This window comes from Grampus griseus (assembly GCF_964374135.1).
Source record: "Grampus griseus genome assembly, chromosome: 4".
Taxonomy (NCBI): domain Eukaryota; kingdom Metazoa; phylum Chordata; class Mammalia; order Artiodactyla; family Delphinidae; genus Grampus; species Grampus griseus.
Genome location: NC_138997.1, coordinates 100,893,891 through 101,038,069, shown reverse-complemented (window position 1 = coordinate 101,038,069; position 144,179 = coordinate 100,893,891). Strand labels below are relative to the sequence as shown.

The 144,179-nt window shown below is 43.4% G+C and overlaps 1 protein-coding gene across 1 annotated transcript; it reads right to left on the bottom strand.

Annotated features, from left to right (window-relative positions):
* Positions 1-42,981: 42,981 nt before the first annotated feature.
* TAPT1 (transmembrane anterior posterior transformation 1) lies at positions 42,982-107,169 on the bottom strand. The gene is made up of 14 exons (XM_082653558.1): positions 106,956-107,169; positions 94,321-94,451; positions 80,325-80,443; positions 69,992-70,154; positions 67,468-67,603; positions 65,821-65,918; positions 65,572-65,641; positions 59,579-59,659; positions 56,940-57,049; positions 55,456-55,515; positions 55,006-55,074; positions 51,375-51,451; positions 48,088-48,248; positions 42,982-45,196 (listed from the first exon to the last, which is right to left on the bottom strand). Exons 1-14 carry the CDS (start codon positions 107,152-107,154, stop codon positions 44,979-44,981), a joined length of 1,692 nt encoding a protein of 563 aa, XP_082509684.1. The 5' UTR covers positions 107,155-107,169; the 3' UTR covers positions 42,982-44,978.
* Positions 107,170-144,179: the final 37,010 nt, after the last annotated feature.

The following is a 144,179-nucleotide window of genomic DNA, read 5'->3' as shown; positions in this document are numbered from 1 at the left end:
GAATCAGTCTGCCTCCCTTGATTCTGCATTGATTATTCTTTAAAATCATCAAACATATTTTCATTTGGCTAGTGGGAACTTGATTCCACAAACTTACTTCAACAAGGCAGAGAATGAAATAGTGTGAAGCATCCAGTTCTCAGGTGATAAGGAGGCTGGGGTTGGTCAATCAGTTAACCACTATCTATTGAGCACCTACTGTGCGCCATGTACTGTTCTTCAAGTGGGTCGTCACCAATGTGATGTTTACAGAGCACCTTTCCTCTGAAGTGCAAGCATCACCGTTTCTGTGCAGAACCCACATTGCCCTGGCACACGCTCATGGTTCAGAAGAAAAAATAGCAGCCAGGGGTACAGGGATCTAAGTCTGGTTCCATCTCTACCACCTGTCCACTGTGCACCTCTGGATAGGTTGGGTAACCTCTCTGGTCTTCTGTCTCCCCTTCAGGGCCTTTAAGAGTTTCCCCTGCCTCTGCTTGTGCTTCTTTTGAGTGTTCCTGAATTCAGACTTGGTCAAAGCTTGTCGGGCAGTGCTATTTAGAGTTGTCCAGGAAATTACACTCTCAATGGAAATTCAGGAACCTTCCATTAGGCCCCCAAAATAATTCACATAAACAAACATCGGGTTTCAGTTGCAGTTTCCTTTTATAAAAGAGAGAAGACATTTGAGAAGGAACTGTTGTTACAGTTGAAATAGTCCCTGGAATCATGTTCTCACCTCCTCCTTGACTTCTTTTCTTTTAGGAACCTCCTCTGGGAAAGAGTCCCATTGGAATGTGTTTCCAAAATATACTTGGTGATAAGAACATGGGGTTCTTGATTAAACTAACAAACAAACAGAAGCAGGATCCCAAGTCAGTCTGGGAGCTGTGATTCTGCAGATCAGAATGAGGCCAGGAAGAAATATTCTTAAGTCTCAACCAAGACTTGAGTCCACACCCTGAGGTTATATGGAAGTTGGAATCAGAAGTTTGGACCCTGATCAGCCTATTTATTAGCTGTGTGATCTTGGGCAAGTGTTCTACTCAACTCACAAAGTATTCACGAGCAAGGGTCCGTATTACGTGCCAGGTCACATGCCTGGCTGAAGTGCTGATGGCGGAAGGTGAGAAGCCAGCCTGCCTATGGGTGTTGCAGAGCCTGGAGGGGAGACGACCAAAGAGCAGGGACCACTAGAGGTGAAGAATGCCACCAAAGCGGAGGGGGACCCCATAGAGGTACCCAGCACACCTGGCCCGGTCTGCAGGGGATGGGAGTGGCTTCCCTGAGAAAAGGTGGTTCAGGATGCAAAGGCTGACTAGGACTCGGCCAGGTGAGCAGGTTGGAAGAGAGCACTGCAGGTATCAGGACAAATGCGCAGAGACCAGGTAAGTACCTGAATGCGGGCCTCCGGAGTCCAGAAAGAAATCCAGGAGGCGACCGGGGTAGCCGGGGAAACTGGGGTGGGAGGGGGAGGCAGATCACAAGTGGTCTCGTCCGCGCATGCGCTCTATTCTAAAGGCGAAAGGAAGTCCCTCAAAGATGAGGGGTGGTCATGGTGCCGTCGGATGTTGAAGGCACGTTCCTGAGCCTCCGAATCTTCATCTGTAAACGAGGGGTTTTGAGGCGCCTCTGCTTTCCTCTTTCCCACCTGTGGTCTAATTCTCCACCCAGGGAGCGATGTTTTCACACCAGAAGCCACATCCTGTCTCTCCTTTGCTTAAAAGCCCCTGATGACCCCCATCTCAGAACAGCGTCCAAAGTGCCCACCGCGGCCTGTAACAATATGCCACGCCCTTCCCGGGCCTCCCTGCGGCCCCCAGGCCCCCAGCACACTTCCCCGGCAAGTTGTTCCGCGGCTGCGTCCTCCGCCTGGGGTCTCAGACCCAGACGCCACTCAGCCCCTCCCGACGGCAACCCTCGCTGTCCCTTGAGGTAGCTCAGTTTTTCTTTGGAGCTCATTCACCTGTCGTCTCACATATTTATTTGTCTAGTTCTTTCTTGGCTGCTCCCCCAGCAGAAGGTGAGCTCCCAGGGAGCAGGGATCTGGTGTCCGCTTGCTGCTGTGCCCCAGGGTCTGGTGCAGAGCGCCAGCCCATGACATCAGAACAATACCTAGCTCACATGTTTGAGAAGCTCAAATAATAGAATTATTGTATAAGTAGCATTGGGTTCAGTAAGTACTTAGGAAGTACTTCCCTGTTTCTTTCTACCCCAATCCCCCATCTTCCAGACTCCCATTAGAAGTCCTTCCCAGGGCACCATTTACCCCTGAGCCCCCAATTGCCCCACTGGGCCCTCTGCCCCGCCTGCCAGCCCCTGGCTCTGTCCCTGACTGACCTGCAGGTTTCGTACTGCCCCGCTGCTGGCTTGGCTGTGTCCCGGGAGGAGATGGTGGGTGTCACGGTTACCACACACTGTGGCCCAGGCTGTTTGGCGGTTGGCAACTCTAGTTAAGAGTCCTGCTGCCCCTGGACCCTGTGTGGTCAGGGCCTGGGTGTGGCCATCACCCCGGGCGGCATCAAATGCATGCCAGGGCATGTAATGAATCTGGACCATTTTGCAGGGACAGAAAAAACAGAACACTTCCTTAAGCTTTGACTGATGGCTTCTTTTCTCCTGACCCTGACACAAATAGATGGTTTTCATCTGATTTTCTCCAGCAGTGACCTGGGATCACGTGCAGAAAGTCTGCTGATTGCCCCTGCCCCTTCCTACAATCTACCTGCAAGGGTGGTAGAGATGGCAAGGAGTCTGCAACAGGGAGGCCCAGGCAATGTTCTGGAAAGGCTCTCTCCTCCTGCCTCTTACTCAGAACTCACAGGGATTTAAACAAAAAGCGGGGTCTTGCAGCACATGGGATCTTCACTGTGGCGCATAGACTTAGTTGTGGCACATGCGGGATCTAGTTCTCTGACCAGGGATCGAACCCAGGACCCCTGCATTGGAAGTGCTGAGTCTTACCCACTGGACCACCAGGGAAGTCCCCCAAGGTGGGGGGGGTCTTTAAAATCACCTAGATCAGGGGTGTTGAACCTGAGGCTTCTGATTGGCTGAGGGGTTTGGACTTGGGCTCTGAGCCTGTGTGCAAGATGGTGTCGGTCTGTGGACAGAGGGTGCTTGATTTTTTGATTCTAAGAACCGACCTGTGCAAACATCCGGCCTGGGGAAGAGGAATAACTCACCTGTGATCACACCGTGGATGGCAGCTCAGTCTCCTGGGACTCCAAGACCTCCAGCTGCCAGGTCACCAGCACTGCTCAGGACAAAACCATGGGCAGATAAATAACAACAAACACGGAAACAATAAAAACCAAGCTTAGAAGAAACAAAGCAAAAGGAGATCAACATGTTAGCCACAATCGTTTCTGGGAGCAGTGGGACAAAATTCTTTCTCTTTTCTATTCTTTTACATTTTTTTCTGTATTTTCCAGATTTTCTGGAAAGGCTTTTTAAAAGTCTTTTCTTGAAAGCATCATTAAAAGAAGAAAACTTTCTTTGAAGGAAAAAAAAAATCACTAGCATTGTATAAAAGTATCTCCATCCAACCCCTCTTTTTATATTTTTTTAGGTTTGAAGGTTTTTCTATTGTTCGAGTTTGTAAGGAATACATTTTGGTAAACAACTTTTCTAGAAAAAAAGCATGAGAATTTAAGAATGCATTTGTTTTCACTCTGGAAGTATTTTCAATCTGAAAAAAAGCATGAGAGTTTAAGAATGCATTAGTTTTCACTCTGGAAGTATTTAAGGATTTCGCAGAAATGCTTTAAAGGACAATTTTCATGTTCTGATAAGTTCTATAAATGGCAGAGTGCATTATTTGGAAAGATGCTTTTTCATGAATAGTTTTTTATTTCACTTACACTGTTGTAAAGTTTTATTTCTTCAGGGACTGAACAAAATTCAGGGAGCTGAGTTTGCCCTGAGATACCACTTCAGGGCAACCCTCTTATTTTTCTATTCTTAGCTTCAATGGAGGTTTTAAAAATAAAATTTTGAACTGTGGCTTCAGCTGTTGAGTCCTATGTGATAGCTACTGAACCTGATAATTATAAGATTTCCTAGAATAAATTTAATTGGCACACAAACACTTGCAATCAGCCATTATTGTTGCTATAAATATCTCTAAAGCCCTGGGTAAAACTATGCTAGTTGTTCTGGCCTCCGGAAAAATGTTAGTTAGGCATCACCCGTTTATGGGCCCTCATTGTAGCCAGTTGTTTTGATTCATCTGGGGCAGATGTCTATGTAATTCAGAGAAACTCCTCACACACACAGAAGACAGCAGAAAGTTATTCTCATTCTTGTGGAAAAAGGACACTTTTTTTTTTTTTTTTTTACCATGTGGTGTGTTAGAATCAGGTTTACAAATCCATCCCTGTTTATATATAGCTATGTCATCTTCTAGAATTTCATTCTGAATTTACAGGGATAAAAATAATTTGAATATAAGCCATTAAGCTAAATATAAGCCATTTTGTCTTTAAATATGTAAGTCTGACTTTAAACCCTTGTTCTGCTTCTTAGTAGATGTGTGACCCTGGGCAGCTCACACAACTTCTCTGATCCTTATTTATAAAACAGGGATGGTAATATACATGCCATAAGATGTATGTGCTGTTAAGACTGCAGTTTTTTGGAAATAAGGTTTTGGGAATTAAAGTATAATATGGCATTATTAACACAGTGTGGAACACACAGAGCACATTTAAATTCATTTCATTTCCCCCAGGTAATTCTCAGAGAAGAATATCAATTTTATTCAATTAAGCAAATATTAATTGAGCACTTATTATATGCAAAGTCCTGGGGATACCAACCCTCCATTCAATATTTTTAAGAAGCTCATCATCTTTTTTTAAAAAAATTTATTTATTTAATTAATTTATTTTTGGCTGCATTGGGTCTATGTTGCTGCGTGCAGGCTTTCTCTAGTTGTGACGAGTGAGGGCTACTCTTCGTTGTGATTCTCAGGCTTCTCACTGTGGTGGCTTCTCTTGCTGTGGAGCACAGGCTCTAGGTTGTGGGCTTCAGTAGTTGTGACTCACGGGCTCTAGAGCGCAGGCTCAGTAGTTGTGGTGCACGGGCTTAGTTTCTCCGCGGCATGTGGGATCTTCCCAGACCAGGGCTCGAACCCATGTCCCCTGCATTGGCAGGCGGATTCTTAACCACTGCACCACCAGGGAAGCTCCGCTCATCATCTTCTAAGGAGGACAGACCCCCTCTTATGTCCTAATTACACCAGATTGGGAAAACTGCTTTAACTGAAGTCGAAAGAACGTGCTCAGGGTTCCCAGGGAAAGGAATATTAGTTTTGACTGGTACAAAAAGGTTTTTATGAAAAGGTTTAAGAGCCTCAACCTAGCTCTCAAAGGATGAATAGTTCTGACCTGAAAGAGAAGAAAGATTTGGAAAGCAGAGAATGGAGAAAGAACACCGTAAGAGGCAAAAGCATAAAGGATGGCAAGACAGAGTAAATGTGTGTGGTGTGGTCAAGGAATGCTGCGGAGAACTGTGTCTCCTCAGGGGAGATGACCAAGTGCCAGAGAGAGAAAGATGGGAAACAGAGTCGCCAGAGGCCTAGGTAGAAGTACCTGTGGCTCGTCCACTTTGCCTCTGTCAGTGCCTGCCCCTTTAAGGCAGGCTGATCTCCAGAAAGGCAAGTCTTGGAACTCTAGTGGAGGGTCAGTAGACATCTATCACCTTTAATTATTTACTCAGCAAATACTCATCGAGTATCTACTATGTGCCAGGCCCTGTCTGAGACCCTTGGGAGGCAACAGTGAGCAAAACACGGTTCCTGCCTTCATGGGGTTCCATTCTACCGGGGCAAACAGATGATAATCAGATAAACAAATAAATGTCCTATAGAATAAAATTGTAGGGCATAGTGCTGTGAAGTACAAGAAAGTGTAGGGGATAGACATGAGCTATTTTCCACAGGGTCGTCAGAGATGTCTCTCGGAGGTGATACTTGAGCAGAGATCCAAGTTAAGTGAATAACTGTGGGAAGAGGGTTCCAGGGGGAAGCGCGTCAGGTGCAAAGGCCCTGATATGGATAGGGTCGCTTCATGTGCTCAGGGAAGAGCAAGAAGCCTAGGTGGCTCCAGTGCAGGGTTTGGAAATGAGGTCAGAGATTTGAAGAGGCAGATGAAGGTTTCTAAACCCTAAACTCTGTAACGCACCCCCCAATCATGCTCTGACCTTCTGAGCTTGGTCCTCCTGGATTTTGAACTTGGCTTTTCCAGGGCAGGTTCTCTTGACTCCCTATTGGCTCCCTCTGCCCTTACAGGAAGCCCTGGCTCCCATGCCACCCAGGGCACATAATTCTGGGCACTAGTCTTTGGAAAGGAAACCGCGTAGAAAAGGGAATTGGTCACTTGGGTGGCTGTGCCTCCCCCACCAGTGTTCTCATCAAATTCTCACCTTGATTCTCCAGGCTGGCGGCAGGGACGGGGATCCTCCAGTGGGGAGGGCCATGGCAGGCTTGACTCTGGGACTCCCCTGGTGTCATCACACCCCGGCTGGCCCTTTACTCTCTCTGACCTAACCCTGAACACAGACCCTTCCATCGATTTGTTCCAGCCCAGCTGAGGCCAGGCTGGATAGTTTAGCAAGATTTTACAGGGGGCTTAGGGAACACCAAAGGGATGTAACTAGAATAACTGACAACTACCACCGCCACGGTTGCTCTCAGAACCCTCAAGGCCACCCACAGCTGTCCCCTGCCTGGCTCAGCCCCTTCCCAGGCAGCAGCCACTGCTCCCTACTCCTGGGGTCCTGGTCCCCACGGAGGGGCCCACAGAGAAGCAGGCGGCCAACTCCTCACCAGTTTAAGGTCAGCCTTCCACATTACTTCCCGTCCCAGAATCCTCCTCTTCCCACCTGATTGACAGCAGGGTCACTGTAGGAGACCCTGCCCAACACCCCAAGGGCTTGTAGCCCCAGCTTAATCCTATCAGAGTGAAACCAAGTCTCCCTAAAACCAAGTTCCCTTATTGAGTTTATTAGCCTCTCTATTCAAAACGTCATTGCCTTTCTTGTCCTGCCGTAGTTCCCCTCAGGATTGAGGAGTGTCAAAGAAAAGTGGGGATTGAAACCAAGCAGGACCCTATGAGGCCCTCCTGGGTACGAAAGACCCTCCATGCTCCCATCTCTCTTTTGTTTTTTTTAAACATCTTTATTGGAGTATAATTGCTTTACAATGGTGTGTTACTTTCTGCTTTATAACAAAGTGAATCAGTTATACATATACATATGTTCTCGTATCTCTTCCCTCTTGAGTCTCCCTCCCTCCCACCCTCCCTATCCCACCCCTCTAGGTGGTCACAAAGCCCCGAGCTGATCTCCCCGTCTCTTCTCTGTAGAAAAAAGGCTTGAATCCCCTAGGTCTTCCCGAAGTTCCAGAGAGCAGACTCAAGCCGGTAACGGTGAGAACAGTAGAGTTGATTTCAGACGCACGCAGCAGTGAGCGGCAGCTTGCATCAAGCAGCGGCAGCTTGCATCGAGCAGCGGCGGGCAGTAGCTGGAAGAAAGATCTTAGTTCCCAGAAGGGGAGTCCTAACTGCTAGACCACAGAGGCCAGCGGCTAGGGCCTAACCCCCCCCCCGCCCCCCGCCGCCGTTCTTGCCTGCCTTGTCAGGAAAGAATTCAGGCTAGGAGGCAGAAGGTGAAGAAAAAAGTAAAAAATTTATTGGAAAAGCAGAGTACATGCGGAAAGATGGACGGGCGAACTCAGAGAGAGAGTCTCGCCTTTGGGAAGTTTAAATCCTTTATAAGGGGGCAGTTTTCCGGGTCTTTGTCTTCCTTCTGGCCAAACATCTTGCTTTGTGCTCCCTGGCTAATTTGTCTCAGGACTCTCCCCTTAGGTGCGTTCGCATCTTTTAGCCAAGACGGATCTCTACGCAAAGGATTCTGGGGGAAGCAAGACTCATTATGACCTGGAGTTGTCCCCTGATTTTGATCCCCAAGGAGCCTTTCTGCACATGAGTAGTGTCTCCCTTGCCCCAAGGAGGGGGGAAGCAGAGATCCCTTGATCCTTTACTCAAACAAGGTTTTGCCCCTCTTTGTTCCTGCCATGACTGTTGTCTTAAGGCCTCCACGAGAGGCAAAGCTTGGCTAATTATCCAGTCCCCGTCATAGCTTCCATTTCAGAGAGTAAACAGGAGGTTGATTTTAAATGTCTAACCTGGAGCCCATCTAACTCTTGTCTCAGGAAATGGAAACAGGAGACTAGTTGTAAGCGTCAGGTCTGAAGCCCACTTTTTCCTGCCCTACGAAATGTAAACAGAAGGCCAGTTGTAAATGCCTAACCTGGAGCCCATCTATCTCCTGCCTCAGAGTCACCAGACTCCTAGCTCCTCCTGAAGATACAGAGAACAATCTGGTGCATATCTTTCAGTTGTTCTATAAAAACTAAGACCCTCACCCAGGTGGAGGATGGTGACTACATGCTGACCATAAGCACGTAGACCCCAGGCTGGTGGGAACCAGAGGGTTGACGATTGGGATTCCTGAAACGTCACCCCGTTACCTCACCACCAAGCAGTCAGAAGAAGGTCCACCAGCTTGGTCAGGCACCCTAGGACATCCTATCCCCTAACACTGTCTTTAAAACCTTGCCTGGAAGCCATCAGGAAGTTGGGGTCTTCTGAGCACAAGTTGCCTGTCCTCCTTGCTTGGCGCCCTGCAAATAAACCCTGACTTTGCTGCAAACACCCGCTGGCAGAGTTTAGCTCTTGGCGCCTTGTGCACACGGGCCCTTGCTCGGTAACAAGAGCACTGTGCTCTCAGTGTCATTCAGAGGTCACAGATTCTCCTATGGGAGGATTCCTCACAGCTCGACCGGTGCCCCTGGACTCAGTTCGCGCCCGCCCTGAGCTGCTGGGGGCAGGAGTTCCCACCTGGCCTGGCTTCTTGAAGCTCATGTCTGCTCAGCAGCCCCAGCATGGTGGGGAGGGAGCAGGGGGTAGCCTGGTGGGGGCTGGCCTCCTGTCCTGCACTCTGCCTGTGCTGCTGAGTCTCTGGCTCAAGGGGCCGGTGGGCTCACCGGGGGTGTCCTGAAGTCCGGCTAGTCTCAGGGTAAGGTACGTGGCTCCTTCTACCCATCATGCCTTGAGCTGAAGAACTGTCACCCTGTTTACAAGTTAGACACCGAAGCAAATGGAGCAGAGTAGTTCTCCAGGTTCAAATGGGACACAAAAGGAGCAGAGTCTGGATGAGTTTGGAGGACAGAGACCACGAGGGACGCGCCATGTAACGTAGCGGTTTATACTGAGAGTGAATACATGTAAACTTGATAGATTTGACTCAGTATCATATTATACAGACACAATGCACGTGATCCATTTTCTTTTTTTTTTTCAACATCTTTATTGGAGTATAATTTCTTTACAATGGTGTGTTAGTTTTTGCTTTATAACAAACTGAGGGGGCTTCCCTGGTGGTGCAGTGGTTAAGAATCCACCTGCCAATGCAGGGCACACGGGTCCGAGCCCTGGTCCGGGAAGATCCCACATGCCGCGGAGCAACAAAGCCCGTGTGCCGCAACTGCTGAGCCCGTGCTCTACAGCCTGCGAGCCACAACTACTGAGCCCACGTGCCACAGCTACTGAAGCCCATGCACCTAGAGCCCGTGCTCCGCAACAAGAGAAGCCACTGCAGTGAGAAGCCCGTGCACGGCAACGAAGAGTAGAGCCCCCGTCCGCCACAGCTAGAGAAAGCCCACGCACAGCAACGAAGACCCAACGCAGCCAAAAATAAATAAATAAAACAAATAAATTTATTTTAAAAAATAAAGTGAATCAGCTATACATATACGTATATCCCCATATCCCCTCCCTCTTGCGTCTCCTTCCCACCCTCCCTATCCCACCCCCCTAGGTGTGATGCATTTTCTTAATTCCCAAGGTGAAGAGACTTGGTAAGGTTCCATTGCTGAGGAATGGAGGTGGGGGACTGGGTGCAGATTGGCCTGACTCCGGGCCTGGGACTTTAGCTACCACACCACACTGCTTCTTAAGCAAAGATGCCTGAAGTTTGGGGAGGAGAAAACGAAGTCGGGAAGAATTCACTGAAGCAGGTTTCTGGGCCATCAGGACATGTTATGCTGAGCTCATGGCCCTTGTCCATCACAGAGTGTACAGTGGAATCATCTAGAACACAGTAGGGACCCACCCAGCTGCCAAGGCAAGAAGAGGACCGTAGTGTCCCCAAGACGAAGGCTCCCAAGCCTCTAGGAGAGAAAATCGAACACATTTACGCATCACCCCTGATTGCCTGTCATCATGGCAGCCACCCTGTTACGGATTGAATGGCACCCCCAAAGTCCTTACCCCTGGCACTTCACCATGTTACCTTCCTTGGAGACAGGGTCTCTACAGAGGTAATTAGTTAAGCTAAGGTCATTAGGGTGGGCCCTAATTCAAAACGGCTGGTGTCCTTATAAAAAGGGGACATTTGGACAAAGGCAGACATAGAGGGAAGATGCTGTGCAGAGAAACAGAGAGAAGACGGACGTCTACAAGCCAAGGAGGGAGGCCAGGGACACATCCTTCGCTCTCTGTGAGACAGTGCCTGTCTGTCGTCTAGGCCACCAGTTTGTGGAACTTGGTTACAGCAGCCCTAGCGAATGAATCGACATCCCATGTGGGAAGAGTTATTGTCTCTACTTTACAGATGAGGAAGCAGAAGCTCAGACAGATTTCATGTGCCCCCTCAAGGGTCCTTGCATCCAGTAGGAGGCTGAGACTTGGGCTGTCAAGCCTTTTCCCACTGCCTGGAGCTGCTCCTGTGGGGGGCAGGGGGCAGGGGGTTGGGGAGCCCTGAGGTTTCCCACACACGGGCCAGGCTGCACCCTCGTGCTGCAGCTGAGGAGGCCCTGACTCTAATTACGATCACTTGTTCCCTTCTGTGGTTAGGTAGCAACCGTTCCAATGATCTCCCGGGTACTCACACGGGGCAGGGCACCTCCTTCCCGGAGGCAGGAGGGGATCCAATTCCTGGCAGCCAGGAGGAAGAAAGTTTCCTTATTTACACAGTAAAGCTAATGATAACCTTGTTGGAAGTCCCAGCTCTTTACACCCCCCGGGGAGGGGGTGGGGGAACTGAACCCTGGGAAAGTAAGTAAGGTGTTTGCAGGAAATGTTTGGAAGTGAAAGTATGTGGCCCTCGGTGGCGGTCCCCTTTCCCATGCTGGTGTCATCCCATCACAGCTCAGGGTTTACTGACTCCCTCCCAGGCGTCTTCTGGCCTTCACCCCTTCGCCCATCCCAGCCTCTCCACACCTTGCGGGGTAGGGGCTGCTCTTATTTCTCCCTTGGACACAGGAGGAAACCCAAGATCAAGGAAGCAGGAAAACGAGCCCCAATCCACGTGGCCAGTGAGTGGCAGAGCTGGGAGTCATACACAGTATTTTATTGTCTCACCATAGAACTCATCTGGAGACCGTTGCTGAGCACTTGCTGTCTGTCGGAGGGAAGGAGGGGAAGAATGAAAACAGGGGCCTGCCTCTCTAGACTGTCTGGAGGCCTCTGAGCTCCCTCTTGCTAAGAGCTGCCTCACTCACTCGGTCTCCTAAAAGCGCTGTTGAAACTGGCAACCAGGCTGGTCCTGCGACCGAGGCCACAAAGCAGGTGCAACTGCCACCTCACTTCCATCCCGTTCATCCTGTGACGCCGGCTTTCCAGTCTGGGGCTCGGGGAGAGCCAGGGCGTCAGGCTCGAGGGATGGAGGGGTCTTAAGGGGGAAGTGACTCACCTTGAACGAGCACATCAGAGGTAAAGAACAACGATTAAGTCCAGCAAAGGGCACAACGTCCACTGATCCTCCACACGACACTCCCCACCTCCTCGCCGGGCCCTGAGGGCTGCACTGGGCTGAGTCTGCACAGGAAACGGGGGGACAGTAGGTTGGGGAGCCCTTTCCTCATCCGGAAAAGGGCCTCAAGGCTCCAAGGGGCCTAAGTGGCCCCTCGCCCTCAGAGGGTGGTAGGGCGCACACTGAGGCACAGGGCGCTGTGTGAGAGGCGCTGGTCTCTCCTGGAGCATCACGCAGAAGCTCCGGAGCGGGGAGGGTCAGTCCAGCAGATCCAGCCCCTGGACAGGCATAAGCTACAGGCACGGCCCTATTCTCCTTTTTAAAAAATTGAGGTAGATTCACGTAACATAAAATTCACCATTTTAAAGTGTACAGTTCATTGGTATTTAGTACATTCGCAGGGCTGGACAAATGCTGTCTCTGTCTGGTACCAACACACCTTCATCACCCCCAAGAAAGCCCCGATCCCATTAAGCAGGTGCTGCCTTTCCTCGCCTCCCAGCCCCTGGCAAGGCCCCTCTGCAGCTGTCTTGGTGGAAGCTCCTCTTCTGGGTATTTCCCACAAATGGAACCGTACGACCCTGTCTCCCTATCAACAGCCTGCAGAGCATCAGGTGGAGAAGGGCTGAACCGTAGATTTCCTTCTGATATATTTTAACCTTTGTTGCGACTTTTTGTGTGTGTGATAAAGAAAGTCACACATTTCATGGTAGAAAACCTAGAAACAGAGGGAATCCCAAAGAAGAAACTTAAAATTGCTCCTCGTCCCATCCCTCAGAATACCTATACTAATATTTCAGAGACAAATATTCCACTTTTTCCCCCCAAGCAAATATCAGTGAGCATCTAGGCTGCTCTACCCGGCTATGTGCCTTGGGTTGGTTTCTTAACCTCTCTGTATCTCCTTTCCTCACCTGTACAATGGAGATGATAATAGTACCTACTTCATGGGTCCATTGAGAGGATAAATAAGTGAATTATACATGTGAAGCGCTGAAAACAGGGAGAGCCACAGAATAAATGCTCAGCCAATGCATCCACGTCAGCTATTATCATATTCTTTCCCACAACTCAATGTCATGAGGATTCTTATATCTGCAGAAGAAGAAACCGAGGGTCAGAGAGGTCAAGTAATTTGCCAAAAGGCAAAAGGAAGCAAAGATTCTTTTTTGAGTACCTCTGTGTGCTAGGTCATTATCACTGCCTCATTTTACAGAGAAGGAAATTGAGGTGCTGAGAGGTTAGTGTGTCCAAGGTCACACGGCAAGTTAGGTGCAGGGCTGGTTATTAGCAGTCCCGGTGTCTTCCTCCATCCTGCCCCACTGCCTCCTTCCGTGTGACGAAGGCCCCTAATCTGGGATTTACAATCACGTGGCAAGGGCGCCTCACCTCTGTGTGGTTCCAAGCATCCGGTTCTGCCTTCCTGGTTTCCCAGGGCTGCTGTCGGCTCCCTCTGGCTGCTTGCTCTGGTCATCTCTGGGCTGTAACTGGAGACACTCCTGCAGTGTCTCCAGTGTCTCTCTGAGCGGAGTCAAACACCCCGTGGAAGCAGGCTTGTCAGTGCCCCGGTTTCTACTGCCGGAGGCCCTCGGGTACTGCTCAGAGACAGTCCAGGGCCTTTGAGCAAGGCGTCTCCAGGATACACTATCTGCTGTGAGCTCAGAGCCAGGCACCAGGCCTCCCTTCACAGATGCCATCCACTGAAGCCTCCCACCTCTGCCCTGCGAAACACCGAGAAATGCCTCAAGCCCGGTGAAGCAAGGAAGACGTCTCAGGCTGGAGCCCATGGCTCTGCCAGCTCACCATGGCCAGCACCGGATGTTGTTACCGAAACAATTCATTGGGCCGTAGAGCTTTCCCTGAGATTCCGCAGGAGGGCTTCGAGGCTGCAGCCCTTTCCCAGGATGCTAATTAGAAGCATAACCCGACCAATACAGCATCATAAATTATTCAACTTGGGGACCACAGGGACTCAGGGTTCATGCTGCTGCCCGAATCCCTCCAGAGCACGCTTGCTCCTGCCGTCCTCTGTCTGTCTGGAGATCTCCCGAGATGGGAGTACTTCTCAGCAGGAGCTGCTCCCTAGTCACTGGGACTAGAGGCCTGCACGGCTGCCTTGGTCTTGGCAGCCCCACTGAACCCCATCTGGGCTGCTCCCTGGCTGTGCTGTAGATGAGGCTGCCTGGCTTGTCCAACGGGAGTTGAGTCTGGAAACTGGACACGCCTCCCTTCAGTGAAGTTCCCCAAAGCCCTCCAGCTTGGGGCTTGGTGGGAGCCGGGTAGACCTTCTGTTCCTGAGTTCCCAGAGCATCCACAGGTGAAGACTTATTTGTGAATTTAGAAATTGCAAATGCCTTGGACTCTGTCCCTTGAGGATGTCAGGCACCTGCTAGGTGAGGAGATGCCCGAGCACGTGTAGCACCATTGTGCTGTGCTGCACGGATGGAGATGCTGTCAGTGTTTGGGTGTGGCTTTGACACCGGGGAAGACTTAGAACGTCCACACGGAATAGACCTGTGGGACAGGTGATGCCTCCGGGGGCCTCTGCCTACCTAAGCTCTCTCGTTGGCCTTTCTGAACTAATGAAAACTCACTTAATACACCTGGAAAAATCCTATCGTCCATGACGCATGGCGAAGGCTCCCAATAAATAGAGAAGGTTCCCACACTTGGACTTCAGTGGAAGGATCAGAGGACAAAGCAACACAATCGCTCTAACCTGTAGACCACACTCCTGTTATACGTGTGGCAGACCCTCCGGGGGGCTTCCTCAGCTGGCTCGACTCTCTTCCCCTGCTGCCAAAGCCCGGAGCAGATCTGGGCACCCCCTCCCCCACCTGCTCAAGGGAGCTAGTGTCTCTGTGGCCACAGGCGATGAATGTGCTCAGTTTGAGCCATTTGTGGTCCCTCATTCCCCACATCCAGGATTGCTTAGGTGTGGGCTTGGGATGTAACCCTAGCTCCTGACACAAAAGGAGAGGGTCCTTTGGGGATTTGGGGAAGGATTTCCTCCCTGACGGAAAGGATATGTGAGGAGAAATTGCCCCTCTTGTTCCTGGACATGATTCTGTGAAGACAGGCGATCAGAGGCTGAGGTCGCCATCTTGCAACCATGAGGCAAACCTGAGGACAAAAGCCGGTAAACCAGGAAGCCGTGTAGAAAGCACCCAGGCCCTTGATAAAATCCAACATCCTGCTCCCAGCTGCCTTTGTACTACTTGTAGATGAGATAATAGATCCTTAGGTGCCCAAGCCATTGATTTCCAACCTTTAGCGTGTGTATGAGGATCACTCAGGGAGCTCGTTAAAACGGGGATGCGCATTGGGGCTGGAGTGAGGCTCCCTAATTTGCATTTTCAGCCAACTCCCGGGTGATGCTGATGCTGACCCAGGGACCGCACTTCGAGTAGCCATGGCTGAAAGCCATTTTAGTTGCCTGCTCTATTTCTCACAATCCAAAGCGTCCTAGCTGAGAAGTGCTCCGGGCTGGCACATGACAACGAAGTTTACTTCATGTTCACAAAGCTCTGATGCAACACTAGTTCGTTTGATCCTCACCACTGGCTTAGGAGGTGGCTTGCTTTGCGGAAGAGGAAACTGAGACTTAGAAAATTTCATTTGCCAGAAGCCTTTTGTTTGCAAGGGACAGAAACATGGCTCCAAAGGAGTTTAAGCACAAAGGGAAAGTTGTTGACTTAGGTGTCCAGAAAGAATAGGGGAAAATCCAGGCACAGGTGGGTCCAGTGGTTCATATGATGTTGCCAGGGCTTCATTTTGCTTTATTCTTTCTGACCTTTGACCACCTTTCTTCCAGTAGCAGAAAACCTGACCAGTAGCAACCCAAGGCTCCCATCCCATCACACTGGGTTAAGACTCTAGAGTGGAGTGTTTGTCTTGCCCATTGTCCACATATGAAACCCCTGGACCAATCCCTGGGGGGAAAGAATGGAAACAGTGAGAATGGTTAGGAAGTGACCCAAATTGCCAGGCATGAGATGACGTGGCTCATATCAGCCTGGGGTCATGAAGGTTGTGAAAAGCAGTCGGTGTGCTTAAATTCAAATACCTTTGTAAGATTTTCATTTCAATATATTTAAAAATCAGACAAAAATACTTTACCTGAATTCCTGTTGCAGGGCTTGGTCCTGAAAATGTGACACTCCCTCTGTTTGTAGTTTTTATCTGACCCTCCAGCTTGGAGATGTTAATTATTACCTCCTCCATGAGTTATGGGGCCCTGAGAGCAGAAAACATGCCATTCATTCATTTCCTCAACAAATATTTGTGGGCCCTGCTGTGTGCCCAGCTCAAGGAATGGCGCTGATAACACTGTGTCCGTCCCAGTGAGGACGTGGCCTCTGGACAGCCGGGCTCCCTGTGGACCAGGCGTCCAGGAGGTGCATCTCTGTGCCCCTCCTGGAGCACAAAGACCCACTTCATCACACTCTCCTCAAATTTCATTCTATGATTGGAATATTCAGCTTTGTCTTGGCTTTGAATAAAGACTGATTTTACCACCTGTCAATTTAGAATTTGGTCATAGGCACATTTAGTGACCCCCAGAACGTGTGCACGCACGTACGTGCGCGTGCACACACACACACACGCCTCGTTATCCCAATGTCTCCAAGCCTCGCCAAGCTGGAGTTATGATCACGTCCGCCATAATCCCTATGGTTGGCAAGTGGTTCTTTTGTTTATATTCTCAGCCTTTTCCATCCCAAAGAGCATATTAGCTGGGTCAGAATGGATCTTAACTATCAACTTGCAGATGGTCTTCAGATCCCCCGTACTGCTCTCTGGACCTCAAGTCCTGAATCTGACTTGTTTTGCCAAAATTCCACTTCTCTCTTCAATTCCCTTGCAAAGATGCCCCAGTACTTTCGGTGGCTGTGTAATTTCATCCATCTCTGGTTCACAGGAAGACAAGGAAATCACAGTTGGGGTGGTTTGGGCTGCTATTAGATGTGGGCTTCCACAGGGTGATGCCCGTCCACAGGGTGATGCCCTTCCACATGGTGATGCCCATTCATGCAGTGATCCATCTACATGGTGATGCCCATTCATGCAGTGGTCCATCTACATGGTGATGCCCATCCATGCGGTGTTGCCCATCAGCTGGGCAGAGCAGCCATCTTGGAAGCCTCTGCGGAGAAGTTCTGCTTGAAGACTTGGGATAAAACTGGGGCATCTAGAGAGGAGAACAGACACAAAAGGGAACTCACCCTGGGTTACAACCGGGGTTGAAGGGCAGGGAGAAAGCAGAGCAAATGCAAATGGAAGAGACAAAGAAGCAGTATCCGGAGAAAGGGCAGCACAAGATGGCTGAGTCCAGGTGGGAGCATTTCTGGAGGGAAGGAGAAATGCAGTGAAAGTACCAAGACGGCAAAGTCAGGTGGCACTGACAACAGCAGAGCAGGCGAGTGGCATAGGCGAGTGCCTGCCTGCCTGGACCTTCTCCCTGCCTCTGGAGGTGGGCACAGCAGACACTGTGATCCTGTGATCTCTAGTTCCCAAACGAGTCTGCTGAGGACCAGAGAACTGTAGGAACGTCTTTGAAGTCACACAGGTTATTCTAATGCTCATGTGTCCTGGGACCTTGGCCAGTGTCCTCTGGGCTCCATCCGGCTGCCATGGGCAGTGATCACTCCAATGGGCAGCAGCTGCGCAGGAAGAAGCGCTCATTGGAAAGGTCAGCTGAATTACAGCTCAAACACGTTGAGATCTGAATTTTTTAAAAAACCCATACAAGCCTGCTGAAATTAACCATCCAACTTCACCATCCAACTGTCCTCTCAGGAGACAGAGTTTGTGGATAAATTTCTGTATATCATTACAATTTTCCAAAATAGTCTTCCTTCTCTGTGTTGGGGAAACCGGCCAGACTTCCCAGGAGACATGACGATACCAGAGGCTTCCCTGCCTCCACTAAATGGAAAACAAGCCTTTAGCACTGAGGTGAATTCCCTAAACCACTGGTTCTCCACCCTGACCAGGAGGTTAAGTCCTTTGTGATGTCGTCTCCCAGCCAGGGGACGGTCCGCCCCCAGCCCTACCGCCAGCTGGTTCCATCTACTGCGGGGAGCCTGGGAGAGAGATGATCACTAAGGTAACCCAAGGCCCCGGGGGTGGGCAGACACAGACACACAGCAGCTCCCACTGCTGGGCACGCAGCCTATGTCCTGCTCTGGGGGGACTCCCGGGGGCCTTCGGCCAGCTGAGGCCTCAGACCCGACGCCTGCGGGCCTGCTTGGAGAGAGTCTTCTTGGTCTCTGCACACTCCTGTTGGATCACGGAGACCCCAGGGACCATCTCCAACTGGGGAGACTGAGGCCAGGAGTGGAACTGACACTTAGCAGCAGAGCTGGGACTTACCCTCAGTGGTCCTGATACCTGCTCCTTCTTTGGGGCGATGTCTTGATACAGTGGGCTCCCCAGGATCCCATAGAGAGGGGCTGAACAGTGCTGCCATGGATGGCATTCATTCATTCATTCATTCACTCAGTAGCCATACCAGATGTCTACTATATTGGTTTCCCAAGGCTACCATAACAAATGACCATACATTTGGTGACCTGAAATAACAGGAAGTTATTCTTGTACAGTTCTGGAAGCAAGAAGTCCAAAGCCAAGGCGTTGGCAGGGCAGTGTTCCCCCGAAGGATCTAGGGGTGAATCCTTCCTTACCTCTTCCAGCTTCTGGTGGCTGCGGGCATTCCTTGGCTGGTGGCTGCATCAGTCCAAACTCTGCCTCCTGAATGTGTCCTGAGCTGCTGAAGTGCAGGCCCGGGCACCTTGAGACCAGAGCAGAGTGTGGTGACACCATGGCATGAAGCCTTGGCTTTTGAATTTCAGGGGCCACAGGCAAGTGGCACGCCTTTCCTGGAGCTGGCCTGGAGGCACAGCGAGGCGTAACGGCAAGGGGAGCAATCTGCATCCCCAGGGGCTGGACAGGCCAAGGGAAGCCAAGGAAGGAACCAGACTAGAGACTTCCTGGAAAAAATTCTGCCCAAGAGGCTGCTTGCTGGGCAAGGGGGCCTCCAGCGTGAACCCTAGGGCCGGAGATGTGATGGGCAGAAGCTGTGAGAGGTCAGACAGAGAGTGCACCTCCCACGCCAAGAGCCCCAGGTGGCGACCAGGGTGGGTATCGGGGAAGGGGATATCCCCGAAGAGCCCACAAAACACCCCATGAAAGAGAGAGGAGAAAGAGTGCCATTATGGGTGAGTTGTTCACCCCCACCCACCAAATACGTTGAAGTCCTAACGCCCAATACCTGTGAACGGGACCTTATTTGCGAATGGGGCTGTGACTAATGTCATTGGTGAAGATGAGGTCACACCGCAGTAGGAGGGGCTCTTAATCCACTGTGACTGGGGTCCTTAAAGAAGAGGGAAAACCGGGCACAGGCACCGAGAGGAGAAGGCTGTGTGAAGAGGCAGAGACTGGAGTGATGCTGTCACAGCCAAGGAACACTTAGCGCCAATAGAAGCTGGAGGAAGCAAGCGAGGCTCCTCCCTTGGAGACTTCAGAGGGAGCGCGGCTCTGCCAAAACCATGATTTTGGACTTCTGGCCTCCAGATTGTGAGAGAACAGATCTCTGTGGATTGAAGTGCCCCATATTGTGGTCCTTTGTTATGGCAGCCCTAGGAAATTAACAAGGGGACCAACCTTTGAGCATCCACCACATAGCAGGTACCGGGAGCCAGACACTCCAACAGGAGTTCAACAGAACTGCCTTGCCTTCACATCTCCTCTCCCTTTGCTCACCCCTCTCCTCCAGCTCTGGAGGAGCCAGACACGGCAAAGCCTATGGGGGAGAGGGGAGGAGAAATACGAGCCGAAGGACACACAATGCCCTCATTCCTGCTGTTGCTCTGCCTGAACTGGGGGAAGGGTACTGCTTCAAATGGGATGTGAGACGAAAAAAAGAAAAAGGAAAAAAAGGTCTGCCTTACATTAGACTGGAATCTTTTTTTTTTAAATCAATTTATTTATTTTTGGCATCATTGGGTCTTCACTGCCGTGCCCAGGCTTTCTCTAGTTGCGGTGAGCGGGAGCTACTCTTCGTTGTGGTGCACAGGCTTCTCATTGCGGTGGCTTCTCTTGTTGCAGAGCACGGGCTCTAGGTGCGCGGGCTCAGTAGTTGTGGTTCATGGGCTCTAGAGCACCGACTCGGTAGTTGTGGTGCACGGGCTTAGTTGCTCCGTGGCATGTGGGATCTTCCCAGACCAGGGATCAAACCCATGTCCCCTGCATCGGCAGGTGGATTCTTAACCACTGCACCACCAGGGAAGCCCTAGACTGGAATCTTTATACTATCTGAAAATGACCAGAATGGGGTACGGGATCCACCTATATAATGTGGGAAATTGCCTCCAAGAGGTAAGCCTGGGAAAGAATTCAAAGGAAACATGCAGGTAGAAATATCTGATGGGCTCTGATACGAAACTTCCCCCTAAGCCGCAGCAGGAGCCAGAGTGCCTCTCTAAAGACGAGGGTGGCGGCAGGAGGTTATCTCAGAATCCTTGCCTTCCTTTGTGCTTTTCCAAAATGGAAAGAACCCTCAATTCAGCTTCACAGAAGTCTTCTCCAGGGACTGAAACCTAACCAGGAGCCCAGGTCACTGCAGGGAAATGATCCAGACTTCAAGGAATTGTAAAACATGTACTCAGGCAACAGCTTCACCTGGAGGCTGGCCAACGAAAGTCACCTAGTGGCCACCTTTGAGACTGGAGATGGTGATACGAATGCCAGAGTAAATAGAGCAGGGTTTCCTGGTTGAGGGCATGGGTGCTCGAGGCAGGCAGCATGGGTCTTTGTTCTGGCCATCTGTGCAGTTGGCTATGTGGCTTAGGGGCAACTGCAGGAAACAAAAGCCTCTAGTAGTTTCTAGGCAAAAAAGAGAATTAGTACAGGGAATTAGGTGCTTACAAAGTCATCTGAAGGCTAAAGGGAGTAGGGGGCTCTAGACTCGGTCTCCAGGAGTATTTAAAGAGTAGATAGGATTTGTTTTCATCGGTATGATAAGATACCGACATGTCAGTGACTGTTGTCAAGAAAGAAGTGTGTTATCCTCGCAGATCCCTAGAAACAGGAGGCATAGCGTGCTATGTAGGGCCACATGGGGAAGCACCATGGTCTGCTGGGGGCAGTGGGAGCAAGGGGAAAACATGAACAAGAGAGAACCTTTATCACGGTTTCCAGGGGAAGGAACTTGCTGCAGGGTAGGCAGGCTTGGGATTGGCTGGTGTGAATAACTTCAGCAGACTGTGGGGCATAGGTGCTGTCCTTAGTTGTCTGGTACCTGGCCTTGGGGAGATTAGGGCAGGTGAGTAGCGGCTCAGATGGTGAGAGCCTTAGAGGAGGTGGCTGGGGGTATGGGCTCTGGGTTATTGGCCGGTTTGCTTAGGAAACACATGTGTACAGACCAGCCATTGGCTGTCTCTAGGAATCAGCTACTCTGGAAGGGACAGTCCCTCCAGGGTCGGCAAAGCCCCAAGATGTCAAAGCATCAAAAATACAGAATAAAAAGACTCGATAAATACAAGAATGATTTCTTTACTACTGTAGAATTGACCAATAGGATGCGGAATGGTTTCTGCCACCTTCTGGAAGGTGAGGAAACAGGCCACAAGGAAGCTACTGAGTGTGAGAGGATAAAGACATGTATATAAACTGCTAGCAGAGCTAAAGGCATCAAGTCTTCATAGTGACTGCTGTCATTCTGATTATTGTTTTGAATTCTGTAGCTTGGGCAGCACAATGATCATTAGGCTTGAAGTTAAAAGGGAAAATGTCCCTGTCATTTGATTATCCATTAATACAGTACTCCCAGGGACACAGGTCTGATCGCATGTGTGTACTTGTCAGCCCTTAGATGCACGAAGTTAAATTGGACCGCGGTGTATTGGGGATAAGGGAGTAGTTCTGAACCTCATCTTTCCAGGAGGGCTTGAGCATTGTTGGGGGTAAAGTTGCCTATGAGAGGACCTAGCAAAAATTGTTTCCAGCACCTTCCTGAAATATCCCAAGAGCTTTTCCATACATGTAATGTTTTCTGCTGCCCACCAGGTAAGCAGCAGAGTGAGGTGAGACCCAAAGCAGGGTGATGAAGAGGCAAACGCTAGCGCTTCCCTGGTGGCGCAGTGGTTAAGAGTCCGCCTGCCGATGCAGAGGACATGGGTTCGTGCTCCGGTCCGGGAAGATCCCACATGCCGCGGAGCAGCTGGGCCCGCGAGCCATGGCCGCTGAGCCTGCGCGTCCGGAGCCTGTGCTCCGCAACGGGAGAGACCACAACAGTGAGAGGCCCGCGTACCACCAAAAAAAAAAAAAAAAAAAAAAAAGAGGCAAACCCTAAATCCAACCAAGGAGGGCCAACCTCTGAATCCATTTCCTGGAGTTGGGGAAACAAAGCGAGGGAACCGTTCAGTGGGTGGGGCCTCAGGGACAGCGGGGGTGGGGTGGGGTGGCAGACCACAAAGCTCCCCCAAGTCAACACAGGCCAATGTTGGCTCCTTCAACCTGTCTTGTCCTGCCCCATTTCCCTGACTGAAATTACATTTTCTCTGCACTTTCACTCACAACTTTTATGGGTTGCATTTTTTTTTAATGAAATAGCTCTTTTTAATTTATTTTTAAATTTATTTTGGCTGCATTGGTCTTCCTTGCTGCACCTGGGCTTTCTCTAGTTGCGGTGAGCGGGGGCTACTCTACGTTGCAGTGCGCCGGCTTCTCATTGTGGAGCCGTTCTCATTGCGGAGCCATTCTCTTGTGGAGCACGGGCTCTAGGTGCGTGGGCTTCAGTAGTTGCGGCATGCAGGGTTAGTTGCTCCATGGCATGTGGGATCTTCCTGGACCAGGGATCGAACCCATGTCCCCTGCATTGGCAGGCGGATTCTTAACCACTGCACCCCCAGGGAAGTCCCTTATGGGTTGTATTAATAACACGTCCTTCACAATTACAAAAGTAATAGCCACTCACTGTAAGTCAGAGACATGCACACTGTATAAAGATAAATCACCACACTGACAAGGACGGCTATACTGCAAAGGATAACAGCAGGTGTTGTAAGGATGTGCAGCTATTCGAGCCCTCAGACACAACCGGCATTTAGCACAGCTGCTCTGCAGAACAGTCTGGCAGTTCCTCAAAATGTTAAACAGAGTTATCCCATGACCCAGCAATTCCACTCGTAGGGATATACACAAGAGACATGAGAACATATGTCCACATAAGAGCTTGCCCATGAATGTTCATGGCAGAATTATTCATAATAGCCAAAAAGTGGAATCAGCCCAAATGTCCATCAACTGATGAAGAGATAAAGAAAATGTGGTCTATCCATACAATGAATATAATTCAACAATAAAAAGGAACGAAGTCGGGGAGGGAGAAGGGTAAGCTGGGATGAAGTGAGAGAGTGGCACGGACTTATATACACTACCAAATGTAAAATAGATCGCTAGTGGGAAGCAGCCGCATAGCACAGGGAGATCAGCTCGGTGCTTTGTGACCACCTAGAGGGGTGGGATAGGAAGGGTGGGATAGGGAGAGTGGGAGGGAGACGCAAGAGGGAGGGGATATGGGGACATATGTATATGTATAGCTGATTCACTTTGTTATAAAGCAGAAACTAACACACCATTGTAAAGCAATTAAACTCTAATAAAGATGTTTTTTAAAAAAAGGAATAAAGTACTGATGCAGGCTACAACATGGATGAACCTTGAAAATATTAAGCTAAGTGAAATAACTCACAAAAGAACACATGTTGTAAATAATGTCCAGAAAAGGCAAATTATAGACAGAAAGTATATTAGTGGTTGCTTAAGCCTGGGGTGGATGAGTTGGGGAGTGGCTACTAATGGATATGGGGTTTCTTTTGTGATTACAAAAATGTTCTAAAATTGATGGTGGTAATGGTTGCACAACTCTATGAATATACTAGAAATCACCGAATTATACTCCTTAAATGGGTGGATTTTATGGTATATGAATTAAATCTCAATGAAGCTGTTATAAAAATTAGTTATGAACACTTATGTCCACACAAAGACCTGCATACGGATGTTTATAGCAGCTTTATTCATAATTGCCAAAATGTGGAAGCAACCAAGATGCCCTTTAGTAAGTGAATGGATACTGCAGTCCATCCAGACAATGGAATATTATTCAGCGCTAAAAAGAAGTGAGCCACCAAGCCATGGAAAGACATGAAGGAAACTTAAATGCGTACTACTAAGTGGAAGAAGCCAGTCTGAGAAGGCTACATGCTGTATGAGTCCAATGATCTGATTTTCTGGAAAAGGCTAAATTATGCAGACAGTAAAAAGAGCAGTGGTTGCCAGGGGTTGGGGGAATGGAGGGAGGGATGAATAAGTAGAGCGTAGAGGATTTTTAGGGCAGTGAAACTATTCTGTATGATACCATAACAGTAGATACGTATCATTACATATTTGTCAAAACCCATAGAAGGTACACCACCAAGAGTCAACCCTCCTGTAAACTATGGACTTTGGGTGATCATGATGTTTCCACGTGGGATTATCCATTGTAACAAGTGTACCACTCCCTGGGAGATGTTGATGGTGGGAGTGGAGGTGGTGAATGTCAGAAACCAGGGTGCATATGGGAACACTCTGTACTTTTCTAGTCACTTTTGATATGAACCTAAAATTGGTCTTAAAAAATAAGGCCTATGTTTTTTTTAAATCACTTAAAATTTTAAAAAATCACTTAAGAGTCTGATCACATACACACATGATAACTCAAACATTTTAATCGTGTGCTTGGAGTCTTTGTAAAGACTTTTTTATATAGTTTCACGTTATAGTATTTTAGCCTGTTTTTCTTCACTTAGCAATATAATGTAAACATTTTTCTATGTCAATAAAGGTTTTATTACACTTTAAAATATCTGCATGGAAATCCATTATGTAGATGAGCTATAATTTATTTAAACATTCCACATTTTTAGACATCCTTTTAATTTGTGTTAGCATAAAGAACACAATGGTAAACATCACATGCTCTTGGAATAAATTCTTAATGATAATAAATAGTGAATATTTGTTGAGTGCTTATAGGGGCCAGTTAATGATCAAATGCTGTACAATTTGTCTCGATTAACAAATAATCAGAGAAACTTAGGAAGCAGGTACTATAATTGACCCCATTTTACAGATGAAGTGACTGAGGTTCGGAAATATTAAATGACTTGCCCAAGGTTAAACAGCTAGTAAACGACGAAGGCTGCAATCACACTTATGTTCACCTGATTCTAGAACTTAGAGCTATTAATTGTTTCTGACTCCTAAACACATGGAATTAGTTTCTGTAACTTTTCATTCTTTTGATACCTTTTGTCAAATAGCCCTCCAGAAAATTCACAATAATTTATAGTCCTCACCAAAAATGCAGAAAAGTACTAATAACTCTCACCAACACTGGTTTTATAGTTCTATGTAATCTTTGTGCTAATTTGATAGTCAAAAAATGATTTCCTGTTACTGTTTCAATTTGTAATTTTTTTTTAAGGGGCAGAGTTGTCATCTCTGAGGATGTAGACATGTTTTCTTTTTTGTTCTTTTTCTTTTTTAATTGAAGTATAGTTGATTTACAATGTGTTAGTTTCAGGTGTACAGTAAAGTGATTCAGATATATATATATATATATATATATTTTTTTTTTTTCAGATTATTTTCCCTTACAGGTTATTACAAAATATTGAGTGTAAGTTCCCTGTGCTATACAGTAGGTCCTTGCTGGTTATCTATTTTATATATAGTAGTGTGTATATGTCAATCCCAAACTCCTAGTTTATCCCTCCCCCACTCTTTCCCCCTGGGTAACCATAAGTTTGTTTTCTATGTCTGTGGGTCTATTCCTGTTTTGTAAATAAGTTCATTTGTATCTCTCTTTTTTTTTTTAAAGATTCCACATATAAGAGATGTCATATGATATTTGTCTTTGTCTGGCTTACTTCACTCAGTATGATAATCTCTAGGTTCATCCATGTTGTTGCAAATGGTATTATTTCATTCGTTTTTATGGCTGAGTAATATTCCATTGTATAAATATACCACATCTTCTTTATCCATTCATCTGTTGATGGACATTTAGGTTGCTTCTATGTCTTGGCTATTGTACATAGTGCTGCAATGAACACAAGGTGCGTGTATCTTTTCGAATTATAGTTTTCTCCAGGTATATGCCCAGGAGTGGGAATGCTGGATCATATGGTAACTCTATTTTTAGTTTTTTAATGAACTTCTGTACTGTTCTCCATAGTGGCTGTACCAGTTTACTTACCAACCAAGATATAGAAGGGCTCCCTTTTCCCCACACCCTCTCCATCATTTATTGTTTGTAGGCTTTTTGATGATGGTCATTCTGACCGGTGTGAGGTGATACCTCATTGTAGTTTTGATTTGCATTTCTCTAAAAATTAGTGATGTTGAGTATTCTTTTCACATTCCTGTTGGCCATCTGTATGTCTTCTTTGGAGAAATGTCTATTTAGATCTTCTGCTCATTTTCAATTTGTAACTTTTAAGTTACTTGCGAGATTGTATATTTTTATGTTTATTCACTGTATTCATTTATTTTCTCAAGAATCAATTTTGTACCTGCTTTTTTCTCTTCCACTGTGCTTCTTTCTTATTATTTGTTTAGCAATAGCCTTGTTGTTATATAATTTTCAAATATCTTCACACTTCATGCTTTTGCATTGTAACTTGACAATTTCCATTATTTTTCTTACTGACTTTTATTTTTAGACTTTAAAAGTGTTCCCTTACCAACTCCTCTAGACACGAGTACAGAAGCAATGAAGTTCCACAGTGAGCAAGCTGACAACGGCTAGTCAGGGAGCCAGCTCCTGAAATGGTTTAAAACCAGTCTCTGCTCTTATTTTCTCTCCAATCAAATCCAGAATAAATATTCATATTCTTTGCTTTCTGCCTGGAGAAGTCAGAATACACATCAGATGTAGAAGGCCGGTATCAAAAGTACAATTTGGAGCTGACATTTGGTCCATAAGACAGCAAAAATTACAGCAAATTCCTCCATACTTTTGCTAATTGATGAAAAATGTTAAGATATAATTCATATACCATGAAATTCATCACTTAAAAGTATAAAATTTAACGGCTTCTATTATATTCACAAGGTTGTACAACAATCACTACTACTTAATTTCAGAATGTTTTCATCACCCCGCAAAATGACACTCCATACCCATTATGCAGTCAAACCCCATTTCCCCTCCCGCCAGCCCTGGGATCCAATAATATACTTTCTGTCTCTATGCATTTGCCCATTTCCTATAAATGGAATCCTACAACATGTAGTCTGTCTAGTTTCTTTCACTTTGCATTTTTTTTTAATGATTTTTTTTTCTTTTGTCTGCGTTGGGTCTTCATTGCTGTATGCGGGCTTTCTCTAGTTGTGAGCGGGGGCTACTCTTTGCTGTGGTGCGCGGGCTTCTCATTGTGGTGGCTTCTCTCGTTGTTGAGCACGGGCTCTAGGGGCGTGGGCTTCAGTAGTTGTGGCACACGGGCTCAGTAGTTGTGGCTCGCGGGCTCTAGAGCACAGGCTCAGTAGTTGTGGCTCACGGGCTTAGTTGGTCCACAGCATGTGGGATCTTCCCAGACCAGGGCTTGAACCCGTGTCCCCTGCATTGGCAGGCAGATTCTTAACCACTGCTCCACCAGGGAAGCCCTAGCATGTTTTTAAATTTCATCCATGCTGTAGTTTGAGTCAGTGCTTTTCTTTTTGTGGCCAAATAATATTCCATTGTATGGAATTTTGTTCCTCTGTTTGATGTTGATGGACATTTGGTTGTTTCCACTTTTTGGCTATTATGAATAATGCTGCTATAAAAATTCATTGCTACACATTTTCATGTGGAGGTTAAGTTTTCATTTCCCTTGGGTATATATCCAGGAGAATGGCTGTATCATATGGTAACGATGTTTAACATTTTGGAAAACTGCTAAACTTTTCCGTAGAGTCTACACTATTTTTCATTCCCATCAGCAATGTGTGAAGGTTCCAATTTCTCCACATCCCTGCCAACCCCTGTTATTTTAAAATGTATTTATTTTTATTACGGCCATCCTAGTGGGAGAGACTTTTACACTGGGTGAACTTTGAGTCTGTTAAAATAAAGACAAGCTTTCTGAGTGTGGGTCTTCCAGGGAGCTACCAGACAGGTCAAATGATGATTGTTCTTTGTGAATGATGTTTTGAAAGAACTCCAGCTTTGTTCTGTTCCATCCAGTACGGGGAATGCAGACTGTTATTTTTCAAGGCTACTGCTGAGCTGGAAAATGAGGGATGGGACTAGAGCAAGTTAAAAAACAGAAATTATATTTTTAAGCAAAATTACCTGATTTTTAAAACACCTTTTGATGGTCCCAATTGAAAACACTTGTGGGTCAAAATCAACTGCGGGCCCCAGTGAGGAACCTTGGACACAGAGAGAGGTGGCTTGGCGGAATGGAATGGTTTTCAATTGTTTTAAAGTAGTAGAAAATTTTTGTCAGATAGCATTTTATTCAGAAGCAAGAGTGATATGGAAAATATTTCACAACCCAAAGGCCTAGCACCGACCCATCAGAACAGACACAACTTCAGCTGTACCAAGTGTTGCCCTTTGAACGGCCGGATTGTGGGGAGACGGAAGGGTGTCCAGGAGAGGGACCCTCCCGGAGCAGCCCTCAGAGAAGAAAGGATGAAAGCGGAGCTTCCTTTCAAGTGGGGGTGGGAAAGGAGAACGTGTGCGCTGACCCCCGCGGTGCCCCAGACCCTCTGCAATCCGGACTCCCTCTGATCCCACACCCTGAGCCCACACTCCTGTGCTGCGGACCCCACTGCCCCTCCCCTGCTCTCCGTCATCCCTTGTTTCTCCCCTCCCCCTTTCGGTGCCCTCCCCACTCCGTGCTCCGGACCGCCCCCCAGCCCCTGTGCGCCCCCCGGGTCCTGGTACCTGGACTCCGCTGTTCCTGGGCCCCCTGCACCCCTGCCTCTTCCGGCCCTCCCACAGAAGCCCTTAAAGTACCTCGGGGAGCCCTGAGCTCGGCAGAGGAGTTTAAAACTTCCTGCTACAGTGTTCCCTTTTCTCCACACCCTCTCCAGCATTTATTGTTTCTAGATTTTTTGATGATCTTGCACTGTTGGTGGGAATGTAAATTGATACAGACACTATGGAGAACAGTATGGAGGTTCCTTAAAAATTAAAAATAGAATTACCATACGACCCAGCAATCCCACTACTGGGCATATACCCTGAGAAAACCATAATTCAAAAAGAGTCATGCACCACAATGTTCATTGCAGCACTATTTACAATAGTCAGGACATGGAAGCAACCTAAGTGTCCATCAGCAGATGAATGGATAAAGAAGATGTGGCACATATATACAATGGAATATTACTCAGCCATAAAAAGAAATGAAATTGAGATATTTGTAGTGAGGTGGATGGACCTAGAGTCTGTCATACAGAGTGAAGTAAGTCAGAAAGAGAAAAACAAATACCATATGCTAACACATATATATGGAATTTAAGAAAAAAAAAAGAAAGGTCATGAAGAACCTAGGGGTAAGACGGGAATAAAGACACAGACCTACTAGAGAATGGACTTGAGGATATGGGGAGGAGGAAGGGTAAGCTGGGACAAAGTGAGAGAGTGGCATGGACATATATACACTACCAAACATAAAATAGATAGCTAGTGGGAAGCAGCCGCATAGCACAGGGAGATCAGCTCGGGGCTTTGTGACCACCTAGAGGGGTGGGATAGGGAGGGTGGGAGGGAGGGAGACGCAAGAGGGAAGAGATATGGGAACATATGTATATGTATAACTGATTCACTTTGTTATAAAACAGAAACTAACCACCATTGTAAAGAAATTATACTCCAATAAAGATGTTTAAATAAATAAATTAATTAAATAATTAAAAAAAATAAAAACAAAAAAACTTCCTGCTACAGGAGGAAGAGTGTAGCCCACTCCAGGGCTTCCCAGACTTGATCCTTGGGGGTCCATTCTCTGAGTCCGCGGAACCCTGCCCTCCCCACCCCATCCCCGGCGCCCTGGGGGGCTCGGTTCTCTGCTGGGGTTGGCGGGGCTCCCGGGGTCTGTCCTCCACCCATCCCCGCAGGCACTGGGGGCGGCGGCGGCCACCCCTTCCCGAGGACCAGCCTCACAGGGGGTTCCTCCTCTGAACGCAGACGGTTCGCGGGTCCAGGGCGGGACTGAGGGCGGCGGTGGGGCTCCAATCTGCCGCCTTTGTTTCCTCAACCCCGCGGGAGTGTGTCTGGAGGAAGGGTCTCCCCTGGGCCCCCAGCTTTCCCCAGTCTCCCTTCTGTTAATGCCACCCTCCTTCGTGTGTTTTGTAGTCTAGCTTTGCTGGATGCCCAGGTCTCATAGATGGGTCCTGAGTGGGTCCCGTCTCTCCGCAGGGGTGCTGGTTTTTCTTGGAAACCACCACATCTGGTCCTCCGTAAAGAAAGCGTATTCGAGCTGTGATGTGTCTTGGTTTCTGATCCTTGAGATACGAAAGTTACTGAGGTTTTTCGTGAGGGGCTTCTGAGTCCTGCTTGAGCCTGGTTTTTACTGAGAATCAAGTCAACACGCAACAGGCTCCCTACCGTCTTGTCTTTCATGATTGGCACCAGCGCCCCTGGGACTGTTTCTCTGATCCTGGATGGGGATGATAACGTCACTTTACCGTCGGCCTCAAGGGCATGGTGTTGGTTGCCAGCAGACTGGGTTCAATTCTCATCTCCACCAACTGTTGTATGATCTTAGGGGGTTCACTTGGCCTTCCTGGACCTCAGGCTCCTCAGTTATAAACCTGAGATAAGACTGTCCTCCTTATGGAATATTAGCCATAAAAAAGAATGAAATAATGCCATTTGCAGCAACACAGACCGAACCAGAGATTATCATACTAAGTGAAGTACGTCAGAGAAAGACAAATGCCATATGATATCACTTACATGTGGAATCTAAAATATGTCTCAAATGAACTTATCTACAGAACAGAAACAGACTCAGACAAAGAGAACAGACTGGAGGCTGCCAAGGGGGGGAGGGGGAGGGCTGGAGTGGGAGGTAGGGTTAGCAGTTGCAAACTATCACATGTAGAATGGATAAACAACAAGGTCCTACTGTATAGCATGGGGAACTATATTCAACACCCTGTGATTAAACCACAATGGGAAAGAATATAAAAAGATATACATGTATAAGTGAATCACTTTGCTGTACAGCAGAAATTAAGACAACATTGTAAATCAGCTATTCTTCAATTAAAAAAATAAATAAAAGCATTAAAAAAAAAGAAAAAAGACTCTCTCCTTGCAGTGAGGTCTCAGACAGTGTGTGGCGAGGACCCAGCCCTCTTGCTGGCATCAAGCAGGCCAGCAACAGAAGTGAGCTTCTTTCTTTGCGTCTCTTGGCTTCCTGGGTTGAGCCAGCTGGTGTCCATGCCTTCTGGAGGGGCCGAAAGGAGAGGATGATTCTATGACGCTCTGCTGTCTGCCAGTCCCACCTGCTCTCTGGACAGGACCATGATCAAAGTGGCAAACATGGCCCCAGGGCTGCAGAAAGGCTGCAGATGGAGCGAACAGCATGGTGGTTCAGCAGGGTCTGAAGCCAGACACCCTGGGTTTGAATCCTGCCTCCGCCACTTCCTGTGTTCCTTTGAACTTGCAGCTTTTGTCTTAAGTCAGAGTCTTATCCATAAAAAGGAGTAGATTGTGAGGGTACCCAGCTCAGAAAAAGTACATGCAGAATGAATGACCTAAAGCACCCACCGTACGTGAACACAGAGTCCAGACGTGGGAAGGAGCACTGCAGCAACACAAACCAGTGTTATGTTTTTTTTTTTTTTAATTTTTAAAATTTATTTATTTATGGCTGTGTTGGGTCTTCGTTTCTGTGCGAGGGCTTTCTCTAGTTGCGGCGAGTGGGGGCCACTCTTCATCGCGGTGAGCGGGCCTCTCACTATCGCGGCCTCTCCTGTTGCGGAGCACAGGCTCCAGATGCGCAGGCTCAGTCATTGTGGCTCACGGGGCTAGTTGCTCCGTGGCATGTGGGATCTTCCCAGACCAGGGCTTGAACCCGTGTCCCCTGCATTGGCAGGCAGATTCCCAACCACTGCGCCACCAGGGAAGCCCGAATTATGTGTTTTGACCTCATGGGATTGCCCTGAACATCCAGTGAAATCATGGTATGTGGGCTCTTGGTGAGTTGTAACCGGCTTTTTGAAAATAAAAGCTTTCTGTCATTTGATCAAAACAACAAAAAAGGGAAAATGGCCCACTCTAGGATGAAACCCAGGGGTTGGGAGGCTGCCCTTGTGAGTCTAGACCAAGTTCAGGAACACACAGAGAGATTCTAATTCCTGGGTTCCTACTGTGTCTGCACTGAGTTATAGCTTCGGCTTTTCAAACCCGGTCAGCAGCTTGCTAGGGGGGTTATCTTGTGGCTTCACTACGTATTTGTAAGTGAAAGGCCTTTTGCTAAGTAGAGGAAAGACGGCATCCCTATCAGTCATCTGTGTTAAAATGGCAGAGCTATGGGGAGGGGGAAGGGTGAGCTGTGACAGGGCGGGGGGGAGTCATGGACATGTACACACTAACAAACGTAGTAAGGTAGATAGCTAGTGGGAAGCAGCCGCATGGCACAGGGATATTGGCTTGGTGCTTTGTGACAGCCTGGAGGGGTGGGATGGGGAGGGTGGGAGGGAGGGAGACGCAAGAGGGAGGACATATGGGAACATATGTTTATGTATGACTGATTCACTTTGTTATAAAGCAGAAACTAACACGCCATTGTAAAGCAATTATACTACAATAAAGATGTTAAAAAAAATGGCAGAGCTAACTAATACCATTTTAATTAGGAAATCGTAGGAATTTAATTTGCAGTGGCACTAGGGTGCCCTGCTCAGGGGGTGGGGTGGGGTAAACCCGGAGCTGTGAGCCACAGGGCTGCATCTGGGTGAGTCATACCTCCATCACTAGCCAGATGTGTCACCTATAGGGCAGGTTATCTAACCTTCCCAGGTCTTGTGTTCCTACTCTGAAAAATGAGTATAGTCAAACCTATTTCATCTATTAAAGATAATTAATGAGAACAGTCCAGAAAGTATTAGGTTCTACACAAATGCAAGGTTTCATCATCATCACATCAGATCCTTTCTCTCATCTCTCAGTCCAGGGGTCCAAGTTCACCAGAGAATGGAGATTTTTGTTTCTTCATTCCTTAATTCTTTACTGACCATCATTTAACAACAAGGATTCGAAGTAGCATGTAGAAACATATGGAGTCCAGTAGCATTCCAGTAAATACCACAGTGAGTTCCAGAAGGCTATTTCTTATAAGCAACACAGTACAGTAAAAGTGATTCTTTGGGATTCTTCTTCTCACTTGGTTTGTTGACTGAATGAATGACTGAATGGAAGATGATGAATTGAGATTCCCTTTAGGTAATATTCCTTTGTACATGTACAGGGAGTACATACGTTTGCAATGTCCACAATAACCTGTTAGATGATCTCTCCCTTACAAGCATAGTCCAGTCACAGAGGATCGATTTTCTCTCCATTATCACTGACCATTAACTTTATGACAAAGAGGCTCCAAACTGACAGGACTCAGGGTGCAGGACACGGTGTGATCAAAGATTTGGTGAAGCACTCCTCCAATGGCATTGAAATGATCCACTGGTGAAAACAGAGATGCTTTATTTCTGGACACTAAGGAACTGAGCAAAACCCTCCTTTTGGGGGGAACTTTGTGCCTGGCCTAGACAGAATGGGGATCAATTGCCGTGTCCCCAGTCTTTTGGGGCAACAATGATGGAGGGGAATGAGAGGATGCTGAGTGCTGTGTCCCAGAGACAGGGCCTAGTTCATTGGATGCTCTATACATTGTGACTCAAGGGATGTGGGCCCCATCGAATGTAACTGCTGATCTGCATTGCATAGTTGTCCTTAGCCATTGGAGAAACATCCAATGAAGAGTTTAAATAGAACTTTGGGGGAGGATTCGTTACGATGCGTGCTTGAAAAGACACTAGGAAAACTTATCCTACATGAGGAAAAGAGTGCAGAGAAGTAGTTGCAATCTGAACACACCTGAAGAAACAACACTGGGCTTGGTGAATAGCCTGGAGGAGGGTGATCCTGCTATCCTAAAATGAACCTTGAAGAACGGCCACTGGGGATCTGAGAACTCCTGCCCAGGGATAACTCTCTCCATTATGGGCTGAATGTTTGTGTCCCCCCAAAATTCACATGTCGAAACCCTGACCCCCAATGTGATGGTATTAGGAAGTGGGGTCTTTAGGAGGTGATTAGGTCACGAAGCTGGAGCCCTCGGGATGGGATTAGTGCCTTGTTAGGTTCTCCAGAGAAACAGAGCCAGTAGGATATATATAGTTATACACAAGAGGAGATTTATCCTGGGAATTGGTTCACAAGGTTATGGAGGCCAAGAAGTTCCACAGTCTGCTGTCTACAGGCTGGAGAATAAGGGAAGCTGAGGGTATAATTCAGTCCGAGGCTGAAGGCCTGAGAACTGGGGAGGCTGTTGGTTTTAAGCCCCTCAGTCCAACGGCCTGAGAACAAGGAGCTCTGATGTCCAAGGGCAGGAGAAGATGGACATCCCAGCTGGAGGAGAGAGAGAATTCACCCTCCTTTCACCTTTTTGTTCCATTCGGGCCCTCAACAGATTAGATGGCGCTGCCCGTATTGGTGAGGGTGGATCTCTTTATTCTTCTTCTGAATCAAACACTAGCCTCTTCTGGAAACGCCCTTCACAGACACACCAAGAAATAATGTTTTACCAGCTATCTGGGCATCCTTTTTTTTTTATCTTTGGGCTGTACGCGGGCCTCTCACTGCTGTGGCCTCTCCCGTTGCGGAGCACAGGCTCCGGACGCGCAGGCCCAGCGGCCATGGCTCGCGGGCCCAGCCGCTCCGCGGCATGTGGGATCTTCCCGGACCGGGGCACGAACCCGCGTTCCCTGCATCGGCAGGCGGACTCTCAACCACTGCGGTACCAGGGAAGCTATCTGGGCATCCTTTAGTCAACTTGATACATAAAATTAACCATCATGGTGTCCTTATAAGAAGAGACAGGAGACAGGAGAAACAGGAGAGAGCCTTCTCTCTCTGCTTTCCGCCAGGTGAGGCTACAAAGATAAGACAGCCGCCTGCAAGCCAGGAAGAGGCTCCTCATCAGACCAGATCTGCCAGCACCCTGACCTTGGACTTCCAGAACTGAGTAAGGTTTGTTGTTTAAGCCACCCTCGTCTTTGGTAATTTGTTCCAGCAGCGTGGCTGGCTAAGGCACTCCCTGAAGGGGCTCTCCTGCAGCCTGGCAGTCAAGGTCCTCTGGGGCAGGTGGGGCTCAGACAACTTTCCCAGACAATCTCCTTCCGTCCGTCCCAGAGCCCAGCCCGCCTGGTGCTGGACGCATGCTTGTTCACTCACACTGCCGCTCTGCCAGGGTTCACGTGTTCACACGGGCCCACCCTTCAAGGTCTGATGTCGGCTCTGTTACATGTCTACCTGATGTCTCCCTCCCTTTCATCCTGTGCTAATGACACCCTGATTTTGTTCGGAGCCAGTATATTCCAGGTAGTTGATGATGCTCGGTGTAAACTGGTGTTTTTCAAACTATGGACACAATCCATCACAAGATTATGAAATCAATTTAGTATAGTGTGACCAGCATTTAACAATTATAAACTGAAAATTTCTGAATAAATCAGAGTGGAGGTAAGTATTGTTCGGTGAAAGTTTACTTTTCAGTTATATATGTGTGTGTACACTGGTTTCAATGTGCCATGTATAGTTGACCCTTGAACAACACGGGTTTAAACTGAGTCCACGTATATGTGGATTTTTTTCAATAAACACTACTACAGGACTACACAATCCACGGTCGGCTGAATCTGAGGATGCGGAAGCATGGGTTGGGAGGGCCAACTCTAAAGTCATACACGGATTTTGGATTTTCGACTGCAGTGAGGTTGGCACCCCTAACCCTCCTGTTGTTCAAGGGTCAGCTTTATTACCTATTATGGGCCTCCATCAGAAATTTCCAAAATCACTGGTCTAGGCCAATCAGGAAGCTCTCAAGTCCCCATCTCCCAGCCCCACTTGCAGCTAACACCAAAAAGAAAAATTAAAGATATAAATACACATGCCACTAAGATGAAAAATAACTAATAAATATTTTTAAAATATTTAATCACACTCTTAAAACTAGGTACCATTTTTAAACCTCTGTAAGGTTGGCAAGGATTAGATCAGGGCTGGTGGAAGTGTGGGGTTCCAGGTATGCTCATGTGTGCATCTAGAAGGTAATTTCATAACTACAACAAAAGTTGTTTGGAGACTTTGTCCAAGGAATTCCAGCTCTAGGAATTTATGCTAACGAGAAAATCAAATGCCCAACAAAAAGGAATTGATTAAACAAATTATGATATGGCCGTAAATGGAATTCTAGGCAGCCATTAAAAATATTTTAAATCATTGACTTGGAAAAATGTCCACCACGTGTAAAGGAAAGGAAGTGTGTGATAAACCAGTATGTAGAGTATCATGGAAATATATTTACATGTAGAAACCTACACCTGTGTATATATTGTCAGAAACAGTTTGAAAGAAAGTACAACAAATTAGATGGTAAAATTATAGATATTCCTCTCCACATCTCTACCTTTTTCTTAATAGTCCTCTGACTTTTCTATAACAAATGTCTATTACCTGAGGATTGGCAAAAGCTTTTAAATTATGCGCTATTTACCATTGCTCAAGCCAGGAAGGTGGTCCCCACCCTCCTTTCTTAGCACGTGATCAGCAATGGGGGGCATGTTATGCCCACGTGTTTAGCAAGCATGTGCCCCCCCCCCCCATGGTCAGGAGCCCTGCTCCAAGGTCCTGGCACCACACCCAAATTCTTGGAAAACCAAGGTCTTGGTCTCCCAGTTGGTACATGGACATCAGGACCCACCACGCAGGAGTAAATGAGAAACCAAATGCTAAGCATCACATAAATCCATGTTGTCATGCTTCACACCATCTAGGTTCCTTAGGGAGAAAAAAAAGGTGATGCAACAGTAAGCAGTAGAACCAGAACAATCCATTCATCGTCCAAATTCTAAAAATAGCACTCAGCAAAGCCAACCTATGGAGAATTGGAATCATATGAGAGACTGGAAAATGTGAACTGAAAAGAGGTCAGGAGGAATGGAAAATTTGTTAAATGCTCACGCTTTTGTTGGAAAACCACTTGATTTAAGAAAAATGTCTTGTGCGTATTGGTAAGAGCTCTGGTGCAGGGCTGTCCTGGGGTCTGAGCACTGCACAGCTGTGAAGGACCAGTGCTCTGCCATTAGATGAACCAGCCTTTAAATCTTGGTCCTATTTTTCCCTAGCCGGATGACTGTTGTGAAAAGCCTCCTAGCCTCAGTTTCCACATCCATAAAATGGGGACCCTGCAGGCATATTGAACAGATTAGATGAAGTATGAATTAAAAGGGCCTTGTATGATGGTTTGCAGTAGATGTCTAATAAGTACTGCTCTAAAAATCATTATTATTCTTATTACTACTACTGCTCTTGCTTCAAGCCAAAGCTAGATGACACTGGGGTACAGGAGAAAAGTAGCTTGTCCTGGGACAGAGGTTGGGTGCCTGTTAGAGCCCCTTCAAGGCTAAAATTCCATCTTTCTAGGACCTACATCATCTTTAAACATGTTATCTTTGAAGGAGAAATGAACATCCACTACATTTACAAGGGAAAGTCATATTCTTTCATGCGGTGTTTTCTAATTAAAGATGGGTAGGATCTGAAACTGCATGGCTTTATGTCACCCCGCCACCAGCTTCTTTTTTTTTTTTACATCTTTATTGGAGTATAATTGCTTTACAATGGTGTGTTAGTTTCTGCTTTATAACAAAGTGACTCAGTTATACATATGTTCCCATATCTCTTCCCTCTTGAGTCTCCCTCCCTCCCACCCTCCTTATCCCACCCCTCCAGGTGGTCACAAAGCACGGAGCTGATCTCCCCGTGCCATGCGGCTGCTTCCCACTACCTATTTTATGTTTGTTTCCAGTTCTCAGTCCAGTCCGGACAATGAGGGAGCTGAGCCCAGTTTCCTGCTATTCAGCCTGGGGCTCTCAGGGTGCTTCCTTCCGTTGCCTGTAAATGCAAATGTGATTTCCATCCTGAGCCGGTGACTGGGTCCCAGCCTGTCTGCGCAATCATTTCAGGAGGCTGCTCATCACTACATCATCCAGTGAGAAACAGAAAATCAGACAAAGATTGATTTTGCCTACGTGCAGTGTCAGTATTGGAAAAACACAAGGATGAAGCGTAAGTCGAAACCTTTGTTATGTGGCTGTACGGCCAGCGGAGGTTTAAAGGTTCCTGCAGAGGTGCTGCTTTTTCCTTCCGAGGTGGAGACAGAACCAAGTCAGACTGGGGGGCTCCTGGCCCTGCCCCGACTCCAGGCCTCCCTCCCCTGGTTTATCCCATAAAAGCACCCCCCCACACACACATGTCCCTGATTCCATGCTAGCTGCCCTACAACCCACTCTTCACACGGCAGGAAAAAGCAACATCCTAACTCCTTATCTGGTCCCCAAACCAGGAATATCCTGGCCCCTCCTGGCCCCTGGGCTTGGAGGAGCTGGAGACCCTGCCATAGCCCACCTCTTACTGCATTTCAAGCTGCATCCTGTCCTTAACCCCACATCTCTTCAGCCCTGCTGACTTCCTTCTGTGGGAAGAATACACCCTTCTCACTCTCATCTCAGCAACCTTGCACTTGCTGGTCTCTGCCTGAAAGGAGTTCCTTCTACCTCAGGCCACATCTTACATGTCAGCTTTTAGAGGGCTTCCCTGACCATCCCTATCACATTATCTTGTTTTCTCTATAGCACCCATCACCGTCCACACTACTCAGCTGTTCCCAAGGTTGTGGTCTGGTTTCCGCACTGGAAAGTAAGCTTCCAAGTGAAGGACCCTGCTGCCTTGTCTGCTGTGTCACTAGTTCTCAGAACAGCAGGCTGCTCCCAGAGGGGATGAGTCTCCCGCAAAGGGTTCTGGTGCTCAATTGCACAACTTAGTGGACTGTGTGTCCTTTCTCTCTTCCTCGACTTTGGTGATTAAAACCTTGGAGTGTCATGTGATATCTTGACCCAGCGCTCTATGATTTCTGCATGATTTATCTGAAAAGTTCTACTGCCAGAGGTTGGGGGTGGAGCCCTGAGGGTGCAGTAGGCGGAGCATTGAGGCTTGAACATCTGGAAGACACCGGTTCAGCCCTGCTCTGCCTCATCTAACTGCCCTGTCTTGCGCAAGCAACATCAGTGAAGTGTGGATTTTAAATAAAACGTTGGCATATGCTAGAGAACTTTGGCTCCCCAATTCTATTTTAGTCTCTTCGGTCTTTACCTTGGGAAGAGCAGCTGGAGCTGTTTCTGGCCCCATAATGTGAGGTCCAGATCCTAGACAGTGATGGTTCTAGGCCAGGGGCTCTGAAACTTGAACGTGCATGTGAATCACCTCGATCGTCGGGCACCACTTCCAGAGCTTCGGATTCAACATGGCTGGGCAGGGGCCAAGAATGTGCAGTTCTAACATCTTCCCAGGTGATGCGATGCTGCTGCTCTGGGACAACGCTTTGACGATCACTAATCTAAGCTGTGAGGCATCAGGTAATGATGGTCAGCACAACTTAGATCTGTACAGTGCTTTATCATTTACAAGCCGAGTTTTAGATACATTATCTTATTCGCTCCTCCCAACAACCCTGAGAATATTATCAAGCCCAGTTTACAACTGAGGTTTGCAGTTGCACACGGAGGAAGTCCCTGACTCAACACCACATAGCCAGCCAGCCAGCTCTCCCCGGACTTCCTAGAGGGGTAAACATTCTAGACATCCAACGTCCACAAGGTCACCATGCCCTACACCCCTTAAGTCCTGTTACTCTGGCGTGAATGACCACAGTCACCTCCTTAAAGGGTTTCCTTCATTCATTCACTTCTGACTTGTCCTTCCTTTTTTTTTTTTTTAATCCATTTAATTCCTACTCTTCTTTCAAAGCAGCCTAATTGCACATCCTCCACAATGACTCCCAGGTTTATTCATCCAATAAACATTTATTGGCTGCATCCATGTGCCAGGAACTGTACAAAATGCCAGGGCTACAGTGAACATGGTGAACCCATCTGAATCCGATGTCCTGTAGCAACCAGCACCATGTTTGCGGTAGCACTTACCTCAGTTAGTGGTCCCCCGTCAGGCTGCAGATAAACTCTGTGAACAGAGAGCACAGCTTATTTAGTTCTGTGCTGTGCACAGCGACTGACCGTGCCATGAATATTTTACATCAAGCCTGACAAGCTATTTAGGCATTTTTGTTGTATTTCACTTATCTGGTTAACCCTGACATGATAGCTGTCTCTTTCCCGAGTATTTACATTTTTACGTAGATGTATCTAAAATGAAATGAAAATAAGCTTGTTGAAAATAATTGCAGTTTTGAAAGTACCCACTTTGCAGGTGATTCACCCCTCAAGAGCACAAACACTCTGTAATCCCTGATCTAATTCCCTCAAAAAGGTGCCAACTGTACTCTCAAGACCCTCACTTCGTTTCCTCACCTGCCAAAAAGAAAGTTGTAAGTGAAAAGCAAACTACATCGTGCAGATACATTCCCTTCTTTTTCATCACTTTAAATATCAAACGACTTGAAATAAACTTTATTTCTATGTTTAGAAACTTTATTTCTAAAGTTTATTTCTAAACTTTATTTCTATATTTATCTATGCTGTGCCAAAACGGTGCCTTTCATTAACTGGCCAGTGTGTGTTGCTTTTCTTTTCTTACTGAAATTTACAACAGCAAAGCCAAGCTTGCACTTGCGGAGCACTGCCTGTTACTAAGGAAACTCCTCAGATAACAGAAGCTCCCTTGGAACGTCAATTTCTTTCTTAACAACTTCCCCTCTCAACTGTACACATTGGATATTTTCAGCCGTCACGTACATGGTACCATTTGCTTCAAACTGGTCCCGGATTATCGTGATTCTGCTGCTCTTTTGACATACTAACTCCTTTTCTTTCCAATTCTCTGCTGTTCGACTGTACTCATAATCTATTCTTCCTGTACAATTTCCTGAGAGACAAGGGACAGGGCACATCTTTTCTGTAGAGTATATGAACAAATAGGACTTTGCCACTTATAAACACAGTTAATGTCGTGATGACCCAGGGTGTTGCAGTCTGACTGCTGAATAAGTGGGGCATAGTCATTTTATCTTTTCCTCTACAAACAACAAATAGTAAATATCTAAAGAGTACTTTCAGAAGCACCCGTTTTAGGAAGTTAGGTCTAACATCCACTCCTTTTATGTAGAGATCTCTAAATAGGCCCTTTCAGATTTCCAAGTGTTATGAATGTGGGCTGTAATCCAGACCCTCCAGGTTCAGTGGCTTAGAACCAAAACCACTTACATCTCTCTCATGTATAGTCTAAGCTGAGTGTCCCAGGTTGATGGGCAACTCCACTCCGCAGAGGCATTCAGGGACCTGGGTTCCTTCCCTGCTGAGGCTCTGCCATCCAGTGAGCCCCGTGCATTTACTTGCATGGCTGGGGAGGGGCCACACCTTCTCTGGGTTCCAACTGGTGGGAAACGGAGAGGTGTAGGGGGCCTGTGATGGTATATACCCTTGGTTTCCATCTCTTGGTGAGAATTCGTCACTTGGCCACATGTAACAGCAAGAGGGGCTTGGGAATGTAGTCCCCATAGAGGCAGCTAGGTGCCCAGCCACAGCTCTATGCTTATGCCACAGAAGATGCTGGTGGACAACTAGCAGTATTTAGTAAAAAACAACATTTTCTTTCTTTTTTTTTTTTATTTATTTTTGGCTGCGTTGGGTCTTTGTTGCCGTGCGTGGGCCTTCTCTAGTTGTGGTGAGCAGTGGCTACTCTTCGTTGCGGTGCGCAGGCTTCTCATTGCGGTGGCTTCTCTTGTTGCAGAGCCTGGGCTCTGGGCGCGTGGGCTTCAGCAGTTGCAGCATGCGGGCTCAGCAGTTGTGGCTCGCAGGCTTAGCTGCTCCGCGGCATGTGGGATCTTCCCAGACCAGGGCTCGAACCCGCGCACCCTGCATTGGCAGGCGTATTCTTAACCACTGTGTCACCAGGGAAGTCCCTCTTATTTTTTTCTATTTTATGGAAGCACTGTGAAACTGCTATACGATTATTTTATTTTAAGCAAATCCAATAGGAAAAAAAACCAGATTTACATTAAGATGTTAAAGAACTATATTTATTTTAAAACTGAAATAGACCTGAGAGATCATTTGGTTATTAGGCAACTTGCCCACAGCAGCTGTTATTTCACTGACTTGTTTACTATCAGTCCTCCCCAGGAGGGCAGGGACTTTGGTTCATTGCTGATTCCAGCAGCTAGAGCAGTTCCTGACACATAGAAAGTGTTAATAAATCTTTGTTGAAAGAATAAATAGATGGAACTGAAACAGTCCAAAATGTAGTGATTTTAAATTATTTTGTGACTTTATATCCATCTCTGCTGAGTTACCAGGGATGGGAGGAAAATTTCTGAGGTTCTAACAAGTTTCTTCCATGTATACGTATAAAGAGTATAAAGTCTAACTGCTAGCCGAAGTACAAGAAGTACAAAGAAAATTTGGACAAGCTCTGAATGACTCTTGGTGTTTATACTTCTATCCCAAAGAGAAAGCTAAGAGTCTGACTTACGTTGTGCCTCAGATTTTTTTTTAACCGAAGTACTGTCTTAAACTTGACCCCCAGATATGAAAAGCACATGGTGTGACATTCAAATAGCTGCAAAATGAAGTACCTTAATTTGCTGAAAGATATTAAATGGTCTATGATCAAGACCCAGTCTATTTTTTTCCTCCAAAGACAAAAATCAAACATTTTTCTCCCATTAAAACCAAAAGAATAATTCAAATTAGACAGTCCTGTCACTTGTGAATTGGAAGTAAATTCTTATTATAGAGTGGGAAATTCACTCCACTGAATATAGTAGTAAATATTATTAAAATAAATTCAGTGACCTTTTTAAAAAAGATTATAAAATTGAATTTATTGAGTTTCACACAAGATGCACTTATAAAATTAGTACTGAATGCCATTTTAACAGAGGAAATGAACATTATTCCAAACTCCCAATATATTCTGCCAAAAAAAGATCTTTCAAAAATGACAGCACACTAACAGAGTAATTCAAGCTGAACTGAAAGATATACCCAAATCATATTTTTGCTCTGATCAGGGCTATGTTTGGCAAAGTTATCCCCAAACTGTTCCCATTCCTCACAGACACTGTTCTTTATGTTGGTGAAGAGAAGATGGAAAAAAGAATAATAATCCTAAAACGGGCCTTCACTGAAACATACACAAAACAATTTAAAGTCTTTCATCTTTAAGTTAAAATAATTCCTGGTTTCACAAAAGCATTTCTGTACAATTTTCTTTTTTACCCTACATAAATGTTAATTTCGATTTCTTTAGCTTTAATGTAAAACATTAAAATCCACTTTTGTTTTTTCAGAGGAACAAGCCAAAGCATTAAAGCTTGCTTTTTCACATTTCACCCAGGAAACAGACAAACCAGCTACAATTTACCTTCTGCACGTCAAGTGCTGGAAATACCAGCACAAGAGCTGAACTTTAAAATGAAAACTTTAAAATGAAACCATCAAAGGAAGTTAACAGTTAACGGTTAACACCTGGACATTCTGAAATTAGACCCTGTAAAATTTTTATAAAAGTGCAGAAAGGTTCCTCAAGGTAAAATGTGGTGGAAAATAACCTGTCCTATGACGTGGGCCACAAACCGGTAATTAAGCAGAAATGGAATACTGATCTCAAACAAAACCAAAAAGCACCTTTTGGCCGCTGTTCCCAACATCCCCGCACAAACACCTGTCCACACCCAGGCAGCCACCTGAACGCCCCGAACACCCCACTTCCCTTCCCCCACACAGCCTGCCCAGCCCGGCACAGGTGCACGTGACAGCCACACCTCCCCACACAACACAGGCCCGCCCAGGCGCAGGCACACAGACAGACCCACCCATGCACTCCAGAAGCCGGAGCAAGATGCTGCCCCATCTGCTAGAAGATGGACTTCAAAACTGTTGCTTGGAAAACCCACTTGAAGTCGACACCTTTGAATTTTGTATACTGACAGTTCTTCAGCCTGTTCAACACCAAATCCTTTTAACTGTAACAGTTTAGGAAGCACTTAATTAGTTTAAAGTGAAACCAGTTAACTACAGTTAAAGTTAACACTGCTCCGCTTTCTCAGCACAGGAAGTGGCTTTCTGTAAGGGAATTCCTATTTTATCCACTGCAATGAAACAATACACAGCTCACGTTTGCTGTAAAGAGTAAACTGAAAAATTATGAAACATTTTCTCAGTGATGCATAACCTTCATTAATTAATATTTTTTAAATAAACTGGCTTAGGGTCTTTTATTTTTTCTCTATAAAGTGCTACTATTCATCATGTCTTATTTAAGGTAGTTTTTTATTCTGATTAATTCAGGTACATCTTCAAAGATTATTCTGGTGGTAAGAACACTTGACTTAAGTTTAATTATTATTATTATTTTTAATGGTTTGGCAGATGAAGTGACGTTTGAAAACTGTGGAAACAGAGTGAGGCTGGAAAGGGAGCATCGTGCTAAGAGCTTCACAGTTTTCCAGGTATATCCTTATACTGAAGAGGACTCACATCAAAATCCGATCTTCTGGAAGCACAGATTGACAAAGCAAAAGTGATGTCCGTGTTGCTCCTGTCGGGCCCAGAGAGATTCTGCTGCTTTGCCAAGCAGCAGGAACTTTTCCTAATCCGTCAAGTTTTCCAAGGAGTCAAGGCTGGAGGTCACTGTTGGCGGACTCACGTGACCTGACCTTCAGCCAGAGCACATCACTGGAAGAAGGACACTAAGATTTGCTTTCCATTAATAATTTAAGTTCTTAAATAAATATTTAAGTGCCATTTTCAGCATCTGTCCATCCTGGTAGCACAGCATCTGCTGCCCCGGGACTCTGTATCTTTGGCACACGCAGCTACAGAAATCAGTCAATTCGGTTTCCACAAATTGTGAACCTGTCTATCTCTAACAAATCTTTCTTTGAGGATCTGTGTTTTAATTCAGAGTTTTCTTGCGTTATGTCCTTCTCGTCACCATCTGGAGTTGTCAGGAACTGATCAGAATTGCTTGTCACAAGTAGTGGTATGACATTTTCCTTCTGATGAAGAGGCTGGCTGGTGACCGAAGCAGACAGGTTTTCTTCTGTGGAAAAACAGATTCATTTAATTAGAAAAGGGTTTCCCCCCAACTTATAATAACCACAAGCTTACCAATATAGTGGTACTGAAAAGAAATGTTGATTATCCACGCTTTTGGATAAAGCGAGTAATAGCCAGACAGCATGCTGTATACGCCCCAGAGTTTATAATGAAACTCAGAGGCTACACTAGTTCTGTTTCCTCATCCAAAAGTTTATATAAAAGCTATTATGTGGATCATGTCACACAAATAACACTGTTACCTGATTCTGGAAAGATCAGAACTCCTATGTAACAACCCTCCTCCTATAAAACCAATAAGAAGATTGTTGCCAGAGCTGAAAAATTAACATTGTTTCCTAAACTCAGGACATCAGGGCTAAGGAGACTCTAATCCATTCCACCTCTTATGTGAAGTCACATTAGACATGGTCAGCATTTCATGTCCAGGAAGTCCAAATCAGAAGTAAAAACAAATCAATGGACAAAACCTCTAATGTGTATTTTGGGCCATGGCGATCCTGAGCCTGGCCTGAGGAGCAGTGGTCTGGGGGCCTGGACCCACCAATCCCCGAGTCATACATTCAGTCCTTATAAGAGCAGCTTCATCAAGGTAAGGATGACATACCACAAATGGTACATATTTAAAATGGATAATCTGATGAGTGTTGACACATATATACACCTGTTGAAACCGTTGCCACGGTTGAGACGATGAATACATTCATCTCTCTGGGTCGTCCCTCCCTCCTGCTGTCCTTTGCTTCTTTTGGAACATGATGGACTCCATGCTGTCTTGACAGCCAGTCCCTCTGTTCACATGCAAATTGGGCCCGAGCTGTCTGACTTGCAATATCTTCCTGAATGGTCTCTGGCCAGTGGTCTCCTGACCTCCAAAACATCCTGACCAGACACAAAGGCACTCGCGCAAAATGCACTTCTTATTACGGGGCTCTGGATCCAGTGAACTTGAACTGCAGTGCGCGCTACAGGTTTTATCCCCTCTTCAACTGGAGGCTTCTTGAAAGCAAGACTGATGGTTATTAGTTTCTTACTGTGTTGAAGGAGCCTAGCCTAACAGAACACATATGGACCCATTATGAACTATCCAGGTAGCTGAAACGAATGCAATCCCATATCACCAATAGTACTTACATGTTCTTTAAAATTAAAAATTATTTTCAAGTTAATCACAAGTTTCTGTTCTACTTTAAAATAAAGCATACATGACGAGCATGGCTCTCTCTTCAGACTGGCCTCCGGCCCAGCTCTAGTCTCATCTCTTATTCCTTCCAGAACAAACTTGACACCTGGACTACTGACCCACTAGTTCTCTTCTGTTTCAGGCCTCCACGATTCAGCCCACGCTGGTCCCTTTCCTGACGTGCCCCGATCTTCACCTGGGCCTATTTCTTTTCACCCTTCAGGATTTAGTTCAGGCGTCACCACCTCCAGGAAGGGCCCCTCTCCTGTGCCCTCCACGCCCCTGTCTATAACCTCACTCACCAATTTGGATTATCCACTTTTGTTGTCTCCCCTGTCAGTCTGTGAGGCGCTAAAGCATGATTTATTTACCTTTCTATCTCCAGCATCTCATATACTACCTGTCACACACATTGCCCCAGTTCTTCCTCCAAATCTTCCAGGCCAGAAGCCCTGGAATCATCCTCAACTCTTCTCCCACGGCACAACCTCACTGGCAAGCCCTGGGCCCCTCCTAACCTATCCAGAATCTGGTCAGCCTGCCCGCTCACATGCTGACCCATGCACTGAGCCAGGCAGCTCCCCACTGGCCTCCACCTCTGGGCTCACCCTTCTTTTCTTTTTTTTAAATAAATTTATTTTATTTTTGGCTGTGTTGGGTCTTTGTTGCCGCACGTGGGCTTTCTCTAGTTGTGGTGAGCGGGGGCTACTCTTCCTTGCAGCGCGTGGGCTTCTCACTGCGGTGGCCTCTCTTGTTGCAGAGCACGGGTTCTAGGCACGTGGACTTCAGTTGCTGTGGCTCGCGGGCTCTAGAGCGCAGGCTCAGTAGTTGTGGCGCACGGGCTTAGTTGCTCCACAGCATGTGGGATCTTCCCAGACCAGGGCTCGAACCCGTGTCCCCTGCATTAGCAGGCGGATTCTTAACCAGTGCACCACCAGGGAAGCTCTGGGCTCACCCTTCTTGAGGTTAATTTCCACAAAGACTGAAAACAGTCCTTTTAAAATGTCTGCTGGATCGTGTCACTCCTCCGCTCCAAGCCCTGCAACAACCCCTTCACACAGGAACAGCTGAGATCCTCACGAGAGCCCACAGGGCCCTGGGTGACCCGGAGCCCTGGGCAGTCTCTTGGACCCCCTTCCAGTCCCTCCCGATCCCGGGGGAGAGGCTGTCCCTTGACACGCCAAGCACGTTCCTGCCTGGGGCCTCTGGACGCATGGCCTGTGCCTGGGAGGCTCCTCCCTGGAAGGCTCGGTCTCTGCCCGGATGCCGGCTCCTCACGGCTGGGGAGTGCCCCCAACTCCCACCACAGTCCCTCTCCTGAGTCTGCTTTAGTTTTCTCCACAGCACTTACAGCCACCTGCCATAGTGCACATCCATTCCCTCTCTCTCCCCGATGATCCAGCTCTGCCTGCCCCACTGCTGTATCCCTGGGCCTGTCAGGTAACAGGTGCCCAATAATCATCTACCGAACAACCAACGAAGGAGTGAAAAAGCTCGGAGCACTGCGTTAGGGGCACCTGTGATGAGATCCACAGCATAAACATTAAAAATCAACAGCTAAGCAAAGTGAAATCCAATCTTGAAAGCACTGCTAAACATCGACTGAACAGTGATTTTTTTATTAAGTGGAGTTCAGACAATTAATTCATTATAGAATGATTCATAGAAGTGATAAAAAGAACCAAACCTACCTTGAGAGGGTTTACATTTATTTTGTGATTTACTGGATGGTTTGCTGGGAGCGCTGGTTGGGGGAGGGTTAAACAACTTTTCTTCCATTTTGGCTTCCTTCACGTACTGGCATGATTTTCCCAACAGGACAATGCTGTTCAGTACTTTCAGAGAAATCAACCTAAAACAGGAAAGAAATGACCAACTACTGTTGGAGTCCCTCTCAGTCACTGGGCAGGTAGAGGGGAGGGGGAGAGAGGATGACCCAGGCGCCGCAGGGCCCAGTTCCTTATGCAAAACCGAGATTCTGGAGGTTTCTTTACCACGGGGGAACATTTTTGAAAAACTCCTTAGTCCTCTTTATAAGAAGAAATTATACTTAGAAGTCTCACCTGGTTCTAAATTGACATTTATTCTTTTATTACAAAACAAATACATATAGCAAATGCAGATGAAAAACAACAAAAACTTATAATGCCACACTCCAGTGCAAATCACTGTGACATCTGGTATATTATCCTTCAGTCATTTTTGCTCTGAATGTACATCTATTCATACTTCTCACTGTCCAGAAATGGGGTCTCTTCAGAAGGCAGTAGGGGATTGGAGTTCAGAGCGAGTGCAGAGACTCCAGGGGCCAAGTGTTTGAGTTCGAATCCTGACTCCACTGCTCAGGATCTGTGTGGATCTGAGTGAATTTCCTAACAGGTTAATCCATAGAGGTGATTTCAGTAAGGTGCTCAGAACAGTGCTGAGCACACAGACACGCCAACAAAATTGATTATTTTATTCCCATCGTTGCTGTTGACATGACAATACATCATGAATATTCTCCAGAACCGCTGGTGTTCCTTAATGACATTATCTTAATGGTCTCACAATGCTTCACGATATTGGTTATCATATAACAAAGCCCCTCAAAGCCCTTAATTTCTGGTTACTTAGGCTATTTCTAATATTTTGCTTCTATTAAAAAGTTTCTGGCTAGGAAAACTTACGTTAGATCTGTGTTTCCTTAAGATAAATTCCAAAATACATAATTACAGAAGTGGGATTTCTGGGCCAAAAGGTATATAACCTTTTTAGGCAACTGAAACAAATCTGGCAAAAATTCTGAAAAAAACTCTTCACACTGGTATCGTCACACAAACAGGGGCCCTTAAATGGCACAACACCAAGGATCTCACGGTCAGTTCTACAGTGAGTGAAGATGGGGGTGGCTATTTCTTAGGCCTGATACGAAATCCTGGTGGTGACACGGAACTACGCATCAGTGAGGGGAAGTCCGAAGAGGGGCGTGGAAGGAGGTCAAACAAGAAGCAAACAGGCTTCCTTCACTCTCCCTGGCCTCCCCACTCCCTACTCCGGAGCACTGAGGGCCTCACAAGGACCCAAGGCTGCAAGGACCTTCCGCGTGCATGCGCCACTCTTCCAGGTTTACCGCCGGCCCCAACTTCCCCCGCCCTCCTTACTCAGCCCTTCCACTGCTTCCTTGACACCACTAGGGGATGTCTAGGAGGATCTCAAGCTTACAAAACCCAAACAGGACTCTCGATTCCAGCCCCAACCCTCCAAAAAAACCAAGGCGAACCAGCCCCACGTGTCTGTCTTCACCGGCTTCCCCATCACAGTGGACGGCCAGCCCATCACCCTAACTGCCTGAGCCCCACACCCTGTGATCACACTTGGTGCTTCGTGTTCCCTCTCGCCTCACATTCACAATGCATCAGCAAGTCCTGCACATCTCCACCTTCAATGTATCCCTAGGTGACAGATTTTTAGCGCTCACTGCCACCATTCAACTCCCGCTGTGGTCACCTTTCCGGGGAACGACTGGAGCAGCTTCCTGACCTCGCCTCACTTGTGCTTCTCTCCTTGCTACACTCCAGTCCATTCTCTGCACAACAGCCAGAGCGGCCCTTGCAAAAAGCCAGATGGGTCTAGCCCTCTTGTGCTCACAAGACTCCAGTGGTTCGCCTCCCTCAGAGCTGAAGCCCAGGCCCTTCCCGGGGTCTGCCGGACCGCCGGCCATCCTCGCCCACGCTCTCTGCCTGGCAGGGTGGAGATAAACAAGGAATGATACTAAGAACTTCGCAGGGCAGTGTGAGCATCTGTGCCAGGGAAGGAGGATCTCACGTTTTTTAATGGCAGTAGCTGACGAAAGTTACCTTAATACAGTAAAGCATTTCTATGTTCATTCAAACAGTAAATGGTATGCAATCTGATCAGAACCACATCTTGCTTTGGGCATCACTGACACTGGCCACGTAGCCTGAACGCGGCACTGAGGGCACAGAAAGTTTATTTGTAACTCACATACTTGGTGGAGACAGTGAAAACTGACTGCTCCTGGGCTCCTGACACCTCTGGAGAACCTGCTGAGTCAGTTAGCAGGCAGACAGCAGTGTAGAAAACACACTCAAAACGTGGAACTGGAAATACCCAGATGTCTCTGGAAAGCGGACCTCGTCCCAGGGGCAGATTCTGGGTGAATCTCTGGCTGAGGTCACTACTGCTACGCTTATCCTCTCCTCACTTTCTCCTCTCGAGACACTCAGTTCTGACTGCCGCCCAGAGCACGGCTCCTGATGCGCCACCTGATGCGCCACTGCACGTGAGCACAGGGACCAGGGATGGGGTCCCTTTCTTCTAAAGTAAACCTAAACCTAGGCGGGGCTACTTTATCATAAATTCACGTAGTGAAAAAACTAGCAGTGGCAAAAAATGCCTTTTTATATTATTTTCTTCATACCGCTTATTACTATCTTAAAGTATTTTAGTTGTTAATTTGTTACCCTTTGTCTTTCCCAACAAGATATAAGCCACGTGAGACCAACAAATCTGCAGATAAAAGTTTAACCAGTCACAGGCAGAGAAATGATACATTTCTGCATCTCCTTTGGGTTTATATGACATAGGCCTAGAGCATGCTAAATAATCAGTATGGCAAATATAGTAGAAACAAAGATTTTTTTTAAAACAGAACAATATCTGATTACAATGGCAGATTTTATCATAAAACATGGATGAAACTTAAGTCCTAGGCAGAAAGGGCTTTAAATGATTTCACTAAAAGATTAATTTTAAATCTAAAGTGCTATTAATACTACTACCAAACAGCATATTTAATTTAACTAGAATTTAACTGAGTCACAAATACATTTGGAGATACATGCTGTCAAGGGAGACCCCCAAGACAGCTGGGATGGGCATATTGTTATGATTTAGCTGCTATTAACTTCCATCACATCTTGCATTTATACTCTACTGTATAACCAAAAACATATTCAAGAATGGTTAATCTTACCCGAAATAGAAGAGTATGACACAGGCATAAGACAGGATTCCTTGCACTTTAATTGAGCTTGTTACAACTCTGATGAGCTAGCCAGAAACAAACCAAAACAACAAAACACATAAACAAAACATACAAACAGAGTTATTAGTTAATATTTAAATAAAGATTTCTCCATGTGGATTTTAACACTTTGGGCACATACCTGTGGCCTTTGTCTAAACTGAAGAAAGCAGCTCTAGTTTTGTTGATTCATATCAGAATCTGGCTGCTTGTGAAAGCTTCTGTGGTAGATTTGGATTCTTTAGACAACTGTAGGATGGCTGTGGCTAATGCCATGTTCAACTGCTGACTCTAAAGTCAGACACTATACCTAGCTCATGAATGACATGTTTACCTGTATGTTAATACATAGATGCAAATCAGCTGACTTTTAACATAAAAATTATTCTGGAAGATACAAATGAATTCATCTTGCTGCATGTGTCCCTACCAGAACTAGAAGCACTTAGTGGGCACTTCCCTTGCTCCTGCTGTTTCTGTCCTTTTTTCTTTGACTCTCTAAGAACCCCCAATGACTTGCAGGGGAAGAGGGAAAAGGGAACCTTAGGGGGTTTGTACTGTTTAAAAAAACTAAATACTATTACAAAATTAATTACTTAAAGGCCAGAAATGTTCTGCCTCCTTTGGATAGTTATGATTAAACACCTATTTTCTTACTTATCTCACAGAAACATAGGAGTAACAGCACTATCCTTGGAAGTTTGCTGAATAAATCTGGTGGGATCTGTTGCTGGAAAATGTTTACACGTTATAAGTTCAGCTTAATAATGAGCCCACATATTAGGGTATGGGGGACTGCTATGTGAAAATAGAAAATCAGGGAAAATAACTGACCTTATCTAGTAATGTTATCATCAAATGGAAGGGTCTCTAAATAAATATCATAAGATACATTTTAAATGACATTTAAAAAATGCTTTTAATAGCGTTTCCCTGGTGGCGCAGTGGTTGAGAGTCCGCCTGCCGATGCAGGGGACATGGGTTTGTGCCCTGGTCTGGGAGGATCCCACATGCCTCGGAGCGGCTGGGCCCGTGGGCCTGCGCGCCCGGAGCCTGTGCTCCGCAACGGGAGGGGCCGTGGCGGTGAGAGGCCCATGTACCACAAAAAAAAAAAAAAAAAAAAAAGCTTTTAATAAAAGAGCAATTGAGAGGAGATAGACAGAATGGACTGCCATATATTCAATAAAATTTCACGATGAGGAAAGATATGGAAGTCGTCATCTCTGTCACAGTCTCTAATGGGGAAATGACCTGTCGTACAAACGTTTGTGATGGAAAGTAACATGGTTCTAGAATTTTATTCATTAATATGAAAGGCAAACCAACGATCACATTCAAGGCTTAAACGACTTCATTTTTACCCAGTATATTATTAGGTAACTTTAAGATACATGTGTCCCAAGTCCAATTTCCTTGAGACCTTAACATATGATTTATTTTACTTTTCTTGGATATGAATTCATTCTAGGACCAACGGTAACATTTACAAGGAAACACTGCCACTCTTGGCCTTAATTAAAGAATTATCTTAGTTACTGAGGCCTCAGCTTATTCTTCAGGGCCCCAAGATTTCTGCCAAAGCTAGGGTGTCGTTCTGGCGCTCTGTGAGAAAAGCGCTGCAAAAGAAAACCTGCTGGATCCTCGCATAACTACGTAATCCCCTTTGAAACTACAGGAGGTTTCCCAGAAGTGTTCTGCTAATCAATTATTAATTAAACTTAAATCTTTTCGTATAACAACCATAAAAACTTATTTAAAGAGTAAAACAAAGACTGAAGAAAAATCTAAAAAATCTACTAATTTAAAAAATTCATACTAATTACGAATCGAGTTTTCTGGCAAATAAGTTACTAGATAAATAAGTATTATTTGGCAAAGCAGGGACACACTTAAATCCAACCACTTAACCAATCCTTTAAAAAAAAAAAAAGTCAGGCAACCTAGGTTTATTCTCACACCGTTGTATCCTTTTTCCAGTTGTAGAAAACAAATGTAGAAAAATTTTAAATTCTATTTCATCAATCTCTTACACCTTTAACAAATAACTTTACTCTTGAAAAATTTTCTGTTTTTCCAAAATTCTAGGAGCTCCTTTTCCCAAGCAAAAGAAAGTTGAATTAGTTAGTACATAATAAGAACAAGCTCCTAATACAACTGAAAACATTTAGGATGTGGTTATTAGAAGAGTCCTGCTGAAGTTTAAATAACATTAAATCTATTAATCATCCATCCTCTAAAAAAAAGTTACGCAAGCTGGTCAAAACTACAGTTAGTATAATCAACAACTTCTTTATACCTCTCTTAAGTTAATTTCTATGGGACTCTGCATTATAAGAGAACTTCAGATGTCCTTTGACAAAAAGATGGCATTTGTTTTGATATGAGAATAGGTAGCCAAAAAGGAATATAGGGACTTCCCTGGTGGCGCAGTGGTTAAGAATCCGCCTGTCAGTGCAGGAGACACAGGTTCGAGCCCTGGTCTGGGAAGATCCCACATGCCGCAGAGCATCTAAGCCTGTGCGCCACAACTACTGAGCCTGCGCTCTAGAGCCCACGAGCCACAGCTACTGAAGCCCGTGTGCCACAACTACCGAAGCCCACGCACCTAGAGCCCATGCTCTGCAACAAGAGAAGCCACTGCAGTGAGAAGCCCATGCACCCCAACTAAGAGTAGAGCCCCCACTTGCTGCAACTAGAGGAAGCCCGCGTGCAACAACAAAGACCCAACACAGCCAAAAATTAAAAAAAAAACAACCCCCCCCCCCAAAAAGAATATAATCATATATAAGTGCAGCCAGCAAATCTTAATTAACATTATTACAGCCTTAATTAAATATTATAGTAACTATATGCAAGGCTGTTCTGAGCAATTCATTAAAATATCAGAAGTTGATGACTAATTTTTTTGGTTGATCTAGTAAATTTCAGTGCTATTATTTAAAAAATATACATGATATTTCCTGTGTATAACAGTAGAAAATATCCTTGTAAAAACTTTGGAAAAAATTTAAGAAGTAGTGCTTATAACGAACACAGAGTATTTCTTCATTTGTGCATACCATATTTATCTATTTCATCTGTTGCCAAATTTTTACTACTATAAATGCCACTGCAATGCATAACCTTGCCTATAAATCATCATGTGCCTTTTATAACTATTTTCTTAGGATAAATTCCTAGAACTGGAATTACTTCATCAAAGCATAATACCGTCACAGTGCCCTTCAGAAACGCTGGATCAACTTATACTTCCACCAATATGTGTTACAGTGGCCACATCAATGCCAACCACTAGGTATTTCCACTCTAAAAGAAAAATCGTTGCCAAATGAATAAGCAAAAATGAATATTCTCCTTGTCAGGAAAGCCATTACATAAAATAGAGCCTTAATATCATTTACCTATTGGATGGCTCAAAATCCAAAAGGAAGATACTATAAAACAAAATTTCCTTCTAAGTCATGTACCTTTAATTTTTATATCAAGTCCTTTTAAAACAAACTTATTGATAATCCATTTATTAATATTCCATAATGACAGTCATCTCGTCATAAAAAAGGGAAAAGAAGTATGGACTTACTAAAACAGCTAGTGGGAGAGGAATAAACCCCATCCTCCGTGCCACGGAATCACTGTAATCAGTATATGCCTAGACAGAGAAAGGAGAAAAGGATTTACGGGATTAAATAGCATTTTAAAAGTACAATTCACTCACCACCAGCAAATGTTATAAACAGGTGAGGCTGTGAGCGAGAACCTAGCACCTATAATGTAATTTAATAAAATGATATGGCAATCTAAGTGTTCATAAGAAGTTTAAAATACAAAGTTGCATAACTGTTACAACACTGCAGAAACCATACCCTATGTAATGTTACATATTAGTATTATTTTTATTATTTTGTAAACATTTAGGGTCAAGAACAGAGATAAGTAGGAAGTTTACCTAGCTTTCCCTTAATTAATATCCCATGCTGAATTAAACCATTGTTCAGTTAACTTCAGACTATGTCTTCAATATAATACTCACATTTTTCTGTCGACTGCTAACAAGGTCAAAAGCAAGGCTGGCTCTATATTCACTGTAGACCTAAAGACAAGTAAGAATGAAATATTAAGTAATATAGTGCAAACATACAACGTGGAAAGATTTACCTTGTAGATAAGACGTTCAATAACTAGCCAGAAAGAAGGTGCTACTAACTAAGCGACATCTGGGTAGTTTTTTCTCTTATTCGTTTTCCTACAATAAGGGTAAAACATAACCTCAATTCCCCCAGCTGGTAAGTTCACAGGCTTTGTAAAGGTTTCTCTTAAAGAGGGATAAATATTCAACGATTATGATCCTAAGAGTTTAGAATCTGGGGAGGAATGGTTATATTTTAAGTAGTGTAAGGCACAGAAAATAATTCTGAAAATTTAAATTAAATGAACACTTTAAAAATTATTATTACTGTATATCTAATGATAATGATGCCTTCTTAGAAAAATGAACGCTAAACATAATATAAAGCTGAGTTAGAGAACATAGTTATGAAGGCACTAGTATTCCACTAAAAACTGCACGAAGTATTAGAATCAAGCCTATTAGTTTTGACTTATGTTGCTGAGAAAATGATCCCATGAAAAGGGATTCTTGTTTGGAGGAAGCCAAGAGAGTAAAGGGTAAAATTACTTTATCACCGTTTATGCAAAAAAGTGCAAAATTATATTTTATTCAAGTATATTAAAACATTCAGAAACCCCATAATCCAATCATCACATTGTAGCAGCTGCAACTGCATTACATTTTAAGTCTTTGCCTTTTGAAATAATACGCATCAGAGTTAAGACAAGGCACAACCAAACCAAATCTAGATAACTGGTGAAATTACTATTCATTTTGGGCCTGAGGTAGGAATGAGGACTGCACTAGAAAACTTGCCTACGTTTTGTTTACAACAAGCCTAAAGCCCCATTTCTATTTCTGGAAATTCTATAGAATACCTGGTTATAATATAAAACAAATCTCTCAAAGTTCCAGCAAATGCTTTCACTAGAAAAATATAACATAAGGCTCTTGTCTTCTAGGACTTATCAGAAACCTATTCATAATCACAGAAAAAGAATCAATTTTTAAATATAAAATATTAAACAATCTAGGCAGAGAGAGAAGTTTTGATATCTAATGTTTTAAATAGAAACAATGTGATTTTTAAACAGTTTAAGTAGACAGATTATGATGGTTATTAACAGTTTATAATGGTTTTGAGTTACTGACACCCTGATCTCAACTACTGGTCAATCTATACTTCTACCCAAATGTATGGAACCAGAACTGTTTAACATTGAAATAATGTACTTTCAGTAGTTCAATTATTTTTAGAAATTTAAAATTATAATTCTAACTTTAAAGTAGTAGTACTTTTCTATTTTTCTTCATAAATGCAGTAAACTTAAACTTGCTCTTCTACAACTTTATAATATTAACCAGAAGTCAACACCAAACATTGAATTGCTTATTAAAATACATACATCTGCAGTAATGTCATTGAACTTTGTGATAAAGGCATGTTTTACAATATCCACAGCGATTTCTGATGTAACCACCATACAGACATCTGGAAACAACACCCAGAGATGATCTATAAAGTAGGGGAGAAGAGAGACAATTAAATCTTTTAATATGAAGAGAATCCGTAATATCCTATCACAGGCTACCACAGAAACCTGCAATCTCCACAGGGCAAAACTATAACGTTTTCAATAAGTGATAACAGAGAGAGAACCAGCATTCAATTAATTATCAGAAGAGCCCTATTTTATCCAGATAAAAGATAAGGCATTCAACAATTATTTATTCTGTGCTTCCTCTGTGCCAACCCCTACTGAAGGGGGCACAGTGGTGAGCAGAGCCCCTGGCTTCCTTCCGGACCAGCACGGGAGGACTGGTGGGACGGCTAACTAAGCAGGCTCCTTGTAAAACTCTCTGGCTGCCTTAATGTGACAGTGAATAACTACTAGGAACATGTGCTGAAGTCAACTGAACAAATTTTTTTCCCTCCTTGATCACTAAGACTTAAAGTTACTGATCATTTATTTCACTGTCATACAGATGTTATTTGTCAGATTTGCTCATCTTTACCATATTTATTAGAATGTCAATTCAGCACCAAGTACCTGACAAAAAAATGCCAACAGATAACCTCCTTAGACCTTGAAGAAGGATATGAGTGGGACAGAGCAAGAAAAGGATCGGAATTGTTGGCAGGGACCTGTAGCAACCCAGCACCTGGGCAGCTGGAAGGTGGGGTGGAAAGAGCACAGCTGGGGCTCTGCCTGCTGACAAGACAAGGCAGTCTTAGGGAATTTCACATCCTGTTGAGGTTTGGGGAATCAGGGAACCTCGTTCAACAATAAACTCTGCCACTGACTGGCTAGATGATGCTGGCAATTACCTAAGTTCCAGTTTCCTCATCTACCAGATAAAAGTATCCACACTTCACCATTATGAGAATTAAATGAGACGATGTAAAGTGCATAGCAATGGGCCAGGCATACAGGAAAGCTTGTACTATTTCTATGTTATTCATCATCTTGGGAATTTAGGGTAAGCTTCCGTAAGTGGTATTTGGTTTAAAAAAAATTTTTTTTAAACCTAAAAAAAACAAAAACAAAGAGTAAAAGAATGATGAATTTACCAACAAAGAAGTGTTCCTCTTATCATACTTGCAAAGAAAACTAAGACAACTTGTTGAAAATCAAGTACAAATGAGAACACGACTTTAAACATCCAGTTGTCAGCAGGTTTAGGGATTACTATCCTGGGGCGCAACAATACCGCTGTTTAGGGACTGCTGATCCCATGCGGGCTCTGCTGGGACCAGCCACACTCGCCCGTTACTGCCTCTCATGGACATCCTGTTAGCTGACTTAGTTATAAAGCAAGAATCCAGCTATGCAGAGAATCTAGGGTGTGTGTGTGTGTGTGTGTGTGTGTGTGTGTGTGTGTGTGTGTGTGTGTGTGTGTGTGTGTGTGTGTGTGTGTGTGTGTGTGTGTGTGTGTGTGTGTGTGTGTGTGTGTGTGTGTGTGTGTGTGTGTGTGTGTGTGTGTGTGTGTGTGTGTGTGTGTGTGTGTGTAGGGGCTTTGCTACCCCAGGTCAAGTAGCCTTTGGATCTATTCAGATGAGACGTCAAGCCACTGTTAAGATATACCATTTGATTGTATGCTTTCTACAAGAAAATAACTTCTGGAAATATATTTCCAAGATCACATATCTCATTTTACATCTGTTTCTGATGTTTCACACACACCTGAAAACTAACAAGAAGTTATTAAATACCTATAACATGCACGGCATTGGGGGTACTAAACTGCAAAACATGACCTCGATGCTTAAGAACAAGGTTATACAGAAATGTCAGACGTAAAAAATTCTAAAGTACTTGAGATACCTGATCATTTCCCACCAAGTTGACTTCAGCACCACCAGACTGCGTTATAATTACCTATCTATTTCCTCTATTAGCTTGTGATTCCTACGCACATCTTAGTCCTTCTTACCTGTGCCAGTGCCCAGCACATAACATATACTTAGTGAATGTCTGCTAGCTGAATGACTGATGAAAATTCATGGAATCTCAACAACTTCCTTGCCAGCCTTGATTCAGAGAGTGTAAGTAACAAAGTTTACTGCTTTACATTATATTTCTTTAATTTATCTTTATTCAAAATGCTAATTCATAGGCAGTGAATGAGTAAAAGATAAATTTTAGGAAAGAGTAAAAGTTCTTCTGGTGCACCCGTAAAATGAAAAAGATCTGACTGTATTTAGATAACCACAGCACACTACAGTTAGAAAAATCAGCAAAGAGGCTTGGAAGCTGCAGTGCTCGACAGGGTCCACTCACCCACTGGGTACACAGCTCTATAGAGATGCTGTGTGGTTCACAGGAAATGACGGGCCAAACACCACGGCACGTGGTCTGGCTCCCACCATACCACAGAGAGCACACTCAATCTGTCCTACTGGAACGGTTATTTCCAACACCCAAAGAGTTGAACAGCTAAAAATTTTGAGTTTTCTGCAATATTCATTTTATTCCATGGAAGAGAATGATTCTTGGTTCAAGAGTAAAATTGGAAGGCACCGTATTTGTTAAGAGTTACTTACCTGGATTCCAAGAAAATTGTTCCATGTTTCTTAGACACACTATTAGCAAAAGCACATAATTTGTAAATCGTTCTTTAATATCTGAAAGAAAATTTAACAAATAGTAGATATATAACAAATTGTATATAAATAACAATTATATAGTATGTATCTAAAATAACTTTCTTTTAGTCAGAGCATGATGAAATTATATATGTAAATGTGTGTAAAATTAATATATTATAAAAAATATATAAAATGTCTGTAAAATTATATATAGGGTGGTGCTACGTTGGTAGGCCATCTACTTCTTTCACCAACATAATTCTAGTATGGAAATTCGGTTTTCTACAGACTTCAAAAAATATTCAAACCATCAATCTGCTCATATTGAGTCAGACTGCTCCAGTGGTCTTTGGGAACGTAAGAAAACTGTTTTCATTTTATAGAAGAAGAAATAATAGAAGAGTGTAAAATGTAAGACTTTGGGTAACATAAAACCCCTGCTTCCCAGACTATTTCCGATCTGGTGAATAGTAAGCATACAAGTACCGACCTGATGACTCCTTCAGCTAAGAAAGTGCTAGTATTACGATAGCATTACTAGGGATATATGTGGAACTTAGGGGAATAAAACGAGCAAAAAATTAGGTTTCATGATATTTACCGTAAGTTACTAAGTATTCTGAGCTTAGTCTGAATGAATTTAATAAAAGCAAATAAGTAAATTCCTGCTAAAGGCTAGTTTACACATTTCACTTTTGAAGCTGTTATCTTCTTATCAGAGTCTAAGATGCTATGTAACCAAAAAATGGAATGAAATAAATCTGTCTGTGGTAAGTCTGGTACATCCACGTGTTGGGTCTATGCAATGGGCGGACTGTGGCTAGAAGCCATCACGCATGTAGTGCCCACCTCAAAAGCCTGTACACATCTGTCATTTCCCTAATAAATCTAATATCTCAGGAATTCAACTGTGGGACCCCCTATAGCCCTCTGCATTTCAGTTTCACTCTGAAGTCCTTCCTGGGACAGCTTTGTTCTTCCTTTCTGATTTCCACCTTACCCTGTCAATCTACAGCAAATGATTTGGACTTTTGTTCTACAGCTAAACCTTGGCCTCTGTAAGTGAGCTGGCGTTTTCCATGTGTCTTCTTCCCTAAATTCCTGAACTCTCTCTAGTTAGTAGCAGTACCTCTTTTCTAGGGTAGCTTGGCTCCTAGCCCCTATTTGTGAGGAGTCTGAGCTGTACCTTTACTTCTTCAAAGGCTAGGGGTCACAATTTGCTGTTCTATTATGAATCCATAGCGTTATTTCTTACGAAATGTCATGTTTTGGGGTATAAGCTCACAGCACAGTGAGGTGAAGAGCACAGGCGTGCCCCCTCGAAGGGCACTGCAGAATTGCAAGGAAGCACACTCTGGAGTGTAAAGCACACATGTTGTGACTAGTTCTAGATCACATTTTCAACTTATTCTGTGATTTCAAATGGGAGTATAGGTTAAAAGAAGCTGAGAAGGGCTTCCCTGGTGGCGCAGTGGTTGAGAGTCCGCCTGTCGATGCAGGGGACACGGGTTCGTGCCCCGGTCCGGGAAGATCCCACATGCCGCGGAGCGGCTGGGCCCGTGAGCCATGGCCGCTGAGCCTGCGCGTCCGGAGCCTGTGCTCCGCAACGGAAGAGGCCACAAGAGTGAGAGGCCCACGTACCGCAAAAAAAAAAAAAAAAAAAAAGAAGTTGAGAAAAGCCTGTCCTAGAATAATTTCCATCATAATCTAAATAAAATGCATTCTCTGCTACTTATGTATAGTTAACTGTGGGACTTAATTTATGGGACTAATTAAATTTGTTCATGTACTTTCAGTTGGAATTCTGTACAGTTATTCACAGAGCTGCATCTATATGTGTGCTAAGCCCTTTGGATTTCTAATTTCCATTAACAAATTTAGCAAAGAAGTGTACTTATTTCTGACCTTTCCACTTTCCATGATACTGACTTGGTTCACTGCAGAATTACCTGGAAAGAAACTGCCTTGTGAAATTTAAAATAGTATTTGAGATAATCCAACAAAATTTTTATGAAGTCTTATATAATAAAACAAAAACAAGAGCAGTGCTTAAATTAATCATATCTGATTCTTGGACACATGGTAGCTGCTGGCACAGAGGAAACCTATAATCATTTCAATTGTAAGAATACTGATAAAAGGGGAAAAACTCCATTTTTTTTTTTTGCGTTATGCGGGCCTCTCACTGTTGTGGCCTCTCCCATTGCGGAGCACAGGCTCCGGATGCGCAGGCTCAGCGGCCATGGCTCACGGGCCTAGCCGCTCCACAGCATGTGGGATCTTCCCGGACCGGGGCACGAACCTGTGTCCCCTGCATCGGCAGGCGGACTCTCAACCACTGCGCCACCAGGGAAGCCCAAAACTCCATTTTATTAGGGGGATATTTAAGGTCAAATAGATTTTAGAAAAGCAGACTATTTCAAAATACTGTAGAGATTAATAAAAATTGATAGATTCTGGTAGATAAATGCAATTTTACACTATGAGGGACGTGAAAGGTGGTAAGTTTGAAGATTAAAAACACAATAAAAAAAGCACTCATTTATCAATCTAACTATGAAAATGAGGCTGCTATGTGGCTATTAAAAAATCCCACTATGTTTCATTCTTGTACTTTCACAACTTTGTTTTTTGTACATTTAAATAATTTACAGAGATTTGACTTTTAAAATTTGAGCATCACTAAAGTATACCGAAATTCTGACACAGTTCCTCTGCAATAAAATAAAATCTTACATAAAGAAGTAACATTTTTTAGAATAATAGATTCTGATAATGATAAGATGTAAATATGTTGCTGATTGAATGATTTAGCTATTTACAATATTAATAATGCAATCCACAACGTATTTACGTCATATCTCATCTTCAGAACACAGTTTTGACTTGGATTGAACTCGCATTAGTCAAAAAGTGGAACTCCTACCAAAATGGGAATGTTTTCTCTTAATCTTTATTAATGAGCTTAAAAACACGGGTGATTAATGCTTTAAGAATATTTCTGATATTCAAATTATTAAGCTCCTTTTTCCTCTTCTAAGTCACCACTAACAGGGATATTTAACATATTTACAGTCACAATTTAAATGTGCAATGAGTGACTCTTTTATTTCCAACAGTCATTCAAATTAATGCAGGTACTCAGGCTTATGTTAAGAGAGTTAAACAGAATCACCCTGAGCTGGAACCTTACTTCAGACCAATGTTAACTCCTGCAGGATCTTTCTGAACGTACAGTTCACATTGTCAGTGGGTTAACAGCTATGTAAAACATTTCATTTTAAGAACCCAGGTCAGAAAGGTCTAGGTTCCATACTCAGCTGGGGCATACGACATGATGTGGAAGAAAGGACAAAATGTTAAAAGTTGGGTTTTATTAACTAAACTCTATTTCGTGTGTCCTCAGGTAATTCCCCTAAAGACAATGTACAGTCAGGCAAGAAACTGAAAGGGATAAAGTCACTCTAAAATTTCCAAACCAAGTTTTCAACATTAAACTAGCATGAGGTACTAAATTTGATCCCATGTACATGGCAGCTCAGTTTCCCAGGGAAATTCACAGGGAAAGAAATAGCTGGTGTGTGACCGGCAGCATTCTGTGGACTGGCTCTCATTTCATAGATGCTAATGCACGTGGAGGAGGCAATAAACTCAGTCACCACGTGAAAGGCAGGCGTTAGTGACTCCTTACCTATTCCTTTAATATCTGAGCACCGCCTGCAACATCAGCGAAATTGTCTCCGACAGATTTTTCTTTTTCTTACCTGGGAACAGGTTTTAAAATTCTACCTTAGGTAAAATTAATTTCTTATAAAACTTGAAGGGAGACAGAAGTGGGTACAACGCAGATCACCCTGCATTGTAACGTGAATTATTTTACCTCTAACAAAAAGCAAAACTTTTCATGCTGATTACTAACCATTTTAAGTCAAAATACACTTCTGAATTCCTTATAGACTCACATGCATTGCTTTATTAATATGCTACTGTTTTCAGTTTTCTTAGAGCTGAAATATTGAATTCCTTATCTTTCTAAGCTAAGAGATTAAAATTTGGGGGACTTGTTTATAAAAGAAAGGAAAAAGGGATATTAATTATATCAACATACTGGCGATAAGGTTGAAAATCGTTCACAATCTCCTCCTCACGATACATAAAGACTGAAAACCCTTATAACTTAAAGATCTGCATGTCTAGTTTAAAACTCTACAAAGAATGCCTACTCAAACCAGGTTATTAATTTAAATACAAATAATATGATTTCTGCTACAAGTGAAATTCTTATAGTTGAAGCAATATATTCTGGAGTTAACTCCTGAAGCTGAGAAGAGCATGCCCCTTCCCTCCTATCCCTCCCCTCCTCTTACATTTCAAACGTAAAGAGCTTGGCAGCACACGTTTGAAAGAATATTACTGCACAGAACAACACCATGCCAACTGCCCTTCAGAGCTCTGAGATCTAAGGTCTATCACTGCTCCACAGAATTATCTAAAGTTTTTCATTAGTTCTTTCTGTTCCTTGCCTAGCTATCAAATCTCCTATAATTCTAAACACTCCTTTGCTTTAATATATTCATATGCCATTACTTTCCTTGTCTAATATACGTACAGAAAAATTTATGTATAGTGAAATTTTACTTTTAAGTGTACAATTTGATTGAGTTTTGATGAATGCATAAGCTATGCCACCATTCCCATCACTAAAATATGAACAGCTCCATCACTACAGTAAGTTTCCTTGCTCCCTTCCCAGTCAACCCCACCGCCAGTAAGTAATCACTCTTTTATTTCTATCATCATAAATTAATTTTATCTGATCATAAACCTCATAAGTATGAAATCACACAGTAGGTACTTATTTGTGTCTGGCCTCTTTTCACTCAGCATGAGGCTTTTGAGATTCATCCATGTAGCTGAATATACGTAGTTCTCTCTAACCGCTGAATAGTGTTCCACGGTGTAGATATACCAAAATTTATTTATCTGCTCTCTTCTTAATGGGAGGATTTGGGCTGTTCCCAGTTTCGGGCTATGAATAAAGCTGCCATTACAATTCTTTACAAGTACAAGTCCTTTTGTGAAACTGTGTTCCCGCTGGTGAGTGATAGGGTAGGTCAATGTGTAACTGTGTAAGAAACCGCCAAAAGGTTTCCCAGAGCAGCTGCAGCAATTCACATCCACCATCAGTGCGGGGCACTCCCCAGCGTCACTGACACACACTGGCAGCCACAGGACCAGCCATTCCAGTGGGCGCGTGGTGATCTCTCACTGGCTTTTTCACCCCTGTTTTCCACCATAGTGCAAATGGCAACATGGTGAAAGAGATAAGTAATGTCTTCATATTCTTATGAAAACAGTTTTGACTTTGCAGACTCCCTGGAAGGGTCTTGGGACTCCCCTCCAGGGTTCCATGGGCCACACCTTGAGAACGAAGACACTGTGCTGCTATGATTATCCTAACTATGTAAGATAAGGTTTCTGGGGATAAATTTTGTGCCCTCACACATCTTAGAATTAGAAAGGAGGCGGTAAGGCACAACTGAAAAAGCCTAGAACTAAGAGCCAATCTGAGGTTTATCACCAAAATTCTTTTAGTAGCTAAGTGAGTGACCTTAGGGAAGTCAAATTACTCTCTGTTTCAACTTTCACATCTGTAAAATGGAATAATATCAGCTGCTCCTAAGAAATTTCTGGATCAATGAGAAGCTTCTGAAAGTATGGTAAGGTGAGATACAAATACCTGTAATTTTTTACTATCTTAAACATCCTGAGATTACAATAACCAAAATAATAAAAAAAAATACTTAGTAAAGATGTTGGGAGAATAAAAGCAAGCACAGCTTAAGTCAAAGAAAACAGTGGCCCATAGGAATCGTGACATTAGAGTTCCAGAATGAGTTACAAAATAATACTGCGTAAAGCTGCAAGTAGAATCTGATTGTACGTACCGCTATTTGACATCTGAAAAAGATTGTTCTTTTCAAACTTCTTGAAAACACTTCCTTTAATTTCAACAAACTGAAATAGTAAACACAAATATCATCTTCATCATTAACACAGTTTTAAAAATGGACATGCTACATATAAAACTTCTCAGGGAATAAATAACATTTAGAAAAAATAATTTTTCCCATTCAGAATACTACTGTTAAAGTACCATACAACCTCAAAAATGTAAAATAAAATCTCATACTTACATTATTAGACATCATAATAGTAAGCAGGGACTTGTTGTGTGAGTTAAAAGCCACGTTGAGAGTTGTTGCCTGAACCATTATAAGGATCGCATGCAAAACTAGCAGTAAGTGATGTCAAGGAAAAAACTTAAGTCTGTTTTCAGTTTATATTAACAGATAATGCTATAAAATCTTGCAAGTTTATAATGGGGAAAAAAGATGACTATGCTTTCTAAATCAAGTCTTATGTAAGTATTTTATTATCCTTGTAATTCCCCTATTAGATATAGTTGATATAAATTTGATGGGATAAGATGTATGCAACTCATATGAAACAAAACAAAAGCAGAAATGAATCCAGTCATTTAGACTGTTGAGTCCTGGAAAACAGTTGTCTTGTTCTTTCTGGATCTTTGGCATTTGGTACAATGCTTGGGAAATAGGATCTCAGAAAAGTTTATTAAATAAATGGAATAAACTACGGTAAATACTGAAAGAAGAGACCTAGATATATACATTGTGAATTAAGATAATTCGCATTCTAAAATAGAAGAGAACACAAAGTAAAAGTTAGTCTGGAACTGATTTTCCTCTCTGGTTCTGCAGGGGGTGGGGAATATAAGACAATAAGAAATGTCTGATAATTAAGATTCTTCCTCAAATGTCATTTTTGAAGACATCCACAAGCTGCAGAATTATACCCATATTACATATGGAATAGTTTATTTAAATTAGAACAGCAACTTTTTACTTCATTATACTTGGAACAAGTTTTTACTCTCCACAGAAATTTTTCCTACATAGTCCTTTAACTTCCCAAATATTAATCCAATTCTTTCAAGCATTGTTCTTTCAGAGACAGTACAGACAAAAAAAATCACACGACACATTCCTTTGAATGAGTCCTGATCCCATATGGACCTTAAGTAGGTATGCATGTGTGTGTAAATATACATACACACACGTGCACACTGTGCTATACAGTAAAGCATTCACGCTCCAAAAGAAAAGCTTTCAGGAGATGCAGGAGGGAGAAATAAAAGCTCAAAAATTCCTCCCTAACCAATTTCAGATTTTATTTCTAGATGAATTGTATACATTTTAAGTTGAAGGTTAAAACAAAGAATTCACAGGTTTAAAGATAACTTCAAAAAAATTCTAATATATGTATGAAAAAGTTATATAGAGCTATATAAATCTAAAATATGTATAAACATACTATCCCTTTATTCTAAAATTCTTCCTTATAATCAGCTACACTGAGAACAGAACTACTTTCTAGCAGTTCAAAGGGTCATGTACACATGAGACCCTTTAAATTAATTTACAATCCAGTTGACCCTTGAACAACATGGGTTTGAAACGCATGAGTCCACTTATACGCATATATTTTTCAATAGTAAATACTACACTATTGAATGGTCCGTGGTTGCTTGAATCCTTGGATACACAGGGCTAATTGTAAGTTATACTTGAATTAGCCCCTGTGTTGTTCAAGGGTCAACTGTACTATTATAAGCAATTTCTCAAAAGAAAGCAGAGGGTTCACATTAGTCTTCAGGATATGGACACACACACACATCTTTAAATCTGAGAAACAGCTAACCAAATAGAATAATGTAAAATATGCCCTGATGGTTGGAATTTCCGAGAAGTCTAAAAGGATACAGACATAGAGAACGGCCATGAAAAAGTGAGGAATCACCCCGATGTGGGCTCTTTTTCTTTCTTTGGGCTCTGTTGCTGTCCAATAGAGAGCATCTAATATATCTTGTCCAAATGATGAAAACAGGCGATCTGCTACCTAAAGAGAAAAATTTTGTTAAGGTGTTTCTCAATATTCCATTTGAATATGTTACTAAAATTCAGAGGTGAACTCAAATACTGGAAATCTCACTTTTTAAATCCTACTAGAAGCTAGGCTCCAAAAGAGAGCAGGATCTTTATTTACTTCTTCACTTACGTTTCCTTATTCTCTGACACACAATGAGTGCTCAAGTTTTGTGTTACCTGAATTAGACTTTGTCTAGTAAACTCTGTTTGTAACAAGAAAAGTTTTAGTAGCAAAAATAAAAGGGAGAGGATACATCAAAATCACAGTTCCTCTGGTTTTAAAACTCTGAACTCAAATTCAGGATTCAAACTTAAATCCTTTAGGACAAATATATCATTTGACCCACTCTACTCACACCTAAAGCAGTAAATAACAATAGCTGTAATTTGTTTGAGGTTTATTATGTAAGAATATAATAAGCAGATTTGCTTCCTAAAGACATTTTCAAGTTCTGATCTCCATGAATACAGTATGATAAATAAAGAGAAGCACATAAAAAAAGAAAACAGAAGGGCTTATCAGGATTCAGTCACATTCTAAGACAGGACCTTCCCAGACCATCCAGTCTTTTGTGGTTCCCGTGGGCTCTAACTATTACCGTGTTCTTCTTCATCACGGTTATTCATTATTTCCAAATACCTCCTTGTTTACTGCCTCTCTCCCACCTGTAGAATACAAGCTCCAGGGGATTAGGCTTTGTTCATCTCTGGATCTTTGGGATCTTGGCATGTAGGGAGGGTTGGTTGAATATTTGCCGAACGAAGGGATAAATTGCTACCATTTAGGGAGCTCCTACCACATGCCTGGTCTGTGCTAAGCCCCTCTATGGGCTGTCTCATGTACTCCTGGTAATTCCCCTAGTGTCTCCACTTCACAGATGAGAAGCTGAAGGTTAGAGTCATTCAGCAACCGGCGGCCATGTGCAGGATAACCAGGATTGGAGGTAGTTATCTCTATACCAGAGCCTGGACTCTTCTACACTATGCTGAAACCACTCATCAACTCTAGTCTACAAAGTGAATCAGTACTTAAGCCACTTCGATCAGCAATTCATGGATCCTTCTGCTTGCCCTGTTTCCTAGTAACAGTAATACCACCACTTGTAGAGGGCTGTGTAAATCAGGCGGCGTCTGCCTTAAGTTTGGGAATAGGGAGAAGCCCGGTAACCTGCAATCCCCTGGAGGGAAGGCATGGAGGAGATTAGTGGGGTGCTGGCACGGAGAGCCACCCACGCGGCCGGGGAAGAAAGGAGGCCTGGGCTTTTCCTTCTGTGGGAGGGAGGCCAGAGCAGGATGGCTACTCTGCTTCACAAACCACACCCACACTTAACGGGGCAAAGCAAGTGTACGGCAACGAGCCTACAACCAGGAAGCTGGGGTGTGGTTTTTAAATCATCCCAGTCAATGTATTAAGGACTAACCAGGACGGCTAGAGTTCTGCGGCTTCTACTAAGAGATGGAAAGCCCCCAGCTGCCCAGGCAGCGCAGCTTCAGGGCAGAAAGGCCAGCAGCCTCCACACCACCCCACGTGTCTACGCCAGGACAAGCCCGTCTGTGATTAATTGAAAAGACAGGTAGACCTTACTTGTGTCCCCAAAGAGCAGTATAGGAAAGTGCAAGTTGAGTCTCAGAGGTTAATTATATAACCCAGGTTGGCTTACTATCTATCTGACTTATTAAGTTTCTGCCTATAAAGCAAAGCATGTTTTTCTTTGCTTTGTGTAACTGTTAATTTACGTAAATGCAGATTTTCATATGATGACTGTTTTAAAGCGTACTTGGAAGACATATTGTATTCAAAATGTTAAGTACTTAGAGAAATCGGGAAATTGTTTACTTGCTTGGTGTGAAAATTCAAAAGCAACTTAAAATATAAATCTACTATAGCCAACATACACATAACCCTAGAAGTATCTTCATAAATTTAAAAATTCTAGCAAAAAGTATACATAGGTTTCCAATGAATTTGCAAAATAAATTTCTCTACCATTTGACAGTTTACATTCTCAAGGGAGCACTGACTCAGAAATGTCTAGGCAGCAGGTGCCCCTCTTCCCTACTTGAGGACACTTTGTGCCCTGAGGACCTGCTACCCTCAGTGTGTCCCAGGATCGGCAGCACAAGCACCATCTTGTTAGAAAGACAGATTCTCCAGTGCCAGCCCAGACCTACTAAATCAGAATGTGCATTTTAACAAGGTCGCCAACGACCGGATGAACACTGGAGGCCAGAAGCACCATTACCAGAGCCTGCAGGAAAGTGTTCTGTGTTGGAAGGCTTGGAGCCGTGTGCCACCGGCCAGGCCTGTGCAGGCTGGGGCGCTGGACTGCCTGGAGGGTAAATGAGGGCCCAGACTCACCTCGAGCATATTGTAGATGATGTAGAGCTTGATGACGGACTGGCCCCTTATCAGGTGATACATCATGGAGTAGTCCACATAGTGCATCATAAAATAGCAGATGACCAAAATGACACCCTTCAAGATGTCACACACCTGGGCAGGCTGAAGCAAACGTCTGTCCCTGAAATATATGAGAAGTAATGAAAATATGAGTTTTACCTTCTGTGTCCCTGAATAAATAATCTTTACTGGACATACAGTGGCAAACAAAGGTAATGGGACTTAGGTTGATCTTTCAAAAATTTCAAACTAACAAGGAAAGTTATGCTGACTACTCAACAGTATGAAATTTTCTGCCCAAGGAGAGAATATAAAATATTAAACCAGAATTACTGCTAGAAGTGGGGAACCTAAACAAGTGAACACCGAAGGCAGGCGGCTGCTGATAGAGTGCCTGGAAGCAATGGATTTCCACGAAGAAGACACAAGCCTCCCACCTCACCGGGAAGCCCTGGAGCCCCACTGGCTCAGCCCTTCTTACGCAGTGCTAGCACTCTACGCATGGTGTTCTGCACTTTGCACTATTTATTTAACAGCGTAACAGATTTTTCCATATCAGTTCATAAGGAATTCATATTTACATGACAGTGCAGTGCCCCACTGTGTGGATGTATCGTAATTTATGTAACATATCATTGACAGATTTCCAGCCTTCTGCAACTATAAACCATGATGCAATGTACATGTCATGCCATCAGTGAAAGTGAATCTATAGGATAAAGTCCTAAAACTGGAATCTCAGGGTTATGTTCACTTGACATTTTGATAATAGCAGCTGCGCTGCCCTCTGCAAGGGTTGTACCAATTTACACTTGCACTAGACACCTGTAAGCCCACGTGCATCAATTAGCATTTGATCAACTTTGGGATCTCTGCCAATGCCACTGGTGAAAAATTGAATCTAGTAGTTTCAATGTTAATTTCTCTCATTAGGAGACTGACATCTTCTTTGTATATTTAAGTTATTTATACTGTGTGTGAATTCTCTCCCCGCATCTTTCTCTTATTGGTTTGTAGGACAGCTTTTATATTACAAAAGTTAGCCGTCTATGACATGAGTCGAAAATACAGTTGCTCCTTAAACAACATGGGTTTGAACTGCACGGGTCCACTTATATGTGGATTTTTTTCAATAAATATGTACGTCAGTACTACGTGCTCTGTGATTGGTTGAGTCCATGGATGAGGAACCATGGATACAGAGGAATCTCGGACACGGAGGGATCGTGTATACGGAGGGCTGGCTATTGAGCACAGGGTTGGTGCCCTAACCCCCAGTCGCTCAAGTGTCAACTGTGGTTTTTTCCTAATTAATACAAGCAGAATCATTCCTTACTTTTGAGATCAGAGTATAAGGAGCTAAACCTAAATTGTGAATGGAAATGTCTTCCTAAGACACAGCAAAAAAATACATTAGAAAAGAAGAAATTTAAGACTTCTTTCACTGAACGTAAAATTCCCGTGACAAGAATGGGAAAGGTGTTTTCTCTAAGTCAACTACAGGCTGATTCCTCAAGATAGAAAATGCTCAGTCTCCTGCTTTGGCAGCTTTTACATATGTATCATACAATCAATAAAAAGCCTGAAGACTGGCATTAGGAGCTCCAGAGTCTTTTCATTTCTGCCCGTTGTGACAACACTTTAGGACCTACCTAAGGGGTGAGCTCCCTTTCCAGCGGCCTATTGGCATCCTGAGCTCTCTACTTACTTGGTATTTCCTGGCTACCTATTCTCTCTGGAGCTCCTTCCTAGCCCTTGTCCACATTCAGATCGGGGGCTCTTTTCTTCCAAAGATCCTTGTAGGGCTCAACAAGGAACCCGTAACTGCCACCCAGAACGCTGGTCTATAAGATAACAGCGAGGCATGCGATGCCAATTCTGCCAGATGTGCTACAGAACCTCACACTTGTTTTCTACAATACACACTGCATTGCGTACTACATTGTAGTATGCAGAGGTTTTCAGTCAGGTGTGAATTTGACCTCTTCACAGAGAGAATAGGAAATCTGCAAAAATCCTGAAAAGAGACAAATTCTGAGAAGACTGGGTCCAGGGAGGGCTAGCAGAGGATGAGAAGACACTGGGCTGAACCAACGAGCTAGATGGAGAGACGGGTCAGAATAGTCCAAGTCACGCCACGTGTCCAAGTCATACCACCATGGCACAAGCCGAGGGAAGTTATTCTTAGTAGTTGAAGTTGAAATCTTGGGAAAAACTGCCTCAAGGACAAAGCTGATCAATGTCTATCATCATTTTTCTGTCCCTTTCTGTCTCCAGTGCTGTTCCTCTCTCTCCCTGTAGACTCTGGACCTTTTCTCCTCATGAAATCCAGAGTGAGCTGTGTTTCCCATATCCAAACACCTAGCCCAGAACACAGAACTCTGCCAACGGCTGTTCAAATATCGAGGTAATTCGCTGCTGGACCCCAAGATAAAAAATGGAAGCAGTATATTTGTCAAGAGCTGGAGGTAAACATATTTTTAAGTCAAACAATGAGAAGAGGAGACATTCTGAACACTCTTGGGCGCCTGGCCCGTGTGCCTGTCTCCCCTGGATGGCCAGCGTCAACCCGAAGCATCAGCCAGGAGCACACACCCACCTCCCCCTCAGAAGTGCTGGCACAGCTGAGCATATGCTGAAAAGCACAAATCACCCACAGTCGGGGGCCTTTGTGTTTAAGAACTAGAGGTCATGTTTTAGGAACTAAAGAAAACGATAGGAACGAAAAGTAGGGTGGTATTAATGAATTTGCATTAATTACCAAAAATATTTAGATAACTAATTAAAGTAGAAATCTATACTTAGAGATTTTGGTACTAGATTGGCATCTACTTAGTTAAGTGATCTCAGTCAAAGCACTTTATTTAAGAGATAAAAGGATTTTTAATACCTATCTGTCCAATTTTGTTTCTTTATAAACATTTGCAACAAAGGAACAGTGTGTTAGTATATCTAAGGAGGAATATTATATTTGATACAAGTCATTGTTAGAAATTAGCTACTAAACATTGGAAAGCTGTCTCCCCAAATAACGTAATACCACACATTTTAAACCAAGATGATAATAAATTTAAATTTTTAAATTTTAAATAAACAACTTTAATTTAGCTTTCTTTTGCTTAGGATTAAACCAGGCTGTAAAAATGGCGGAAGAGTTGAAGAAACACCTTATGCTACAATCCACAGGTCCTATGAGGCAGGCACCATTCTAGGCACTTGGCACGTATCTGTTCTAGTTTCCACGACAACCCTATGAGATCCTATGAGGAAGGTACATCACCATCCCAATTTCACAGATGACGCAAAGAGTATCAAGAACGTGCCTGCAGCTGCATGGTCAGGAATCAGATGTGGGGGACCAGGGATCTGACCCTCTGCATCTGGCTCCAGAAGGCATGTTCTCACTCCCATCTACCGTCCCAGACTTTTCTTTAAAAGAACTTTTAAACTTACAGGAATCAGCAACTCAGTATCTTTTATCTTTCAGCATAATTTAATACTGTATAATTTATCACTGTACTGTCATCTCATATGGAAAAATTATTGTGCTAAAAACCAAAAATAGCTATAATTTTTCATTTCTAAAAAGAGGGAAAAAAGGACTATTTTCACTGGATCTGTGCACTGCTTTATGTGCACTCTGCTTTGGTGAAAATTTTCCATTGCTTACATCATAACTGGGTGCTACAGAGATGACTCTGATTTTCTCCTTAATTTCAAAATTAAGAGGATTTATTCAAATAAAAAAATAAAAGCATAACTCTTAAGAAACAAGGGTCTTGTTTTCATATAAATTTCCCTGTAAATGAAAAAGGAAAGTTGCAAAAATAAAAAAATCATTTCTAAGGGGGCATCACAGCTTCTCTGAGTAAGAAAAAATCTAACCGCAAAATAAGTCCAGCTGATTAAAACAACTTGAACCAGTTCCAGCATTTGTTTCCTTCTCTGCCAGGACATTTTTAGATATGATATATGATAAGTATTTCCAACTCCATAAGAAGCTTCTCTACAGCCCTGCCAATCAACTCTGAATTGGTTTATGAACAATACTTTCAGGCTGAAGCTCTTCCTTATAAATGCCTGTTAAACAGTGCTTACTGGCAATTCGTTTTGCAAGCACTGAAAATCCCACACTAACACATAAACAAGCGGAGGAAGCTGTTGGACAAAGTGAAAAACCCACTAAATCTAATTTACAGCTGGCTGTGAGTTATCACAAGACAAGTAATATTAAACAAGAGAGTCAACACAACTTAAATTTTTTTTAATTTTCAAGTTAAGCCACTCTTACAGAAATTAAATTGTCTACATTTCTAAATTTTATCTTTTGGTCTTTCAAATACTTTCCCTGGATTTGCACAATTACCGAATAAAGTGACCCAGCTGTTTCAAGGGCACGTTTGGGGAACAGAATGACGTAGTAAACCAAGATGATCAGGTGTAGGCTTTTCCTGCACCCTGTTCAGCAGAAGGTACTATGCCAACTAAGATTAAAGTAAAAACTGATAGTGAACAGAAAAAGATCAGGAAAGAAGAGGAGGCAACACAAATGACTAAGAGAACTGGGATAAGCCCTGCCTAGTTAATTTTCAAACTGGCGTTGAAACATGCCAAGGTACCAGCATGAGTACTTCATTACAAAATACGCAGATGGGATTTCTTTTTTTCTCTCTTTCTCTTTTAACATTTTTAGCTATTTGTGGTATAACTGAAAGAATGAAGATATATAAGCACTATTGAAAAAAACGTGAAATATTAAAAATGGTCTCCATTTTTGAAAGATAAGTCGTTTTATAATTTTAGAGTAAACTGGAATAAAGTATTAAGATTAAGATATTTTCTTTAATTAGGAGACTGAAAATTTTAAATCTTAAGTTTTTGTGACAGACAGTAGAAAAATAATTATAAAAGCTTAAACTGAATGACTAAAGCGTTCCTTGGGCTTTGAAAATAATTTCAAACTATACTAGGAAAAACCCACTGGTTTTATAAGCTATGTTTGGCGCTTGGAGGATGCAAAATAAAAACTGCTCACATTGAAGGGCTCAGCTGACTGAGGTGGCATTGGGAATGAAGTACTTGATGTCAGGTCTAGTCCGACATGTATAATTAAAGATCATTTTATCAAGTGATTTTCTTATGTTAGATGAGATCACGGTGAAATCCTGCACAAATGTGGACAAAGCTCTATGACCAAGTAAGGACAGGGAACCACATTTTCTTCAGTATGTGTCCATCTCCAAATGGTTATGTCTATATTTTTTCATTATAATCAGTATTCGTTTGTACTGATGTCAATTTGGCCAAGAGTATAGAAGGAAAAATCAGGGTTTACTCACCACGAGGAGTCCCTGTGACACCACATTCCATTCTATAAAGGAAGTGAAAGTGCTCCTCCCTTCGGTCTGATTTACGAGAGAGAAAGAAAGAGAGAAGGTTGTAATGTTGCTACGCTACTTAGAGCGTCATGGTGAGGAAACAGCGGACAATAAAACTGAGGTTAGGAAGACTCTCTAACAAATATATTGCTCTCTACAAATCAGCCACGTAGACCAGCCCTGGTAAGAGGAAATGACAGACGTACTTGTTTCCCCAGAGAAAGTTACCAAGAGCTCTCCCTACATGCGCGACAGGGGTGGCATGAATCACTCAGGCCAAAAATAAGGCTTATATCTAAAAAGAGAAAAATCTATTATGTATATGTGTGTGTGTTCATATGTGTGCAGTTAATTTTAGGTAGAACTACCTTGGAGGAGGTAAGGCATACGGAAGAAACCCAATGGGTTAAGAAACTCTCAAGCATTTGAAATTCATAATTCTTCGGGAGATGAGAGCTTTCTGTGGGGTAAATTCTCAAAAGAAAAAGACACCATTGCCTCTGAAAAACAAAAAAGTACATAAAGCCCAAGTAAGAGTTATGCCTAAAACCGAGGTGAGAAATCAGTAAAATTTACTTGCACATATTTTATTTGCTCCAATAGTAAAGGAAAAATACTCTAGCATTTATTACTTAAACCTACTCTACACTTATTACTGTCTAAAAATATTTTAGCAAAGTATTCAAAACTATCAGTTCCTGGCACCAGATAGTATTGCTTTTCTCTACAATCTCCCTCAACTTTTAACTCAAATGTGACTGAGGCTTCTACAACACAAAATGAAGCCACAGGCTGGAGGAGGAAAAAGGATCCAGAAAAAATGCCAGGTGAATTAAAAACACACATACAACTGGTTATTATTTATTTATTCTATAAGTAAATTTGGAAAAAATAATGTTGGACACCTCTTTAGCATAATATAGAGCAGTCTACTTTTCTAAAAAACAAAATACTTTCATTCTTCCAAGAACAAAGATACTTCATATAATAAATCAAAACTTAATTCTGATTTTCATGTCCCCATCATTAAAAAAATTATCCTAATTCAAGAAGTTTCTCAAATGTTTTTAAAAAATTATACTATCCTGAGAAAGAGGGAAGACATACATAAATCGGTTGGCTTTTAAAGACTCTGGATGTATTTCTTTATTTTAGTCTACAACAAAATAGTTAAGGGCAAAGACTTTTCAAGACTGTAAATTCATTAGCAACAGCTTTCACCTAAATATTCTTGAAATTACTAAGGACAGGTGTAAACTTTTTATGCAAGCAGTACACCCTTTGCAGATAACACACACACAACTATCGAGTCAAGAAAATAACCCTGCCAACATCTCAAAATGAAAAATATTTTAACAGGGTCAAAAGCTGGCAAAATGTCCACCAGGGGAGCAATCACGATAAAGGCTGGTTTCTTAAGGGCTGCAGATTCGCCCTGGCCCTCAGGCTTAGTGAAAGGCAGAAAGTCTATTTAGTTTGTCAGTACTGACAAACACCCCCAAACCAAAACCCACGGCAAGTCTGCAGAAGATTTAGAAATAGGTTCAAAAAATCAATTCTAAAGCAGAAAACTCGGGAGGCTGTCAGCTTTCGGAAGCCTCTCACAAATGCTGTACCAGATACAACTCTGCACGTAGAGGAGGTGAGAACACCAATCCCATTTCTGAAAAGAGGGCAATAATAGTACTCTGCTATGATGTGACACTGAAACCACAGCACTAGAGCCTGCAAACTGTTGCTGTTTTCATGTCAGCATCTTGATTACTTTGACAAATATCCCTTCCCACCCCCCACCCGACTTTTGGGGAATAATTTCAAACAACTAAGAGACTAGGAAGATATCAATAGTAACTTTCTTTTTTTTTTTTTTAACAGAAAGAAAACTAAAATACAGGAGAGTGAGAAAAAGAAAACAGAAAAAAGAATGCAATTAACCTCTTTGCTGGTCTCTTTAATTTCTTCTTACCTCTTTGAAAAAATAAAGTCAGACTGAAGGAAAGAGCACTTTTTGTTTGCTTAAAAAGATGGGACATGATACAGCTACAGGCAAGACAAATCAAATAATCTTGAATGGAAGTACAGAATGCTGGAAGAAAAGCTATAAGATGACAAAACTTGGCTGATTAATAATTTTGTAAAAATAAAATGTATTTTTATATTCCTAAAATATCTGAAAGGTCTTAGACTTAATATTAACAATAGTTTTGCTAATTCTGATAAAGTATACTTAAGGCACTAAGACAGAAAGGCAGTATCTTCATATTCTGTATAATCTGCCTACACTCACGGAGTATTTAAAGTGCTGAAGTTCTGTTATATAATTTTAACTGCACTTCACGTTATATATACACATATTTATTAGTGATGGCATAAAATGTAATTTTTCAGTTGATCCAAACTGCAGAAATAGCAAGAACTGTTTGCCCAGGAAAACTTAGCGGAGTCTTCACTGTAGTGTGATGGGCTGCCCTCTAGTGTCAGTTTGGCCATAAAAACCTGAAAATAGAACGGACTTGAATTCTGTTTTAAAATGTTATTCAAATTAATTTAGATTGAAAAGTATTTTAAAGTAATATATGAAAGTTATCACCTTTACTTTTTATGCCAAAAAAACCCCCCTTAAAATACCTAGAAAAGGTTGGCTCTAGGGACCACTGACCACTCACACTAAAGCCAACAAGGAGTAGAGGGATGAAGTCTTCCCAGCTCTCTGCAACACCTCTCCCAGCTTTTAGAACAAACACTGAAAGACTTCTCTAATGCTGCTTTGGTGCCTTGCTCCCCAAGTGACAAGGGACACAGTTTAGATACCTGTGTAACAACAAGATGGCTCTTGTTGATTTTAGGTTACACATCCTTTTAATGCTATATCTCATAGTGCCAACAGCCACGGAGAACATGCTCTGTCTTTAAAAGCCATTCGCTTAAAGACAGCTAGAGCACGAACTTGCCTCACATTGTTGATCAAAGAATAACTAAAAAATAATCTAGCTCATAGTGTAGACACGAGCTATTTTATGTCAGATAGCCTCACCTGGGCTTTATCCAACTTTCCATGCGTCTATTCTTGTTATGCAATCACACATGAAGACTTCCATTTAGTAATGTCTTAGATTTTTTTCTTGGTCTTCTGAAAAGGTAACTGAAATAACCATGATTCTATTGAGCTCCCAACAGTGATAAAGGAATAGTGATAGTATACAAGGTTAGGCTTTCTGAATATTGGAGTACCATGCTACAAATGTCTGAAAAAAAAAGGTTTGCTGATACGAATAAAGTCTTCTTAAAAATTCTCCCAAAGGCATAAAGCACGTACTTGAATATCTTAAAGTTGACGGTAAATTCCTAAAAAAGATACTCCCGTTTGATTAACAAGAAATTAATAAAATATATAACATAATTCTTTCATTCTGGAAGGAGAGGAAGATTATAGAATGTGAAGTATCACATATAACAATGATGTGATCTTAATTCTTATAATCTACCCCATGCCATCTCGCAAAGAAGAACTTTTACTCTTATCACAATATGATCATCATGATTGATAAATTCTTCCAGTTTACACTGGAGGGATTTCTTCCTTATTAAGACTGATTAAGGCCATTTTTAAAAGGACTGTTATGTGTTATTCAGTACGTACTAAATATCAAGTATATGCTTGTTCATTACTTTAAAAGAGACTCTTCCATGACTTTAGTCTTAAAAAAAATCAACATATAATTCTGTATGTTGATCAATAATTTTATAACTCAGTTTCCATGGTTACTGATGATAATGTTATTATTCATATATTTAATATACCATGGAAGAGTCACCTACTTTATAGTTAAATAAAGTTTCACATATTATTGTCCATTTCAGTATTTTGCAACTTTTTCGGAATGAAACGTATTTAGAAAAATGACGCATGTGAGAAACGTAAATTGGGCAACTATGCTAAGAACACTGTAATAATGTTACAGAGAGTGACCACACAGAGCAGAGGCATGTTGATATAACCACAGAGAAAAAACCTGTAAAATCCAAATTTCTAACCTCAAGACCAAAAAAGCAATAAGATTCACATAAGCTTTACATTTTCATCTTCCTGCTCCCAGTTTTGGAAGAGAAGGAAGGAAGCTAGTATTTATTCCTGTCTACTACAAACCAGGCACTACACTAGGTATTCTTTGCACATCTCTCAGTCTTTGTGGTAATAGATGCTGGCTCTAAACATCCCCTTTTTACTGATGGGGACACAAGCTTAGAGAAGTTGCTGATGACTCGTCAGTTAATCTATGCTGGGCCAGACTGTCTGATCCTTCCCACCAGGACAATGGTCTTCAAGAGCTTTCCCCTCTCACAAATCAGAGGGGGGTCTCACCTGTAAGCAGTAACTAAGGCTAGCTAGGCCATGAAGACAGACACTCTCAAATGAGACGGAGGGGGAACCCTGTACTAAGAGCTCCCTAGGAGATTCTGATGCCAGCCGCCGCCCACCTCCCAGCCTAGCACCTGGTCCTCACTTTACAGATGATGCCCAGGAGGCCAAGGGACTTGAAGAAAATAAAAGTACAGGCTGAGCTAGCACAGTGGCAATGTGGTTGGGCCTTGACTCTCAGTGCTAGGCCTTTTCTATTCTTCCACACAGCCTCCTGCATTATTAACATTTGTTTACTAGCCAAAGCAAAGTTCTGGTCCAAAACCATTTGGAAAAAAAAAGTACATATAAAATGTACAAATATTATATAAGCATATTATATAATATTCCTTAAAAAGATAAACAGTATTCATTTATGCATTAAGGGCCAAAGTGTGAAAGAAACTTAATGATTATCCCTATTCTAAAAAATCTATGCAAGTGGTTATTTAGCTCAACTACAAGTAGTAAAAATAACTTAAATGTTTAAAATAGTTCATAATCTTAAACTTACCTTAAGCCATAGCAAGGCAGTGTGAAGAGCCTGAACAGCGCCAGGAAAACTCTTAAAGGAAGCAGGGTGAACACATACAGAAACGCATCCAGGCACAGAAAGATTCCAAAGACCATGAGCTGGATTTTAAAAGCAGAGAAGAACATAAAAAACAAAATGTAAAATAAATATTCTTTAAAATATTACAGATGAAAATTTCAAACAATCAAGGAATTTCTAAGCTTTGTAGGAAATTCATTTCTTATAACTTATCCATGGGAATAACAAGTTAGTACTTCTCCTTGTGTATACAAGCCATATTCTAATGAAAAATCCCTTTTCAAAATGCAAGTTTGTAGTTCTTCTTCCAGAGTCTTTGGTTTACCACCTACACAAGTCAATTAAAACACAAATTGCCCTTGACCACAGCATCTGATGTAGCTTTCTGGGTACTTCCTCAAACTTTAGAGATATTATAGAAAACCTTTCAGATAAAACTTGTAAAGTCTAACCTTACTCTTATGTAAAGAGATTACTAATTTTAACAAAATTTCATGTATACTTTAACTTGTTGTACAGAGAAGGCATTATTCTTAATTGGAGGAATAGCTGCTAATATCTGTAATGTTTCCCCCTTTCTTGTATACTTGCCACATAAGGAGGACAGAATCTTTTGATGGCTTAGAGAAGTAGCCATACCCAGGCTACTAAACTCCCCTATTTTAAGAGTGGTGACTTTCTGTATGTCTGACACACAAACACGGTATGATATATACACCCTCACACACAGCACTTGATGTATTCTTAGTCAATAAACTGTCCTACATATATATATTAAGCAGTTAAAATCCACACTGTTACTGGTAGAATCGCATCCCTCCCCACCAAATTCAGATGTTGAAGGCCTAGCCCCTGGCACCTCAGAATGTGACCGTATTTGGAGATGAGAGTTAACTAGTTAAAATGAGGTCATTAGGGTGGGCCCTAATGCAATATGACTGCTATGCTTATAAGAAGAGGAAATTTGGACACAGACAAGACACCGAGGGAAGAACACAAAGACACAGGGAGAAGACAGCCACCTACAAGCCAAGGAGAGAGGCCTCAGAAGAAACCAACTCTGCTGACACTCTGATCTTGGACTTTTAGCATCCAGAACTGTGAGAAAACAAATTTCTGTTGTTTAAGACACCCAGTTCATGGTACTTTGTTACTGCAAGCCTAGCAAACTAACACACCTTTATAAGAAAGGACACATTTTATTAATTTTTTGCAAGAATGTCTCAAAGAAAAAAAATATATATACACACACACGTATGTGTATGTATACATATATGTGCCAGGTTTCTTAGTAGTTGGTCTGAGTCAGTCATCCTGTCGTCAGCACAGTCACAGTTCTGTCTGTCCCCTTGTTTTACACACAAAGGAGTGCTACAAAAGACTGAGCAAGGTCCACCGAAAGCTAGTGGTCCTTACTCTCCTGTCACCAAGAATCCTTTCCCTGTTTGCTGGTGATCTGTTGTTTACACTCCAAAGGCAGAAAATGACAGAAACCTGACATTCCCAGAAGGTATTTTGCTGTGTCCGTGTAAGTGGCTGTCTTTCTCGTGACCCTACACTGGGGATTAACACATCACTCATTCATCAGCATCTACTAAGCTGTAAATACGGGCCAAGTTAGATGCTCAGCCTGGCGGGCAGAGCCTGGCAGGACCTCATGAGGGGGTTCCTGCCCTCAGCAAGCTTATTCGCATTTTCACAGATAGAGACACGACCATGTAGATAAAGGAGGTCAATGCAGAGGTAACGGCTGCTATGATAGAACTAAGTATACAAGGAACAGGGGAGCCCTGAGAAAGAATGGCCAACCCAACTTTGGGAGATTTAGAAAAAGCTCCATAGAAGAGGAGACTCTTAATGACATCTGAGATGAGGGCTACTGACACCTGGAGAGGGTAAACTGGGAGGGGGTGGACGGGTGGGAACAGGGGAAGGAAGCTTTCCAGGGGAGGAAGAAGCGTGAACAAGAACACCGATGAGAAAAGTAATCATGACGAAAACTGTCTCTTAAAGAATCAAACCTTCTTTTAAAGAACAGTCACCTTTCTTAGGCTTAGAGGAATGTGTATTAGTATCATGGTAAACAACAGTAACAAAAGTCTAACGGGCCTTCCCTTCACTTTTTTTTTTCAATTTTTCTTTTTATTGAAGTAGAGTTGATGTACAATGTTGTGTCAATCTCTGCTGTGCAGCAAAGTGACTCAGTTATAGACATTCTTTTTTCATACTCTTTTTGTTGTTGTTAATTAATTTTTGGCTGCTTTTGGTTCTTTGTTGCTGTGTGCAGCTTTCTCTAGTTGCGGCGAGCGGGGGCTACTCTTCGTTGCGGCACATGGGCTTCTCATTGCAGTGGCTTTTCTTGTTGCAGAGCACGGGCTCTAGGCACGTGGGCTTCAGTAGTTGCGTCATGCGGGCTCAGTAGTTGTGGCTCGCGGGCTCTAGAGCACAGGCTCAGTAGTTGTGGTGCACGGGATTAGCTGCTCCATGGCATGTGGGATCTTCCTGGACCAGGGCTCGAACCCGTGTCCCCTGCATTGGCAGGCGGATTCTTAACCACTGCACCACCAGGGAAGCCCTCTTTTTTCATATTCTTTTCCATTATGGTTTATCACAGTATTCTGAGTATAGTTCCCTGTGCTGTACAGTAGGACCTTGTTGTTTATCCTCCACTTCACATTTTAAACCAGCCCAGTAAACTCAGTGGGCAAGAAAAAATCTTCCCCCCACTGTGTGCTGACCACATAAAGACCACCTGGAGCTGTCGATATGACAGATCTCAATATTAAAATGGAAGGAGGGACTTCTCTGGCGGCACAGTTGTTTAAGAATCCGCCTGCCAATGCAGGGGACACAAGTTCGAGCCCTGGTCTGAGAAGATCCCACATGCCGCAGAACAACTAAGCCCGTGTGCCACAACTACTGAGCCTGCACTCTAGAGCCCGCGAGCCACAACTACTGAGCCTGCATATCACAACTACTGAAGCCCGCGCGCCTAGAGCCCATGCTCTGCAACAAGAGAAGCCACCACAATGAGAAGCCTGTGCACCGCAACAAAGAGTAGCCCTGCTCGCTGCAACTAGAGGAAGCCTGCGTGCAGCAACGAAGACCCAACGTAGCCAAAAATAAATTAATAAATAAAATTTAAAAAATAAAATGGAAGGAAAGCAAGTGGCTGTGATCTAAAGAAACTTCAACTGGGTGGAAAGAAGGCATCCATCTATGTGAGAACATGCAATACACAAGTAAAGCAAAAGAGATGCCTTTCAGGGTTTAGAAACAAGGAAAAGTGACCCAACTCCTCTATCTACTGTTCAGGTGTTAACTTTTTTCACAAAGCACAGCATTCTCTTAAATTCTTTACAAATGAAAATGAGAAAACTTCCCAAAAAAGTAAACAAGATGTAATCCTGAAAACATTCATCCTTGAGGGAGGTAAAGAAACCCCTGCTGGGCTGAGTGTGAGCCTGGCGCCCTACTGGGCGCTGGAGGGCATCTCATTTAATTTACCTGGTGATCCAGGAGTCTGAAGGAGATGTGCCAAGAGGGACTCCTGTGTCTTCCATCCTCCAGGCGAGTGGTGAGTGCTGACTACTTAATCCCCCATCAGCTCTTGAGCTAGTGATTTTCATCCCTGCTCAGCACATGAGGAAACCACAGCTCTGGCGGCTGAACACCTGCCCAAGGCTGTGGGTCAGAGTGAAGGAACTGGCCTTCACGCCTGGGTCTGTCTGCCTCAAGGCCCTACATGTTCTCTTTGAAGCAGTTTAAGCACAGCAAAAAGATCTTACTCCCTATTTTTGCTAGGCATAGGAGTTAACGTAATTTTCTTTGTGCTAACTTGTCTTTTGCCAATTTGCCTAGTGTCATAAAAAATGTAGAAATAAAAGGCATTTAATGAATCAAATTTACAAAAGGCATAAACATTTCACACATATAGATTTACTGCTAGCTTTGAAAATGTTATCTTAATAAAATAAAAAGGTTTGAGTATATATTATTAACAAGAATAACGTGTACTTTCACACCTTCAGTTAATTGGTATGGCATCTTGATAAAATAGGCAAGTACTATTTCCTCTTCATTTGGACCAAATAACCATAAAGCATTCAAGCAGTCTTAAGTAACAGCTAATGAAATCGGCCCTGAAATACACAAGGTGTGACTATAAAGCAATGAAATTGGTGTCATATGCCACCCTGTTTCGAGAAGCACAAAAATCTCCTTTAAATGCCACTTGAAATTTCAAAATAAATAATGTTGTGGCTAAAACCAAAGAAGCACCATGCTTCTGGAACATGCCTCTTTAAACCACGGGTGAACATCCGTCCTATCAGCTGACAGTCATGCCTTGCGCACTGGACCCTTGTTGCTCTCTCACCCCATTTCCCCATTTCTCTCCTCCTCTGGTACTGCTGCTCCAGCCCCACCTCACTTTATCCATCTTGAAGAAGGCGGTATCTTACTTTAGCTGTATCTCACCTTTACGGGGGGCAGGGTGGGGGAGGCCTTATAAATATGTCATCTCTTTGAACTGGCCACTACATGAATAACAGAATGCAGAAAACCAAAGCATAATGGAGAAACTTCAAGAAGAAACCCCACACTGGAGTTTTTGGCTTGTACCTCTTTTCCATTCCGTGTTATTTTCCCGGGGATGGAAGACAAAATGCTACAGAAGGTTTTGTATGAAAACTTTCCAGAGCTAGCTCAGTCTTTGATTTGTTCCTCCTTCTCTCTCTTAACGAAACATATATTGCATGCTCTAATGTTCCCTGGACTTTCTGTCTGGCGGGAGATCTTGTGTGCAAAGGCTTCAGAAGCCTTTTACGGGTACTGGGCAATACGGCCAGGCACTGGCCAGGTGCTGTGCACAGGGCCTGAGGGCCTCCGTCCATCCTCACCTCCAACCCGAGCACGCCGCCCCTGCCCCGACTCTGCAGTGAAACTCGGGAGCTTGCCCAGTTCCTGAGCAGTAGAGGCAAGGCCAGTAGGTCTGCAGAAGACATGGCTTTGAAACTGAAGCACTATTTCTACTGAAGACACCTGTCACTCAGCCTCAACCTCGCCACTGGATTTGGCTTTATATGTTTAAAAAAAAAAAAAAAGATTTAACAGAAGTTTTTAATAATTGAACATCAATGTTAAAACTACAACAATTCTGTAACACTTCTGGTCAACAAAACATCACACGCTAGTGAAAATTTCCACAACCAGCTCTTACCACACTCGTTGTGAACCTAACACTATTGCTCTTAATCATATGAAAAATACTAGCCTCAAAAGAAATAAATAAAATGCCAGCCTCTCTCTGTGGAGAGTGGAGCAAGGTTTCTTAACCTTTTAAAAATGCTTCCTTTTTTGACAAAAATCTCCTGCCTTCCTTTTAATGCCATTTGAAATTTCAATAAATGTTATGGCCAAAATTAAAGCACAGTGATTCTGGAATATGCCTCTTTGAGTTGCACAAACCATCTTCTGGCAATTCTGAATCTACCTCCTCCACCATGACCACAGAGTAGTGTCCAGAGCTGAGGGCGGCTGCTCTGGGGTGGGAGTTGGGAAGCAGTAGTAAAGCAGGAAGGGTGTTTTCTTTCCTTCCCCTGGTCTCAGTTTATAAAGCTCTGGGTCTACTCCTGTCAGAGCAGAACCCGCGTCCTGCTTAATTCTACACGGGGGTTGAAAGGTCATTTAGGAAGGACAATTTCTCCAGGGAATTCAAATCTAGCGAGCGGGACACAGACTGCAGAGTAAGGGCCGGATGAAGGATGTGCTCTGGATGCGCTGAGATCAAGTCTGAGCAGCGAGCTGGGGGCAGTGGGGGGTGGTGGTGGTGAACTTGGGATGGGCACCTGGGGGAGGGAGGAACAGCGTTAGCAAAGATCTCCCACCAGGAGACAAGATGGGTACTAGCTGCCGCCAGGCACAGAAAGGAGGAACAGCATTTCAAGCAAAGACAAGAGCGTGCTCGGGTGCAACGTGAGTGGGAGGCTGTGTGGCCAGAATGTAATCATCAGATGAGAGGGTCAGGAATCTGCACAGTTAACCACTAAGGGGCACAAATCTTTATCCTGTGCTCTGGAAGTTCTCAACAAACTCACATGCGGGGATCAATTAAAAGGATGTCAAGGAGACTGGGTTATCAATAAGGAAGTTTACAAATGACTGACTTTGAAAGCAATTACTGCTTCAAGGTCATCCCTATAATAAAACAATTTTTATTCATCTGAATTCAAAAATTCATACCCCTGGGAAGTCTGCACTCTAGGAGATGGTAAACAAAGGGATTACAAGGAGCCAAGTACTTTCATGACAGGTAAAGTCACATAAACGCATGTGCGTACAGAAAACAAGGTAATTTTGATAAAAGGCTTCATAACAGTCAACTTATGCCTGACATATTTAACACAAGGAATACATTTCTTCGGAGGTAAATAAATATATTGAAGATTTTAATTTGTAGAAAGACTGCACATGGAAAGATCTTGAGATTTTCCTCCTTCTCTTATTTTTAGTCATTGTTGAATACTGTAATATTCTAAGCACTTGACCTGTATTAACTTACTTAGTCCTTACAACAATCCTTGCTTGAGGCAGGGGCCATTACTTGGTATTCTGCAAGGACAAACAGGGCTGTGATGTACAAGGCTGGGTGTGCCCTCAGGACCCTATGGCACATTTGCGAGGTCTTAGCAGCTGCTGCAGGCTACAATCACACACCTTCTAGACTCAAATCTGCTTTTTTTAGGGAGCGACCAGCAGCACTGCAGCAGGCTGAGAGAAGCAGCAGGAACAGTTACGAAGGAGAATACTAGTCTGAGGGAGACAGCACAGTGGCCTGATACAGCACGATGGAAAGAGAGAGGAAGAGAAAGAGCTTAGACTGTTTCCAAAGCTAACGTGACAGAAATAAGTTACTGATCCAAAAAGATAAACATAGCCCCACAGTGCCAAGGTCACAAATTGTCTTTTAAACACATCAGTGAATGGGACGGAGGCCTGAAGTCTTTGGCTGGTTGCCCTAGAACCATCTGATGGATCCTATGTGCCTAAGAGGTACAGGGCTGACACCAGGCCAAGGAAGCCCTGGATGCCTGGGCCATCCCCCATCACCTCCAAGACCTCCCTCTGAAGTGGGCTACTCGTGCCCCCACCAAAATGGATCTGCACTCCCACCTGCCCCACGCCAAGAAGCGTTAGGAACGGTAAGACTGTCACACAAGACACGTGGAAGCTGCTGTCACCACTGCTGCAAGCCAGGGGCGCCAAGCGTCAGGCAGGCCAGGAGGAACACCAGCCAAGGCTGCCGAGATGCTGACATGAGCAGATACCCCAGGCTTTCCGGTGTCTTAGTAGTCATGTGGTGGACGTCTTGAGTCAGGGTGTGTCACAAGCAAGAGCTGCATCATGAGAACAATTTAGAGGGATGATTCCCCACACGTTTTCATGAAAATTAGAAACCGAGTAGGATGCCCCAAAAAATCACTGCCATAAACAGATCTAAGTACTCTCATAACAAAATCTCAGGACTGTTTTATTGAAATAAAGGTGAAACATTGGCTATAACTACATTTTCTTAATATACACTTACACTGTGAAACAACAAAAAGGCTTTATATATTTTCACTAAGTTCATTATTTTGAAAGGAACTTTTTGAATTATTTTTTCCTAAATGTTATTACCCCTTCCAACTCTCAAAAAAGCAGAACTAAGTTCCTCCACTAGAGATGTAAAATTTCCCTGCTGTGAACGTTTCCATTACTCCCATTTCCTCTGCCCCTCGTCAGCAAACTCATTCACACGGTCATGGACTACCCACCCTCCTGAGATGATCTAGTCCAAGTGCCTAATCTTAGACGAAGAAAGTCAAAGCCAAAGGAACACCATGATCGGGCTACTGGGCTCTTCCCTGCAGACCCGAGATGAGAAGCTAAGGTTGTTCACCTCGACCCCAAGAGTTCCCTCTGTGACAGTAACCTCTCCCTTCCAATAATAACAAAGTCTATGCCCCAAACACAGTATTCTATACCTACTGTATACTTATATCTTCAACCTGATGAACTTAAGTAGTTCTATTTAAGACTAAGCAGTTGGATTCAATTTTCTAAAAAAAATATTAAATAACTATAACATACAAAGCATGGTAATGATGAAATAAAAGATTGTCAAAAAGCACAGAATTATAAGGTAAAGTCAAAAATATATTTTCATTTTAGTTCTACCTCTTATGATATAGGCAAGGTTACATAAACATATGTAACTACAGAAAAGTAATTTTGATAAAAGGCTTCATAATAATCACATCCCACATATGACATGTATTTAACACGAGGAATAAATTTCTTAAGAGGTAAAATTAATCAATTGATTTTTTTTTTTTTTTTTGCTGTACGCGGGCCTCTCATTGTTGTGGCCTCTCCCGTTGCGGAGCACAGGCTCCGGACGCGCAGGCTCAGCGGCCATGGCTCACAGGCCCAGCCGCTCTGCGGCATGTGGGATCTTCCCGGACCGGGGCACGAACCCGTGTCCCCTGCATTGGCAGGTGGACTCTCAACGACTGCGCCACCAGGGAAGCCCTAATCAATTGATTTTAATCTGAAGAAAGAGCATACTTGTGGAGGGATCTTAAGCTCTCCCTGCTTCTCTTATTTCTAATCCATGTTGAACATTGCTATGTTTCAGAAGCAGAGCTCAGAGGGGTGGATAACCCGATTATCATTCTCAATCTGTTTCTCCCTTTGTTGGAAAAGCATGATATTCACTGGCCTAGTCTCCTGTGCAGCAGGGATGGCTGTGTGACTCAGTGGCTAATAAGACATAGCGGAAGGAAGCATGCTGGGGCACCTCTGGGAAAGCTTTAAATTCTTTATAAAAGGGACAGTGGAAAAGGTGGCACTGTCCATCTCCTCTTGTTTCTGATTATAATGCAGATGTAATGCCCAAGGTTGCAGCTGTCATCTTTCTATTAAAAGGAGGACTGAGAGCCAATTTGCCAGTGATGGTGAAACAGAAAGATAAAAAGGACTTGAGTCCATGCTGGCCTCATTAATCCGCTGGAACAATTAAGATCTCCTTCCTCTTCACTTGTTAAAAATTTTTTCAGGGCTTCCCTGGTGGCACAGTGGTTGAGAGTCCACCTGCCGATGCAGGGGACGCGGGTTCGTGCCCCGGTCCGGGAAGATCCCACATGCCGCGGAGCGGCTGGGCCTGTGAGCCATGGCCGCTGAGTCTGTGCTCCGCAGCGGGAGAGGCCCGCGTACCGCAAAAAAAAAAAAAAAAAATTTTTTTCAAAAACCTTTTAAAGTCACCATTAGGTATTCTGTTACCTATACAGCTAAAAGTATTCTTGAGAAATAAATTTCAATTTCCTCCCAAAGCTAGTCTAAACTCCTTAGCCTAACCATTCAAAGTAACCTGGATCCAGCCCAACCTTCCAGAGTACCTGTCCTTTCTTGTGTGTTCCTAGCAATTTCCCACCTCTGGATCTCCCTAGTACAACCACCCCTGTCCCCGCCACACAGGCTGTAAAATGTACAGAAGTGACCTTTCTCCTCATCACCCTGCCATTACCTTCACGAGTCTTATGTTTATCTCTCTACTCCCACACTGTAAAAGTGCCTGGAACACAGTGAGCACTCAAAACAAAGACAGAGGAAATTAATAAATAAATGCATGAGTGAGCTGTATCTCTCTAAATTAGTATTTAAATACATTAGGGAATTTTAAAAAATATGGGGTTGGCCCAAAAGTTCGTTCCGGTTTTTCTGTTAAGATGTTAAGGAAACGTGTAACACCTTACGGAAAAACCCGAACGAACTTTTTGGCCAATCCAATACTATGCTGAGCATTTCTTCACTACTTCCTGCAGTTTTGGATTCACTCAGATGACAAAACTAGCCCTTGGACAAGGGATGATTTTGTACATGGTGTGGGGTAAACTGTTCCTATGGGGTCAAAATGCAGAACACACACTAGCACATGCTTCAACCAAAACATGGGTTGAAAGTGAGATCTGTCTGGGCGTCTACGTGGGACGGCAGAGTGTGGCAGGAAGAGGACACAGAACTTTCATGGTACTTATACCTCAGGAGGCTGCTGATGGGATTTAATGCTATTTCATTTCAGGTGCTCAGGACAGTGCTAAGCATCTAATCCTTATTTGATAAATGCTATTCGTTTTATTAGAAACACAGAAATGGATGCCAGAGATGGGATGTAACTGGCCAAGCCAAGTGGGGTAAGAAGCAGTGAAAGTCACTCACCAGGAATTTCCTCTCTGGGAAACTGGTGATCCCCTGCCCTGGTTCCACCAGCACCTGATTAAAGCAACCACTGTCTATCCTAACTGTCAGCTCCAGCCCCGTGCCTGCTGAGGTCAGACTGGAGGGCTCAGCAGAAAATGTCAGGGTGTAAGGTATGTTATCTCTATGGCCATTAGCTAAATCCTCATGAAAGAGATAAGCTTTACCCTAAGACAGTCTGGCTAAAAAGAGGGAAGAAAACAGTTTTCCCTAAAGGCTCTTTCTGCAGGACGTCAGCAATCCAAGAGGGCTGAGAGTCAGAAAATCATGGCCCTTGCAGGGTTAGAAAAGTCGTTTATTAGCTAGCAAAGAAGGAAGATGAAAGTATAGCAGGAGATGAAAGAGGGACACAGGAGAACCTTGAAAATCAGTCCTTTCCCAATCACTTCCTGCTGTACTCAGCCCAAGATGACAGCTACCCCTATTGCAAATGAGACTTCCACTGGAACGCAACCTGGGGACAAGAAACCTTTCAAAATTTTTCTTGTTCTCCCAGGGCAAGGCATTCCCAATTTGCTGAAGAGAGGCTTGTAAAGATTTTAAAACACTTACAGAAGGCTCACCACATAGTTAACACACAGATGAGAAAACCGAGGCGGACGGACAGAAGTAAATTAATCAAGGCCCCACAGTTAATAAACTGTGGAGCCAAGATTCAAGTCCAGGCAGACTACCTTTAGAGTTCATGCCCTTAACCCACGTTGCTATCCTGGCTCTCAGTTCAGGATGCACAGAAAGTACAGTTCAGCCTCCTCCTTGTAATGGAAGAGAAAAACACAGCCCCCAAAGTGGACCACGTAAGCAGTTAGCAGCAGATCTAGGACAAGAACCCAAGGGGTGTGTGTGGGCACAGGGGAAAAGGGATTGTGGAGGAAAAGAGGAAATGTTGCCCCAAAGCCAACAAAATGCTCCAAAATTTCATACGCTTACCTAAGATTGAAAAGTTCAAATGTAAAAAAGTGCTAATAATTGGAAATACTATTTTAAATATGTAAGCAATTCACCTTTATTAAATGTCAAGTATAATGTGTTTATCCACTGACACAAAAAACATGGATTTTTTTTTTTTTTTTTACAATCATTAAACAGGTTCGGTAAGAGATACTAAGCTGACCTTTCTCTTGACTTTAAAGTATAATATGCAGTAATTACATGCTTTATAGTATCTGCAATCCCTGTAGACGCAAAGTGCTCTTTAATTATCAACTTTCTCTTCCTGCAAAGGTTAGGTGAAAATATATTAGCATTTACCCAAAAAAACAAGAACAATAAAAAAACGAATAAGGTATTACATATTAGAATAGACAAACACAAAGGAAACCAATAAAAAATAAATTAGATTAGCGTGAATATCTAGATAGCCTCTCACCTCTCACAATAGAAGTCTGAAGTGGGATCCCCACATATCAAATAAAGGCCTTAGAGAGAGCAGAGTGAATTCATGCTGTTTTGAGAGACATTTAAGCCTGGAATTAAACTGAAATCTAACTTTCCTCTGTGCTTCACTTAGTCTTAGAAGAAGAAATTGCTCTAAACTGAAAAAGAAGACATTCTTTCGTACATTTTAAGCAGTAAAATTGCTAAAGTGTTGTTCTAAGAGACTAAATGAAAATTTCCTAAATAGGCCTAAAGCTAAAAGCCTCTCTCATGGGAAACAGGATTAGAATAATTACAACTGTGCATGAGCAGTGCCCATTCAACTTTTCTGACGTTAATACGTTTTATACACATAGAAGTGAGACCTAAGTTTTAAGAAAAAATACTTACCCTTAGCACAGGCAATGAATGCAATCTGATACTTTTTCTATTCTTTAATTAAAAAAAAATAAATCCTAACTGATTAGTAACCGTATGGGTTACTCCACCTATCAGTGGTCCTGTAACGGACCACAGTTTGAAAAACAATGGTTTATACTGCAGTCCCAGAAAGACCTGCAGGGATTTCCCCCAGAAGACAATTTAATACAGTAACAAACATGAAACGCTTACAAGTTTCTGTGAGAAATCTACCCAGAAACCTGTCTGTGATTTCAATGTTGCTAGTAAAGAGAGAACGATGGGTGTATTGAACCTGCCTCTGATGAGGTGACAGAATTACGAGAGGATGCTGCCATCACGCACTATTTCTGCCACAGGTGGGATGATAGAAGGGGTCAGATGGACACCTCTCCGTGTCGAACCAGCTTCCCGGGCGTGTCCATAAAGTCTGCCTGTGACTGCAGGCAAATCCCTCTGTGCTCTCCCAGAGCAAAATGGGAGTCCAGAGCAGCTCAGACAGGTGGGCGGACGAGGCCGGCACTGTCCCCGACAAGAGTCCAGGCCGCAGAGGTCCACGCCTCCAGCAGTGTCCTCACATTTCCAGCCATGACTTATCATTGGTAGAAAACAGTGAGCTTTGAAAAGCACGTTAAAGTGTTTTAAGAAAGACACAAGACTTACCTTAAAAAAATTTTTTTTTTTTTCTCAAGCAAAAGAAACATCACCCCCTAGGTCCCTCCAGGACAAAATCTTAAAGCAACTCCAATACACAAAATAAGGTTGATGCTGCACCTGGGGAGGAGTGCTGTCGAGGGTGCCCCCCAGGCCTCCACCTCCCTCCTCACCTCCAGCCCTCACTCCTCCACAGAACCCTAGAACTCCCCAGAAAAGCAGCAACACAATAATAGCTACGCATGTTTAATGATCCTGACCAAAGGCAACAAGCTGTTTCATTGTCTCAAATGTCTGCTGGCTCCCTAGCTCTCTAAATCTCACCCTAATACAGAACTTTCCAAAGCTTCAGCACATGATGCGCCACTAAGAACCTACTGAAAGCAACATCTCACAAACCGGGCATCCTTCCTTTTCACTGTACCACACCTCTTGTTATTATAATACACTGAGAAAGCAACCCAACTCCAAACCAACCAAACTCTTCCGATACCAACTCCAATAGTAAAGTATGATTCTAGAGAAGTGACTGGAACATTACAAATTTTACGTTACTATAAAAGTATGAAAACGTGTTTCAGTATAGCTAAAGCTGAATTATTTCTTAATTCTTTCCTTCTTGCTCAGACTGGTCAACTCTATCAATGCAGACAGAGCGGCCTTGATTTCGTATCTGACTGGTCTTGATGGCCTGGGACACAATCAAGGGAGCGCCCTATGTGCAAAGATTTAGTGCTGCTATTACTATGTTTATCCTATGCTGAGATGTTTTCTGTGATGAAGGTGAAACAAATTGTCTTTTTTCTTTGAAGAAACTGTTTTTAAAAATGAGGGCTTTCTGAGAAACTGAAACCTTAAAAAAAAGGGTGCAATTAAATAATTTATATTACTCTGAATGGGAAGAAAACTGCTTCTAGTAAAACAAAACTGAAGAGAACTAAAGGAATAAGTAGAGAGCAATTCCTTGAAAAAGTTATTTGGGTGGGACACAAATGGGAATATGGTAAGTTTAATAAGTTGCAAAGTTAAAAATCACTGGATCTTACACTAAAAATACACTTTTAAAGACTCTTCCTGAATGGGAATTCCTACTCCCCCAATATATTTAATTATTTATGATCACGTTATTTCCAATATTTTAAAAACGCAACTCAAGCTGTTCACAATTTTTTTAATAGAATTAACATATTGACATCATTTTCAAAACGACGAGTTAAAAAAAAAGTACCTTTTCCAATTCTCTTGGTATTCGCATACAAGTGTACACTCTTTCTCTTCTTTCTGTATACTTGGCCTCATTATGTTCAAGGAAGTACCCTCTGGTTAGTTCAGCACTGAGGAACCTCAACAATGAAAGCTCTACAGGAAAAAAAAAAAAATGACAAAACAAAAAGAACAGTATTTATCAAGGAACTTCCATGCTAGCTGGTGCTACAGGTAATGTATATGCAAAACAACAAGAGAATAAAACAAAGTAATCTACATTTCTGTGCCCAGAACTGAACTGCACACAAACCACCGGAAAAGACTGTTGAGAAAATTGCTGTTCTGTGTGATATAAACTGAAAAAGTCACAGGAATATAAAAGGGACGATTACTATGAGCCAGAATAGTTAGAAAAGTGTTCTGTGAGAGTCTAGTCCTGGGTCTTACAGGTGATATAGGACCTGGACTGATAGAGAGATGAAGGCAGGTAAAAAGAGTAGATACCAAGTACATACAAAATGGAAATAAACACACACACACACACACACACACACACACACACACACACACACACACACTCAAAAGGGAGCCAAGTCACCTAACAGGCATTGCTTCAGCCCAAGAACTATCCTGGGTGAAGTACACAGACACTGGTGCAAATTCTTCCTTGTTCAGCCTCAGAGATCCTGCAAGTATCTAAATAGTGCCACTTCCCCAGGTGAAGGCTTCCCAACATGATGGTAATTATAATAAGTCATACAAAACAGAACCTCAACCCGATCTGAAAGACCTCCCTTTCCTTGGATTTGTCCACCTGTTTCCTCGGTTCCTCTGAGGCAAATTCACCCACAGTCATCTCATCTCAGCTGAGGAAAGAAAGGCCAAAGGAGGTGGAATGCTTTCCATTTGGCTGTACCTGGAGGACTTGAGATGAGAAGTAAGGGTGTTAATGCCTGATCCCAATCTTCCCACTGGGTGACACTTCTCTGACAGCCCAGCACCTCGGTGACCTCTCAGTCCCCAACTTCACAGACATCCCTACTTCTACTCTCTAGGAGGCCATCCTCTCTTCCAGAACTCAGCACACCAAAGGTTTCAAATTGTCCTCTTTGCTCTGAGCTGGCCTCGTAGTTCTTTTACCAAATACAGTATTGGTGTTCCCTCCAAAAAATGACGAAGAGGGGAGGTTGATTTCATTTACGAGTGATCGACCCTCATAGTTACGTCTTATGTGATGCTAGGATTTAAAGGTTGCAGGGATGGAGAACAGCGTATAGTCCAAAATACCCTTGAAAAGCCCTTAGGAAGACTCAGAAGTGGACATATTATCTCCCAGTGGGCCTAAAAACAGCTTACTTCCTCCAACACTGGGACAGATCGCTAGTTCTTTGAGCGTCAGGTGAAGTGGTTTGCTTATGTATAGAAGTTACAGCTTCCCCAAAAAAATTACACACATTTTTTTAAAATACAAGATTCATAACCCATTTGGAGAGTCAGTGATACCATGAAAGCTGTCTGAAACAGGAGACTGAAACAGATGGAGAGAAAACCGGACTTCCACCTACTGCAGCCCAGCGCAGGGGCAGGCCAAATCATCCAGTGCACCACGAGCACGGTACTCTCAGTACATCTGTGGTTGAAGCCATGTACACAAGATGTAAACTTCACTGCATATATTAACAGATGTTCAGACTAAAAGGCCTTAGTATAGGGACTTCCCTGGAGGCGTAGTGGTTAAGAATCCGCCTGCCAGTGCAGGTGGCACAGGTTCGAGCCCTGGTCTGGGAAGATCCCACATGCTGTGGAGCAACTAAGCCCGTGCACCACAACTACTGAGCCTGCGCTCTACAGCCCATGAGCCACAGCTACTGAGCCCGCGAGCTGCAACTGCTGAAGCCCGCACACCTAGAGCCCGTGCTCTGCAAGAAGAGAAGCCACCGCAATGAGAAGCCTGATCACCGCTAAGAAGAGTAGCCCCCGCTCACTGCTACTAGAGAACACCTGCGCGCAGCAACGAAGACCCAACGCGGCCAAAAATAAATAATTAAAATAAAATAAATTAATGAAAAGGAAAAAGAAAAAAAAAAGGCCTTAGTATAACCAAATCTGTGTAGAGTAAAATTTCTGGCTAGGAACTTTCTAATATGCTGTTGGCTGGCTAGGTACGGGACATGATCTACCGTCTGAAGGAGAGAAAAAGAGTCTTTTGAGCTGCAAAACAGCTAAAATGGAAAAGAAAGATCAAACAGTTATATGTGCACACAGTTCAGTTTTCCAATTAGAAAGAAAGGGATGTTTTAATTAGCTAATATCTAAAATATCAGTTCTTTCCTGTGAAAACTGGGAAGCAACAGGACATTCAGAGAGCGGAAGAAACTGCACTTACACAAAGTTTCACTGGCGCCAGCGAGCTGAGTCATGAGCCCCAAAGGTCACTTCACCATAACTGCTGAGCGGCATCTGCCCCCAGCTTCACATTCCTGCCTGCCACCCCCATCAGTGGCGCTCTGCTCTCGGAATCACCTTTGCTAACCTAAGTCTCTGCGGTGTGCCTCCTCCACCACCGGACCCTTAAGCATTTGCTGGTCGGTTCGGTGCTCTATTCACTACATCCGAACAAAGTACGGTTACAGTAAAATGCCAGCCATCCTTTAAGGCCATATTCTCTGATGTGTCATCAGCCACCTTCTCTTTTTCTTGTCTTTTTTTTCCTACACATACTCTATTTGGGCTGTCTAAGGTCAAAACCATCATCTAAATCCTTAAGTCACCATACCTTCAGCTCTGACTCCTGAGCCTGAACCAATATTTCCAACTGCCACCTGGAAATCCCAAAGGCACCTTTAAACTAGCAAATCCAAACACCACCTCTTCTCCACTAATCCCCTCCCCCTCCCCCGACCTCCTGCAGCCCTGCTGTTAGCTCAGGGCTCACCAGTGATACAGAGGGTTCTACGCTGGCGGCTTGGGGCCAATTCTGACCATCCCCTCCCTCCTCTCCCCAAGCTCTAATGACTCTTTCTCGAAATGTTTATTAACTGTGCCCTCTTCTTTCCGGGCTCAGCCTGCATTTGGTCCTCGTCCTCTCTCTCCAGGTTATTGCAGAGGATTCCTGACCGGAGCCCTCCTTCCGATCCTTTGTCCCCTCGGTCCCACCTGGCCTGGCGCCTGTCCGTGTGCACGCAGGCCAGCCATGGAAACCCTCTGGGGGTCGTGGGACCTCCAGGTGAGGTCAACACCTCAGCAGTGGCAACACCAGAGCCTTGCAGCCTTGGTCCCTGGCTATCTTTCCAGCAGTGCCGCCCTGAACTGCCTCCCTGAACCTCAAGGTTATGATTTTCTAGTTACATCACTTCTCACTGCTGGCAAATGTGTCAGTTGGATCACACTGTTCACTGGCCTGAGAACTCCCTTCCAGCCTCCACAGGTGAACACGTGCAGAGTCACCTGCCCCGTGAAGATTTCCCAGGTTCCCCAGGCAGAACAAGTCCTCTCCCAACTCAGCTCCACACGGTACATGCGTTTTCTTGTCTGGTGTTCTCCTCTACCTTTGCATCCTCGGGGTACAGCACGTAAGAGGTGCTCAACCAATGCTCGCTGAAAGAATGTGTGGATCAGAGAAGAGGAAGGGAAATCACAATGGAGGGTGTGGCAGAGAGAAAAACAGAATCAGAAATTAGAAGTGGCAAAAGCAGAGAGTAGCAGATTCTTGGGAAGAGAGCCCGTGACTGAGGCAGGTGTGTTCTGAGACTGGGGTGTTCTTAGCAGGGCAAGAATGCAAAGCTCCTGGTGTCTCACTGGACTCAGCAGTCGCCGGAGCTAAGGAGCCTCCAGTCCGTATGCATCCAAATGATGGAAAAGGTCCCCCAACAGGTACCTGTCCCTCGACCCCTAGGAGGACAGGGCACCGCAATGCAGTCACAGCTGGTGAGTGGCTGGGTGCATCGTTCCCAGTAAGTGCAGGAAGTTGGGGAGCGCACTAGTATCACAGTGTGTGAAGGAGATAAACAGGTTACCGTACAATTTTAAATTTTAAAAAGCAAATTAAGGGCTTCCCTGGTGGCTCAGTGGTTAAGAATCTGCCTGCCAATGCAGGGGACAAGGGTTCAAGCCCTGGTCCGGGAAGATCCCACATGCCGCGGAGCAACTAAGCCCGTGCGCCACAACTACTGAGCTCACGTGCCGCAACTACTTAAGCCCTCGCGCCTAGAGCCCATGCTCCGCAACAAGAGAAGCCACCGCAATGAGAAGCCCGCGAACCGCAACGAAGAGTAGCCCTCGCTCGCCGCAATTAGAGGAAGCCTGGGTACAGCAGCAAGGGCCCAACGCAGGCAAAAATAAATAAATAAATAAATATTTTAAAAAACTCAAATTAAATTAAAAGGTTGAGACAGCTGCATGTATGGTGAGGCCACTAAAGGAGGCTGTTCTCTTGCTCTCTGTACTTCCCCTGCCCAGCCAGTGCCTGCTTCACCTACATCTTAGGCACATGAGTGATCTTCCTATATACTTGCCTCAAGCCCCAGCTAGTGGCTGTTCTTATCAAAGGGGTAGTGAGGGGTGTGCCCCCTACTGGTTTCCCTGGTAACTAATGAGCCTACCTGGGGTCAATTGCCCTATAACTGGTAATCTCCCACTCTCCCTGACAGCAAAGACTGCCACCATGTCCTGCCTGCTGTCAGCCACACATTGTGGGATGTCACTCCAGGACCTTGCTTCACGTGTGTAAGATCCCCCATCCATTAAACTACTGATGTCTCTGTTGCTGAGTCCAGGCTCTTTCTTCAGTCTTGAAGCTGGGCAAGCACAGGGCTTGTAGGCCTGCAGGGTGCAGCCCAACACTGTACCCTTGTTTACTTAGAAAATTATCCTCCATAATGGTGCCTTCCCTGGTGCCCACAAGATGACTGAACTTCCACCATAATAAGGGTTTTGTTATGATGCACAAAGAGAGCACAGGATTAGCAATTAGAAGAAGGAAGTTCTGGCACCAGTTCTGTCACTCATTAGTGCCGTGACCCCGCTCCACTCATGGATCTCAATTTTACAGAAGAGGAAACCAAGGCTTGGAGCAGTTTTACAACACCTGTTACCTGCTTGCCATCCACAAAGGATGTTCGAGGGACTGAGAGAGGACTTGAATGAAAGGATATGAAAACTGCAAAGCATGACACAATGCTTGAACTACTGACTAGTAATTTCACATGATCTATAGTATTAACCAATTCTAGTTTGGTGGTTACCTAATGTTTATTGCTATTTCTGCAATCCTGTTTCCATGGATAAAAGGTAACACATCAAATAAGCATCTTTAACAAACTATATAACTTAAGTAACTAATTTTCCTTAAACAAGTTATAAAATATAAACCTATGAAAGTGTTTTAACTATATAGTAAATATGAAAAAGTGTCGTGTCAGGATTTTACCTCTAGAAATGCAAGAATTTTAGTTATAAACACCAATTTTGATTTTCCATAGAAAATTTAAAAGTAAACACTTAAAAATCAAATGATAAAACATGTTTTGAGTAGACACCTCTCATAACTATGAGACAGTTTTTATAATTATGCCCAATTTATAGATGACGAAACCAAGGCACAGAGAAGTTAAGGAGGTCTCCAAGGTCACAGAGCAAGCCAAATGGTAGAGCCAGCATTCAAATCAAGCAGTCTATCCTAAAGTGTGTGCTTTTTGGCACCAGATTATTCTATCACTGTCTCAAGTGCTTTTGTAAACAGGCCATTGTGTTCTGGAAAACTGGGTCTCCCCCCACCCCCCATCTTTGTGCTCCTGTAGCATTCTGGGTTTACTTCTATGAAGTTACACTGTTTACTAATCAGCTCCCTTACCAGCCTATGAGCTTTCTGAAAGCAAGCACCATGTACCCAGATCTTCTTCATGTCCGGCCAGCAGTGAGTTCTGAGTGTAAGGGCAGTGTTTGCCTACAGTTAACACCATACTAATGGCTGGGGAATGGTTTTAAAAGAAACATTAAAGCAATACTAACAACAAAAAAAAAAGCTTCATGGGGTGAAATATTTTGAAAGCTTTCTTACCTCCTCCTCCTCTTCCCCCACTCCTGGAGAACTGGCCCTACTTAAGGGATTAGGATCCTCCCGCTAGATGGCCTGGGGTAGTTTACAAAGGTCCTGCTCACACTACTTCATGAAATTCTCACAATTCTGAGAGCTAAAGAACAGTTAACAGCATTCACATTTTGCAAATGAAGAATCTGAGGCTCACAGAGGTTAGGAGACTTGTCCAAAGTCACTGAAAAGCTAAGGGGCAAGTTGGGAATAGAACCTGGATCTCTGAACTCCAAGTCCAGCGTGCTCTCTCCCCTGGACCATAATTATCACCCATCTATCTGACAATCGTACTAGAGAAGATGACCTAGCCCTGATCTGGCTTCAACCTGTCAGAAGGAGCCGTCTGATTCACGCTGAAGAACAAGATTCTGTTGCCCGGTGGCCCGAGCTCCTAAGGCACAGGGTAGTCTTGCCGCTCTGTCTGGTCTCCCCATCTCCAATCTTTTCCTGGCCATGGATATTGTCTGCAGGATGCTACTCAATCTTCTGTTCCAAAGTATAGCTGTGTTTCAGTGCTTTTGTTTGTTGCTGCCGTTGTTTTAAACGCTGTTCTCTAGCATTCTACAGACTTACCTGAACTCACTTGTCCCGTGATACTGGGTAGAGTGCCTGGCTAATGATTTAGGAAGGCTACTACTGTTCTTTGACCTGTGGGTGCCACTCTTCAAGAATTCTGCTAGCTAACTGAACCGTAACTTTTTCCATACCATGGTGATATTTCATTCCTTCTTAGCAAGAGTCACTTTCATTTGTTATGCCAAACATCTTTCTTTATAGTTTAAGTGCAAATTATTTTCCAAAATAAAATAATCCAATTGTTTATTTTCTGAATACCGTTTGAACTCTTCAGATGTCAACCAATTTTGGTTCATTTATCCAGATCTCACCAAGAAGAAATATTCAGTAAAAGTCTTTTACAAAATAGAAGTATTTTACTATTTATCAACAATTATAATAGAAACGAGCTTCTACATTTGAATAAGTTAGTCTTGCCAATTGTGAATATTTAACACTAGGAAAATAATACCAATCATAAACCTGGATCAATTCTTCCAGATTATTTTTAAACAATATTCATCTACCACAGAATTGCCTTGGGATCCAGCATCTTAAATTGAGAAAAAGTACAGTATAAATGGTTTCTTCCTCATCCCTAAAAGAAGAAATATTGTTTAATTATCTTCTGAGAGAGCTTGTTTTAGAAATAAAAACTCAGTATAAAAAAGTATTAATTTGAAGTAATGAGTAATCATATATTTACATGTTCAGTAATATGTCTAAATATATCTTTCTTAAAATACCATTGACCATCAAAAACCTGTAAAGTAATATTGGTTAACTGCTAGGAAAATACTATGAAACATGCAAATCTCCACAGTCTTAAATAATGCAAAAATTTAATAGGCTTCATTAAAGTTACACTAAAATATTAGTTACAAGTTTATTACACAAATACAAAGGCACACCCTTGTACAAGGCCAACTAGGAATCAATGACAGCAATTCTGCTTTCCTAAGTCAAATACAGTAAAGGTTCCAGTCGAACTTTTAAGGTCCTCAAACTGTTTATAAATAATCTCACTTAGGGAAGTGAAGAATAGGTAGAATATTCATAAATTTATAGATGGAAAACAGATACAAAAAGAGAAGTGACTTTTTCCAAGGTCATAAGGTTACAAAGTAGGGGACTAAAAATGGGAACGAAATATCATTAACTTGACAGTCAATGATACAGTCTTTCCAAAGACCTCTTTCTCTTTTATGCAAGCATCCCCAAAGTGGGCTGCAAATGAGCTGCTAGGACTGAATTTTGGAAGGTAAACTAGGTGGAAGGTAAACATCTTAAAAAGGTCAAGAATATTGAACCAGTCAAAGATCAAAATAAATAACTTTTCATTGCTTGTTCAGTTTACAAGTACTTGTTAAGTAAAGCAAGTGAGAATTTTCAAAGGAGAGCAATCATCTGTCAGAAGAGAAGAAGCTAATTTTACTTTATCTGCAACAGGGCTGTGTTCACTCCAAGTAATTTCTCAGGCAGTTTTACAATTATTCTTACTTTCCTTTGTAAATGAGAAACTGATTTACTCTAGAGCATAATTTTCAGAATCACAGCCTTTAATCATCCATCAGGGATAAGTTTGGGGCCATAAGAATAACTATGTAACATACTATAGAGGATCAGGACTGGTTAAATGAGAATGTATTTTAATATTCAAAATGTTAAATTTTCAAATACACAATGGGACATAGTGAATACGAACAGTTAAAACCCTTGTCCCACTCAAAATCTTTTGTGGGAGCTGCTAAAAAGGAGATCAGTTGGCTTTTCTGAGTTTTAGTCTTTCTTCCTGCCTCTGTTCATTCTCTTATGGAGGTAAAGCAAGAAGTTTAAAATGTAAAGAAAGAGGAGAGAAGCACAAGGGATGGAGAGCTCCAGAGTGACGAGTCACCACCTAAAAAGGAACAAAATGGGCCCATGGCACTGCTACAGTCAAAAACCATACTGTTCACCCATACCTTACTTCAAGTTCTTTTGTTTTACAAGCAATACCTATCCCTATGCGTACTCCAATACCTGCATTATATAGGTATTGTTTCATCCTCACCAGTAGGTGTTATATTTATTTTACAACAAGTCTTCTACTGTTAAGTCTCCAGTCACTAGAGCCAACTTAGATACTTCAGATACTAAACTATTTAGTAGTGGAGTTATGAAACAGAGCCAAATGGATTAGGCAAGCATAGAGTCTACAAAGCAATTGAACAACTGAACCAAGCCAAGCACAGATTGCCTAATTCTTAGTCAAAAGTTGACTTGCTGGGCCTAGATTCCTAAATGGGAATATGGCTATACAGAAATTCTCCCACTTAGAACTTCTGCAGACCTGTGAAGTGGGGCACAAGCATGGAAACATAGTAATATGTACTTTTTTTTTTTTTTTTTGGCCGTGCCATGCAGCTTACAGGATCTTAGTTCCCTGACCAGGGATCAAACCTGAACAGAGAAAGCAAAAGCATGGAGTCCTAATCACTGGACCACCAGGGAAGTCCCAGTCATATGTACTTATTATCTGGTCTTATATCAAAAAGGACAATAGAAGTTGGTCATATTTTTAAGAAGAGGAAAAAAAGAAGACAGAAGAGATGAATCTGCGGTTCTTGATGACTACTATACCCAGAGTTCAAGACAGGGGACCACATAAGGCTACGGTGGAATACACAGTGACCATTATGAGTGAGAGAATGAAACCAGGAATGACGAGTGGGATATCCATTCCTATCTATGTTAAGGTTTAAGTACTAGAACCTGAGAAAAGTCTCAGCCCATTGCCAGGCTACATATAAGTCAGAGGGAGTTCAGTGAACAAAGTGATTAGAAGAGTTTGAAAAGACAAACAAAAAGAAAGCTTACCCTTGATGTAGCTGTATATATACAAACTAATATACATAAATATTCTACAAACCTATAAACGGGCTTCCCTGGTGGCGCAGTGGTTGAGAATCTGCCTGCTAATGCAGCGGACACGGGTTCGAGCCCTGGTCTGGGAGGATCCCACATGCCGCGGAGCAACTAGGCCCGTGAGCCACAACTACTGAGCCTGTGCTCCGCAACAAGAGAGGCCGCGATAGTGAGAGGCCCACGCACCGCGATGAAGAATGGCCCTCGCTTGCTACAACTAGAGAAAGCCCTCGCACAGAAACGAAGACCCAACACAGCAAAAATAAATTAATTAATTAATAAACTCCTACTCCCAACATAAAAAAAAAACTATCAATGAACACAGACAGGTATAAAATAAAAACAGGAACCTCAAACATTATGTTTTGAATTATTTTACTTGGATTCAGCGGGTGTGGATAATCACCTAATCTGTATATTCATTTACGGGACCGTAGATGGTTAGGGCAGGCCAACAAACGTCTAATTTATAAGAGTCCTAAATTCCTTGGGAGAAATGATAACGGGGACTTTGGAACTAACTGATGGTTCATGCCAACAAGACACTAAAATTATGACTTTCAAAAGGAAAGACAGGGCTTCCCTGGTGGCGCAGTGGTTGAGAGTCTGCCTGCCGATGCAGGGGATACGGGTTCGTGCCCTGGTCCGGGAAGATCCCACATGCCGCGGAGCAGCTGTGCCCATGAGCCATGGCCGCTGAGCCCGTGTGTCTGGAGCCTGTGCTCCGCAGCGGGAGAGGCCACAGCAGTGAGAGGCCCGCGTACCGCCAAAAAAAAGTAAAGACAAAGGTTGCCCTGAATTGGCAGGGGACGGGGGGGGAGGGGGGGAAGACTAGAGTATCAGAGGCAGCACCAGAATATAAAAAATGGACATGTAACACCTTAAGTGCAAGCACCTAGGCTTGGAAGACATTTGATTCGGGAAGAAATATTTCTCACATGACACTAGGTGGTGCCACTCCAAGGCCCTCTGGCCCAGGGCAGCCCCTAGGTAAGAGTTTTCTAAATCCCGGACAGGAGAGGAAGGAAAGGATGCTGAGCAGTGGAAGGGAGCAATGCTGCAGGGTTAGGGTGAATGCAGAAGCCACTTAGCAGCCCAGGGCATTTCAGAGTGACTGAAAGAATTCTAATCTCCAGCGAGGATGCCCTGACCAGTGCAGCATCAGCGTTGGAGAGTGGGCACTGGCAAGGGCAAGAGCTGTGTAACTAGCGGAGAAGAGACAGACACCCGGGGGAAAGAACAAAGGGCCCATGTGCAGGCCCAGACACAACAACGCTGGCTGGTGACTCCAGCTGAAATACTCCTGGGATTCTCACCTAAGTCCTCATCCCCAAGAGCTGCCACGGTCATCTCTCCTCAACATAACATCCAGAATTGGGGAAACAATGACTACCCCAAAGACTAAAGCCGGAAGTGTGTCCCTGATAACGACTTCCTGCAACTCTGGGTTAAAAGTCCGGCTTCAAACATGTTAAGTAAACCACGCTCCGTAACCCATGATGATGAAGAATGCACAGGCGGCGTGAAGTCAATGGAAGTCCACAGTACCAGATATCCAGACCCATGACCAGCAGGGCCACGGAAGGGGTGTTAAGGGTTACTCCAGAAGCCCAACATCTATGATCATCAAAAGGCACGTGACAACTTCATTTTTTGTGCATGCAAACAGTAACAAAGGCTTTTATAATGTTGGCTTTCCTAAAACTCATAAATATTTCAAAGAAATTATAGTGAAACCTGGCTACATTTTTTTCTATTTGCACCAGAGTGCTTTTAATTTTGAAGTCCAAGTAAGTAAACAGACAGCTAAGAGATTTAATACTTTGTCTTACTTAAATCTGACCAATTTAGAAAGTAAACACTCTCCCAAGCAAGTGTTTAACTGACAACTTAGAGTTGAGAATTTCTAAGTGGTTCATTGAAAAAGACAAAACAAGGCACAGTCTGTACTTAATTTTTCAAAGATAAAGTCCTCTTCAAAGTCTAACCTACGTCTACTTCTGATAATTAGCAAATCAATCAGGATCTTACCTGATCAGCCTTAAGTTAGCATTTAAGTACTCCCACGTCTTCAATACCCGAGTGCAATCAATGATGCAGTAGCCTTAGTACTTAAACATTTATTTGCATGAACTGCAGGAAATAACGGCTAATGCAGCTCCTATTGTGTACCAGAAGCAAATTTTTAGTTGGAAGAAATTAATGTAGTTATGGGTCTGTTCCTGCTCAAAACTTAGAATTATTTAAGAATTAAAATGCTGTTATCACCCTATATTCAATTAAACATACATCTCAGTCTTCCCCTTTTTTAAGCTTAATACACAACTGCAATATGAATACAAATGCAACTTTTAAAAACTCCCTAAAAATAAGAATAAATTCCTATAGCTTAAAGAAACAACATTGTAACAATATGCTTAAAACCGGTCATTGAAATTAGGATCCACAAGTGCATCTTACGCAGCCTTTTTCTTTTTTTTCAAAGTGGCTTAAGTTTCGGTTTAGGAAAAGTTCACAGGTAACATTTGCAGGAGTGCTAAATATTTATGTCCTGAGCAAAATGACTGAACTTTACGGTCATTATTACCACCTTGTTATCTGCAGCAGAAGAACACAAATTTAGAGGGCAAGTTAACAGGTTTCGATGACTCAAGTTCGCTTAAAACACAGAACAAAAGTCACCTTGACACACAGATAATGAAATCAGTCTTGCGTTTCTCAGTTCTGGGCTCCCTGAGACGTGGGGAGATGCTCGCCAACGTTATCGAGGCGTGAGGATACCAGGCGTTCTGTTTTGTTTTGAAAGACCTTTCAAAAGCAGGAAAGCGAGTGGGGACGAACTCCCCGGGCCACAGCCCTCTCTCTCGGACGCACCTACCTGGCTGGGCGTTTGCCGCCGGGGCCTCGGCGCTGCGCGCGGACCCGCCCGAGGAGCTGTCAGCGGCCGCGGAGCCTCGGGAGCTGCGGCGGCTCCGCGCGCCCACACCACGGCGGCCCCGGAGGCAGCGGCGACCCCGGAGCTCGCAGCCGGCAGTCCCACGGCGCCCCCCGCCCCCCTCCGCTCCCTCGCCGCGGCCTAGCGCCGCCCGCCCGCCCGCCCTTCTCACCTGCGCGGCTGCGGCGCCGCTCCCGCCGGCGGTCGCTCTCGTAGAAGCCCAGTGTCTCCGTGTGCTGAGGCGCCGGCGGGGGCCCGTGACCGCCGCCGCCCGGCTGCTCCGCGTCTCCGCGGCCTTCCCTCTCCGGGATGTCGGCGCCGCCGCCGCCGCCGCCTTCTCTCTGGGCAGTCACGTCGCCGACGCCCGCCATGTTCCGAGCACAACAAACCTTCCCCACCGCCTCCCTGCAGCCTCCCGCCCGGCCTCCTCCTCCGGCCGGCCCCCTTCCCGCCTCGCCCCGCCCCTCGGTGGAGCCCGGGCCGCCGCTGCCACCACTATCCGCGGTCCGCCGGCCGGCGCGCGCCATTAGCGTCAGCTGCGCGTGAGAGGCCGCAGCCGCCACGGCCGCCGCCATCTTCTTCCTGCCGTCGCCGTAGCGCGCGCTGGCTTCCCGCGCCGTGCCGGGCTCGGCCGTCTTGGGCCCAGCTGCGGGCTCCATGCAGCCGGGTCGCGCGGCCGGGGAGAGCGAGCGCCTCCGGGGCTCGGGTCGGGGCCCCGGCGGGAGCGGGGCAAGAGCGGAGGCGGCGGCGGCCGGAGGGTTGGCCGAGGCGCCCAGGGGCGGCGGCCGCTGCGCCTGCTGCCCGCTGTCTGCGAGGTGGCTGGCCGCTCGCCCGGGGCCCGTTTTGCAGGCTCGGTGCCCGGAGTGCGCCGGCGCCGCCCGCCCGGTCTTGGCACAGCTCGCGTGGCCGCGGCTCTGAGGGCCCGGCTCCAGATCCCCGACCCCCGCGAGGCCCGGCCCCATAGGTCCGCTATCTGGGCTCCATCTCCTCTGCATAGTTATGATCACCTGTCACATTCCCTGGCCTCTAGGTTTTTGTTGACAGTTTCCAAAGCACTTGGGCAAGGAGGAGCCCGGAGATGCTACCCAACAGGTGGGGGCGCGGAGGAGAAGCGATGGTCTCAGGGACTCAGCCCGAGGAGCTGTGTGCTTTATACGTTTTCCGCGCCCGCGGACAAACTAGATTGTCTTTCGGCATTAGGGTTCGGATACAGCTCTTGGCCGCCGTGGTGCCCTTGCTCCATCACCTGGGCGACCTCTTTACTTGGGGTGACTGTCCTTTGCAGCTCAGGCGTGTGACTCCGCACCGAGGGCGGTGCCGAGACCACCGCCCCCGCAGGACTCCTGGAAGTGAAGATGCCCGGGGCTCGGGGAAGGGGCCGGGCACTCCATTTAGGGGGACCGTGACAGGTCGAGTTCTCTTCTGCCAACTTCACCTGTACCCCTGGTACCCTTTTGATTCGAAAACGGAAAACTGTAATTCTTCCCTTAGCATTAAGCTGTCTGGAAATTACCCTAGACCTAAACTTGAGAGCCAGATATAAACGGGTGTGAATAGAGCAAAGTCGATCTCGTGTTGATTCACCAAAGACCTTGAGTGTTCTGTTGTCACTAGTGTTCTGTTGTCACCACGAGTACCCACCTGGTTGCAGACTCACGGTGAGCTATTTTGGGCACCGTGCTGCGGGCAGCCGCCTAACAGTCTAACAGCAGGGTAAGAGACGGGCGAGCGACCAAGATGGACCAAAAAGGCCCCGTAGCTGGGAACTGGCCCTCGGCCGCCAGTGAAAGGAGGAACTGATGCCTTTGGAACATCCTTATTCCCCTTCATAAAATGGAACAGTTCAGAGGATGACATTTCTAAACATTCCTGTGACCATGAAATTCTCTGTTTTGGTTATATTTGGTCAAAACTGAGTCTTAATGAATCAATCAAAAACAAGTGCTCTGGTCAAATCTTCAGAATCATTTTGAAAATCAAAAGGTACTGAAAATTGTATGGCCTCTAAGATTCCTTTACAGCTCAGATTCTATTATTCTCTGATCTTTTATAGTGTAAAACCATCCCATTCTATTATGCACTGATTGTGAAGAAGGAAGTAGGCTTTTATTGCTTGTTTATGTCAGTTCCCAAGTGCTGTCTCACCACATTTATTGGCTTATGGCCCCTGCTTCTAACTCAACAGGAGCTGGAAGGGAAGGAATCTAAAATTCTGTTTCCTAAGGCAGCCAGTTGTAGGAATGGATTTCTCTCATTTTCTGTAATAGCCTGAGAAAGAACATGGTGTTCCAAGGCCTGTCTCTGTCCTTTAAAATAGTCAGCAAAGAGAGGGAGGGAGCAGTGTGTCCAGGCCAGGTCTGAAGGTGTTATAGCAGAGGAGCAAAGCAGAAATGGGAAAGCTGAAGCTCTTGTAGCTTTTCATCAATTGGGTCTTTTCACTGGAGCTGCATTATTTTATCTGACGTTTTGTGAAACTGCACAATTTCAAACACATAAGTCTAATATACTAAAAAGCATTTTTGAAATGAACATTAATATAAATAATTTTTTCAATTAACACTATTCTTTCCTTGTCTAGGTATTGATAATTAGATAATCAGATATCTTACTGTATATGAAAATTTTTCTCTGACTTAATTCAACCCATTGGCAAATTTTCAGAATCCAGGAAAAGGGTATTACGAAATATGTATTCTAAATCATCAAAACTTAAGTTACACATAATCTCAAGAAATAGTTACAAAGCATAGAAAACCAACAGTTCTCTGAGAACAATAAATAGAACTTAAAATATCATAATGTTCTTGATATCAGTTGTAGAACAAAAGATAGAAGCTTAGATTCATAATGCCACCGTTAGGAAATAGTAGGAGTAGTTCAAAAACATGATAACCCTCGCCATTAACGAGACATCAAATAACATTCTGAGTTAAATTATAAGTTAAAAGCAGAATTTGGATAACAATGAGCTGCAGGAATTGAACTTAAAACATTAATTCAGCAAACAGTAGGATGGTGTGCTGTTAACATGTCACTATATTAGTTGCTAGTGAAAGAGATAATTTATTGGTGGGGAATAGTTTCAGTAGAGGAAAGTGATGAGCAAGAATGAGAAGCAGAGAAGAGTCTTACATGTAAACAGTACTGAAGGAAAAAAACTCAATGAGTGAAGAAACTTCTTAAATAATAAGGGATTTATATATTCAAATTATATTTTAATATATATGCATAATAACTATGATTATATAAATTCAATTAAGAGTTTGTAAAATTGCTACACGTATTCTTAACTGTATTCTTTTTTTAATTTTAAAATTTAATTTTATTTTTTTATACAGCAGGTTCTTATTATCCATTTTATACATATTAGTGTATATATGTCAATCTCAATTAACTGTATTCTTTACCTAATGGTGGTAATATCTACCATGTAGCTATTGTATTTTGAAAATAGCAAAACGCAAAATGTTGTTTTTAAAAAGAATGAAAATTGGGTGAGTAGTGTACACAATTAAAACAATAAATAGCCTATTTTAGTAAAGATTTAATGATTGTGATTTTGTGACTAAACAAAATACATTGAACACATTGTGTAGGAACCATGGATTCAAGCTCCAGAAAATTATCTTATGAAGCCTATAAACTCTGGTTCTCAGTATCTTTTGCTGGTAAATGGGGCAATACCTATACTACAGTAGGAGCTGAAAAAAATAAGATTTCCCTTTTTCTTTCTCCTCAGTGCTGACTTCGAATGCTTCCTTTTGTTTAGACTGAGTAGGTTTTACTTTTCAACTACAAAGCAATTTATCTCTTGATAACATTTCTCGTATATTTTCCCTAAAATATGTTTGAAATTAGTTTCATATACTTTTCCTGAGTAACGGGAACATCAGGCACTTTGATGACTTGAAGGGGCGCTGAATCAAGAGAAGGCCTGGACCCTCTGGCTGTCCAGTCAAAGAGTCTTTTGATCTAAGGTGACACATGTGACCTCTCTATGCTTCATTTTCTCCACTGTAGAGTATTACACCAGATTACCCTGATGGCCTCTTCTATAATTTTCTGATAAAACCCTTCCAAACCCTTTTCAGATTCTTGGACCCTTGGGTTATAAAGAGCTAGATATTTGCCTATACTCTGAAGGTTCGTAGAAAAGTATGAAATCCTTAATTACAGAGTGACTTTGTAATTGGGTCTAAAATTTGAATGCAGGGAATTCAAATGCAGTAACTTTATTGATAACACATCCAAGGTGTGTCATCTTTAATGTCCCAACTTTATGAGCTAAGCATTAGCTCTTCATCCCTTTGTGTGAGGAGAACTGGTGGTTCCCGCTGACCTTTCCACTCCTCACCCCAAGACTCAGGGTTTCTGTGCTTTATACAAGTTTTCCGTACTGGATACATGCATAACTCTTAAGAACACCAATTGGGGCTTCCCTGGTGGCGCAGTGGTTGAGAGTCCGCCTGCCGATGCAGGGGACACGGGTTCGCGCCCCGGTCCGGGAGGATCCCACATGCCGCGGAGCGGCTAGGCCCGTGAGCCATGGCCGCTGAGCCTGTGCGTCCGGAGCCTGTGCTCCGCAAGGGGAGAGGCCACAACAGTAACAGGCCCGCATACCGCAAAAAAAAGAAAAAAAAAAGAACACCGCTTGAAGGTAGCATTTAACAGCAACTGAAGAGGTATTTGAGATGATTACTATTGTACCACTCATTTTGGTAGTATAGATTCAACCACTGAATAGAATACAGTTTAAAATAATTCTGTATTTCCCAATTGACAATTTATTTTAGCAGTACATGACTTCTATTCTCTAAACCATAAATACCACACACCTAATTCACAAAATGTAGTACTGAATTTAATTCATTCACCCTTGTCTTTCCAAGAGAAAAGTATGAATTGATGTTTTCAGAAAATCCGAGCAGCATTGCAACTGATGTTCTAAAGAAATAAAATATACTGAGGGCCCCAGAGCAAGGCTTTGCAGTAAATTTATGTGAGTATATTGAATCTCTGAGTTTCAGTAATAATACTTTCTATCTTCGGCAATCATTTTTTTTGGACTGATGCTTATTATGTTTTATCCTGTCTGGGCTTTATTCCATGGATTGCTAAAGGACATCAACTCAGTTTGTTTCTGGAAGATCTAGCACAAATTGAATAATGTGCCTTTGATTCTAATGTACCTGTTACAACTTAACTAAAACGGTCATGAGCAAAATCTTTTTTCTAAAAGCATTTCTCTGGCACAAGAATATAGGACTGAAAACATTTTAAACAGGACCTATTGAAAACTGTATATTGTTACAAGAGATATTTTATAAAAGATAGTCTGTTCTGAAGACCTAAAAGTAGGTTCTGTTTATGTAATAAAAGTATATGAACGTAAATCCATGCTTTATTGGCTAATGAGACCCTTTATTCAAGATCAGATGTAAGGTTTGTTTCATATTAAATTTTAAATTTCTGGAAAATTCCAAAATACTGATGAGAGAGAACATGGCGATGGCTTAGCAAGCTTTCCAGTCCAGATTTCTATCTTTGAGGAGAAAAAACATTGTTTATTTATTTATTTTTAAAATAAATTTATTTATTTATTTTTGGCTGGGTTGGGTCTTTGTTGCTGCGCAGGCTTTCTCTAGTTGCGGCGAGCGGGGGCTACTCTTCGTTGCAGTGCGCGGGCTTCTCATTGTGGTGGCTTCTCTTGTTGCGGAGCACGGGCTCTAGGTGCGCGGGCTTCAGTAGTTGTGGCACATGGGATCAGTAGTTGTGGCTTGTGGGCTCTAGAGCGCAAGCTCAGTAGTTGTGACACACGGGCTTAGTTGCTTTGCGGCATGTGGGATCTTCCTGGACCAGGGCTTGCACCCATGTCCCCTGCATTGGCGGGTGGATTCTTAACTGCTGCACTACCAGGGAAGTTCCCAGTGTTCTGTTTTATGGAGAGTAGTATAATTGGCTTCTCCCTTGAAAGAAAATAGTTTTCTTTGTATTTGTAAGGATGTGTTTTTAAAAACAACATATCAGCAAGGATTTTTTTCTTCTGAGTTTGTAATTTTTTAACTAAATTTTCATAGAGGCAGTGTCTGTTAATTCTTAAGGGACCTATATAAACACACAGGTGGATTCACCCATGCAAGCATTTATTTCTAGCTAACGGATGGTTTTCTCAAAGCAGTCTGATTGTTTTGCTTCTTTGCCAAACTGTGTGGCATATTTGTTTGGGGCTAGACTCTACAATCTAATATCAAGTGATGGCAGTAGACTAGAAAAGGTCTTCAGATAGAGAGACAGCAGATTAAATGGGGAAAGCTATAAACTCGGAGTCAGGAGGCCTGGGTTAGGATTCTGTGCTGCCACTTACTAGCCATGATACTTAGGATGAGCTCTGGGCCTTAGTTCCCTGATCCATACAGCAGAGGATTGGCTATATTGTCTTGAAGTTTCCTTTAAGTTCTAGACTTAAGAGATTTTAGGTACCTCTTGGGGTATTTAGGCTGAATTTAAATGTTGACTTGGCATAAGCTTGTAATATTATTTTTCTTCTGATGAACTCAAATTCCCTATTCTAAATTATAATGTTTACCTTAAATTGCTTACCTTTACTTAACAGACTTTAGTATTTCTTATTCAGCAAACACTTGTTGAATGTTTTTTATGTCAGTTACTACACAAAGCCCTAGAGTAACAACGAAAATGACATGTAGTTCTTGTCCGCAAGAAATTACATTGCAGTGTGATAAGTATTACAGTAGAGGAATGAATGGAGTGCCATGGTAGTTCAAAGAGGAGACCGAGTAATTCTGTTCAGGGGGAGCCTGGACAGCTTAGAAGGAAGTGGCATTTGAACAGGTCTTGGAAGATGTGCTTGTCAGGTAGAAAATGGGGCAGAGACAGGTAGCTAAAAGGCCTTACAGGCAGATGGAGCAGCGTGTGCCGAGGGAGCCGGATAGGAAGATGCAGAGTGTTTGAGTAGAGCTTCAAGACTGGGTTTGTTTCCAGGGCTAAACCCAGGGAAAAAATGGTGGGAGAGGCAGGGCATTGACTAGACAGAAGAATGGGCAAAAATGGTCTGGAAGTAGAATGAGGAATTAGGGGATTAAAAGGTTGCTAACACTACCTCTGGGCCTTCTTGACAAGAATAATTCATAGTTTTTTTGAGCCTTATATATAGTGAAATTTGCTTGCACTTCTACCCATAGTTGTTAAGTAGAACAATTAGAAAGTCGATCTGTGTTTATGGGGCATTTACTGTGTATTAAGTCTTATTCTCAATGTCCAAGTCCCTAAGAACTTTTACCAACATCTTTTTAACTGAGAATTTATCTCTGTATAAAATTTGTAAAACAAACATTTAAAAAAATTGTTTTGTTTGGCTATAAGACAAAGGGTTAGGTTTTTGACAAGGAATCACAGATGCAGTTTAACCGTAAGCAATGTATTCTTCACGTATAGAATATCATATTTCACCTCAAAATCCCAAATCAAATCATTTTAGTCTATTGAAAGGGTAAAATGGGATGATGGCTTGGAAGCTGCTTTTTGGAAACTTTAAAGTTCTAGATTATTTTGATTAATTATAAATATCAGAAGGAATACACTGTTAAATTTTATGTCTGAGTTTCAGCCCTCTCCCCCAACAATTATAGCGTGGGGTAAGAACTGTACGTCAGCTTGGAATCAGGCTGTTTTGAGCCATTTAATTTAGACACATTGTTTTAATATAAGCACTTTTCCTTTGGCAGGCAGCATACAATTTTAATTAGCACTTGGAACACAGAAGAATAGGTTGACGAGGTACCAGACACGAAGAAATGTGTTCATAATGGCCTGCCTGAGGACCTGGTAGCATCCAGGAAAGACACTTCCAGCATAATGCCCAATGCTTCTGAGAAATCATCTTCACTGGCACTTACACTCATATATTTAATCACTTTAGTGTTTTGAAATGTCAAAATATTGGCATTAGCTGCTTTGTCATCTAAACTACACTCAGAGAGAATATTAATTTCTTAAGCTTATTCTGATGCAGCAACTGGTATATGAGAAAACTAAACTCATTTTCTACATCTGTCCAGGATTCACTTCCCAACTTTGCCGGTCAAACTCTTACTCATCCTTTAAGCCCTAGTTGGAGTATACCCCTTCCCAGTCTTCCCTAACCTCCCTTTTCCCCATGGCTAGTCTCTTTTCTGTATGTCCGTGCGCCTACAACTACATGACCACACTCTGTTGTTATTTTTTAATGCATTATTCTCCCTGTTGACTCTCAATGCCATGTTTGTAAGAACTGTGTCTCCATATCTGTATTTGGGTTGCATCTAATTAAAAGACACTGCATGGTGGAATAAAAAGAACATGCGCCTTATAGTTAAACTGTTATAGGGTTAATCTTAACTGCTACTTACTTTCTATGGGAACTTGCACAAGTTACCTAACTTCTTTGTGCTTCTTTCAGTGAGGGTAGTAATGCCTGCTGTGCAGGATTGTTGTGAAGATTAAATACGATCCATCCATCTGTCTAACAAATACATAGAGAGGTTCTATTTCATGTCAGCCACTGTGCTTGGTACTAAGAATATAATGGTGAATAAGGCATGATCCTTCCCTGAGAACTTCATAATTTCTTGGGAGAGACAGATAAGAAAACAGACAATTGCAATATAATTCTTTTTTTGTTAATAAATTTATTTATTTTATTTATTTTTTGCTGCATTGGGTCTTCATTGCTGCACCCGGGCTTTCTCTAGTTGCGGCGAGCAGGGTCTACTCTTTGTTGTGGTGCACGGACTTCTCATTGCGGTGGCTTCTCTTGCTGTGGAGCACGGGCTCTAGGCGGGCGGGCTTCAGTAGCTGTGGTGCATGGGCTTCAGTAGTTGTGGCTTGCGGGCTCTAGAGGGCAGGCTCAGTAGTTGTGGCGCACGGGCTTCGTTGCTCCGCGGCATGTGGGATCTTCCCGGACCGGGGCTCGAACCTGTGTCCCCTGTATTGGCAGGCAAATTCTTAACCACTACACCACCAGGGAAGTCCCTGCAATATAATTCTTGAAGGAATAGCACAGGGATTCTTGGGGTTGGATGAAGGCAGCAGGATTTGGGGTGGTAGGGGAAGCACATGGGGTAGGATGCTCTTGAGCCAGAGAGAAGACAGCAAGTCAGGAGGCAGAGAGAGACATTGTCTAGCAGTGGCCGCGGGGTTGAGGCTGGAGATGTAAGTACCATGAGAGGCCTTGCATATCAGGCATGAGGCAGAGGGAACCTGTGAAGAATGTATGATCAGATTTGAGATTCAGAAAGATCTCCCTCCTTGGCAGTGTGTGGGTAGTTTGCGATATTCAAGGGAACCAGCACGACCAGTTAAGAGGCTGTTGCCCAGAGGTCATGGTGGCCTCCACAGCAGGAACCACATTGGGAACGGGATGATAAGAACATATTGAGAGATATTTAGGAGCCAGAAAAGGCAGAATGGGATCAGATGTGATGGTGGGGAAAAGGTGGTAAGGAGGGGAGAGGAGTCAGGGAGAGGAAACAGAAGTGATTTGGGATGTACGTAGGGAAGGAAAAGTGAGTCCGGTTTGGAAATTGTAGGGTTTGAAGTACCTGTGGGGAGTGTGGGACATTTTGACATCATCATTTTGAGCACTTGTATATTTTGGCCCTGCTGGCTTTTGTTCTGGAATGTAAACATTTCTGCTAGGTTGATATCAACATGGATGAATTCTGTGGCAAAGATATATTCCAGAGTGAACTCCATTGAGACAATTTAATGCCCTGATCTATTTTCTATATAGCCTATTAAAACTGTTTCCAATTGTTTTCACTTTCATTTTTTTTTTTAACCAACATTATTTCCATCAGGATAAAATCTTTCTCATGTACCTTTTACAAGGAAGCCTTGATTGTTCAACTTCTTTTCTTCATCTTTGTCAAATTTTTATAGGTTATAGCTTTTACTATGGCAAGTTTCCTTTTAGGTTCACTATTTTTACCATGTTAAATTTTATACATGTAAATTTTATCAAATCTTTTCTGATTTTTCATTAATCTGTGAGCAATAAAAGTTTTTTTACCATTTGCTGTTTTGACTATTGTCCACTGTAGTTTACTTTGCTTTTTTAACCTAGCCCAATATTTTCTGAAAGAATTTTTGCAGTTTTTAAATTTAGCAACGATATTTGATCCTCAAGTCAGCCTTTCATCTGTAACAAATTTTACTATGTCTCATTTTGGCCCCTGCCAGTTTCATTTCAGTCCTTAATATCAGGGGTCCCCAGTCCCCGGGCCATGGACTGACACGGGTCTGCGACCTGTTAGGACCCGGGCCGCACAGCAGGAGGTGAGTGGCGGGCGAGCGAGCGAAACTTCACCTGCCTCTCCCCATTGGTCACATTACCGCCTGGACCATCCCTCACCCCCACCCGGGTCCGTGGAAAAATTTTCTTCCACGAAATGGGTCCCTGGTGCCCAAAAGGTTGGGGACCGTTGCTTAAGATCAAACTGCCTCCATTGAGAGAATCAAAATGACATATTTCAGCCCACTGATAGCCAAGGGGAGGTGTCCAGGAAATAGGATATGGATGCAGATATAGTGATTTGGAGAGAAATCAGGGTCCAATACAGATATGGGTGTCATTTGCATCTGGGTGTTGAGGACAAGGGGATGGGTGACATCTACCAGGAGGGTATATAGCATGAGAGAAGAGCACCCAGGAAAAGTAGAGGAGCACCAACATTCCAGAAAGACTTAGCCTGAGGAGGAGTCCATGAAAGAGGCAGGAAGAGTCCATGAAAGAGGCAGGAAGAAACCCACCGGAGGGTATTATCACGGAAGTCAGGTCAAGGAAGAGCAGGGTCCAATGATGACGGATGCAGCAGAGGGCGTGTAGGAGACACATGAAGCATGTCCTTTAGAGTTAGCAGCAATGACACCATCACTGTCCTTAGTGCCAGCCACCTCATGAGTGGGAGAGAAACACTCAGCTGGGGAGACAAACAGGAGGACTGAGAAGGAAGTAAAGACATGGAGACAGGGCTTCCCAGGTGGCACAGTGGTTAAGAATCCGCCTGCCAATGCAGGGGACATGGGTTCGAGCCCTGGTTCAGGAAGATGCCACATGCCACGGAGCAACTAAGCCCGTGAGCCTCAACTACTGAGCCTGTGCTCTAGAGCCTGTGAGCCGCAACTACTGAGCCCACGTGCCACAGCTACTGAAGCCCGTGCACCTAGAGCCCATGCTCCACAACAAAAGAAGCCACCGCAGTGAGAAGCCTGCGCACCACAATGAAGAGTAGCCCCCGCTCGCCGCAACTAGAGAAAACCCACGTGCAGCAAAAAAGACCCAACACAGCCAAAAATAAATAAATAAATAAATTTATTAGGAAAAAAAGAACCAGTTAGTCTAGGTAAGTAGGGACTGGTAGATGGCCTTAATTATTATTGGGTTTTTTTTGTTTCTTTTTTTAGTACAATCTATAGCAATCTTATGAGGGCAATAGAACATATGAAATGCACTTTTCTTATCCTAATGTAATCATTTCACCTGCCAGTCTGCCAGTTCACACAGCTCCAAAGGTTAACTTTGTTTTAGGAAGTGGGACAGGTTTCAGTACTGCGATTACCTTCAAGTAAACTTTTCTCCTTCCGTAGCAACTGACATCAGCTACTGGACCTCCAGGACATTGAACAAACTCCATTCTCTTTGAATCCTTTATATTTATAGCTAGCATCCCCTTCCACCCTGTCCCTGTTCTGACCCTTTTTTCGTTTTGTTTGTTTTTGCCTTCAGGACAAAGTGCAGGACACTTTTGTTGGCTGTTCTCGAGTCTAGCGTATTTGTTTGACCTCTGTGGAATTTACTTCTGGGCACATGAATTAAATAAAGGTGGACTGAGCAGTCAGGATTCCTCCCTGACAAGTTCCCCAAGCTTCCGTCTTTGCGTTGCTGTTTCCCTACGCCACGGACATGTCATTGCCTCTGGGCTCCGGCACTGGCACCCTGTGTAGGTGGGACACTGCAATGGGACAGCACGGGGCTGGGGGAGCCCAGGGAAAATCAGAGATGCCCTTCTTCTGTTTCCCTGCACCAAGCCACAATTCCGCTTGGAGTATAAGTGGGTCTAATTAGGTTGAGAAAGAATCAGAGATATTGGGCATATATTTCATCCCCCAAATTGAAGTGTGCAATAAACACTGCATGAAAGTGATCTGTAGACCAATTTAATACTAACTTTAGACTCACATCGTAATAGGCTGCTGGAAAAAGGAAAGAAGAGGAAATCCTCACCCTGTCCTGGGGCTGGCTCTCTTCCTGACATGTGTCACAGTTCCGGATATTGTCCCCGGCCAGAGAATGGGTGGGGTTGGATCTGGGCTTTTTTCACTGTCCATCTTTATAGGTTTGTCTCTGCATAGTCCTTTCACACCATGTGGGTCTCATTCTGTCTCCCTGCCTTGCCTGGAGCACAGGTCTCAGGCCAGGCTCTGCCTGGAGGGTCCCGGCCACATGGCCATGAGTCTTCCTGTCTGTGCCCGGAATATTAGATGGATCCTCTCATTCTCAGTATGCCAGACATCATTCTCTCGTTCTTCTTCCCTCTTTCCTGGTGGGTGGGGCAGTGAAAGTTGGACAGACAGGCCTTTGTGTTCTACCCTCCACATCTGTTCCCCAGGCAATACACATGCAGGCACTCCCCTGCTCCGATGGGGGCAGGACAGCAGAGAGAAAAGAAGGGTCAGACCTGGAGAAAAAAAGACACAGTTTAGTATTTTAAATTAGTATCATCCTGCCCCACAAGCAAATAATGCTAATAGGGAAGATGGTCTCCCCTAAATATTTAGAAAAAATATTTCTAAAAAGTTTTGGCGAATGACGAAGATCTGTGGCAAGATTGAGGGAGAAGTTTCTGCAGGCTGGGGGAGGAGGCCGTTTGGGGAAGTGATGTCTTGATCATGCTGCTTCTCCCTTCCTGTTCTCCTGTCACTTCCTCTGGACCTCTCTCCTCCTGAGCCATATTGTCCCCTTTCTCCAACCATCCCCGTCTTTCCCCACCATTGTCCTCCTCTCATCCTATACCCATCCACCGAAAACCGTTTAGAGAGGACCGGCCGGGGCCTAGTAGGTCCCCCTACTTTGAGGGTTTGTCCAGAGGGCCATACACCATGGTTTGACTTCTTCCTGTGGATTACTTCTGTAAAATATCTCCTTTTAATTTCTGCATGAGCTATTTTCCTTGTTTTTTTACATTTAATTTTACTTTTTGAACATAAGATTTGTATGATTCCAAAGGCAACATTAAATGGTTATACCCAGGGCCCTGTTGCTTTCATCCTGTACCCTCCACCCTGTTTGCCTCTGCTGTCTGCAGGTAACTAATGTTGTTTCTGAAAATAGTCTTTATGCAAATATATTTCTCTATGCAAATATAAAAAAATATATAGGAAAGGTGGCATAGGACTTGCCAGTTTGCACCTTGCTTTTTGCACATAATTTATCTCAGTATCCATATTGATATGTATGGAATCTTCCTCATTTTTCCTCAAGGCTGAATGACAGAACTATGGGAACATATCATAGTTTCTAAGTCCCGTATGGATAGGCATTTGGATTGTGTCCAATCCTCTGCTATTATAAATTATGACACAATGAATAGCCTTTTGCATTTATTGATGACTTTATTTAAGTAAAAACAACTAGGAGGGAGGACAGGAGGGCAGGAGAGAGATGGAGGGAGGAAGAGATGAAGAAGTAGAGAGAGATGCTTGATTTCTTAAAAATATGGTGCTTTGGACAAGAACATTTTTGAAAGAAGACCTGTATGCTCTTGGGAATTAGTTGAGATTCCAGTGTTCTCTCTTCCCAACGGCTTTTGTGTCCTCTGAGAGAACCCTGAGAACTACCCAAGTCTGTCCACAGCCATTGAATTAATGGGAGACCCTGATCTATTTGGAAGTTTGGATTGGTCGTGGTGGGTGGGACTTACTGTCCTCTTCTTGAGGAGGTCAATTTCTCCATGGTGCCAGGAAGCCTCCTCTCCAGCATATTATCTTGATTTTTACTGACTCCTTCGATAGGAATAAGCCTCTCATTTATGATTAGAGTTGCCCAGGAAGAGAGAACTTACTGGCCTTAGTGTGTCAATGGCATCTGTCCCAGGCAGTTTCTTGAGAAGACATTTGCCCCGGACGCACAGGGTCAGCGGCCATGGCTCACGGGCCCAGCCACTCCGCGGCACGTGGGATCCTCCTGGACCGGGGCACGAACCCGCGTTCCCTGCATCGGCAGGCGGACTCCCAACCACTGCGCCACCAGGGAAGTCCCGAGAAGACATTTTGATAGAGCAAAGGACAGTGCAAATGTGATGATGCGAGTTGGGGAGGATGGGAGAGGGAGGAAGGGGAGGGGAGGAGTAAGACACATTTTTGAACGTTTTACCAGGATATCTCCTAATCCCTGCAAACTTCACATCTCACACAGAGGTGGTATTTCACCCCTGGAGCTGCTATTCCCCATCTTATTAATGCGAAAGTCCATGCCTTCGTTCACTGAAACTAGAAACCTCAGTTATTTGTACTGATCTCTTTGTCTCACCTACTCACCCTGCAAATGTCATTCGTCTTGTTCCCTCTTCTCTATTCCAGCAATTATTGCCCTCGGACAGACCTTCAACATTTCTCCCCTGGAGGATTACAGAATAGGGGAGCAGAACAGCCTGCCGACTCTGGAGCCAGACTCCCAGGTTTAAGTCACTGCTCTGTGCTTACTAGCTTGGACCCCCCCCAGACCACTTACTTAGCCTCCTGCGTCTCAGTTTCCTCCTGCCATTTGAGATGCACGATAGTATTTGTCCCATTCAGCCCTTGTGAGGATTAAGTGAAATAAAATGTGGAAAATACTTGGAACAGTGCCCGGCATGTCATAAGTATGCAGTAAGCACTAGAGATCATTTCAAAAGCCTCCTAACTGGTTTCACTGCCTTCTCACCTCTCTCTCTCTATTTCTCTCTAGTCTATTCCCCACTGGGTGGGCATATGAACAAAGTGGTTCCCACTGGAATCACTTCCATGATCCTCTGGACCTTCTCAAGCTGATGCCAAGCTATCATCCCAGTCTCATCTCCTGCCACAGCCCTGCAGGATTCCCTGGTCCTACCACTGCGGGATTCTCTGGGTTCACATCTCTGCAGCTCGGGGCTCTCAACTGGGATTTCCTCCTTTCTCCTTTTCTCCTTGGTAATCCACTTCCTATCCTTCCAGGCATAGATCAGATGTCCTAAGCTCAGTGAAAATTTGCTGACCTTCACCTCCTGATCACCAGGTCATGTTGACGGCTTTCTTTTCTGCAGTCCCCTGGCAATCTGTCTACCCCTCCAACTTAGCCCATCTGCTGCAGCAGGGAGAATGCATATGCACCCCATGTTACCCTTGCTCCATGGAGGGGAAGCCATGCCCTTCCTGCACATCTCGGTTCCCACAGGATTTCCTTGTGCCCAGATCACCTTCTACCTTTCCTCAAACCGTCACACATCCCTCATTGTAGCACTTGCCACACTCCCTAAAGGAATGGAGGGAAGTGTGCTTTATTTTGTGCATAAAAGTGGTTGAGAAAGAAAATGAGAGGAATGAGGGACCTTCAAGATGGCAGAGGAGTAAGACATGGAGATCACCTTCCTCCCCACAAATACATCAGAAATACATCTACATGTGGAACAACTCCTACAGAACACCTACTGAACGCTGGCAGAAGACCTCAGACGTCCCAAAAGGCAAGAAACTCCCCAAGTACCTGGATAGGGCAAAAGAAAAAATAAACAACAGAGACAAAAGAATAGGGACAGGACCTGCACCAGTGGGACTGAGCTGTGAAGGAGGAAAGGTTTCCACACACTGGAAAGCCCCTTCACTCGTGGAGGCGGGGGCATGGCAGAGGGGAAGCTTTGGAGCCATGGAGGAGAATGCAGCCACAGGGGTGCGGAGGGCAAAGCGGAGAGATTCCCGCCAAGAGGATCAGTGCCGACCAGCACTCACCAGCCTAAGAAGCTTGTCTGCTTACCCGGCGGGGCGGCGGGGGCTGGGAGCTGAGGCTCGGGCTTCGGAGGTCGGGTCGCAGGGAGAGGACTGGGGTTGGCTGCGTGAACACAGCCCGAAGGGAGCTAGTGCACCACGGCTAGCCGGGAGGGAGTCAAAAAGTCTGGACCTGCCAAAGAGGCAAGAGACTTTTTCTTCCCTCTCTGTTTCCTGGTGCGTGAGGAGAGGGGATTAAGAGCGCTGCTTAAAGGAGCTCCAGAGAAGGGCGCGAGCCGCGGCTAAAAGTGTGGACCCCAGAGACGGGCATGAGACGCTAAGGCTGCTGCTGCTGCCACCAAGAAGCCTGTGTGCGAGCACAGGTCACTATCCACACACCCCCTTCCGGGGAGCCTGTGCAGCCCACCACTGCCAAGGTCCCGGGATCCAGGGACAACTTCCCCGGGAGAACGCACGGCGCGCCTCCGGCTGATGCAACATCACTCTGGCTTCTGCCGCTGCAGGCTCGCCCTGCATCCGTACCCCTCCCTTCTCACGGCCTGAGTGAGCAGAGCCCCTGAATCAGCTGCTCCTTTAACCTCGTCCTGTCTGAGAGAAGAACAGACGCCCTCAGGCGACCTACATGCAGAGGCGGGGCCAAATCCAAAGCTGAACCCCAGGAGCTGTGCGAACAAAGAAGAGAAAGGGAAATCTCTCCCAGCAGCCTCAGGAGCAGCGCATTAAAGCTCCACAATCAATTTGATGTACCCTGCATCTGTGGAATTCCTGAATAGACAATGAATCATCCCAAACTTGAGGCAGTGGATTTTGGGAGCAGCTGTAGCCTTGGGGTTTGCTGTCTGAGACTGATTTGTTTCTGATTTTTATGTTTATCTTAGTTTTGTTTTTAGTGCTTGAATCGTTGGTGGATTTGTTTATTGGTTTGGTTGCTCTCTTCTTTTATTATTTTAATAATTTTTTTACTTATCATTTTTTAAAAATCTTTTTTCTTTCTTTTTTTTTCCCTATTCTGCAGAGCCGTGTGGCTGACAGGGTCTTGGTGCTCTGGCCAGGTGTCAGGCCTGAGCTTCTGAGGTGGGAGAGCAGAGTTCAGGACATTGGACCACCAGAGACCTCCCGGCCCCACGTAATATCATTTGGTGAGAGATCTCCCAGAGATCTCCGTCTCAACGCTAAGACCCAGCTCCACCCAACGGTCAGCAAGCTCCAGTGCTGGATGCCCCATGCCAAACAACTAGCAAGACAGGAACACAGCACCACCCATTAGCAGAGAGGCTGCCTAAAGTCATACTAAGTTCAAAGCACACCGCTGGACGTGGCCCTGCCCACCAGAAAGACAAGATCCAGCCCCACCCACCAGAACACAGGCACCAGTCCTCTCCACCAGAGAGCCTAAACAACCCACTGAACCAACCTCACCCACTGGGGGCAGACACCAAAAACAACGGGAACTATGAACCTGCAGCCTGTGAAAAGGAAACCCCCAACATGGTAAGTTAAGCAAAATGAGAAGACAGAGAAATACCCAGCAGATGAAGGAGCAAAGTAAAACCCCACCAGACCAAACAAATGAAGAGGAAATAGGGAGTCCACCTGAAAAAGAATTCAGAGTAATTAAAGATGATCCAAAGTCTTGGAAATAGAATGGAGAAAATACAAGAAATGTTTAACAAGGATCTAGAAGAACTAAAGAGTAAACAATGATGAACAACACAATAAATGAAATAAAAAATTCTCTGGAATGCATCAATAGAAGAATAACTGAGGCAGAAGAATGGATAAGTGACCTGGAAGATAAAATAGTGGAAATAACTGTCACAGAGCAGAATAAAGAAAAAAAGCTTGAAAAGAATTGAAGACAGTCTCAAAAACCACTGGGACAACATTAAACACACCAACCTTTGAGTTATAGGGATCCCAGAAGAAGAAGAGAAAAAGAAAGGGTCTGAGAAAATATTTGAAGATATTATAGTTGAAAACTTCTCTAACATGGGAAAGGAAATAGTCAATCAAGTCCAGGAAGCTCAGAGAGTCCCACACAGGATAGATCCAAGGAGAAACACACTAAGACACATATTAATCAAACTATCAAAAGTTACATACAAAGAAAAAATATTAAAAGCAGAAAGGGAAAATCAACAAATAACGTACAAGGGAATCCCCATAAGGTTAACAGCTGATCCTTCAGCAGAAACTCTGCAAGCCAGAAAGGAGTGGCAGGACATATTTCAAGTGATGAAAGGGAAAAACCTATAACCAAGATTTCTCTACCCAGCAAGGATCTCATTCAGATTCAATGGAGAAATTAAAACCTTTACAGACAAGCAAAAGTTGAGAAAATTCTGTACCACCAAATCAGCTTTACAACAAATACTAAAGGAACTTCTCCAAGCAGGAAACACAAGAGAAGGAAAAGACCTACAATAACAAACCCAAAACAATTAAGAAAATGGTAATAGGAAAATACATATTGATAATTATCTTAAATGTAAATGGAATAAATGCTCCCACCAAAAGAAACAGACTGGCTGAATGGACACAAAAACAAGACCTGTATATATGCTGTCTACAAGAGACCCACTTCAGACCTAGGGACACATACAGACTGATAGTGAGGGGATGGAAAAAGATATTCCATGCAAATGGAGATCAAAATAAAGCTGGAGTAGCAATACTCATATCAGATAAAATAGACTATAAAATAAAGACTATTACTAGAGACAAAGAAGGACACTACATAATGATCAAGGGATCAATCCAAGAATATATAACAATTGTAAATATTTATGCACCTAACATAGGAGCACCTCAATACATAAGGTAAATGCTAACAGCCATAAAAGGGGAAATTGACTGTAACACAATCATAGTAGGGGACTTTACACCACACTTTCACCAATGGACAGATCATCCAAAATGAAAATAAATACGGAAACACAAGCTTTAAATGATACATTAAGCAAAATGGACTTAATTGATATTTACAGGGCATTTCATCCAAAAACAACAGAATATACTTTCTTCTCAAGTGCTCATGGAACATTCTCCAGGATAGGTCATATCTTGGGTCACAAATCAAGCCTTGGTAAATTTAAGAATATTGAAATCATATCAAGTATCTTTTCCGAACACAACACTATGAGACTAGATATCAATTACAGGAAAAAATCTGTAAAAAAATACAAACACATGGAGGCTAAACAATACACTACTAAATAACCAAGAGATCACTGAAGAAATCAAAGAGGAAATCAAAAAATACCTAGAAACAAATGACAATGAAAACACGACGACCCCAAACCTACGGGATGCAGCAAAAGCAGTTCTAAGAGAGAGGTTTATAGCAATACAATCCTACCTAAGGAAACAAGAAAAATCTCAAATAAACAACCTAACCTTACACCTACAGCAATTATAGAAAGAAGAACGAAGAAAACCCAAAGTTAGCAGAAGGAAAGGAGTCATAAAGATCAGATCAGAAATAAATGGAAAAGAAATGAAGAAAACAGCAGCAAAGATCAATAAAACTAAAAGCTGGTTTCTTGAGAAGATAAACAAAAGTGATAAACCATTAGCCAGACTTATCAAGAAAATAAGGGAGAAGACTAAAATCAACAGAATTAGAAATGAAAAAGGAGAAGTAACAACTGACACTGCAGAAATACAAAGGATCATGAGAGATCACTACAAGCAACTCTATGCCAATAAAATGGACAACCTGGAAGAAATGGACAAATTCTTAGAAAAGCACAACCTTCCAAGACTGAACCAGGAAGAAAGAGAAGATATAAACAGAGCAATCACAAGCACTGAAATTGAGACTGTGATTAAAAATCTTCCAACGAACTAAAGCCCAGGACCAGATTGCTTCACAGGAGCATTCAATCAAACACTTAGAGAACAGCTAACACCTATCCTTCTCAAACTCTTCCAAAATATAGCAGAGGGAGGAACACTCCCCAACTCATTCTATGAGGCCACCATCACCCTGATACCAAAACCAGACAAAGGTGTCTCAAAGAAACAAAACTACAGGCCAATATCACTGATGAACGTAGATGCAAAAACCCTGAACAAAATACTAGCAAACAGAATCCAACAGCACATTAAAAGGATTATACACCATGATCAAGTGGGGTTTATCCCAGGAATGCAATAATTCAATATACGCAAATCAATCAATGTGATCAACAAAAAGAATAAAATACCTAGGAATAAACCTACCTAAGGAGACAAAAGACCTGTATGCAGAAAACTATAAGACACTGATGAAAGAAATTAAAGATGATACAAACAGATGGAGAGATATACCATGTTCTTGAACTGGAAGAATCAACATTGTGAAAATGGCTATACTACCCAAAGCAATCTACAGATTCAGTGCAATCCCTATCAAATTACCAATGGCATTTTTCACAGAACTAGAACAAAAAATTTCACAATTTGTATGGAAACACAAAAGACCCCGAATAGCCAGCACAATCTTGAGAAAGAAAAACGGAGCTGGAGGAATCAGGCTCCCTGACTTCAGACTATACTACAAAGCTACAGTAGTCAAGACAGTATGGTAGTGGTACAAAAACAGAAATATAGGTCAATGGAACAGGATAGAAAGCTCAGAGATAAACCCATGCACATATGGTCACCCTATCTCTGCTAAAGGAGGCAAGACTATACAATGGAGAAAAGACAGCCTCTTCAATAAGTGGTGCTGGGAAAACTGGACAACTACATGTAAAAGAATGAAATTAGAACACTGTGTAACACCATATACAAAAATAAACTCAAATTGGATTAAAGACTTAATTGTAAGGCCAGACACTATAAAATTCTTAAAGGAAAACATAGGCAGAACACACTATGACATAAATCACAGCAAGATCCTTTTTGACCCATCTCCTAGAGAAATGGAAATAAAAATAAAAATAAACAAACAGAACCTGATGAAACTTAAAAGCTCTTCCACAGCAGAGGAAACAACAAACAAGACAAAAAAACAACCCTCAGAATGGGAGAAAATATTTGCAAATGAAGCAACTGACAAAGGGTTAATCTCCAAAATATACAAGCAGCACATGCAGCTCAATACCAAAAATCAAATAACCAATCCAAAAATGGGCAGAAGACCTAAATACACATTTCTCCAAAGAAGATATTGCCAACAAACATATGAAAGGATGCTCAACATCACTAATCATTAGAGAAATGCAAATTAAAACTACAATGAGGTATCACCTCACACCAGTCAGAATGGCCATCATCAAAAAATCTACAAACAATAAATGCCGGAGAGGGTGTGGAGAAAAGGGAACCCTCTTTCACTGTTGGTGGGAATGTAAATTGATACAGCCAGTATGGAGAACAGTATGGAGATTCCTTCAAAAACTAAGAATATTGGAGATTAATCCTTTGTCAGTTTCTTCATTTGCAAATAATGTCTCCCATTCTGTGGGTTGTCTTTTCATCTTGTTTATGTTTTCCTTTGCTGTGCAAAAGCTTTTAAGTTTCACTAGGTCCCATTTGTTTATTTTTGTTTTTATTTCCATTTCTCTAGGAGATGGGTCAAAAAGGATCTTGCTGTGATTTATGTCATAAAGTGTTCTGCCTATGTTTTCTTCTATGAGTTTTATACTGTCTGGCCTTATATTTAGGTCTTTAATCCATTTTGAGTTTATTTTTGTGTATGGTGTTAGGGAGTGTTCTAATTTCATTCTTTTACATGTAGCTGTCCAGTTTTCCCAGCACCACTTATTTAAGAGGCTGTCTTTTCTCCTTTGTATATTCTTGCCTCCTTTATCAAAAATAAGGTGACCATATGTGCGCGGGTTCATCTCTGGGCTTTCTATCCTGTTCCATTGATAAACAAACAACCCAATCCAAAAATGGGCAGAAGACCTAAATAGACATTTCTCCAAATGAAGATATGCAGATTGCCAACAAGCACATGAAAGGATACTCAACATCACTAAATCATTAGAGAAATGCAAATCAAAACTACAGTGAGGTATCACCTCACACCAGTCAGAATGGCCATCATTTAAAAATCTACAAACAATAAATCCTGGAGAGGGTGTGGAAAAAAGGGGACCCTGTTGCACTGTTGGTGTGAATGTAAATTGATGCAGCCACTATGGAGAACAGTATGGAAGTTCCTTAAAATACTACAAATAGAACTACCATATGACCCAGCAATCCCACTACTGGGTATATACCCTGAGAAAACCATAATTCAAAAAGAGTCATGTGCCACAATGTTCATTGCAGCTCTATTTACAATAGTCAGGACATGGAAGCAAACTAAGTGTCCATCGACAGATGAATGGATAAAGAAGATGTGGAACATATATACAATGGAATATTACTCAGCCATAAAAGGAAACAAAATTGAGTTATTTGTAGTGAGGTGGATGGACCTAGAATCTGTCATACAGAGTGAAGTAAGTCAGGAAGAGAAAAACAAATACCGTATGCTAACACATATATATGGTATCTAAAAAAAAAAAAATTGTTCTGAAGAACTTAGCAGCATGACAGGAATAAAGACGCAGATGTAGAGAATGGACTTGAGGACACGGGGAGGGGGAAGGGTAAGCTGGGATGAAGTGAGAGAGCAGCATGGACATATATACACTACCAAATGTAAAATAGATAGCTAGTGAGAAGCAGCTGCATCGCAAAGGGAGATCAGCTCGGTGCTTTGTGACCACCTAGAGGGGTGGGATAGGGAGGGTGGGAGGGAGATGCCAGAGGGAGGGAATAAGGGGATATATGTATACATATAGCTGATTCCCTTTGTTATACCATGGAAACTAACACAACTTTGTAAAGCAATTATACTCCAATAAAGATGTTAAAAAAACCCCATAATCTGGTAATGGCAAGAAGTATAAAACAAAAGAAAAGAAAATGAGAGCAATGAGTCTGGGGAAGGGCAGTTTTATAAGAGCTAAATAGTCTGGTTGCCACGCCTCGTGTCTGCTTCCACAGCTCTCAGAAACTTCTTATAATACAAGTGTCAAACTCTGGGAAGTAACTACGCCAAGAATTTGCTGCCCTCTTGTTCTTGTGCTCACCTCCTTCTGGGGAGGCAGTTTAGAGAGGACAGAATAAAAGCCTTTGAAACCATGAAAGTAGTTATGATTTTGTCCTGTTGTTGCATTCTCTACCCTGCGGCGGTTCACGCTGGGGCTCCTGGTTTAGCAATGTAGCACGGAACCCAGATCTGAATCCTTGCTGTTCCGTGTTGAGTTCTCAGTCTCCTTCTGGAAAAAATCTTATAAATCCAACTGTGTTAGGTCTGGTTCCCCAGAAGCAGAACCTGGGTCAGGGATTGTTGTGACAGTGATGTTTTGAGGCAGTGCTTGGAGAAGGGGAGTGGGAGAACCAGAGCAGGGAAGGAGAGGAAAGCCCCTCATGGATGTGACCTTGGCAGGGGGCTGACTTGGATGTGACCCCTCGGTGAGCTCTGGAGCATGAATCCCACCACGGAGCTGGTCTCCTCTTGAGGCAAAGGGATGGTTTTTCAAAGTCTTGTGTCGGTCAGTCATTGTCTCCTATCTTCTCTGAAGGTCGGGCAGCTCCTTTTGGTTGAGCGCCCACAGAGTCCGCTATGCCAACAATCTTTGAGCAAAGAAGTGGAAAGAGGTAGCTCAGAGCACGTACCGACGACTAGAAACATAACCTCTTGGGGTGCCTTGGAGAGACTGAAACGGGATAGGCTAAGTGTGTGCATATGGCTCCTGCATGCACGTGTCTGTGCCTGGATTTCCCAAGGCACGTGGTACGGGGCCCAGGCAATTTCATTAGGATATTGAAGGGATGATGTCCTCTGAAGATACAAGGACTTAGCAAAAGTGAAATAACAGACATTCATTTTTTGATAATCCATGGTCTATTTAAAAGACCAGAGCTATGCCATGTCTGTATCTAGGTCTGGCAGCAATTGACTATGGCGATGTGCTACCCTTTCTACTTAATTTAACTAATTTATTTAGAGTTTCTACCCTGGCTTTGTAGAGTTTAACCCATATAAATAAGGCGACTCTGAAAGGGAAGAGGATGCTGCCAAAACCTTTAGTTGAGGAGTTACTACAGGGAGGTCTGAGAACTAAGAAAAAAATGGGATAAGTGTTGGGTTATAAGGGTCTATTATTTGGGGAAAATGAGGAACTATAGTGTGAAGAAAGACACAAAGCTTTATTTACCTCTCCTAACCATCTCAAACCGAATAGGTGGGACTCTTGCATGACTTGGATAGCCTTATTCCTGGCCAGGTAGCTCAGACAGCTCCAAATGTGACTCCCAGAGGTTCTAGCGCTGCCTAGTGTCCTTAAATAAGTTCATTGTCTGCTTCAACTTGTACATGTAAGAATGGATGAGCTCAGAAAGCTGGAGGACTTGAAGACATCCACGTGGCCAACTCTGTATTTTTATATATTTAAGGATCTTTAAAAAGACCACAGCATGCTAGTTGACTGTATGTCTGTGGGTCCTGCTAATATTTTTACTGGTGTCAGAAGGTCCAGCCTTGTATTTCTAAAGTTTTTCCCGTCAAGTCTTCAATGGACATTCCTACTTCTGCAGTCACTATTTGATAGAGGCCTGAGAAGCTCTTCCATGAGGCAGGGTTATCATTGGTGAAAGAGCTTTAATAGGCCAAGTTTGAAAACCTTGACTTCCCAAGAGCCACTTGATCCTAAGAACTGTAGATACTGCATTTTTCTGTGTGAATGTGTGATTGAGGTCTATAGAGGCTGATGCTGTCTCAACAGCTCCTGTAAATGGTCTCTGACAAATCTGTAATTATTAGCTTCTTGCCTTCTTTCTTTTAGAAGTCTGGAGCAAAAGAAGTAATTAACAGTTGATTGAGATGGTTCATTCATTTGGGTTTTGGTTAAAGTTAAGAAGGCTCTAATCTTAGTGCTATTGACTCTAGAAAATGATCTGTCAGATCACCTATAAAATATCAATAATATTACTAAAGGAAGTTTTCAGAAAAGTAATTTTCTAAGCAGACATAAAAAGAATTAAGATATACGTCTGTGCTTATACCTATGATGAGTACCTGGTGTGGTGGAATTTTTTATTTAGAGGCAAACAGAAAGTCACTTCGGAGTTGCATCCTCTATATAAATATAAGAATTGAGGTATGTCGACTATGGAAAATGGCATACTGTTAACTTTTTTTTTTAATGCTGTTGATTTAGCCAAGACCTCTGCTCAGTCTGCAGAGGTTTGGGGAGAAGGTGGATGTATTTGCATAAGGATCCTAAAAGCCTTCTGAGAGGGAAAAAGTGAGGTACTAACCCTCTCCATCAAATCTTAAAATTAGTAAAACCTGCTACAGTGGACGGTGGCAGTCCTGACCACTGTTCAGTGACAGAAGAGGACACTCTGGTTCCCCAAAGGGAAACTCACCACAAGAGAAAGTGGAGTTTGGCAGTGATCTGAGCTCCACACCATAGTCCCAAATCAAGATGAAATCTTCATCTCATACACCACGAGCCTGAGTTCAGAAGATTCACAGGTAGGAGCCAAGAAACCAGCCATCTTGGATGCTATGATAAAAAGCTTAAACATTCCAGGTTGAAAGGTGTTAAGCAAGGTAGTGGCCTGGATTTTGTATTAGAGAGTTCATTCCAGTGACCAATGCAGAGGCTATGCCTAAGAGGAACAAGAGTAGAGTCTAGGAGGCTATTGTCATGGTCCAGGGAGTGGAATGGGGTCCGAATGAGTCAGAGATAGAAGGGAAAGATTCAAGCAGTGGGAGGTAAAGCTGTCATGTTGTTAACTGATTAGTTCAATGGGAGCACTACTTAATCTGTTTGCTATTTGTGCTGTGTATTACTATTATAAATGGTGGGAATTGGAATAAATGGCCAATTATTCTTTTCCTGATTCCACTTGTTTCAGCTGTTGGTCACTAAGAAGAAAACTATGACAATGGGGCTTTGATTAGCTTCACTCATTTTCACAATGACTGTGGTTATCATTCCCAGTTTCTTGAGTGGAGTCATTGTTTTAATTTGCATAAGTGGCTTTTGGATATGCAGAGATCCAATTAATTAAAAGCAAGATATCAATGGATATAGAAGAACAATTATCTCGATATGGCCAGACGTTAAAGAGAACGAATGTCTGACTGGAGAGTTTGCCAGCATTTCCACTGAGTTAATTCTAGCTGCCAAAGATTGATGGGAGGAGAACATAAAGAAAAGAAGAAATATAGGTGGTCTTGGCCAAATGGTACTTCTGCAGCTTAGAAGCATGGTGGGGGAGGCGTGTCATGTTTTTATTTTTTAACCAAAATGTTTAAAACTAGAAAACCAACAGATTTTTGTTGTAAAACAACAACAACCTAAAACAATAAAATGGTGCATATGGTAGAAATGAAAAAACATCTCCTGTCCCCGCAACCTCCTAGTTGCCTGGACCCAGTTAGTAACCACTGTTCATAGATTAGTGTGAATCCTTCCAGGTCAAAGGTGTCCTTAATGAGATTCTATTCATTTTACAGAATCGATGACAGCACATGTTTCATCAAGGTAAACCTTGCCCTATTTTGTTATCTGATAAAGTCTACTTGATGATTCAGTTCATAGCTTGCTGGCTGGCTGAATGCTAGGGTTGTTGTTGGCAGGAGATGCTGTCCTGTTGGGAAGTAGACAGTGGGAATAAGAGAGGCAGGACAGAAAGCCAGGAAAAAAGGGTCAAGTGAAGGTTGAATACAAACGGCAGATGCCAGGTGTGAAACTAGGACAGGCTTGGCATTCGAGGCTTGGAAGTCCCCCTTCTCTGGCTTCACTTTCTCACTCCAATCCTAGTCACTCTAACCCCTGGCTGCTGAGTTTCACCCCCAGGCTTCTAAATTACTCTCCCAAAGGTCACCAAGGGACCATTTGGTCACCACATTGGATGACATTCCCTCAAATTTCACCTTCCTTAACCTCACTGAGTCTATGACATTGCCACCAACAGTCCCCTTCACACACCTCCCTCTGTCCTTGGCTACAGTGACGATGTATTCTTCCAGTTCTTAACCTTCTCTGACTGTTCGGGCCCTGATTTCCATCCTGACTCTGCTCCTCTACCAGGTCTCCAATTGTGGGCATTGCCTACAGCTCTGTTCCTTTCCTGCTCCTCTTTTCTCTGCATTTCCTGTTTCTTGGATGTTTAATTCATGTCTATGTCTTTAACAATGATCTCTGTGAGGGAGATGCTGAAATATTATAAATATAGCTAGAAATAAAAGGAGGAATTTGGCCCCAATATTCACTGGAGTTCTGATCTTCTGTTTTTTGTTACCTTCTCGACATGTCCCATGTCTATCTCAAACTCAGCAATTCTAAGACTAAACTTGTCCTCTTCTCCACCTGGCAGACTCCTCAGCATGGCCTAGAGGGGTCTGCATGATCTATCCCTGCCCACCTGTCTAGTCTCATCTCTTGCCGCCCTCCTACAAGCACCCTCTTTTCCAGTCATACCGAAATAACCACAGATGCATGACCATGCCATGCTATCCTGTGCCTCTATGTTATAAAGTATGTTCCCTCCACCTGAATTGCCATTCTTCCTGGGCCTGGATTTTTTTCCCCCCAGACAACACTTCTTCAATTCTCAAAACTTCTCTTGAGTATCACCTTCTTAAGGAAGACTTCCTTGAATTCTGGATCTGCTGCCCCTCTGCAGTCTCCTGTATCACCCCTGGAAACTCCTGCTATAGAACTTATCATACTATAGTGTGATTGGTTTCTTTGCTTGTATTCCTGACAACCTGTGAGCCCTTCGAAGGCAAGGACCATGTCTTTGGCCTCTGCACCCCCAGGGCCTAGAGAAATCCTTTACACATACTAAGTACTTAATACATACTGGATAAGTATGAGAACAGATTCCCCCTCCTGGCTCCTCTATTTTTGGTGATGGTAAAGCCATCTGACATTTAGATCTCTAACCCAGACATCTCCCCCAACTCCAGAATCGTATCCTTCCTTTGCAACGTCTCCGCCTGAATGTTCAGCAGGTTGATCAAAGATAACAGGTTCAAAACAAAGCTCTTGATTCCTTTGCCCACTATTCCCCATCTCAGAAGGGCACAACTATTTACCGAACCACTCAGAGCAAAACCCTCCGAAGCATTCTGATTTCTCTCTTTTTCTTCCACGCTACAACAAATCCAAGAAAAAGATCCTGTAAGCCTTATCTTATCATGTATTGGGAATCTGGCTGGTTTTTGTATTCTCTAAAAATATCACATTAGTCCAAGGCATCATCATCTCTTGCCTGAACCCCTGTAGTACCCTCTTGCTGGTCTCTGTATGTCCACTTTTGTTCCTCTATGAATGATTCTTCCACACAATGACTTAGCCTGGCTTATGAGACCCTTCTAAATCTGGTCTTTTGTTATCCCTCTGTCCTGGCCAGATGCCTCCAGATGCCTCTGTCCTGGCCACTTCCAGAAAGAGGACTCTGAATACACTAAAAAAAAACCTCCTGGCTTCCCTAGTGGCGCAGTGGTTGAGAGTCCGCCTGCCGATGCAGGGGACACGGGTTCGTGCCCCGGTCCGGGAAGATCCCACATGCCGCGGAGCGGCTGGGCCCGTGAGCCATGGCCGCTGGGCCTGCGCGTCCGGAGCCTGTGCTCCGCAACGGGAGAGGCCACAACAGTGAGAGGCCCACGTACCGCAAAAAAAAAAAAAAAAAAAAAAAAAAGAACTTCCTGACCCTCCATCCTCTCACCCTGATTTTTTTCTCTTTACCCCATGATATTTTATATTTCTTTATATATCTATTGATGAACTCTTATTCCTAGTATGTAAGCTCCCTGAGGGTGAGGTCTTTGTCTGTCAAATTCTTTGCTGCAGCCCAGCAACTGGAACAGTTCCTAGCATTATAATAAGAGCTCAATAAATGTCTGACAAATGAACGAGTTATTCTAGTTTGAAGTCTATGAGTCATCTTTGCTTTCCCACTGCCTTCCTTCCCGTGTATAGTCACCAAGTCCTTTAGAGTCTTCCTGAAGTTAATTCAATTAAGATTTATTGATGCAAACTGATTGCCTTGCATTGTGTCTGTCATTGAGAAACTTACTTCCCACAATTGCCGTATCAACTGAAGTGCTTGATGGGAAAAGAACTTTGTGAACTCTAAAGCACCACACACATGTCGTTTGCCTTCCAGCTCCCCTGCGTTGACACTAATTAACATTACTTCCACTTGGACCTCTAAGTGATCTTCCTGCTTCCAAAATCTCACCAGAAAATATATTCCAAACTCTGCTGTCGACTTAATTTTCTTAAAGCATTGTTATAATTATGTTCCTCTCCTACTCAAAAACTTTGACTGTCTTCCAACTTCTGACCAAATAATATACAAACTCCATGGCTTGTAACCAAGATCCTCCCCAACCTGGCTCCAGATGGCCTTTTCACCCTCTCCCTCTATTCCCCCATTGAAGCTGCTGGTGTTCAAGTCCATCTAGACCACTCAGTTCTCCCCGAGGACAGCTGCCTTTCCCCCTCTTCTTCACTCACAGTCTCCCTCTGGCAGGAACTCTTCCTACACACCTTCCCCTGAAAAATTCACACCTGGCAGGGTCAGAGCAAATGAACCTCATGATGCTCCCCTCCCAGTGTTTTTCCACTTGTAGGTGATTTTTCTCTACTCTCTGAATGTTAATAGCATTTAGATCTTCCTATTGAGGGAGCACTCTTACTTCCAGAGATTTTAAACAGGCTAGAATAGTCTTTAACAGGCTAGTTTTCCATTCTGAGTGTGTGTGTCTGTGTGCGCGCATGAGCGCGTTTCTATTTAAGAGTGAACACTCCACATGTATCACAAAATTCCAAACCTGGAAAAGTCCTCCAATATAGCCTAATCTATAACTGTTTACATTTGAGGAAACTAGGAACTACTTCGGTTAAGTGAGATATTCCAAGGTACACACTAACTGGCAGAAGAGCTTGGCCGAGAAACTTGGTTTCCTGATTTCCAAATTAGTTCTCTTTCTACTACTCTACTTCATAACACATTGCCAAGTTAGTACTAAAAATTCAATTCAACAAATACTTATAAACTATTTCCATACATGCCCAGCACTGGCTTAGCACTCTGGGATACAAAAGAAGTGTAAGAGAAGAGTCCTGCCCATGAAAAACTTTTGAACTCACTGAACAAACAAGGCACACCCACATAAAACAAATATATTCTATCTTACATTGTTATGTAATTATACAGAGTGAAACAGAGCTGATAAGTCTTCCTGTAATGACAGAATGATTCTTTATCTTTGCTGTTCAGTGGCCAGTATAGCCAAGTGTGGCTGCTGAGCATTTAAAATGTGGGTAGTGTTACTGTTACCAACCTGGGTTCTTGGACTACATTTCCTTAAAGGAGGAAGGAAGGAAAAGGATGCAAGGAATGCTTTAAGTATCTCTCTCTTCTCTCACCATTCATATTTGGGAGATAGGGAAAGTTGGACGTCCGCTTGTCCAAGCTTCTCTGATTCTCGCTCCCTTTCAAATGGGACATGTGACTGTCTCTCTGGGATCTGCCTTTCAACAATCGGCATGCATCCGTGGCTCCCGCTTCCATATGGTAGACTTCAAAGACAGGTTTTCATCTTGTGGGATGCAGTGGCCCTGCCTTTCTGAGTTGGCAGTGGGCGGAAGCCTCCATTTGCTACAGGATGAGCTCCATTCTCCAATCTAGCCTTGCTGAATTATAAATTTAATGTTTTGGCCTCTGTGCATTGGACTCTATTTCTTAATTGGTTCTGGACTCTGAAGAGAAGGAGCAATTAATTATCATCCTCCCTTAAACTCAAACATCATCCAGATGGGCTTTTTCATGCACTCTTCTATAGTACAAATTTTATAATCTTATTCAGATTAGTAACCCACGATCATAAGCACATAGAAAGAAGAGGCAATATTCTATACTGTTATTCTTCCTAAATCTTTTTAGACTTCAGGTTCATGGGCCAGTATTTATTTGCATGGAGGTTGTAATGGGCTAATAAATCAGACACTAAGAAAAAAATTAAAAATAAAATACATATGATGAGAAATGTTTCCTGCAGGAATTCCGGCTGAAACTCAAAGCTAGTTAAAATGTGTGACAAATTCCCTATGTAAAGAGCAACACTAGACACATTTCTGTAGGACTTACTGAGAGGTGAAGAAATGGATTCTTCAACTGTCCAGAGCTTCATCAACTCCATCAACCACCTTCAACTGTATAAGAAAAAGCTGGAGGATGATTTAGATGGGATTCCTAGGTGTAAGAGCATCATGGCATCTTCCTGATCTTCAATCTGGGGTGAGAAAGGAGGGCTGTCCCCTTAAGCCAAGTTAGAGTGGTCCTAAAGGCAAACCTAGAAAAGAGGAAAGTCTTCGAGGAGGGAATATCGACATCTTACCCCATGAGACTGGGGCCTTCCCCTTGCCTGGGGGGTCCTGAGCGTGGGAGTCTGGCTGGAGCTGTCTGAGACGGCAGCTGAAGACTGGGGGCCAGGATGACTGGCCAGGACTTCAAGAGGTTGATAGAGAAGTATGTCTGAGTAACCCCACAGAAAGCATTCAGTTGCCTTAAGACAGTCACACCCAGAGTGATTATGAAGGCAATTATGTGAGAAAAATATAAGCTAGTTCCATTAACACTCATGAAGTGCTTATCTAGTTCCAGGGTATGGATCATTTCATTAACCCTCACAACAGCCCTAAGAAGTGGGACTTTGACTCCTATTTTATAGATGAGAAAATGGAGGCACGAAGAAGTTGTTATTTGCTTAAGATCATAGAATGAACATGATTCTGACTAGTGTTGATGAAAGAAACAGATCTTTGTATATATTACTTGGTTTTGATACCATCTGTCTGTTCTTGATACCTAAATTTAATATTTCCAGCTCTAGGGGCTTCCCTGGTGGCGCAGTGGTTGAGAGTCCGCCTGCCGATGTCGGGGACGCAGGTTCGTGCCCCGGTCCGGGAGGATCCCACATGCCGCGGAGCGGCTGGGCCCGTGAGCCATGGCCGCTAAGCCTGCGCGTCCGGAGCCTGTGCTCCGCAACTGGAGAGGCCACAAAAGTGAGAGGCCCGCATACCGCAAAAAAAAAAATTCCAGCTCTAATCTCTCTCCCGCTCTCTCTCTCTCTCTCTCCTGAACTCAAGGCTTGTATATCCAACTGCTTATGTGATAGCCCCATTTGGGTATTTAATAGGCAATGGAAAATAATATATACAAAACAAAAACTCTTGATTGAAACCTGTCCCTATCTCACTCTTTCCCATCTCAGCTGCTTCAGCCAGATCCTTTCCATCCACCTCCCTTATTGAGTGTAGAACTCGAATCCACTGACTTCTTTCCATTTCTTCTGCCACTTTCCTAGTCCAAGCCACTATCACCTCCTGCCTTTACTCTTTCCTCCTTAGTCCACAGGAGACAGAAAATTCTCATTTCCTTCACTGGTCTTGCATTTGTCTGAGAATAAAAGTCACATTCTGTACTATGGAGCTCTGCAAGGCCTGGCTTCTCCTGCTCTCACACTTTCCCCCTTTCTCACTGGACTTCAGTAGCACCACCTCCGTTCTGCTCCCCAGGAGCCCAGGCATTTGCACGTGCTCTCTTTCTGCCTAGAATGCTATTGTCCCATCGTTTTTTTTGTTTGTTTGTTTTTGTTTTGTTTGTTTTTTTAACGTCTTTATTGGAGTATAATTGATTTACATTGTTGTGTTAGTTGCTGCTGTGTAACAAAGTGAATCAGCTATACGTATACATTTATCCCCATATCTCCTCCCTCTTGCATCTCCCTCCCACCCTCCTTATCCCACCCCTCTAGGTGGTCACAAAGCACCAAGGTGATCTCCCTGTGCTATGCGGCTGCTTCCCACTAGCTATCTATTTTACGTTTGGTAGTGTAGATATGTCCATGCCACTCTCTCACTTTGTCCCAGCTTACCCTTCCCCGTCCCCATATCCTCAAGTCCATTCTCTAGTAGGTCTGTGTCTTTATTCCCGTCGTACCCCTAGGTACTTCATGACTTTTTTTTTTTTTCTTAGATTCCATATATATGTGTTAGCGTGCAGTATTTGTTTTTCTCTTTCTGACTTACTTTGCTCTGTATGACACAATCTAGGTGTGGGTAGATCATCCTCCTCTTTAGAGCTCAACTCAAAGGTCATCTACTCATTGCTATTCCTGGTTACTCCATCTCTCTTCCCTGTTTATTTTTTCATAGCCCTCCATACAGTTGGTAATTATTTTGTGCATTCTTTTTTTGAGTTGTTTTTTGGAGGCATTCATTTCCACCTCCTCCCTACAACTAGAAAGTAAGCCGCCTGAAGAAGGGACCTTGCTTACCTTCTTCTTCATCATTGTATTCCCAGAATCTGGCATATCGCCTCATGTGTAATAGGTCCTCAAAAAATGCCAGTTAAGTAAAGGAATGAAAATTTCAGTAAACGTTTGTTGTATGAAAGAATAAAGAGAGAACCATGTATTGGATGCCATATACTGGATATGGTGGAGTTCTGACCTGGTGGGAGTGGGAGGTATGCTGGGGGAGCACATACTCATCATGATTAGGACCATTGTCTCTTTGGAGGCAATGAAAAAGCACCACCACTCACCTATACTTATTCCTGTGTTCAGACAATATTTATTATTTTCTCATGTTCTAAGCACGAGTTTAGTGGCCAAGGATACAATGACATAGGCACAGTCCCTGCCCCCAAAACTTATGGTGTAGCATCCTACAATACACGAGAGCAGGGAAAAGTGGGGAATGGGCAGGAATGGAGCAAGTCTCCAGTAACTCCTTGACTCTATAATGTCCCCAGGAAGTTGAACGCTCAGTTTTTTTCATCTCAAATACAGTGTAAAAGAAAAACACAGAAAGAGTCTGTAAGGGATAGCAAAATGCCCACCTTTTAAAGACAAGAATGACCACTGAGAAAATGGAGCAGAACTTCATCTAGATATCCGTTAGATTAGTTGGTATGAGCGTGACACTTCTCTAACATGAAATCTGTAAGTTGTCAATCCTAAAGCTGAAAGTTAGAGCTCAAGATACTTTGAGCCACTTAGAAATTACAACTGCCCTATTATTCAAGACTTCTGCCAACGTCCACTCCTAATACAAGGGAACAAGGAACAATGGAGAAGGCCGTGGAAAAGCTGGAACTGAAAAACATGGATGAGAGTTCTTGCTTTGTTCCTGCCAGATCATTCGCCTTAAGGATGTTTCTTAATTTTTTCCAGTCTCAGTTGACTCATCTATATATTGGGGATGAAAAAGACTTATATCTTATGATATTGTTGTAGATTAAATGAGCTAAACCATGTAAAGTGCTTACCACAGTGCCGGTCACCTAGCACACAGAGTAATGTTAGGTAATATTAACATGATTTGGGGGGAAATTATTATAGTAGCACCTAAGTCACAGGGTTGTCATTAGGAGTAAATGATGTGTGTGTGTGTGTGTGTGTGTGTGTGTGTGTGTGTGTGTATGTAAATACCTATCACAGTGCTTGGAACACGGTAAGACTCAATAAATAGTTGTTGAAGAGGCTAATGTATTGGAAAAACTATGAAGTATAGATTGCTATAAAAATGCTTCTGCTTTTTATTTTATTATTTATTTTCTCAACAAAAATAGACTGAGTAACTAAAAGCCTTTGTATGAAAACAAATGCTCAAAACTTCCCCATCCAACTAGGTATGATATTTAGAATATTTAGCAGTCAGGAGGGCATGCATGCTGACCAATCAGAATGGGTGCTGGCAGTAGCTACAGAGAGCAGGATGCCAAGGGCTCCCACTCTGCCAGGCACTGTCCTTTTAACTGGAAACGGTGAGAAGGCCTTGGAGGAGCCCCATGGACGGACCAGAGGGAAAGAAGAGGGGTCTGGGGTGGAGAGGTTTGCATAGGGTAGTAGCCATTTTCTAACAAGTACAAAACAATTTTGCGATGGACCTAGAGGGTATTATGCTTAGTGAAGTAAGTTGAACAGAGGAAACAAAAATACTGCATGTTATCACTTATATGTGGAATCCAAAAGATAAGACAAACAGAAAGAGACTCAGAGATATAGAGAACAGACTCTGGATACCAAGTGGGGAGAGGGAAGGAGGAGAGGTAAACTAGGAGTAGAGGAATAAGAGGCACAAATTACTATGTATAAAATAGATGAGAAACAAGGGTATATTGTACACATAGGGAAATATAGCCATTATTTTGTCATAATTTTAAAGAGAGTATAATCTATAAAAATATTGATTCACTATGCTATACATCTAAAACTAATATAATATTGTCAATCAACTATATTTCAATAAAAAATTTCACTTATTTAATATCTGAATCGGCTGTGTTTGTGCCTACATTCAGATGCAGCTCTGCCCCCTAAACTACACCCTTTGTGAACTGGAGTTGAAAGGAGAGAGAATACATCCTATGTATACTGTTCTCCCATTCACTTCCCATCCTCAACTAGGGTTTGTTTGCTTGTAAGTAATGTTCTGTTAAAGAGCTGGGTCAAAGAAAAGACTCCGAGAACCCAGCATCAGGAAAATGGTGTGAGTGTTCTGTTAGGGCTCTGTAAAAGGCAGTCTGTTTTTGGTAACATGTGGGTGAGCTGCCAGTTGCATCATCCCTAGCCGTTGCTGCTCTTGATAATACATTATTAGTCATCTTTATTCCAATAAAATCCTCATCACTCTCTATAGATTTGATGTTGAATTTCAAATCCACTTTAGTAATGATATTTATAACTGGTACGTTAGAAACCCTGCATTATTTGAAGAAAGGTGACTTATTTGAAGATCAGAGGGAAGGGTTGGGGAATAAACTAAGTTCAAGTCACTATTTTTTTAAAAGTGCTACTAAGGAATTGAGCCTTCAAGTTCCTCTGTATAGCTCTTTTTTAAAACATTAGTTAATTAATTAATTAATTTAATTTTTGGTTGCACTGGGTCTTCGTTGCTGTGCGCAGGCTTTCTCTAGTTGCGGCGAGCGGGGGCTACTCTTCGTGGCGGTGCGCGGACTTCTCACTGCGGTGGCTTCTCTTGTTGTGGAGCACGTACTCTAGGCGTGCAGGCTTCAGTAGTTGCGGCTCCCGGGCGGGCTCTAGAGCGCAGGCTCAGTAGTTGGGGCACACGGGCTTAGTTGCTCTGAAGCATGTGGGATCTTCCCAGACCAGGCATCGAACCCGTGTCCCCTGCATTGGCAGGAGGGTTCTTAACCACTGTGCTACTGGGGAAGCCCTGTATAACTCTTTTAAGATCTATATTGATATATTAGACATCATGAAAAGTTTGTGGCCTCTGTTTTGGAGTTCAGAAAATATAGTTAGTGAGAGATATGGAGGAGGGACCACAAATCTTTATGTTCCTTTCCAAGTGAAAGACGTTTGAAAAGGCTGTATAAGCTGATTAGCACAAATGACTTCCATAATTCACCTACTGGAGAGCTTATGTGAAAGCACTATTTATAAAGTGTATTAGCCAGGATTCTCCAGAGAAATAAAACCAACAGGATGTTTCTGCCTCTATCTCAATCTCTATATCTAACTTTATATCTATCTATCTACCTATTATCTACCTATCTATCTATCATCTATCTAAGAGATTTATTTTAAGGAATTGGCTTCTGCAACTGTGGAAGCTTGAGGAGTCTAAATTCTGATGCAGTAACCAGCAGGCTGGACACCCAGGGAAGCATTGCAGTTTGAGTTCAAATGCAGTCTGCTGGCAGAACTCCTTCTTTCATGGGTGAGGCCAGTCTTTTTCTATTAAGACGTTCAACTTATTGGATGAGGCCCATCCACATTAGGGAGGGCAATTTGCTTTACCCCAAGTCCACCAATTTACCTGTTAATGTCATCCAAAAAAATACCTTTGCAGAAACATCAAAAATAATGTTTGACCAAATATCTGAGAATTGTGACCCAGCTAAGTTGATGCATAAAATTAACCATCACATAATGTACTGTGAAGAATGACTAACTTTTTGTTGTTATTTATCTATTTGTAAGATAGAGCTGCCAAGATGGCAAAACAACAGCTATCTGAGGAGTAGCTGCAGGTTGAGATGTTAAACCGGAAAGAAGAAGACTTAGGGACATATGTATAGTAATACAAAGATAGTAACACATTGGTGTTCTCACAACCCAGAGATATACAATGTGTGGATAAGATATATATATCCTATATACCTTGTGCATTTTCAAAATACTCAAATGCCTGCATGTGAAAGGCAAAGAGCAGAACCAGGACTCTCAAAGGAGATGAATTTTGACTCAAGACTAATTGGAACCATTAATAAATGATGACTTCTGATCATAGCTGGTCACTCATTCCTGACCTTCTGTGGTGAGCTT

Bases quoted from the DNA above. Each gene is read 5' to 3' on its own strand.
- TAPT1 (XM_082653558.1), bottom strand. From the start codon at position 107,154: ATGGCGGGCGTCGGCGACGTGACTGCCCAGAGAGAAGGCGGCGGCGGC. The intron at 65,642-65,820 runs GTAAGTATGAGA...TTACTATTTCAG, and splicing joins CTATTATGATGTCTAATAAT to TTTGTTGAAATTAAAGGAAG. The intron at 51,452-55,005 runs GTAAGTCCATAC...GTTTCTGGCTAG, and splicing joins CTCTCCCACTAGCTGTTTTA to CTCATCAGAGTTGTAACAAG.